Below are 121,896 nucleotides of genomic sequence, written 5' to 3'. Positions count from 1 at the left end.
GCACAAACCAAAAAGGCCAAATGTTGTTGTAACTAAACTATCAATAGAATTAATGCAATTTTATTATTTTTCTTTTAAAATAGAGAGGAACCCTTCCTAAAATAGAATATGCAAAGATAAGATTGCAAATCTTTTCTAAGAAATTATAAAAATGGCACCACCAGCCACTAACTCTGTCCTGTTCTTTTTTTTTTTGTAGCTCTTTGGACTGACTGTGTGAAAGATGCAATCCAAATGAAGCTGCCTGGTGCCGGTTGGGGGATTCTCACCTTTCACAGGGGGGTTCATCTCTGAAAAACAGACTGAGAATAGGGAATGTGCTGCACTGTGCACCTGACATCCTCTAAAGTATGACCTCAAGTTGAGAGTGTGACACTGCAGAAGAACCCTTAGGTGATAAAAATGGGGGGGGGGGCAGGAAAAGAAGAGCAGTATGTGGCGTGAATGCACAGGAGAATGGGCCCTCATGAGGCATATGGCTGCAACAGCTGGGGATCTACTGTTGAGATAGCTTTTATTCTCAGCTTGCTTGCTTTTTTTTCCCACGCTAGAATCTCTATTCATCCCATAATTTTTTTTTGTCTTGTATAAAATAACAAAAGAAAAGAAAAAAATGCAGGAAAGCAAAGCAGCAAAACTCAGATGGTCTACATTAAATGTCCTTATATTTGTTCTAGTAGAAAACAGAAAAAAAGATTTTCTGTGATCTCACACAAATGGTTCATCCATGATGAAACCAACACAGTGTTGGCAGATTATTGCTTAAAAATTGAATTTTCTATTTGGGCAAATACAGTACGGACCAAAAGTTTGGACACACCTTCTCATTCAAATGAATGGGAAGGTGTGTCCAAACCTTTGAGGATACATTTCACAGTACAGTTTTGACAAATTCAGCCATTGTGTGCATGAACACACACTAGTGTTTATGCTTACAGACAAACGCACACCTTCAGCAGCAAAGTGCACTGCTAAACCCACGGGGTATGACAGTATGGGCGGGGGGCTGTCTCTGGCCCTGGGGCAACTTCAGAGCAGCCTAGAGCTCAGCCACTCAAAATGATACTAATGCAAAATGTTTAATGCATTTTTTATTCAAATCACTTTATTAAAAATCCTTTCTCACAAATCAGGTAACTGAGCATAACAGAAGACTCTTCTTCACTTATTGTTTTAGAGAGAAATGTTTTTCATAAAATCTGTCAAGAGATTATTCGTCCAGTGGACCTGAAGCACTGGAGAATACATGAGCGTGTTGCTGCGGTTACCAAGTACCAAAACCCTGGGTAGACCCAAGCTTCGGTTAGACCCAATTACTTCCTATTGCCCCCCTAAACTGCTTTCTCATTTTATTGGGTTTTTGCTCAACTCAAAGTGCCATTTTGACTAGTTTTTAAAGTTCTTATACGAAAGTCAATTATATAGCCCTGTAGAAAGGGAGGGAGGGAGCATGTGAGGGAGGGAGGGAGAGCATGTGAGGTAGCATTTCCAAAGAAAAGTCTATGTAAACAGAAGTACACGCAGGTTTCGGGCGTCCGCGTTCAAAACTCTCACGCGCCGCTATGCACGTTTTTAAGTCCATTTCTGGGCTCTATGTAGCAAGTTAACTGTGAGTAGATGTGCTAGTATCAGGAAGTGATAGTCCAGTGTGAAGACTGTATGCTAGAAGTGCGTTCAAGAATGGCCGTCTAGCACGTCCTTAAATGTGCCTCACGTAGCATCACAAAGGTTAGAAAAATAGATCTTGATCATTCCTTCCGGCTTCCAGGCTTGAAGATATTGTCATAAGGGAGGAATCCAGAACACCTGTAAACTCCAAGAATTTGCTTCTGGTGGTCTTGGAAAAGATGCAGAGCACTTTCTAAACAAAATGAAATCAGAATTAACACAAACAAACCGTGAGAACGTGAAAACTCTTCAGGTCAGGTTCTGTGAGGTAGAAGCAACAAACTAACCAGACACTGATTTGTCATCCTTCCCCCCTCGATCCCATCCATTCAATAGAAATGAATCATTTGATCCATGTATTCTTTATTTAGAAACCTCATGATGAAGTTAGTACAGTTTTAAAAAGCAGTCTTATGGTTTTAATTGGCTTTATGGGGTTTATGTGCTAAGAAAACAAGATTAATTTTGTCTTTTTGTGTTCAACAACATAAAACTAGACAGAAATACAATAGAATAAAAAACAGACAACATAAATCCTACTCCAATACTACATAACTTTTTTTCATTTTTGAAAGACCAAAAATCCCTAGCAAACAATTCTTTTACGAGGCCCCAGAAAGGAACCAAAGTGAAAGCACAGAGATCTAGAGAACCACACGTCACCACTGCTGCTCCACATTTTGATCACAATGTTTCCTTAGAGAAATGCTGTTTTGCCGGGAATCACTTCAATATTTAGAGTAGGAACAAGATGAATGAAATTTAAATGGATTTTAATCATGTTAGGTGGTCATTTCCCACAATGCAGCACTCACAATTTCTATCAGAATGATGAAAGCCACAAGGAAAATCTGTGGATTCACAATCAAATCCAATTCTTGTCAAAAAAGCAACACAATCTCTAGGATGTTGGATCAGCTCAAATGGTGGTTTGTCGGCCGAACAAGTCGAGCGTCACGGCGGAGAGGAAGGCAGGAATGCTTTTCTGGTGATGCAGATGAAGGTCCACCATCTCTCCCAGAGTTTTGGAGAACTCGGTTTCCATGAGCTGCATACTTCCTTTGGAGCCCTGAAAGAAGCAGCATCACAATATCCATCACTGCTCACGTGTCTGGAGGCAAAACTTTCAAAGCCGTGCATTTTCCACGGAGAGTCGTCAAGAGCGCATCAGTGGGTGTTGAGTGTGTACATAATCGCAGCAGGAGGAAGGTGTCTAAGTCTGTGTGGATTAATTAAAAGGAGTGAGGAGCAGCTCGGGGCGACGGAGTGAAGGAGACGGGATCAGGCGACCGGGGGATAAAGTAATTAAAGCAGGAGGAAGGTGGTAATGAACACGGTCCCAAGATATGCTGGGAAGATATTGAGACGTTTGAAGATGGCCTGTTTTTGTGTGACCAAAACCTGGGATTCTTCATCCAGAACACAGATGCCCATGTTCGATGTTGGAAACACAATAGTGAGTTTTGGAAAAAACATGTTTTAAAATTTGTCCAGACTTTGGCTGCAAAAGTTTGGGCCATCGAACCCAGCTGTGGCACTGATGGGTGAGAGGGCAGCATTCCTGAACTGATGGCACTTCCTGGCTGAGTGCACTGGACTGGGAAATGCAGCACGGACAAAACCACTTTCTGTCTCAGTGTGCAAATATGAACCAGGACAGCTTAGACTAGGACAAGCATTCGCTTAAGGACATTTAGTTAAAGCCAAGGAATCCTTATTTTGAAAAAAACTTTGGTCTGATTGTAATCCCATCAACTACGCTGCATAAACTTAAAGAGACTTATTGTCTCTTTACAGGGAATATAAATATGACTGCTCACTAAAGTTAAAAGTGGAAAAAGACATTAAATCCAAATTCAGTAGCTCTGGCGTTTTACTCAACTCATTAAAAAGTGAAAAAAATGACCATGAAACTAAAAAGAAAAATGTACCTATTCAAAAAAGTACATGTGTTAGTATTTAGAATAGATGCAACTTATGCTCAGTACGCAAAATCGTCGTCAAAAAAAATCGGATATAGTCAGAAAATCGGATATGGCCATCAAGACCTGCAGTGTAAATACGGCCTTTGAGACTCATTGAAAATGTCACGTACGATACTTGTGCATGTGGTAAGTGTATCGGGAAGTACAGAACAGACCAAAAGTTTGGAATCAAATGAATGAGAATGTGTGTCCAAACTTTGGTCTGTACTGTTTTCCTAAGACTAATTTAAGTTCCTCGCCCTTACAATGTACAAGTGATGCTACTGTACAGTGCCCTTACTACACTACACACTGTAGTTGTCAGAAAAGCATTGGTCACATCTACCCTTGCAGCTAGGTATGGGCTGTCTACGACCAAAAACTAGGCGAACCTGAGCATAACGTTTTCACGTGAACAACACTAACTGGCTCCTTGCACAGTCCACAGGATTTAAGGGCAGAGTTGAAAAAAATTAAAAAAACAGTAGGGCATTTATGCGTTTTTATATGCATTTCGTTCGCAGCATATCCATGGAAAATAATGTGCATAAACATTTTTAATATACGGGCTCAGCTCCCTGCTCTATAGGTTAGCCCATTTTATGTTCACATCTAGTCCTTGTTGTGATTAAGGCGTGAAGTATAAAAAAAAAACAAGGCCTATCACACAGGCCCTGATAAGCTGGACCATTTGAGGAAAACAATAATAAATAATCATACAGGCAATAGAATAAAATGACCTATATGCATTTAAAAAAAGAGTTCTGAGCAGAGGATTACCTACTAACTCTAAAAAACTGGAACTTCACAGTTTGACAAAATTAAAACACTGAACAGGCTCTGAATACATTTTTGAGCAGTTCTTCTTCGCTGCTTTTTGTTGTTCCTGTAAAATGAAACTTTAGTAAATCTTTTTTGCACAACATTTATGCTAAAATCTGCACATCATGTGATCTTCATAACATACACCTGGTCTTTGTTTTTGTATTCTAATTTGAATAATTATTTTAGAAGCTGGTGTGCATTTCCTAAATCAGACCGTTATTGTGCTGGAAATGGGTTTTTCCACTCATCGTCTTGCTCTCCGGCTCCATTTCCATAACAATCTGCCGCGCATATCCAGTGAGGCTGTGTGCTCTCAAATCTAAAGGCCAGTGCTCTTTTTACAGGTACATGAACAAACAAGCGTACACGAGGATCTGCAGACTGGTAGAGCTTTGGGAACACACAACACAAAGGAGGACACTCTGACCAGTTTCCATGGAGATTCCTGTGTCTTAAACACTTTAATGCTGAAATCTTGTCCTCTGAACAGGCTTTGTGTACGAGTGGGTGTGTGCGAGACACAGCACACTTTTTGATGCAAACCTACAGGAGCCAAGCAAACTGTGAAGACCCCCACAGTCAGCTGGAACAAAATACTGCATCATAACGTTCTGTCATCTCAAAAAAAAGATGTAATGGCCCAAACGTTCTTGGGAGCATACAGTACTTAGGAGGCTAAGCAAGGACGTTTCCAATTCGGATTTTATAACAAAACAAATCCAAGACATTTATGGTCTAAATAAAATAAAATGCTGTGAGTGCTAGAGTGATTCCCTTACTTAATAATGTGCATTTCCACATTTTTATAGGCCTGTGTGATTGGAGCCCGCGTCCTGCCATTAAAAAACTAAAATAGATCTTGTTCCCACAGATTCATATCTTGTTCCCACAAATTAATATCTCTTCCCACAAGATAATATTCCGTCTCTCGAAATACTATTTAGTTCCCTCGAAATAATTAAGTCGCGCGAACAAAATAATTATTCACGTCATAAGTCATTCATAAACACGGATATGGTCTCCGTCCGGCCGCAAAAGCCGCCTTCAGTGGTAACTTCGTGTCCCTGTGACCCACATTCCTTCAAGAAAGGAAAAAGAAAAACAAGAATGATCTATTTATTATTGTCTCAATGAATATAAGAAAAATATCTTAAGATTTATGATACCTAGGCTAGCTGCTTTGACACACGATTCACGTCATAGATTTACAGCAGATACCTTCACATTTCTGTCTGTCTGCTTTGCCTACCAGACTTAGCTCTTAACTCCTAGCATTACAAACATGGATGTGAGCAACATCCCGTCATGCATCACGCATACCCAAGATGCATTTCGACCAATCACCGTGTCCCTGTCGACTTTTTTTTTTCCCTTTCTTGACCGAATGTGGGTCACAGAGAGTTTGTGTTTCAGGTGCTTTTTAAGAAACACTTTACAAAAACTAACTTAATATACTTAATTCAAAGACCTGATTAGTTGGGGGGAAAAACACCAAGGGCATTGTAAATCCAGTCCTATAACTCACTTTGTAAACATATCCTGTCTTTAAGTTGACTTGATAGTTAAAAAGAGGCTGATTTGAAGCCAGAAATATGACTAAATATCGATTGTTGTGGTAATTTATAGTTTGAATGACAATGGTGGAGTGACTGACAAAAATTCCAACATAGTGGACCGCTGTATTAATCAAAATGTGATTTAGACAAAACGTCATTTTTTAGGATTCTTAATTATTCAATTTTTTAAGGGATTTATTTCAAATTTACATTTGAATGTGATGCCAATTTTGTAGAAACTAGCAAGTCTTCATTATACATATTTTTTGCAGCTTTCAGCAAGAAAAAATGGCAATTTTATTCACGAAAGAGGAATCTAAATCAAAATAGAGAATTTACTTAATTGCTTAGATTGAAGCAGTAACTTGTATTTTCTGCATTCAAACAAAAGTAACTTCAACATCATTATGAGCAAAGTTAAAAAAAACAAAACAAGCCCCAGCCGTATATTTTAACTGTAAAAATGGGGAGGGAATCAATGATTCAAAACTTATCATCTACTAAAATAAAGATGTTATAGTGATTCAGTAAATCCATGAAATCCTTTTACACTAAAACTTTCCAAACAAAATAGGTTTTCTACTTAAAATTTGAACAAAAACATTTACGGGAAAAGGAGCAAAATGTAAATTATTGAAACAAAGTTTATTTAGCAGTTTGACAGGAATACATGCAGTGATAGTGAGGAGTGTAAAAGAGGAGGCAGAATTATTCTCTTATTTCCATAGAAGGCTAGTTTAAACACTTACTGAGCCAGCACCTTTACTCTAACAAGATGACAGCCGATCTAATTTCCGCCGTGATGAGAGGTTTGGGGTTACACGGTGATATAGTGGTCACATCACAACAAAAAAGGCCCTGGTTCCAATCCCAGTTGGGACCTTTCTTTGTGGAGTTTGCATGTTCTCCCCGTGTATGCGTTGGCTTTCTCCGGGTGCTCCGGCTTCCTCCCACATTTCGAAAACATGCTTCATAGGTCAACTGGTTTGTCGAAAGAGCCCCTAGGTGTGCATGTGGTAATGATTTAGAACGTGTACCCAGCAACACACTGGCGACCTGTTCATGGTGTACCTGCTAGCTGGGACAGGCTCCGGCAACCCAGTGACCTCTAAAGGGATATGGGGGTTAAGACAATGGAAGGATGGTATCTAAAAAAAATATGTAAAAAGAACTGTCATGCTACCCAATTTACCCTTTTATTTTTCTTAATCCACTTAATGGTAATCAATACTTGCTAATTGGAGAAGCAGGGAGGGGCTTCACAGTGACCAAAACAAATGAAACGGGTAATACTCCCTGAATGACAATCATGATCCAAACAAACAAGGTCAGAACAGAAGATGCAAACAAACATCCACATAATGACCGAAAAAGAAAATATGCAGGAGTCAGTGAAGGGCATCAGTAACATACTGTTTGAAAATCTCCACATGCATCATTAGAGCAGCTTTCACACTAAGAAAGACCCGCCGAGTCAGTCTGAACAGAAGGAGAATGCTAATAATTGTCACACCTTTGTCAGGTTTTGTTTGCTTTCACACACTGCGCTCGCAGGAGGGAAGCAAAAACTGACGCGGACCAAACCGTCTGGAAGAATCACGCAGTTCCAAATGATGTTGACATGGGGGAGATGTTGCCCAACCAAAACATTGGAAAAAGCAAGAAGGATTCAGCGAGTTCAGCTAATTTCCTCATTTTTACATGACCATAGGTTGCCTTAACCACCTCTGTTACCCATGTTAGACAAAATCTAACTTTTTTGGAAGTCCTGCCTCTTCAGTTTCATGTTCATTTTACTGTTTTTTAAGGGCTTTTGTCATGCTTTTCTTAAGCCTTTCAGAGTAAATTATATCGATATATAAGCTCATATAATACCTTTGACACACTCGAGAACAATGTTTGTATGAAATCTGAGTTTTAATCGCAGCTCATTTTCTAAGACGACACGATCTCTGAGGCTCCGCCTTTTGCTCTTTGGGGGTGCCACCCGTTTCATGACGTCAACCTAGAGCCGCCCTCAACAGCGTGTCTGCGTTTCACCCATGAAAACAAACAACATCCGAACTTTTGCAAAAATGCATGTGTCTACCATTTAACTGACTTTAGTAGCCCCGGCGTTTATTCCATCACAGACTGAACAATGATGGGTAAACAGGTTCATTTTGCGCTGAAAGTCATTCATAATATGCAGATACCACCACCAGAGGAACATTACAGGGTTTACTGAAATGATGAAAACATTGTTTTATGTTCTGATTAGCTCTGGCTGTGAACCTTTTTCTTCTCTTTGAAGCATCAACCTCCGTATCATAAATCCTCTTTGCTTTGAAGGGGATTCCTCACCAGAATGTTCTTTGGCGTATGCCACTGCACCAAGTTAAAATGCTAAATCGTAGAGTGTTTCTTGGCCATCGCTATGCTGACTCACAAAAGTAAGCCACAGACAGAAACCCGCCATTTGCACGAGTGTGCAGGGGTGGGGGTGGGGTCTTAAAGGAGACCGGCCACTATTATCTACCGGTGTTTAATGTATCGATCACCCATTAGACCTGGCATTTATTGGAGACAGGGCACAATTGGAAGATACTGTCTTCGTGCAGACTCTTCCGGGAACGGGCTGTTCTTCCTGGTCTATGTCAGTGAGTGAGAACCTGTTTTTGTGGGTTGGGAGGGGCTGGTGCTCAGAGTACTGGAGTAATGGATCAATATACCACTTTGGGGTTCTTTATAGTGAGGAATGAACATTATAATACACTTAAAAGCTAAAAAAGTTAACATTTCATGGTATGGGCCCTTTAAGACTTGGTTCTTCTGTTCTTCACTCCCCCTTATTTCACTTTGGTTTACCCTGAAGTGAACTGGGAGTCTGAGGGTTCGTTTGGTCTGCTCCAAAGTTCAGGAGAGATTTCAAATAAAACAAAAAAGAGAGAATAGAAACCTTCCCATGTCCTAAGAGAACACACTAGCTTTAAGAAATGTGCTCTTCTTGAGGGCCTAGTTTGGTCATCACTAAAGGTCAGGTGAGTTTTCACACCTGTGACAAAAAAGCAGACCATCTAAAACTTTGAACCCTGGCATGCATCAGACAATCTAGGTAAGTTGATTTAAAAACACACGGAACAAGAAAATGAATAATGAAAAACCTTTATAGATGTTTCCCATTATTCTGATACTGTGTAAATACAACACTGGAACTACTTCTTATATAAAACAACTTTTAAATCCACAACCTACTGCTTTCTGTTTGTTGCAAGTGATACTACTTTTCCTGTCTGACTATCTAAACCTTTTCGTCATTGGTTACAAAGACTATCCTGTAATTCAACTACTGAAAAATATTTATCCAAATAACCTAAATATTAATCCAAATGAAATAAACAAGTGAATAGAAAAGAAAAAGGTTTCTTTTGTTCTTTAAATCCCATACAGTTGGGGCAGCATATTGATGTACACACACTGCACAAATACACACAGCCATCCCATGTCAAGAAGAACATCTTCACCGGTCGTGTACACAGAGTGCTAGCATAGCTGTTGATTTGTAAGTAAACAAAAAATGGAACAGTTGAATAATCAGAAATATGCAGATGAAAACCTTTCAATCTAATTGAAGATTGTGGCATTTTTCTAAATTCCACAGCAGGGTACGTGACACACAGAGGAGTGAAAAGGCCAAAGAGGACGCTGAATTGAACAAAACTCTTTCAAAGAATAATCAAATCACCAGCAAAATTATTCAGTATTTAAATTTTAATCAGCTTTTTACCCACTGATCTTCAAATGTTGTTCATATGTATGAGCCCAAATGAGATCAAACAATTAATAATCGAATTCTCAAACTAATTACAAATGTTCACACCATACATGGAATATTTGAGGATTTGATTATATGACATCAGCTTGAAGTTTTGCTTTGTCAACACTTTTTTCTGAATTTTCGATCTTGTTAGCAAAGCCTTACAAAAAATGGTCACCTGGAATTTGACTTCCTGGTTGGTGTTTCTTTTACACTTAGTTATCCTCAACTTTCTGACTGTTGATAGGGCAACTCCGATGAAAAGTGTGCTTATGGTGTTTTTAACATGCTTTGTGGCATTTTTCTGATGATGGAGGGCATATATAAAGCAAATTAAGCTTAAAATAGCTTTTCTGAATATTTCTATATACAAATCAGGACCAGACACACAAAAAGAGCAGTTGAAAATAGCTTATTTGTTACATTGAAAAAAAGCTGGGAAGGCCACAAGCCCACTGCTCCACTACATTCTGATGCATCTACTAGTAGACGACTAGATCCATGTAGGTCTTCGTTTTCCTTCGGACGAACAAAACAAAGATCAGACATTGCTTGCCATTTTTGTTACACAGGTAATGTTAAGCTGGGGTTGCTATAAGCCAGTGAGAGAGTGGGTAAACAGAGCGCTTACTAGGGTTGTTCCGATGGACGATATCATCGTCCATCGTGATGGGTGACTGAGATCCCGATGAAGAGACACCATCGTGATGCCACGCCCCCGCCACGTTGCGAGTCGACACCATAAGCCGCGGTTACATGTACAAAATATCTTGATGGGATCAATGGTCGGATTAGAATCCAACCGTGTACATGGCACAGAAAAATGTTTTCAAAATATAAAAAAGTTTACTAAGGTCACACTTTCAGTCGGAATAAATCATTCGCACATGCGCAGTAGGGCTTGAAAACCGGAAGGGGGGGAAAATTCCGCCGAGCGGCTTTTTTTTCCAAACTTTATTGAATGTAACAATTCAATACAAAACGATGTTAAACAGCGCCGAGCGGCTATATACATTGACATGTCAGTTCGGTAATATACGAGACGATCTTCTAAACGTGCTTTTAATAATGTTACGGTTATTATGAAAAACCTGTTCGCTCATCATTTGAATTTTAATCCGTGTGGTCAGTGCTTTTTCTGGACGGAGCCGGAAAGAAGCCAGGATTAGCAGTATGCTAACACGGGCTAACAACATTAGCTTTGGGTGGCGCTGCACGTAAACATGTGGGAATAACATCAGCCTTTATTTAGTCGGGACACAACTGGAAACACAAATCCACGTCATTGTTTGACTGTTTTCTAAGGACTGAGCGACATTTCTGCTTTGAAGCTCAAACCCCTGTGTGTCTGCTGACGATCCGAGCTGTGCTCACACACACAGTTTTAGACCCGGTTCTGAGTTCGGTAGCTCGTAGCCTCGTACCCCTAGAGGTGCGGGACGGATCGCAGTATTAAATCTCCCACACTTACCGCTCATGTAACAAAGCACCCCCCCCCCCTTCCCCTCAAACACAAAGCTGTAAGTCCGCGCTCCACCGGTCCACTTCACTAGTGAAGTGCGGGAGCAGACTACTTCTTTTCTATTTTGTTTGTTACTTTTTTTGTTAAAGTCACTTCCCTCAGTTTATACTGGATCATCGCGGATTAGTCATTAGTTGGGAAATAAAATAAAAAAAGTAAAATAACGAATAGCAGTTGTATAAGAACGAAAAATGTAAAAATAGCCCCCCCCCCCACGATGTCATCGTCCATCCCGATGGTTGACAGCAAACATCGTCAACGGCCAATTTAGGGGACATCGCCCAACCCTAGCGATTACTGCAACAGGAAGGGAAGACGGGATGGGGTTTCTCCACGCAAACATAGGGCTACTACAGCTTTCAGAAAACTAAAAGTGACTTTTTTTTTTTCTTTCATTTTGGCTAAAAACACCATTTTCATTTTCAAAAGACCACGTAGAACGCTTTAAAAATAGATCAAAAGAGCATCAGAGTGGGACTTTAATAGGTTTTGCACTTTTTGAAGTTGCAGTTTTTCTCTGTATAACTTGTATAGTATTTTATATAATTCATCTTAAATAACTTTAATGCCAGTTAAGCACAATTTCTTTGTAACTTTAGCACTTTAGTTGCTGCCGGTTAATAGCAGCAACTTTAGCTGCTATTAACCGGTGCCAGGTTAATAGCAGCTAGTTATTTAGCAGGAAAGTACCTCCAGAGTATTTTTGCTTGCCTGTCCACAGGTGTTGTTAGTACAAAACTGTGTTTTTAAGGGTTTCATGTTAAACACGTGTAAGGCAGTAGAGTAAAGAAGCACAAATGTCAGATCTGCAGTGGAGAATAAAGTTTACACTCAAAAGAGAACATCAACCCCCAGGAGGCTGCCACAGGCAAACCTAGAATATGCTGCATTTATAATTATTGACTATAATTGAAGAACTTGAAACTATAAAATCTCAGAGAACTCGGGTAGATCTAAGTAGATGGAATGTTACAGAGAAGACAGAGGACATATACTCCAAACCCTGACCACAAGAACCAGCGACATCAACAAGTGCACACAAGCCAACACACTGACTTGCATCCTGACATACACACAACCTGAGGGCAACCAGAACAGGAAACTGTCAGGAAGAATCAGGCTCAACATTCTTATTTTCTCTTGGATTTAACTCACGTTTCTCTTTGTGGGTTCAAAGATATGTTAAAAAAATGTAGGTCAGTTTTCCCACACCTTTCATCTATCAGCATTAATATTTATAGTTTATTAGTACTTAATACATGTCAGTAAAAGTCGTCAGCCCTCACTTATCAGCTAATCCCAGAGGTATTTAGTCAAAATTAGCCTTCCCCTTGATGAAACATGTGAAATATGAATGTTTGATAACTGTTGCTAAACATGAATAACCATGATAAACTAGACACTCTACTGAAGTGTATTCAGTAGCACTGTCATCTCACAGTAATGTCTGCCTTTTTGTTGGAGGCTTGCATGTTCTCCTTAAACAGAAACTGAGGTTTTACTCTCAGTCTAAAAACATGAATGATGGATCATCGAATTCAAATGTTTATGCCTTCGGAAAATTCCAATGCACAGCTTAGAATTTGGACTAACAGAGAGGGAATAAAATAAAGACAGAATACTGGATTTCTCTTTCCCTGCCTCACCAATAGGCAACAGTTAAACAATTATATTATCCTAACAACCTTTCACAAAAATAAATCATTATTCACACATGAAACTATTCGCCTCCTGACTGTGAAGTTAAATCAAAACAATCTCTCAGCCCTTTTTTGAACTATTTCCTAGGATCGACTGTCAAAAACTAGTGTAGGGTGTTACAAAGGGTGTTACAAACACATACTCATGCAGAAAAATGTCTTTGGTAAATTTGCTAATTCTACTTTGTAAATGTTTGGTCTATTTTTCCATGTCACTAAACTGGTTCAGTAGATTTTCAAACTTAACGAGCCAAGGTCATTTTAGTCTTTCTATGAAACTTGCCATTATTAAAATAGAAGTCACGCCTCAGAGGGTTTGAGTTTTATCCGTTGTAATTACTTTCTTTTCACACTCCGATTGAGATGATTTCATGGCATTCTTAAGAAAAGAACTGAAAACAAAGCACAAAGAAACTGCTCTTGTCAGTATTCCCCTTCGATAAGCTGTTTGAGCGTTTTTTTGTCATTAGGGGACTTCACCAGCTGTTCTATAGTCGATAAAGACAGCTGGATGCCGTAAAAAGCACCAAGAGATTTTGTACATTTACTTCTGTATATTTTTGAAAGGGGTACCAATCTTCCAAGGACAGTGAAAGGTTCTCATCACTGGATGGCTGCTGCTCTTGCGTCTGTGTTTTTATTCTCATTCTGTGAACTACAGCCTCAAAACAAGATTTGGACTAACTGTCAACATTTCACACTTTTTTTTTTTAAATCTAGTTAAAGAGTTTGTGCTTTAACCAATATTGTCTTTTGATACAAAGGGGCAGCCGTAGTGTAGAGGTATCAGAAGATAAAGGTCCGGCGCCCGCCTTGCCTGCCCATGTGTCCAAGTGTCCTTTGGGCAATTCACTGAACCCAACATTGCTCTTGGTGGTTACAGGTTGGCTCCAGTTTAAGGTAGTGGAGCCGCCATCAGCATGTGAATGTGTGTAGGACTGTGTGTAAGGCACTTTGGGCCTTAAAGCAAGTTAGAAAAATGGTCTCATAAAAGTATACACCAGTTACCATGTAAAATGTTTTTCGTTTTTTTACTTATAGATGCACAACACTCTGTCCAGTTGCAGATTTAGAGTTGCTTTGCCTATACATTTATTTGTGGTTACTGGTTTTGAATTATTTTTTTAATTTATTTTATTATACTGTATTTATCACACAATGGGAAATTTGTTCTCCGCTTTTGACCCATCCCCTGAAGGAGCGGTGAGCTGCAGCCGAGCCGTGCTTGGGAGGCAGTCTTGCCCAAGAGCCCTCACTGGGTGTTGATAATTGCTATTGTAATTGCCCCAGTACCATTCTTCATTCCCGTCCAGGAATCGAATCCTGCGTGGTAGTCTCTCACCTTATCAACCGAGCTACCCAGCTGCTGTTATTTAAAATATATATTTCAAACAAAAACTACAAATAAATCAGTGTGCAGTATTACAAACTGACAAGATTGGAAACTGACCGAGTTTGCAACGGGCAAGCTAATGTTGTCTTGCTGTATATATCATATCACAAATTTTGTAGTCATACACAAAGTCATGCGGTGTTAATTCCCAAGTTGCTGATAAAATGAAAACAAGTCATTAAGACAAGACAGCGCTCATGAGCCATATTTCATTAAGAGACGACTTCTTTTCTTTGCTTCGCCAAAGTAATTCAAGTCTTTTCAAAACAGCACAGTTTCATTGCCTCTGCTCATGAACGTATCACTGAGAATGTGCCATTACTTCATGCTTTTGACTTGCCTTCATCTCCCTTATGGTAAGGGCTTTAGCAGTTAATTGGCAGTACATTTTAATGAGGTAGCCCTGAGATTATACCTTATTCTTTAATTAGGAAAATAAGATCGAGGGGATGGTGGCAAGGAAGTAAAGTAAGAGCAGTGAAAGATAATGAAGGTAGACTTAGGCGATGGCGAACATTAGGAAGTGTTTGGTAACAGCAGAAGGAAGACAACTACGTGCATATGTGCTGATTATTGAGCTAATCAAGAGCTTGAATGAGTGAGACCAGAGTAACTTATCTGAAAAAGACCTACAAGTGTAATTTGCAAGACTAAAGTGTTTTTGTTATCTGGTCTAATACCAATTTTAAAGTGAGTATAGATCCTTCCTAATAAATTGAGCGGCTCATTAGTTGAAGTTTTGAGAATAAAACAATTAATCCAAGACATCTGGCCAAAGAATTGAAAAATATACTTTGGGGTAGCATTTACCTTTCTGGTCCTTTTTCAATCACATAAACTGGTCATATAATATATTAAGGCAAATCCAGACAAACGATATTTTTCCACACAGGTTTCATAGTCCGTGCACACAGCATATTAGATGGCCTCTAAGCATTTATCCAAAATCCTGTTTTGTTCTTTGTTTTTACCTTTTTTTAAAACATATATTTCACTCGCATGTCTATGGTTTTGACGAATAGTTGGTGTCATGCTGTATTTTGCTGGCCTGTTGTGATCCTTATGGTTTTAGTGAGAGAAGAGATACAGGTACACAGAAGCAAAGCCCCTGAGGGCACTGTTGGTGCAGAAAACAATGGTGTAGTCTCAATCTACAATGAAAATTGTGATGCATCTGCCTGTATTTCAATGCTTGTTTCTGAAAATTTGAAGGCAGTCAAGTTTTATTGTTCAAAACTGATCTGTTGTGTGCACCATTTTCTGGTTAAGAATCAATAAAAGAGTATCTTAACAAGTAGCTACTTGGATTTTGGTACCATCTGGGTTTTGGTAAGGTTCTTTGTATGTTGGCAAATGGTCATCAAGCTATTCTGTTTTGAGCTAATTTATCAAAACAAGTAAATAAGGTTTGAGGTTTGGAAAACTTTGACTACAATTTAAGAGGAATCTAACTTCCCTGATTCTTATTGTAATCTTTGGCTATCATAACATATACGGTATATCGGCAGCATCATTTAAGTATGAGGGTTTTTTGCAGATGAAAATTCTGATGAAAGCAAAACTTATAGAGTTTACACTTCATATTCCATGGTTATTATCGATGTATGTGTTAAGTTTAATTGGAAAAGGTTTTTGGAGTAAGGGGGAGATATACATTTATATATTCACTTCATTAACTTATGCATTGCCCCTACTAATAAATAACTTTGTTGCAATTCTAGTGTGCCTTCAAAGTGTCTTCTACAAACAACTTTACAGAAATCAAGCGAGTAAAGACATGGAAAAACCTATTATTCAGCAGTATTTCCTAGCAGCAAATCTTTAGGAGATATTAAAATAATTGGCTAAATTGACTAAGAAGACTTCTGGATGGGATATTAATGACAAGACAGCATTCTATTAGTATTTATGTAATTTTCAAGCGCTTTTTGATTGAAATGTGTTTAAATATGAACCTTGTGCTTTCCATCCTAGAAAATATTGGTCTTTGAATTTAAAGGTGTGTAATGTAGCCTTAAAAGAGAGAAAAAACAAGTGTTACTTCACTTCAAACAAACCCACTGGAGTGTTGGTTGGAGGATTAAAACCCCACAAAAAATTCCTTTCTTTGTGTCAATACAACAAACAAAATGTATATCAAAAAGTGGCAATATCATGTTTTCGGATCAGGCTCTTCGATACATGAGAAACTTTTGTTTTTTTTTGTATAGTATTGTAGTCTCTTTTTTCTCAAATCATAAACACCCTCTATCTTACGAGGATATTACAAACAAATTCAGATTATGAAGATTGAAATTTCATTACCAACTTAAAATCCACAAGGCATTTTGTTATATGTTTTCTTTGGTCAGTAGCAATCAAATCATTAAAAGTGAAGGTCTGAGCTTTGCACTAAATTTTCATGTTCTTGTTATTAAAAGCTAAAAGTAGTGCTTCCCCTTCTTTGAAACTTGAGCAGTATTTAAATAACTCTCTCACTCCTGAAGCCAAGATGTTTATCACACTGATTAGCAAAGCTTCAAAAACACCTAATCAGGAAAACTAATCAGCCCTCTCACCTAGGGGTGAGCTAAAAATACAAAGTACATACAAGTGCACTTTAAGCTCATACACAAACAAATACCCTACACACCCATTTTTTTACGATTTTATTTTATGATTAATGCAACCTAAATACATAATCAAATTAACACATTTCACATTCTTACATCCAGCTAGTTTACATATCACCATAGCAAGAACTGCAATGACAAGCTGAATTCCTAAAACTTCAAAAACTCTAAGTTTTGAGTCTCTTGAGAAAGAATTTAATGGTGGATCAATACTGGGTTCACTTAATGCCTGCTGACGATCACTGGGCTAAAATCCTGCCACAGGGATGGCTGTAAGCCTTCCCGAGAAGCACACAGAGGACATAATGCCCACATTGTCAATAATGTGATGATGCCGTTAATCTAAATGCTCCCAAAGAGCTTCCACTCTTCAAGCCTTATTAGTTTTATGGCAACATTAGAGCATTTTACCGCTGGACAGAGAGGAGAGACATCCACTCTCCAATCTCACACCCATATTTCATATGTTGGTAGATTACATGTTGTAGTACATAGCTGCTATACTATGACATTTAGATGCAAAGATAGTGCTGCTGTAGTTTATGTTTACAGTAGACTGATTTCATTTGTGTACTGTTACATATGATGAAAAGAATGTACATGTACTAGAAAGGCCCCCGGGGTTTCTATCCCAGACATCCTAGATGAAACAAACTGGACGGTGCATTTATAAGTAATGTTTGAACCTGTTTTTTTATTTAGGATGTTGGAATAAAATTTACTTTATACTCCAGCAATGGAAACTTCAACATTATAATTACAGAGCTGTTAATGGTAGATTTGCAAAAGGAAAAAAAAAAAAAAAATCAAATAAATTAATTAATGTGAAGATTACATTCAGAGTGATAAAATATGACTGTTAAACAGCTTATATGATAGGAAGAGGATTTTAGCAGCATTGGTAAAGGAAAAGTAGCTTCAACCTTTAAACCAAGACATGTAAACATTGGAATAGTGTTTCCATGGAGCTCTTTGAAGGGAGATATGGTCTATTTTAGAGACAACAGTTATTTCTCCCTCATCTTGCTCAAATCTGAGATTACACTGACTCATCCCAAAAGCATCTATTATGAGTGCTGTGTGAATAGAATTTAGGTCTAATTTTTGGAACTTGTTTTCATCTCCTTATTTAAACCTGTGTTTCACATAAACACTGTCCCTCCTAGAAACCCAGACCCAGAAAATGAGTTCAAGTTGGTGACAGAACATAATTTCAAAAGACTCCTGATAGGGGATCAGGCTTAGGTGTTAAATTGCAGATAGAATTAAGCATGTGGTCATAGTAGCTAAAGTAAGGCTTTCAAAGTAGTAGGTAAGAATCTGTCAACTGGACTTGGTTTGTCTTAGATAAAGTCCAATTTGACTGCTTTTTTATCTACCACTTTGATTGAACCAATCTGGATGAATGAGATACTACACAGTTAAAGAAAGGCTGCATGGAATGTAAAGTCTTGATAAGGATAGCTGGAAAGGAAGTGTTTGTATTCCTTTAGGCATGGGTGGTTCTGAACACAAACACCATCAGTGGTACAGGCTTGAACATTTGTATGCACGTGAAGGAAGGTGGGTGGTAAGAGGTGGTGTTCTGTGTCAAACCATTTGAGTGTTCGTTGGAGATTTCACAATAGTGAATGTGTATGTTCTGTGTGCAGACACACTATGAGGTTACTAATATTGACAGTGAGTGATTCCCACAGATCGGTTTACGAGGCGGCTTGGACTCACATGAATGTACTAATCCCTCAATTTCATTTTTTTTTTAATGTCATTAACTTTCTTACAAGCATTCAAGTGAGTCATTGAGCAAGGCACTAATTGACCACAATAATTACCTGCCAAGAAAATAAAGCAGCCTCAATGGAATGGTTCCACTACAGTATCTGTTCTAGCTCGAGGGCCGGTATCATAACACAACAGAGAAACATCACAGTAATTAGCCACTGATATGTGCACAGATCAGAGACTGGCAATGAAAGGAAAGAGATAAAGACTGAAAGAGATAACAGAAATGTGTTGTTGGGCAGGATTAAGAAAAGCAAAGAGGCAGATGTGAAAAAAAAAGCCCAGGATGGTTAAGGGGTCTGTGTGGGCAGAGCTCATATTGCTTTCCTAGTCCTCATGCAGTTTGTATCTGCATCAAATGGTTCCAACATTTCTCCCTATGATTCTCCATGTGTTCTCTAAATGTGGTCAATATACGACAAAAGAATAAAGTGCAGTGTGCAAAACGATGTTTTTGCCATAAATTGGCAAAGTATTTGGATAAGAATTGAGGTTTGCTAAAACTATTGTATGATTAAAGGAAATAAAACAATACAGAGTTTGAAAGACTTTAGAAGAGAGTTCTTCAAGGCAAGAAGAAAGACAGGGGTTAAGGTGAATTTTAAAAATCAATATCTGATGTTTAAGAGTAATAAATATGTAATCATGATTTCAAAAACCTAAGGCATGGTTGCTGCATAAGATAAACAAAACTAGAGCTGCAGTTACAGTGCAGATCTTCATGTACAATTGCTATTTTTGATCAGGTTCAACAATAGCCCAGTTACTTTCAAAATCCATCATCATCTGGCCAAAGCTCTGAATTGACAAATGTTCATGAAGGATTTAAGAAGAACTTTACACACAGTTACAACACAAGCCTTTAACCTTTGATTACAGAAAGATATCCAATCAAATAGTGAATCACTTTCATCATGGTAATCATGGTTCAAGCATCATATTTGTGTTTGCCACCCCTGTTTTGACACGTCAAATTTGTCCAAAAAGGAGGTTCATAAACCTTATGAAAAATTTGCGTGTGGTAGGAGCAACCCACAAATGTTTTTAATCCCCTTATTGTTACATCGCGAAAGACATGGACGATGTTGAGAGGGCTTCACCTGGATGAAGTATCGCTTTCAGCTGTATTTCTGTCTCTGTGGCCCAGTTAAACTGACAACTAGCTGTCCTGCATTTGTCCAAAGAAGTTAAAAATGACGAGCACCACACCACCTGGGTGGTGGTGAGGTGCTCGTCTGGAGCTGTGGGCGCTCTTTTGGGGCGGGGCCCTCCCGGCGCGGCGGGGGGCTGCTCTACCCCCCCCCTCTCTCTCTACCCAACTACCCTACCTACCTAACATCCCTTTCTCTTCTTCCCTCCTTTCCTTTTCCGTCCGATCCAACACCAAAGATTTTTAAATATGACAACAATGAATAAAGTTTGGCATAGATTACAAACGGGGTTTATTCAGACATACCTCTGGTTTATCAGAAGATTGATAACCCCTATTGTTAAAGTAAAATATGTCCAACACAAGAGGCCTTCAGCTCTCATCTGTTTGCCCAGCTGTTGGACAGGACAAGTTAGAAAAAGATTTTTTTTTAAATTAGATTGTTTTTTTTACAATGTTTAAATACAAAGACAAATGAACGTTTAGCAGCAGCATAAACGGCATTGATCAGCGCATCCTCCATGTTAGTTTTGGACTCCCCTATAGCTTGCATCATCAACATGTCACAAGTCGAGTTCCTACTGGCTTTAGCAAAGCAAAGCAACAGTCTGCAAAACTTATTTTTGAATTCTGAAAACATTGAGCAGTTACAAGTTGCGCCGTGTCTGGCGGACGAAATGCAAAACTTCTCTTAGAGTCTGTACATTCACTTAACATCGAAATTGGATGCACAAATCGCATTTGCCATAAACATAGCATGAGACTTGAACTTTAAAATATCCCATTTATTATACCTGCACAACATCACTGCCAAACCTTAAAAAAGCCTTTAAATTGCCTTCTTGTCGTGTTACAATTTTCTAGCTTAAAATGCCCATTACTGTTTTCTCGCTGCTTTTAAAGTACTATAGTGACAAATTTAGTGACATTTTCAATTTGAGAATCACTTAAAGAAAAAAAGACTACTGCACCAACAAGGCATGATAAATATATCAATTTACTCCCTTCCCACATTGAAAACACAGCATACTGCTTATATTCTCTTCAATGCACAGCTTAATTGGAACCAGAGCAAAACTCCCATTGTGCAAAGAAACCTTGATCAAAGACTGCAAGAGAACCTAATACAGTGGCAAAAAAGGTTATAAAAGTTTACTACATCAAATTAGCACTTCTTAGAGCCTTTGAGCAAGAGAACAAGACGGTTATCAATCTTATACTGATACTACACCCTGTTGGAAGTTGGATGGTGAACGTGCACTCATTTTAACTTTCCTCTTCTGTTTAATGATGACAGCACATAGGCTTTCAGAGACACTGCCAGTATCTCAAAGCAATCTGAAACCATATCTGATCTCATTAAGTGTGCAGGTGCAGAAGTGTGCAATGCTACATCCACACTAATGTGCTCCCATATAAAACATGAGGTTCAAAAAAATAAAACAATCTCTAAGTAAATTACTAAGTACTGCACATAATAAAGTCCTTGCATGAAGTACACATGTGGAATCCCTGTTTTAACCTTAAGAAACATGCTCATACTTTGGAAAACAGAAAGAAAAATTGAACTATAATGTAGCAAGGACAAAAGAATGGATTCCAACGCAGAGCTTTTAAAAATGAAGCTAGGCTACTATGAAAGGCATTTTTAAAAGATCATGGAAGGAGTGGCTGGAGGAAACCGTCATTTAAGTCCATTTAGATACAAACATAAGAGCAATCTAAAAAAGAAATAATTTAATTAAATTCAGCTCATTCAATTTTTAGATTGATTATCAATGGCAATGCGCTTCCTGATAGGAACTGGCTGCCTTGGGCAATGCGCAGGAGCAGGTCCCAAAATGCACGACAGCTCATCAAAAGTTGAGTGCGTTATGTAGAATTGTTGGATCGACAGCTCCTCTGTAAGATCACCAACCACGATTTCCCAAAATCTCTTCATCCGTAGCCGCTCCCACGTGTAACGAGCCTCCAGCTCCATGGCCTGAATAAGACGCTGACGTGTCCTTTGTTGAACGATGATAAGCACTAGTGCCGTGACAGAAATTTGAATGTACCTGCTGTAAATCAAAGTATTGTTCACATCCGTCGCCCTGTTCTTGAATCACTTATTGTGTGAGTTGGTTTGTGTTTATTCACATAATTATGATTTAATGGAGACTGTGTCATTGCGAAATTGTGTTTTTCCAACATTTCTAGTATTTTGATAAAGTTTTGTGAATATGTGTAATGGAAACACAGCTAATATAGCAAGCTAAAATATATACAGAACTTACCTTTTTGAAAAGCAGAGAGTCATCCATGTGCTCAGCATAGACTGAGGTGAGTCTGTATTGGTTTTCAGTGGTTATGTCTATCTGGTAGCCAGTCAGGACATAGCAGACGGTGCGAAACTCTTGAATCTTCTTTTGAAACACTTCTTTCAGTCTTTGGTTCCTCAGCTCAGAGCTCTCCATCTGCTTACGTAGATCTACACAAAGATTTGGGAAAACTCATTAGTTATGAAAATTAAAGCTAAAATCCCAGAAAGCATGACTTGGTACTATTGGAAACGGAAGTAATTAAACACATCTGCAATGATCCATCTATGTGGGTCGATAATCTCATCAAGCCAAAGGATCAGTCAAAAAAAAAGAAATCACACCACATCCTTGTTGAGATCATGTTATGGTAGCTTTAACACTGAAGAGATTGTTAAGTAATACAAAACAGAACCCTGAACTGGTTGGGCGGTTGTCTGGAGTGTAGGGCGGGTCTCTCATGGGGGGATGCCCAGAACTCCTGGGTGGCAGTGGGTCGCTTGTCTGGGGCTAAGGGTGCTCTCCTGGGGCGGGGCCCCGCGTTGGGCCCTACCGGCGGGGCGGAGGGCTGCTCTCCTGGTTGGGCTGGGGCTTACACTCTCTGTTCCCTGGTGCCTCCCTGCTCTCTGGCTTTGGGGGCCCCTGTGGCGGTCCTGGTAGACCTGGTCTGGGTGGCGGATGTAATTGCCCGACGGGCAGTTGTTCCCTGCTGCCGTGCGGGTGTTTCTGGTACTCTCCCTCCTTTTTGTTACATTCCATCATCCACTTTAGAAGGACATAAAGACCCCCCCAGTGCTAGCACACCGGTGTTAGCTCACCTTTGCACAAATATATAATAATCTACAACAAATAATCTACGTGTTGGTCCGAATGCATAAGTATGCGTATGTGAACATCAGTTGTATTGTGAACACGTTGACATGTTGACATGTTTTGTATGTGGGCATTTTTGGAGCCCACAGATATGTTTGTGGCATTTGGGTGTGTGGACAGGCCCCACCCCCTTTTGGATTTACATTACTTATAAACCTGACTGTAATGATTGTAAACACCCTGCAGCTTGTTGCGTTATGCTGCTTCACGGTTCTACCCCCCCTCCTCTATTATCACCCGCCTACCCCCCCCCCCCCCCCCCCCCCCCCCCGGCATCCCTCTCTCTTTTTCCCTTCTTTTCTTTTCCGTCCGGTCCAACAAAAGACTGTTACAGATATGAGTAATATGAATAAAGTTTAGACTAAAGGGGTTTATTCAAATATACACCTAGTGTGTCGAATGTTTCATAACCCCTATTGTAACAGTAAAATATGTCCAACACAAGAGGTTTTCAGCTCTCATCTGTCTGCTCAGCAGTTGGACAGGACATGTTAGAAAAAATAAAAATAAAAAAAGTTTTAAAAAAAAACAGAAGTTATCTGGTCTTAACTGGGAATAAAAAAATAAAAAAAACAAGGAAAAATTTGCAAAACAAGACATGTGTAGAACAGAAGTAAAACGACCAGAAAACAAATTTATCTAAAATCATTTTTGGAGACAAATTAAATGTGGAGACTTTTCAAACAATGCTTTTTTTTTTTTATTTAGGTGTTAGTATAATGGTACAAATGGTGCAGTAAAACCTCTTAAGCCTCTAAACGTTGTCAATGTGTTAAAAGCATCCATGACTATTTTACGCCTCAGCAGCTGGAAGAGATTAGGAGCATCATTTACAAATCCACCATGCTGTATACAAACTGAACTAAAGGTATGCAAACTCAAAATAGTTGGTGGCCCCAGCATTAGTCTTTTATTTGAAAGATATTGGTACTTCTTTCCTGCTGCGTCAAATTCATGTGTTTACCTAAGAAAATATAGGACCCAGTAAAAGCAGTAAGATTGGCTACCAATAGATTTGTCCATTCCGTGCTATCAAGACATTTCTAGTCTTTCAAGGTATCAGATCTTTTTTTGCTTCAGAGTTTATTTCATGCAAACATTGGTTTCCAGAGCTTAGTTTATCTTGCAGAACTGGTTTACTTGCAGCAGGATTATGTTACCATACGTGTGATGATGTTTTGATGTTAAACTCCAGTCCTAGGTAAAAGAAAATGCCAAAGCGGTACCTTCAGAGCAAACCAGTGGCTTCACTGCAGGAGCACTCCACCCAGCTCAGTGAAAACAGAGACTGCACACGCTGAACCTATATAAATTCATGCTTTCAAACTTTGATGCACAAAATGATTTTGATGGCATCCTCAGAAGCTGGATGATGTGTCAGTCATGTTATGCCTTCAAGTGTTTTGACTTTCATGCAGCAGAAACTGTCTACTAAGGAGGACATGATGTTGGACAAGTTCACACAAGCATCAAGCCAACAGTATTTTAAAGAGTGAAGAACATATAGTGGGGCAAAAAAGTATTTGGTAGTCACAGATTCTGACAGTTGACAGACTTAAAAAGATGAGTTTGGTCTGTAATGTCCATCACAGACACACTTCAACTGGGAGAGACAGAATGTAAAAAAAAAAAAAAAAAAAAAAGGAAATCACAGAGAATAGTGTATTTCAATAAAAATGCTAACAAAAAAAAGTATTTGGTTAATAACAAGAGTTCACCTAAGTACTGATGTATTGTAACTGGTTGGTGGTAAAAGCACCAAATTTGCCATAATATTCATTTATGCATTATTCTGCAGGTACCCCCTTAAGTTTAAAGGCTGCATTTTGTGCATGAATGGCCCATATTGTGAGACTGGGGCAGACAGACATTGAATATTTTTGTAACAATTGAATGTATCTCTACAAATGAATTTTTCTCATGGCTGACATGATTTTCTGAAAAAGGGGATTCTAATGCGCATCTATGGCAAATTTGGTGTCGGTATCCCTGCAGATGTCCACTTCAATCCTTTCTTCCTCCATCAAAGACAAGATCTCTAAGTCTGTGTGACGCTTCCGACTGAGGAGGAATACTTTTATGGCATCTTCAACGTTTTAATGCTAATATAGACTATTTTCATCTTTGTTTTATGTTGAAAAAGGTTGTTTCATCTGGAGGAGAGGGGGTAGGTAACTCTATATCTGTGGCATTGCCGTTTGTTCTGTACATGACAGGTTTATGACATAAGATGACAAATGGACTTCTGGGTATGTGAATGAAAAGGAAAATAAAGTTGTGGTCCTCTACACCCAAACGTGTCTCTAAGCTCCTTCTTTTACATATGAAACTCCGCTTTACAGACACTGAACCCTAGAAAGCCGGCTACACTGACAACAATCTGATTTTGAGTCACTCAAAGGTTCAGAATTTCTTTGTTTTTGAAACCTATCCGGAAATAAAGCTTTACAAAATTTTCCACATCTTTCATCTTAAAGCAAGGCTCCAATAAACGGAAAACTTTAACTCTAGTTAGACTTTAATTTCGACATTTCCACTTTTTTCTTAAAACTTTATTTCGACTTTATCACCGACATTGGCTTTAATCTTGACATTTCGACTTTTTTTCTTCTTCCTGTAAGTGAGGATAAAAATTATCCTCCAGAATTTTTTGTCACCCTGGCCCTAAATCTCCGTCGTAATTTCAAGGCAGTCACAACTCAGGAGTCACCTCATTTTTTTTTTCCAAGCTGCTTTTACATTCCATTTTCATACGGCTAGATGATAGGTCAAAGGATCTTATCCCAGCACAAAAGTCCCAATTGTAAAAGTAAAATGTAAATCACCTAGGATGTTGTGTCAAAAATATCTGAGTTAACTTTTATAGCTGCCTTAAAAATCTACATAAAATAACCAAATTTCACTTAAAAAAATGCAGAATTGCGCTCCTGGCCTGGGGGCTCTTCTCCCCTCTCCTGGTCTGGCTGGTCGAGCTGGTGAGGATCTGATCTGATCCACCCCCACGTGCACACTGCCACACTGCTCCCTGTTTGCTATATCCCTCCTCCTAAACCACAGTGTATTGATGGACAGATGTTTTCCGCTCATCTTCGTGTCAGAATTTCACCGTAATATGTAATATTTGTCTTTTCAGCAGATCTAGTATAATTGTTACAGCTTAAAATAAGTTATTTAAATCAGCGCTTGTATCCCCCACTTTCTCACCTCTCTTCCCTTTCCTCTCTTCCACCCCTCCCTCCCCACACACACTAAATGTAACAAATAAATAAAAAATAATACAACAAAAAGGGGTTTATACAAATCTACACCCTGGTTTCTCGAAGTTATATAACCTCTTTTTGTGATAGTAAAACCTGACCAACACAAATGGCCTTCAGCTCTATTATGTTTGCTCAGCTGTTGGACAGAACAAGTTAAAATAAAGTAAAAAAAAATAAATGCAGAATTGATTAATCAAATTCAAATTTACCCAAGTATTGAATTATTTTCTTTTGCAAGCAATTCCTTTTTTCCTGTGAGATTTTTTTTTTCCTCAAGTTCATCTATTTCTATTTATGCAAGCTCCTAAATGTTTAGTTTTGGGGCGGCCGTGGTGCAGCAGTAGGGCGGTCGACCCATGATCATAAGATTGCAGGTTCGATTCCCGCCTTGCACGCCCATGAGTCGAAGTGTCCTTGGGCAAGACACTGAACCCCACCTTGCCTCTGGTGGTAGGCAAGGGCCTGTGTTTGGCAGCGGAGCCGCCATCAGTGTGTGAATGTGTGAGTGAATGTGTGTGTGACTGGGTGAATGGGTCTGTGACTGTAAAGCGCTTTGTCCTTGTAGGAAGAAAGGCGCTATACAAGTATACGCCATTTTAAATCATGTGAAACCAATTTTCACAACAAAATTAATTCTGAAACTCAAAAAAAAAAAAAAAAAAAAAATGAACTGAATTAGGCCTGCACAATGTATCGCAAATATATCGTTATTGCGTTATCAAGCTGTGCAATATGCATATCGCAAAAGACGGCAAAAATGGCAATAAATGGTTACCTTAAATGTGCTAAAACAATCGCATGCCAACTTGAAAAAATTTATAGAAACAAAGAAATCCCTTTATGTATTTGACTAATCGAATGGACTCCTTTACATCATAGACCAATCGGATGGAGCCCATTTATGCTCTATGTTTTTCGCCTTATTTAGATGTGGGTCATTTGAAATGTAATTTTTAAACTGTTGCAGTGAAATGGAAATTATGTTTTGGTTGTTTTATATGTTTATATGTTAATATACCGCAAGTTATATCGTCATCGCAATATTAATCACTATATCGCAAGTTTTCCTCATATTGTGCAGCCCTAAACTGAATAGTATAAGAAATGAATCAATACTAAATGGATAAATATTTATATTGAATGAAATCACTATAAATCAAAAATTGACCAATGAATTTAGATGTCTGTGACATCTACACCATCAGCTCAACTGGTATTTTACTGTCTTGCATTTATGTCAGAGGCAATACTATTTTTGTAATGTGCTCTAAAGAATTGTGTAAAATTCTTTAATTTTTATGAATTTATCTATTTGTTTGACGTTTTGTTTCAATGCAACTACAATGAATTGTTACAAAAGGCTTAAGAAACTCATAAATGTAACAAGTTAGTTATCTGCACAAGCTTTAACATCAACTGGTCAGGACAGTTACAGCAGTTTTTGAGTTAAATTAATAAAACATTTAAAAAAACATGGAATTTTTAAACAGAATATCACGTTTTGACATTTAAATCTATATATAACAGAATAGAATTAGAGACTAGACAATGTTCAATAATGAGCACCAAAGAGAGCTCACCCGATGGCTTTCATAGCACAAAGTGTGGTTACATTACCAACTGGAATCTTAATTGTGAACTTTTACTGATATGACTTCACAAACCGGTAGCCATTACATGAACTAATGAAACTTTATTATTTGATTTAAACTCAAATCTGTGCAACAGAGAGTAAACACATAAGTTCACAGGCGAGCTGGGGCCATATAGACTCCATACAGAGTCAAATGAAACTCTGATACAAGCTATAATTAATTCCTGTTGCATAAGAAAGTCATAATCCACATTGATAATACACACCTAAAATAGATATTCCAGTAGCACAGCCCAGATGTTCTATACTACAGTGTTCCCTAGTTTATCGAGGCGTAAGCGCTCCATAAATAACCTGCTATAGATGAAATCGGCAAAGTAGGGTTATAGAGGATTTCAAGTTGTAAAACCCCAGATTACACACTTTATACACTTTTCTCAGACAAACATGAATATTTCCAGACTCTCATTTAAACTCTTCAAGCTCAAATCTCCTTCACATCGAAAAGAGCCTGTTGAGGTGGCTCGGGCTTCTAGTCCGGAGGCCACCTGGACGCCTCCCTGTGTAGGTGTGCCAGGCATGTCCCACGGGGCGGAGGCCCCGGGGAAGACCCAGGACATGCTGGAGAGACTACGTCTCTCGGCTGGCCTGGGAACGTCTCGGGTACCCCCAGAGGAGCAGCAGGAAGTGGCCGGGGCGAGGGAAGCCTGGGCATCTTTGCTTAGACTGCTGCCCCCACGACCCGGTCCCGGACAGGCGAAAGAAGATAGATGGATGGAAGCTCAAATCTTTGTAGAATAATAAATCACATCCAAAAACAAAGATCTGCTCACTATCGAAGATTGAACACTTTCATACAGGAGACCCGGCATGGAGGAGATTGAATGACAAGGTCAACAGCCAATCAAGAAGAAGAAAACAGTGTGTTGTAAAAAAATATGTAAAAAATTGTGATACAGCAAGAGTGTGAATGGTAAATCGTGATATAGCGACTTCAATGCAGGCCTCCGCGTCGTCCATTAATTTCTGTTATACCATGGTCCGGGTGAATACTTGATTCTGATTGGCTGTTGGGTGTGCATTAAAAAGTGATATACCACAGGATAATCGCACGGTGAAAAAAGAAATTCTGATCACATAGCTTAAATGTTTTGTATTACTGCGGCAGCTTCTTTAGAGCAACCTTTTGCTTCATCATTAGGACTAAAAGTAAGAGGTGAACTTTCTCTCTGAACTGTGTTGCGGCGCCACGTAACAAATAGTCCGCTTTTTGTGAGAAAAGCAATCCAAAATCAGAAAAAAAAACAAGAATTAAGGACTAAAAACTGATTAATATTTATTGCTTTTGTATGGTATAAGCGGGTTAATTGCCTTCAAAGTGGGCATTATCAATTTTTAACGCTTTACGTCGGAACGTTCAGGCTTCCACGGCGTGCGCTAAAAAGTGATAATGTATACTTCGTCGGCCATTAACCCTTACATGATAAACATCTCGTCAGACATTACCCCTTACTTAAACTGATGGATGTAATAGTAAAGATTATGAAACAAATGCATGAAAAGATAACTCTGTGAAAGTGACCACAGTAGCAGAATTCAGAGGATTACAGCGATAGATTACAAAGACGGTCCACCCACTACATATTAAACACTGAACACTGCCTCAGTGGTAGTGAGCCAAGTAAATCAGCAGATTTTGTTCATAAAATGTCTAGCAATGTTCATTTGGTTAAAGCGTCGATACAGCATGAAAGTTAACTGATCACACATTCAAATTTTGACCTGTGGATTCACTGAATCCTTTGCCACAGACACCACACTGACTATGAGTCGGGTGGGCCAAAGAGGTGCTTTGTTTCTTTAAAGGCATACGTTTGGAAAGCATCAAATGAAAAACTTCAGATGGAAAAATATTTAAGATTTAAAGCAAATTTAACACTTTAATGCCCTTCATTTTTGCACTTTTGTTGTTTCCCCTTCAATTATTCTTTACAACCCTGCAGACACCCTGAATTTTCATATTATCGGCAAAAAAAACGAACAAAAAAACGGATTTTACACCTTTTAAAAAAACACTTTTCTTTCTTATAACTGTGTTGTTTTCCTGCGATTTAACTGCATGCCTTTTTGAAAATCCAAAAAGGCAATGATTTATGAAAGGGTCTGTCACCATGTCTGAGGCATCTTACCCTGCACCTCCTTGGATGGCGGTAAACTGAGGCTGATATTGGGGGTGTAAATGCCCGAGCTGTCTTGTGCATGCAGAATTCCACCTCCTTCCTGCAAGGAACGTACAAGTTCCCTCAGAGTTGTCACTTCCTCTCGAAGAGTCTCCACTTCCTGCTGCCGCTGTTGCTTGGCAACACTGGAGGGGTTCATTCTAAAGTGAAGAACTCTGGTCTTTACTGGATCATAGTCTCCCTGAAACACAGAGTAATGCCAATCAATGAAAGAGCAATTTAACGCAAAACTCTGCTTCTTAAACCACCTCAAGACTACATATTTATGAAGAACATATGAACTAAAATGTACTGCAATCGGATTTTCAGGAATATAACAGATGAAATTTTTTTTTTTTTTAATTGCATCATGTCATCCCATAAGAAAAATCTGTGGTTTTATGTTCTGTGTTTTATGACCAGAAAAACTGTAATAAATTAAAGACCACATCTTATAGGGCTGCAAACCCACACTTTATATATATATATTGTGGGTATATATTGTGGGTATAATATAGCGTTGTTGTAGATTTTTTTTTTTTTTTTAAACTAGGCCTACTTTTTTTTTTTTTAGCATCATCTTGTTAAAAGATTTTCAAAATCGATTAAGACACATTCTAAGATGATACAATTTTCCCCATTAGAATAATAAATCTTTGCAGGAGGAAAAAGCAGATGATAAAAGACATACCGGTTCATGTATAAAACCAGCATCTCTCCGTTAACAGAATGGCATAAAGATGTCCTATCACTCTTTACGTTGTGTTAAAACCTAAGAACATCTTAATAAAGCTTGCTTTTCTTGTCAAAGGGGTCTAACAATTAATATCAACATTTGTGTTTGCCAATACAATTCATAGTCAATATTTGATCCTTTTGAATGATCCGATTTAATCCGATTCCCTGACGTAAAATCGATCCAGGACATCTTTAGCCAAAACCTCAACTAGTGTGACTCAGAGATGAATACCTGGATACTGAACAGTGCAGTTGAAGTTTACCAGATTCCTTGTATTTCTTGCAACATAATCCAGTGTAAATTAAATGTGTACAAAGTTCAGCCCACTGTTGTTGTTCCACAACCAAATAATCCAAAGGGAATATTATTAGAACATTCTAGCACACTATATGGTCACCAGTCTTTGCTAAATTCAAAGTGTTTCCATACATTTGACTGGAATGATGGACTGATCATTTCATTTTTTGCTGTCATCACATGTGTGTTGTCTGCTGTGATAGTACTTGGTCGTTCTTACCTTATAGTAAAAATCCAAATGTATTTTCCAAGACAAATTCCTTGATTTATCTCATTTTGAAACTTTTTTAGTTTTTTACCCCCAATGGTATGGGTCGATTTGATTTGATACGACTAACAACTTGGCTAAGAGAGAATGATCTGGTTGGATAAATCAATTAATTGATTAATCGTTGCACCCCTGCATCCCATATTGTTTTGTTTTTTTTAACCTACTACCGTATCACTGATTAAAGTTTGCAGTACGAAATTAATTGATAGTTTGTTAATTTTTTTAAACTGCCTTATGATAATTATAGTTATATTAAATGTGTACACACTGGCTTGTTGTTGGGTTATAAAATCGAAATAGGAAAGAAAAAAAAACATAAAAAAGCATGCTTTGAAGTCAATAACATTATGCTTCCTAATGTGACGGTGGTTGAAATGGTGTCAACTAAGAGCTCAAGTGTGACAAAAATGTTTCACTTCCTTTATAAAAATGCAAAAGACACAACTAAAACAAATTTTAAACAGGTCAAAAAAAACAACAGTCCTGAGACCTTAAGAAGTACAAAAATGCAAAGTCCAAATGCCTTTGTACTCTAATTGGCTCTGCTCACCGTTATTTGGATCTAGCTCCACTCACTACAGAGCCAAGTCTGCTGAAATACCCAAGCTCCCTGTCATTTCTCTGTGCCTCAACAAAATGCTAAGTAAGAGGAATGGCCCCAGGAGCATCACAAGCTATTTGACAAAGTATTGCATAGTATAGGAATAAAAGAAAAGCTGATTAAAATGTACAGAGCATGACTTAAAAACAGGGACAGCCAAGAAGTCTCAAGAAAATATTTTTTAATAAGGTATAGTGCTTTATAATTAGAGTTTGTTCACATTAAGAGTCTGTAATATCATTGTTTTAGAGAGGCAAATATGAGGACATCTGCCTGGTAGCTAACGCCCAGTTTGAAATGGGACATAAATAATGACAGTATTTTTTTTCATGAGGGACAGCAGAAGACATGCAGAAGTATTGGTTGGTTGGGCTTTACAGAATATACTGTACTTCTATTAGTAAATACATTTGTAGCAGACCATTTAATACATTTGCGTGCTCTATGTGCACACATCATGACTATTAACACGACTTCATAATGGAACAACAAAAAAACGCACATGAATAAATGTAATATTATAGCCCCCGCCCCCCTCACACACCATCTTAAACTTTCTCTTCCTTTACGATATTGCCCGACCTCATTTTTTTCTATTAGAATGTTCCCACTTGATTTGTTCTTTGTAGTACTTTAAAGTGTCCCTCTACTGTGCACGGCAATAAAAACTTTCTGATTATGATGAGAAAAGTGGAATGCACAACGTAAGCAGTGATTATCTGAAGCCTTTTCAATGAGTTTCTGCAGGATGGGTCCATATTTTTCTTCATTTGTTTGTTTCATTAAAACTAGATTTGAATCATAATTGCAGTTTAGAATGGGAAACCAAGCCTTTGGGACAGCAGCAAGGATCCCTATCAAACCAACCTAAATTCGTTTTTAATATCAATAAGGGAATAAAAACAAAATCTGTTAATTCTATTTTTGAGCCACTTCACATTTTTGCCATTGCTGGTTTGTCTGCACATTTAGGAGGCCTAATTTATTATATATTCTTTTAACAGTTTCATGCGTCATTTCACTAATATTCAACTGACATTTTTAAATCTTGTTTTATTCTGTTGAGCACTTTACATTACACTTATGCTTGAATAATCTAAATTTATGGAGACATTTTAAAATTAGGTTAGAAGTAACAAACATACAGCAAGATAGTACTAATAAAATCATATTATTCTTTTTATATAATTATAACATTATTGCAATGCTGCAAAGATCTTCTAACGCAGGGGTCGGGAACCTTTTTGGCCGAGAGAGCCATAAACGCCAAATATTTTTAAATGTAATTTCGAAAGAGCCATACAATAATGTTGTGTCTCTTTCCCACACTGATGCACGGAGACTTAACCTCTTTTAAGGTTCTTAATTCTGGTTACTGTAGACAGCAACAAACGCCATACAACTAATTCATCAACTCCTGAATCTCTCCTGCCGAGACGAGAGAGAGCGCTTCTCCCAACTTTATATTCACCTGCTCTCGCTCCAACCCTCCCATTTTCCTTATTCGGCCCATAGCTGAACCCCATTGGTCCAAATTACCTAACAACAGGCTGAGCGACAGAACTGAGAGCCAATCAGATCTCTGCTTGATGCCTTCAATGAACCCCAGAACTTTTAACGCGGCCCGACAGCCAAGTTAAACTCAGTCCGCGACAATATTTTTAAAACTAAATATACAAGTGAATGTGTGCATTTGATGTAATTTCAACATTTTTAAAGTACAATAAGTCTGTGGATCCTTTTTAATAACATTGTTATGCTGTTGCTAATAAATGATGAGTATTTCTCGTGGTAGTTTTGTTGTCTAGTCTGGTTGATACGTGGTGAGTTTCTGCTTCATGCAGGCGTTGAGACTTTAAACGTGATCTTAGGTTGGTCTGAATGTTCTGTAGATGTGACAAAGACTGCTCACATGCAGACATGGAGCCAAACACACACTCACACGCCGCAGTGAGTGACGGGCAGCGGGTTTTACGTTTTAACAATCCCTGCGCGATTCACCTGCAGCCTGTCCCCACAACACCTCACCCCCACCCTCTGCTTTCTCTCTCACACATCCCGTCCCCGCAACTGCGCGCTCTTTCTCAGAGACGAGAGCGCGCAGTTTTAGGCACGGCAATTCACAGTTTTCCGGGTGGTACAAACTCTGTGAAATAGATAATAGTAAACTGATAGTTTTTTCTCCAAGCACCGCTACTACTGCGCGCCTCTGGCATCGCATCGCGCCCGAAAAGGACTGGTCTAATGAAAAAAAGTAAAATTAAAGATTTGTCTGCGAGCCACATGTGACCATCAAAAGAGCCATATATGGCTCGCGAGCCATAGGTTCCCGACCCCTGTTCTAACGCGATAAGACAGAGATTGCAGTTCACTTTGCTTTAGGTTTTTTCCACCCAAAATTTTTTCTAGACGGCAAAAAAAAAAGGTTCAAAACAAGACTTTGACAAAAAAAACAGTAGAATAAGGACAGAAATCCAACATTGTATTTTTCTCAAAATGTCAAAAAGACGATTTCAAAATAAAACTGCAACTTAAAAACAGGATTTCAGAATGGCGAGAAAACAAATGGAACAAAACTGAGAAATACGATTGTGCTTTGGGTTAAAGCTTTTGGTTGCAAATGATAGGTTTTGGTTCTCAATTTATGCATTTTGATTTGCAGATTTGGGGTTTTGATGCGCAATAATTTAGGTGCTGCATTGACACAATACTAAACTACCTGCTTATCATCACACATTTCCTCTATGAGCCACAGAGCGCTCATATTATATCTATTTTTTTTTTTTTTTTTTTTTTTTTCTCTAACTTGTCCTGTCCAACAGCTGGGCAGACAGATGAGAGCTGAGGGCCTCTTGTGTTGGACATATTTTACTTTAACAAGAGGGGTTATTAATCTTCAGACAAACCAAAGGTATGTCTGAATAAACCCCTTTTGTAATTGAGGCCAAACTTTTTTGATTTCAATCATGTCTGAAAATCTTTGGTGTTGGACCGGACGGAAAAGGACAGAGGGGAAGAAGAGAGAGGGACGTTAGAGAGAGGGGGGGTAGGGGGTGATAATAGGAGGGGAAGGGGGGTAAGACCATGAAGCAGCATAAAGCAACAAGTTTACTGGTTGTTAATCATTATGGTAAGGTTCAAATGTAGTACAAAAAGGGCGGGGCCTGTCCACACACACACTCAAATGTTATAAACACACCTGCTAGCTGCAAAAATGTCCACCTGTCGACATGTACACAAAACAGATAGTGTGAAATATTTCAGTCATTCAGTCATGCAAACTGTTAGTGCAAAGGTGAGCTAACACCTGTGCTCAGGTGAGTGTTTATGTTCTTCTAAAATGGATGGTGGAACGTGAAAAGAAGGAGGGAGAGTGCCCAGCCATCCCCACCCCAAGATATCTATTTGGATTACATTGTGATATATTGTTATCACCTGATAGGGAAAGAAAACTTTATCATGATATAAAGAAATTCTATATCGCCCAGCCCGAGCAAGACAATCTTAATTTTTAATGTTATTTACAAATTTCACTGAAGCACTCGTAACATTTATCAATCTGCAACAACATAGGGTAGGAAGGTCTGAAGAGACATTATTTATCACGGACGGAGCCAAAATAAAGTGTGAAAAAAGTCGTTTAAAAAGGCAAATTAGATTAATGTAGATGAATGAATGCATTTGCTTCAATAGGAACAGCAGATGATCAGAATACATAAGACATCTTGATGATCCAAAGGAGTCATGGGAGAAAGTCTTGTGGTCAGATGAGACCAAAATAGAACTTTTTGGTCTTAACTCCATTTGGCGTGTTTGGAGGAGGAAGAAGGAGGAGCATCATCCCAAGAACACCATACCTACAGTGAAGCACGGGGGTGGAAGCATCATGCTCTGGGGGTGTTTTTCTGCACAGGGGACAGGACGACTGCACTATATTAAGGAGAGGATGAACGGGGCTCTGTATTGTGAGATATTGGGCAAAAACCTCCTAACCTCTGTCAGAGCGTTGAAGATGGGTCGTGGCTGGGTCTTTCACCATGACAATGACCCGAAGCACACAGCCAAGAAAACCAAGGAGTGGCTCCGTAAGAAGCATATCAAGGTTCTGGAGTGGCCTAGCCAGTCTCCAGACCTAAATCCAATAGAAAATATTTGGAGGGAGCTGAAACTCCGTGTTGCTCAGCGACAGCCCCGAACCCTGACAGATCTAGAGAAGATCTGTATGGAGGAGTGGGCCAAAATCCCTGCTGCAGTGTGCAGAAACCTAGTGAAGAACTACGGGAACCGTTTGACCTCTGTAATTGTTAACAAAGGCTTCTGTACCAAATATTAAAGTTGTTTAACTCAAGTGATCAAATACTTATTTGTCACAGTAATGTACAAATAAATTGTTTTAAAAAAACGTACAACGTGATTTCTGAATGTTTCTTCAGATTCTGTCTCTCACTGTGGAAATGGTCCTATGATGAAAATTTTAGACCCCTCCATGTTTTCTAAGTGGGAGAACTTGCTAAATCACAGGGTGATCAAATACTTATTGACCTCACTGTATATGGAGTTTCATCTCTGCCATAAAGTGAAAGGGCGTAAAGACAACTTAGCGGGCGTGTTCAAGAACTGAGTGAGTGAAACTCACAACGTGCAGGCGCAATTCTAACCGAGCGACCCTGCATTTTACAACTGCACGGCTGCAATGCTAACTGAGCGGTGATCTTGCGAGGTCAATTCTCCTTTGAGCACTTGCTCGAATTTGCGCTCAGTGTTAAAGGGGCGTTTTAGTCACTTGGGGGGCGGTATTCAGGGGTGTTTTTGTCACTTGGGGGCAGTAACCTTTCTGGTTGTTCTGATTGGCTGAAATTTGCTGATCAAATGCGACGAGGCAGCGGGGCGGGACTTTCATTTTTAAGTGCAAGGGGGGTTAACAGGCGGCTCTTGAGCTGCATGCGGCTCTCTGCCTCTTATTATATTTTCTATATACTTTAACAACCATGAGGCAAACATAAAAGTCTTAAATTTTCTCCAAAATGTACAGAGTGGCCCTCAAAATGTGTGTCCTACTACAAACAGAAAATGCAGTAGAAAAAAATAAATAATAACACACACAATTGGTGTGAATAGAAAAATAAAGTAAAAAACTTTATTTTTTTTTTATGCAGCTGAGGAGCTGCAATGTTTTGGTACTTCTGGGCTGCCTGTAAATTCAGGAACATATTATATGTTGTTTTTGGGGTGGTGAACCCCAGAATGACAAATGCATCCAGATTCAAACATTTTAACGCTGTAGTTTTAAGAGTACTGTATGAAAGGCTTTAGAAGGGCTTTTTTTTGGAACTGTAATGTCACACTTTGATTCAAAATATTGTCTTGTTTGAAGTCCCACTCCAATCATGTTTTGATCTGTTGTAAAAGTGTTTCCAGTGGTCTTTTAATTTTGAATATGTTGTTTTTAGTCAACATCAAATACCTGTTAGTTTTTAGGACAGAGTTTGTGCAGAGCAGCAGGAGTTCATCAAAAACTCATCGCGGAGTTGTGGCGCAGAAGTAAGCCTGCCCTTATATTCTATCATCCCTTTGTTTGCACTCTCTCCTGCTAGCTTACTGCCCCTCACAACCCCAAGCAATATCTGAGCCATTCAGCTGTACAGTTTTGAGCCAGATGCCAGCTCAGACGTGGAAAATGAAAAGGTTCATGCATATATTTGTCTGCAAGTGGATGAATCAGAATGGAGGGGAGCATCACAACAAGGAGTTTTCTCAAAGGCATTTTTTTCTCCCGATTCATCAAGATTTGAATACAGAAATACTCAGAATGCTGCACGGTGGCACAGTGGTTAGCGCTCTTGCCTCACAGCAAGAAGGCCCAGGTTCAAGTCCCGGCTGGGGGATCTGAAACCGAACATCAATGGGGGACCTTTCTGTGTGGAGTTTGCATGTTCTCCCCGTGCATGCGTGGGTTCTCTTTGGGGTCTCCGGGTTCCTCCCACCGTCCAAAAACGTGCTTCATAGGTTAATTGGCAACTCTAAATTGACCCTAGGTGTGAGGTGTGAGAGTGAATGTATGTGGGATATGTGGCGACCTATCCGGGGTGTCCCCTGCCTTCGCCCGCAAGTAGCCGGGATAGGCTCTGGCAGCGCCGTGAACCCGAAAGGGACAAAACGGAAGAAGATGAATAAAAGGAAAAAAAATACTCAGAATTAAGCTTACATTATGCTCCTCCACCTTAAGAAAAATGATCATTGGCGCAAGAGTCTTTGGGGAAATGTCTCCAACAAATTTTTGGTTTTTTTAGGCTTTTTTTAATTTATTTTTTTATGTGAAACATAGTTTTTGAGCCTCCACACAAAACTCAATGATCTACCTCCTGCAACTGACCTAAACGTTGTGTGGTTGCCGTAGCAACGTGTGAGCAGAAAAGTCATTGACTGAATTGCTAAAAAAATTTGACGGCCCTCAGGCGTGTGAGCCAATTTCAGAATGAGTTCATAAACGCCAGAGGCATCCAGTTTTGGAAAGAGTACGAATAAGAAAGAGCATGGAAGAAGAATCAGAGCAATAACAAAAAAAAGGACATGCGCGTTAGTGGTAGCCTCTAAATGTGTGGCAGGCTCTGCCTCTGGGACTTGAGCTTTAGGGAGTTTACAGATAAGTGAAGGGAGATCCAGTTTGTGCCTGGAAAGCATGACCGCAGAGGTCTGCAAAGCAGTAACTTTCAAGGGGAAAAAGCCTTAAGGTCTGCTCGTCTTCACACGTAGAGCATCTGAGTGAAGAGTCTCCTGGAGGGATTTGTGCAAAATTCAATATTTTTCTTGAGACAGAATTGTCATTATTATGATCCAAGTGCTGGAATGACCTTTCTTCTCTCTTTTAATAGGCAATTTGAAAGTAGTTACTACAGTGCATTATAAGGGAGTCTGTCATCAATTATTTAAGCATAGATAAATCATAAAACAAAGGTACAGACATTTTTTAAGTTATTAAACTTTCTTGTGATAACTCTCTCTTTACCCCTCTTAATATTCCAAGTTGCTAAGGAAACTGGGAAAAAAAACTAGAGAGAATCCCCCACCCCCATATAACACTATCCTCTGGGTTCTCCTCCTAACCACCCTTTTAGTCCTCCTCAACATCCATGAACTTCCTCTTTGCGCTTTCCTGGTAGCTCCAACCTCAACATCCTTATACCAACGTAACCACTATTCCTCTTCTTAGCGTGTCTAAACCGACTTGATTTGGCTTCCCTGCATTTATCTACAAAAACATGAGTCTAACATGTCCCTCTGATGTATTCTTCCCTGATCCTATCCATCCTCGTCACTCCCAGAGGGAACTTTAACATCTTTAGCTCCGTCTCCTGTCCCTTTCTCAGAGCCAATATCTCTAAACCAACAACACGGCTGCTCTCACCACAGTCTTTTACAACTTTTCACAAATTCTTTTGTCACATCTCACACCTAAAACCTTCCTCCACCTGTTCCAACCTACACCTTTTCCTATCTATGCACTACTTCTTCCAACAAGTCTCCTCATCTGCTTTTCTCATTCAGCATGACATCCTATGCTGTCTGGCTACACTTCCTGACAACTTTGCAGTCCCTGATTTCTTTCAGCTTTAAATATCTGGACAAGATGCAATCAACATGTGTATTCTTCTCTGCACTTTTACACATCACCTTCTCTCTTTTCTAGAAAAATGTAGTCACCACTGCTTTTCTATTCTTTTAGCAAAGTTCACCACCTGTACTTCTACATTTGTGTCATGAACACCAAACTTTCCAATCATTTCCTTATCACTCGTGTTTCTTTCACTCATGAGTCCATGAAAGTTTGCCTCAATAATCACTCTACCAAGATATCACCTCATATCATCCTCCAGAATTTCTCCTTTTCCTCTAGCTCACTTCCACAAAGGGAGGCATAGCCACCGACAAACCTTCAGACTGATCTGACACTGTTCACCTCCAAACATCTTCAGGATCTCTCCTATCTCGCTCCTCTTTCAATCTACCACATAATAGATCCTGGTCCGAATCTACAAACCTGGGTTCATTTCTATTTGATCTCTTGAACATACAGGACATCCGCATTTCTTTTTTCCATCATGTCAGCCAACTCTAATGTATGCTGTCAAAGACATTATATTCAAAGATCCTGCTTGGAGTTCTGCAGGCCTGCCTTTTATTCGCTCTCCTTGCTCAGGAACATGACTTCCTCCTCCACTTCTTCAACCAACAATAGTCCACCAACCACCAACAGCAGAGGGAAAAAAGACCTCCATCAAAGACTGAAATGAATTAGAATGAAGCTGTTGTTTGTTAGTCTAACCCAGGGGTGCTCATTTGTTCAATCACGATGTACCGGTCGATCTTCATGGACATGAAGGTAGATCGCAGGCCAGGAAAGATAAATAACCCAAAAAATAAAAATGTCACACCTACGTCACTGTACATGCTGAGTGCAAATTCTGTCTGTCATCAGAAAGTCGCTACTTGCTCTACGGCACGTCAAGTCCCAGTCAGAAGACCACTCCATCCCACTGAAGTGTTTATTGAGGCCCGGATTGCCCCGCGGGCCTCCGCAGTTCCCTCCCAATGGATCTAAACCCACCAAGGCAGCAGTGTTTTCCTTTAGCGCGCGCTTTTCGAGCGCATCCCTTGGAGCAAGAGGCGTTTTAGATATGCCATGCTCCCCCAATTGCACGTTTACAGCAGAGAATAAAATTTGATAGTGGCTGCTTTCTGTTTTTATAATAAAACGACTCATCTGTTAATACTAAAATATCTACTCACAAAGATTTACGTACTCTTACCGTGTAGCATTTTTGTCCCAAAATACTATATATACATACATATGTACGTGTAGTGAAAGGTCTGTTAAGAATATCACAAGAGTAAAAACACAGACATATGAATAAGAAGAGTTTTGCAGTTTTAAAAACTTCCAACAGGTTGCTGAATAAAAAGTCTTGACTTGTTCCACACAGAACTGGTTTCTTAAAGTTGTTTGACAAACTTGGCAGACAAGTTTAAAAAGATCTAAGTTTATAAAGACATTAATAATTAACTTTAACAAAACTGGAAAGACAAATTCTAAAAATAAAAAGCTCCCAGCTTTGAAGCTCTCCCAAGTGTAGCACCCCTTCATGATAAGAGCTCATTAGCAGCAGACATATAAAACAAAGCTAAAAGAAACTGTCCAGGTTCTGTTTCATAAAGTACCAGCTCTCTTTAGGTCATTGACCAGTTCAATGTGCAACTCAGTGATGATCCAGAAGCAAATCTAAACCTCTGTTATTGCTAACCAGATTTGCAATACAAATACCGGTAATGAATATTTGATATGGACCAACTACCATTAGTGCTGATTACTTTTTCTATGCATTAATATACCAATAGGAAAGGTAATCACAATTCACAGTAGAATCATTTATGAGTTTTAACTCATTTTCTTTCACTTTGCATTGAAAGAAAGTCAAACGGATCTCTGCAAGCTATAGATTTATTTGAAGGTCATCCTGGAAAAAACTGAATTTCCTCTTTTGCTGAAACTTTTAGGGTGGATGATAGAAAATAAATTGGGAGACTGCAGGCACAGTCTGACTGTGATAGTGATTTAGAGGAGAGCACACTCTGCTCACTCTATCAAGCCAAAATCTATTCATCTAGATTTATTTCATTAATGCTGAAGTAAACTGCTGACACAGTGAATCCCTCTGTTTCAAATAAACATTAAAGCAAGCTGAATCATGTCTCCCTGATGTTCCTGTACTATAATCCAGCAGAAACCTGAGTAATCTCACATGCAGAGTTTAGATTTGTCTGGTATACAAACTACACACACATGTAATGGCAATTTCAGGATTAGAGCAACAAAAGTGTGTTCATCATCACTTTCTGCGTCAGATCACTCTCATTCTGCCTTCCTCTCCCTCCATCCAGCGCCTTTTGACTCAGTCCCTTCATCTCTTCACACGCTTTAATGTGGAGGGCTTTGGGTGTGCATTAGACCATGGAGGAGTAATAAAAATCAGCTCCAAAGAACTGACCTGATCCATTGACTGCGTAACCTTGAAGCAAGTGTTGGAAAATACTCCTGTGCACACTTGGCTCTCCACTGCCTTAAAAGAAGTTGTGACGCTTGAAAAGACAGGGACTTTCACTCACTTCCCAGCTAAATTGAACCAGCAAACTCACCCACACACAATTCACTCAAGTGCCCTAGTAGGCTTCGATAAGCATGACTCCTCTGAGTCATAGAATTCAAAAACTTGATTGAGATTAAGCACACACTTTCTGTGTATAAAAAGAGTCGATAAAAAAATGAAAAACAAACAAAAGAGGACACAGCCATACCATCGACTTCTTAGACTTTAGCCTGTTCTTGCCTCAGACAAGTGGCAGAAGAACATCTGTGGGCAACCCGGGCCTGATGCTATGCGGGCAGACATCAAAGTAAATGTGAAACTCTTTTGGAATAACGCTGCAACCAGCCAGAGAGGTAGTCCTTTGAATCCTCAAGCTTCAGCCGACTGAAGCCTCGTGGACTTTAACGGTTCAGAAATGTTGCTTAAATAATAATTTTAAAAGAACGATATATTGATAAGCTCCGCAAAAATCATTTCTGTTTTCATTATTACAACATGTCTTTGCCTCAAAGCTTGAGGGTGCACATTGGCAGGCTTTAGTTGTGGTTTCATTTTTTTTTGCAAAAACAAGTTCTAAAAGACCCACTGCAATGAAAAGTATGTTTCTGCTGTTTTTTAACATGTTCTTGTGGCATTTCTCTGATGGAGGACATCTATTAAAAAAAATTATGCTTTAAATTGCATTTCTGAGTTTTTCTTCATTCAAAGCCTTGTGAGTCAGGAGAAATGCTGTAGAAAAAAAAGCCTGTAGCAGTGATATAGGTGCTACAATCAGTGGGCCACAAGCTCCCTGCTCTGTTCCATTGAGGTGCATCCACTTGGAGACAAGTCGATCCTGTCATGGTTTGGGTTTCTTTGTATTGGTTTTTGCTTTCTGTCTTGTTCTGTCATGGTTGAGTTCTGGTTCCTGTTTTATTTTGAAAGGTTTCCTGTTTTGTCATGTTTTTGAGTTTTAATTCCTTTGTCCCAATCTGTCCTTATGTCCACCTGTGTCTTGTCTACCCTGTCTGTATATAAGTCTTGTCCCTGCCTTCCTCTTGTGCTGGTTCATTAACGTCTCTAACGTCCTTAATGTCTTTAACGTCTTTTCCCCCGACTCCCTTCATGCCATGTTCCATGTTTTGCCACAGTAAGTTTAGTTTTAGTTTTGTTACCCTGCTCTGCAGCGCTTTTTGTTTACAATTAAACCCTCTTGCCTCAGAACCGTGTGCTCTCGAGCCCTCCTCACCCTGACAGATCCATGTCCGGCCGGATTGCTAAAATATTGCTTGGCATTTCTGTTGCACTGGTAATGTTAGGTTGGGGTTGTGGGGGCTGTAAGCTAGCGGGGAGAATGTGCAACCAAAGGGATGATGGGAAATAAGGGAAGGCTTACTCCGCTCCAATAGTCCCGCCCACAAGTCAGAATTTCTGGTGAACTACTGCCGCTCTGCAAAAAACAATGTCCTTGAAAAGGACAGTTTTAACTTTGCCAAAAAAATGGTATAATCGATATTTATAAACTGTATAAACTGTTTTAAACTTAAAAAGTGATGTTGCACCTTGTGCCTTAGTCACATGCACCTGCTCGCGCTTTAGTCACATGTACCTGTTCAGGTGCTGTGGATTTTGGGTTGTCCAGGCCCGTGGAGGGTCATAGACAGGACGGGCTGCATTTTAAGGTGAGCACAGGTGTGTCTTGCAGTTCTCTTGTGGTTTGTGCAGCCACCTAAGAGATGTAAGGAAAATGGAACGTACGGTTGTCGTGTGTGTGCTAAATAAATTGTGAAGTATTTGTAAGATTAATGTCAGTTACACGCACTTATGGCATGTGATGCTTTCGTACGATGCCCTTTACACAGCACTCCACAACGCTGTGCTTGTCTAATGTCCTAAACAGCCAGACTGCACGCAAAGGATAGGGCAAGGGAAGCACAAGGGGCGTGCACCTTTCACTTGAACAGCACCAACAGGCTCCTTGCATAGAGCGCAGAGTTAGAAAAAAATGAAAAATCTGTACGACACGCCGCATCTTATCAATTCTTACCTTTACATGTTATGTAAGTGCTCACTACAACTTGTCGCCAGCAGCATACCCATTAAAAGAAAATATGAATAAACATACTCGCCTTTTAATGAACCAAGTCGTCTACCACTTTGATATTTCCTGCGTGCCCAGTACAGATGTACAAATGTATCGCCTGCATCCACCCCGCTCCCACCCTGAAGGGCACTTGTGACTCGGACAATAATTGGTCTATTGTTTTTTTCTATTGATTTTAAAGTAAATGAGCATTACTCAACATGTCTCAGCTACAAGTCCTAAACATCAAAACTACTTCTGCTGTGCCTGCAGAAGTATGTTACCTTTGCTAAAATAAACCAAAAGAACCAGATGCTGCCAGAGTCCTTGGCGTTCAGACTTCTACTGACAGCCCTCTGAATAATTCCTTTGATGCTTTATACAAGGGGTTCATTTCTCCCAAAAAGGACATGGACTATAGATTTACATGCTCACAGTGAAAATCTATACCCTCTAATGGTTCATCTTTGATAAGGTAGAGCCAAAGAGTCAATGCTGTCTCTGACCAAGGTAAAAGCTTTTTATTCCTACTTGAAACAGCTGTGTGAATATTAATGTAATAACGTAACAATGTACTGTAAGTCTGCCATAAAATGTTGTTCACTTGAGAACAAAGCACCTCAGATGTCTGAACCACTAGGGAAATAGCACAGGCCACAGCACAGTCTTCATTGATGCAAGACACACGCACACAAGGCTCACAACTAATGAAAAAGGATGCTGCTGTGCAGAAAAAGGACTTGAAGGAAAATGTGAAAGGGATGCTTTCAGGTCAGTCTGAACAACACAAACCTCCCAGCCACTGCTGTCATGTTATTCAAGAAGCTTCTGTTATCGCTGCTTAAATAAGGCTGGAACACAATGTTCGAACATGCCTGAAACGAGTAAACCAACACAAAAATGAATGATGGAATTAGCTCATTAATCAGCCCGACACAAAATGAATAGGTTGAAAGATTCTGGCTGGAGGCACGGGGTGGACTAGCATCTGCATAATGTTAGAATAATTTCAAGGCAGATTCCAGTTATACCTTTGCATGAAATGGGAATCCCTATGACTGATGACTGTTCAGACTCATCTGAGAGATCAGATCAATGAATCACAGCTATGGTTTGCCGCCTTTGGCCTTTTTGAATTGATGCTCCTCCGCATTCCTTTTAATGTCTTTAATGGCATTGTAAAGGAAAAGAAGACCGATTTCTTGCAGTCATTTCCCCCCCACAAAAAAATGTAAAATCTAAAGAAAAAACTGGAAGATTTTCATAGTTTTCCTGGAAAAGCAGGAGATCACTAAAAAGATGTTCTTAAAATTCTGCAGACAATGTGGGCTGAAAATATATTTTTTAATGTAGTTGATCATTTTTTTTAAAAATTCTTTTCAGAATTATGTTTAAGTACGGTAGTTATGGCATGTGTTGCAGCTCTGATGTACAGATGAAATAAAAATAGCTAAAGCTTTTTAAAAGGCTTAAAGATTCCATAGAACTCCAGTGGAACAACATCCAAGTCTGCCTTTTAAAGAAATGTCGAAAGTGAGAAATATTTCTAGGAACCAACCTGTGGCATGTTGCAAACAAATGCTACTCCTGGGGTTTTTAAATGGGTTTCCTTTCGCCAGGCCAGTTAATCTATCAAACAAAAGAAAACCCACTACAGCTGGAGGGAGGATTGCTGCCTACCTGCATGTTGTTTCTCTCTAGTCTCATCTCCAAAATGTTATTCTGTTCCTCCAAACGTTGCCGCTCTGCCTCCAAATCTTCAATTTTCTTTCTGTAAAGCCAGTGGATAAACAGATTATCCAATCAGCTCAATGAACACATGCATGATGCGGACAAAAGAGCTGACCTTGAGGCCGAGCTGTGCACCTTCTAATGTTTGAGCGAGTCGATTTTACTGTGTGGGAAATCTTTTCCCGTTGCGGAACATTTATTAAAACATCAAGCTCCACGAATGATCTACCTGAGAGTGTTTTCTTCTTCTTTGCTCACTGAAGAGCTGCTTTCAGGGGAAGAAGCTGGCTGTTTCTTTAAAGAATCTAGCTCCATCTCCACCTGAAACAAAGAGCATCAAGGTGAGTATTAAGACTGAACCACATTTGAACATCTACATGCCTGCAAGAAAACTTTTAGTACTTTAAAAACATAAAATATGTAAAAATCATTGCATCAACTTTTAGACTCAGTAATAAAAAGTTCACAGAATCAAATTTTCTGTTCTTTTATCAGATTCCTGACATATTTTTCACGATCCCATGTCTATGTGATATATATATATATATGTATATGAGTGTGTGTTTAAAATATGTATATTTTTTTAATTGATGAAAAAAAATGAAATAACAATGCTATACTCTATTTAATAATGTATCTACATTTAGGCAGCATTACTTTCTGTTTTCTGGTAGCATCTGCTCATCTCTCTGCATCCTGACAACTCTTCCAAAGACAAATAAGCAGTTACAGCAAAGCCAGACACTGATGCATTTCACATGTCAATACTCATTGCCATGGCTATGTTGATGTCACCTAGGCAACAAGTAGTCACAAACAGAAAGCAGGGAAGGACACAGTACTTGGTTTGTCTGAGAGTGTCCATGTTGCTTCTTCTACCTCACAACCACACGGCTGAGCACCAAAGTAAATCTCTGGCATGTGGGTGGTCCCTTATGACTGGGACGCTGGTAGGCCTTTTATGACAAGCCTGGCTTCAGAATTGAGCCTGGCTCAGCACCAGGTCATCCGCATGTCCCTAAGTTGACTTCTGGCTCTCAGCCCTGGTTCTTAAACAAAGCCCAACTCTTTTTGGAGTGAGAGCAAACCATTCCACAATGCATACAAAGATGCCAGGGGCAGGGTAGAGCCCTAAATCAGGGCTAAACACGGTGGAGCAGCATTTTAGTTTCATGCAGCTAATACCTGCAACAGTCTTGCTGCTGATGTTAAAAAAAAAACTCTGACAATGATCAAGACCACACTGGAAACTATTCTTTTTTTCTGAAAAGCACTGGGAATGACACTTTCTAATCTAGACAAACAGAACTAGATAAAAGAAAACTCTCAAACCAGCGAGAGGCTGAAGCTATAAACAGACCTAGAGGATTCTATTCAAAGTTGAATCAATTAGAAATCATTTTAGAGCACTTTTAGTTACAAAGCACCTCACAGGGCTGCAGGCATGACAACAGATGAAATTTAGCTCCTGTGCTAACTCTGGCATATTTATGTTAAAGCAGCTGCTGAAACATTGTTTAATATGCATTGTCCTAATTCAAATAAATAAATAAATAAATAAATGACCAACAAAAGAAGTCAAGGCTTCAGTAATGATGGCAGAGCAAACAAAGTTATGTGATCACTAAATATTTGCATCCCTATTTTTTTGTTGTTTTTTGATGCTGTTTTCTGGTTTTAAACTGCTTAAAGACCCACTCCAATAAAAACCGTGTTTTCAAGACGATCTTGCTGCATTTTTCTGATGATGGATGACTTATATTTATAAAAATAAAGCTCTGAGCTCTCGGCGACAGAGGGTGGGGTTGCCCCACGGCAGTGCTTCCACCCACAGCTCAGAGGCAAATTTTGAATGAACTACTGGCGCTCTGCAGAAACGATGTCCTCGAAAACAACAGTTTTATTTTGTCATTTTAGCTAAAAACAGCATCAAAATTACTAAAAAGACAAAAAAAAACACTGGGAATGCTTTTATAACTGATCAAAAGATGATCAGAGTGGGTCTTCAATTGCTTAGGTTAAGGAAGGAGTCTTCTATTTAGTTAGTCAAGGATAAACGCCTTAGAAAACATTGCTAAAATAAACTAAATTCAGAAACTCACTCTTTGTAACTGTAGTCTGAGTGCCCCCACATCCTCCTCTGCTTTAGTCAGCTGAGCCTAAATGACAAAAAAAAATTCAAAAAAATAAATACTATATACTAAATTCACCGCAGCTAAGCTTTATGTTCAGTGATAGTAGAAAAGACAAGTTATACAGGAATTAGGTGGAAGAGAGTACATCTTTTGCATATTTGTGATAAGAGTGCCTTTGAGGATCCTGAAACATGCTTACCTCCATCTCTGAGTTATGGTTCTGTGTCCTTTGCAGTACTTCCTCTGCCTCCCTGAGTCGCTTGTTAAGTTGAGGGGAGTACTCTGTAGATGCCAGCTCGCTGTCATAAGACTCTAGTATTGAACGCATCCCATCCCGTTCCTGGAACATAAAAAAAACAGGAGACACTTACAGCAAAGATAAAGTAATGTTGGATACCTATTTTGCTGAAAATGTACAGTTCTGAATAAAACGTTTACAAGATCATTGCAAAACTAAATCTGAATTATGCCAAGCAACCAAGAGCACACCCAGACGAAGAAGAAGAGTAAACTCAGGGCTGGGCATGAGATATGTTTTCAGCCTTCCAAAATAATAAAATAAAACATTTTATATATATAGATAAAAAAATATATTTTAATACATATTAGCGCTCTTGCCTCACTTCATAGGTTCATTGGTCACCCCAAATTGTCCATAGGTGTGAATGTGACCCTGAGACAGACTGGCGACCTGTCCAGGGTGTCCCCTGCATTCGCCTATAAGTGGCCGGGATAGGCTCCTGCAGCCCCGTGACCCCGAAAGGGAAAAAACGGTAGAAGATGAATGAATAAAAGAAAACACCTCAGACCTCTCAATCCAGAAAAGCGCAGTGCTAGGAAAAGCTAAGATACTGCGCGGGACCCTCAAGCTCCCAGGCCTCTGGTAGAGGACCTGAGCTTATATGAGAAACCACACGCAGAGGGTGAGAGGGGCTTTTTTTTAAAAATAAAAATCAATTAAAACAAAAATCTGTCAAATCAGTTAGTTGACGGCTGAGTTATATCACGATAGCTGAACAATAAAATAGTTGTGCACTCGTACTGCTGTAAAACCTGCAAAAACAAAACTCTAACAATATCTATTCATGCATTGTTGTACAGTTGATTCTATACTGAATTCGTATTTTTTGTTGGACAACACATTGAGTTGTTTTGTAAGCGATTATAGACTGAACATTAAAAGGTCTGTGGCCTGAAGTGAGGAGAAAAGCTTATGGCCATAGTAAGCCACTTCTCTTGATCACATACCGGTAATCAATACATTAAAAAAAAGGCCTATGTAGACAGAATATTAGGAAATATAACAGGAGCAGAAACATCACAGTGAACTGCATTTGCAAATGAGCTTTGGCACACATGCTGCATCGTTCCTTTTTTCCCTGAAGTGATGACTGATTTAAAATTCAAAGATTTTTTTTCTGCTTTTACAGTAGCAGAGTCAAGAGCAACTGCCACTCACACTGACATACAATCTGCAAATAGCTCACAAGTCTGACAGTCTGTGTCTTTCCAGTTGCTGTGAGTGGTTTGATGCTTATGTCTGCATATTCTCTAACATGCATGTTTTTACGGTTTTCTCAAGCAAATCAAGGTTAATAAATCCGTGGAACACAAACAGTTGAAAGAAATTAAAGTGATTGCTTGAGAGCAAGTCAAATAATTTTAAGATCTCCCAACGTCTTTGTGAGCCGTAATTTCAGATTTCAAGGAATGTTGTTATCAGAAAGACCCACTTCTGCCATTGTGACTTTAAATAATCAGACTGCACTTAGAGCTGACTAGTTATAATCAATGTCAAGTGTCAATAGAGAGAAAGGGCTGTAAAGGTAACTTCATATTTTCCCCTTACATGTCAAAAACAATCCGCCCTTCAATTTTTTTTAATAGACAGTAATCCACAGATTTGGCACTCCTGAAAGCAGAAAATGCTATATAAGATAGGAAAACTCAAACTTTTACTTTTATCTACACTCATTCAGATCCAGAGATAAGAAAGCAGGAAAAAAAAAAAGCAGGGGGCATTTTCAGGCAATCAGGCTTTCATAAAAACCCCTCCTAAAGCCACACTGTTTACAAAGATTCTTGAGTTTTGAGGACCATTGAAAACGCAATCATCAATCATTACCATAGATGATTTGGAATGCGTTTGAAATTAATGTTCAAGTAAGGTAATGAACAGCACCACTAAATACCACTCCTGATAAAAAGCTTGTTGTGTATGCTGATTACTAAATAGACCCATCCTTAAAGTTATGTCTTAAATCTTTGATACTTCATTTAATGAGCTACAACTCCCCTCTGACGATTAAAGAAAGTTGCAATCTGAAAACAAATCCTGATCATAACAATCAGTGTTGACCCCTAAGTAACAGAACAACCTTTAAAAAGAAATGGGAGAATTGGTCTCATTTTTAGCTCATTTTTTAGACGTATTGAATTAAAAAGGCTCATCTCTTTTACTGCAGGAGATTCGAGAGGAACTACAAAATTGTTGTCAATTGTTGTCATCCCTCTTTATCACCTACTTTGTCTACAATTGACAGTCCTTAAGGAAAACACACTCCCACAGAGCAAAGAAATCTACAAAAGAGATGCTCCCTTTTCAAAAAGATGCTACAGAGATGATCATGGTGACATTTTAATGAAAGAGGCAGACCTGGGACTAACTATATCAACTTCTAGTTGGAAGATGGTGCCTCCACTGACCAGATCGCCATTACCTTTTAGACAACCCATCACCGCACCACTGTCTATGCAGCCAGTGAGGAGTGAGGGCCTCTCAAAAATACTAGACAAAAGAAGAACATTTCATTTAGAGGTCAGTGTTTGCTTTAAATACTAACCAGCAGACCCACAGGCCACTCCCTGGCTATTAATGTGAAAAGAAAAAGTGCTCAATCTTAATCAAAAATCTGCCTCCTTTCACTGATATAAAAAAAATTTAGGGGTTTAAAAACAGGCAGGGAGCTGGAGGACAGAGTGATAAAACTGTCATTACTGTTTTCACCATCTTTTTTTCTTTTAAAATCACATTTGTTTCAGTGGTTGTTTAGGTGCAGATGTGCTTTTAACGGGTCAACAGCCCCCCCCCAAAAAAAAACTATAAATAAACATTACATACAGTGTGTGCAGGCTGAAAAGCAAATGACTTTCCAATGCAAGAGGATAGTGACTGATAAACTGATAAAAGTGGTATATCCAGATCCCTTTGCATGCAAGCCGACCACATCCTTGGATTTATATTATTTTATTGTTTTTTTAAAGCATAGATTCTGAGTACCAACCATTTGACAGTCGCCTGTGTGTGGCTTAGATTGTTGGTTCAATAGAGTTCCCTTGGAGTAGATGTTGGCAAAAACCTGCTGACTATACTATCTCCTAGTGGCTTTAGTTACACTTTACAGGTGTCCTCAACAGCTGTAAATGATCAGCTATACTGCACCATTGTAACCACGCTCAAGTGGTTCTATGGGGCCAAAGTGTGCAAAGAAAAGATCCCCATTACACCACCAGCTTAAACTATTGGTACAAGGCAGAATGGATCCATGCTTTCATGTTTGTAACACCAAATTCTGACCCTACCATCCGAGTGTCGCAGCAAAAATGGAGACTCATTAGACCAGGCGACGTTTTTTCAATCTTCTATTGTCCAATTTTGTGCGGCTTGTAGCCTACGTTTCTTGTTCTTAGCTGATAGCAGTGGGACCCAGTGTGTTATTCTACAGCTGGCCCAGGTTGGATGTGTTGTGCATTAAGAGATGCTCTTCTGCAGACCTCGGCTGTAACAAGTCTGTCTTTGAGTTACTATCTTGCAAAATTCCCCATTAGCTCAGCTTTAGCCATTAGGATGGTTATATTTGACTTCTTCAAATCAATTAAGAGTGATTTACAGAATTTAGACAATTAAAAAAGACGTTAAATGATAAACAGTCCTGTTTTCCTTATCAGACGTTTACACAGACATTAGAACACTAACTTATTGAACTTACAAGTGATAAAAAAAAGCCTAGAAAAACTACGGTACAAAGATTTAATAGAGGTGGAAGAAACGCTACATAGTTTTCTGACTGTATAATTCACTTTACCCAGCAAAGCATGGAAAGTATGAAAGCAGCCAAAAGCTGGACGGTGCCCAAGTTCTGTTCCTATGAAACAAGTCCAACCATTTCTCTTCCTCTGTGTCATCTTTGACAGCTGCTATTAGAAGTTTCCCCTAAAATACAGCGTCTGGTTTTTTGCTCAAGTGTGTAAGAGGACAAATGAAGTTTGGCACTAATCCATTCTGCCTAAAAAGCATTGCTCAATCAGTCCAAACAGAAAATACTGACCTTAACACTACTTTGCTGGGTCATCTAATCGAGAGTTAACTGAAAAACCATTTTAAATCATTTGCAAAAATGATTTAAAATGGTTTTAAATTAAATCGTTTGCAAAAAAAACTTCCTATTAATTACATTTTTGAAAATGGTTGTAAATCTATTTAATATTAGTGCAACATTAAAATCAATGCACATAACATAAACTACCACATACCTTAATGCTCCAAAACATCAAACAAACAAAAGAGATCCTGCTTTCTTTGAGATCTCATCTACAGTATTAATGAATTCACGAGGGGTTAACAATTAACACTTTGATGATGCAGCATCCCTTCAGTCCCAGACACGCATTAAAAGTGAACACAAAACATTTCTATTTTATTCCTTAGTCCCAACTGCCCTTATAGGGGGAAGTGGGCTGCTGCAGGTGGCTAACCTGTCCAGGCCATGCAGGTGGCCTGTGGAACATTTTAAGGGCGTCATTGAGCCCATAGATTGTAAAAGGTCCATGCAAATGTCTCCTACGGGCATACTAGAGGCAACATGTTGTAGTAAACACTTAAACAACACACACGGGTAAGCAGGGTTAAAGTAGGTGAGACACAGGCGCATCCTATAGATTTGTCTTTATTTTCTAACCACCTCAAGCTCGGCTCACATCACAAGGAGCCCGTTAGTGCTGTTCAAGGGATCTAGTGATTAGTGCACATTCATTGCACTCCCATTGCTTACAATGTGACTGTTAGTAATTAGGAAATTAGACAGTGCAGTTTGTGTGGACATCCTACCGGCGTCCTACGGGCATTTATGCATCACCTGCACTCCCCATATGTGCAGCATTTGAGACCGGTCAGGAAGGAGCCACTCCTTGCATCTTACTACTGAATCAAGGACACCATAACGACAGCATCAGCTGTGCGTCATATGAGAGTGTGCAACTTAAATTATCCTTACAAATACTTCACGGTACACTTACCACATGCTCAATGAAGCTACGTTCCATTTTTATTGCATCCCTTCGGGTGGCCACACAAGCCTTATGGGAAATGCAAGACACACCTGTGCTGACCTTAAAAGGCATCCCATCCCCTCTTGTCTACGACTTTCCACGGGCCGGACAACCCAAAAACCCACTGCATCCATACAGGTCAACCCCCGTCCGGGTGCATGCGACTGAGGCTTTAGCTTAGGCTTTTAGAAATCCTTGCTTACTAAATCAAGAAGTATAAATAAAAAAGAAAACATGACAGGTTTTTTTACTTTTTACAGCAAAAACAGGATTTTTGTTATGTTTGCAAAGAAAACTGGAATTCTAAACTCTGGTTTTAGAGGAACTCAAAGACACTTTTACAGCTCAAAGTAATATTTCGTGTCAGACTAACGGCACAATGATCTAGATAAATGAAAAAAAAGGAACAAAAAAAAAAAATCACAAGAGAGCTCAACACACTTTTTAGTGTGTAGGTGTAAAGCTTCCATCATAAATTAAAGTTGTTAGGAAACAGACTAAAAAGGCTACTTTAAGTCAGGTAGGAAATCTATTCAAATTTAATAAAACAATAAATAATAATAAAATAAATAAAAATGTGCCCTAAGGCACACCACCGTCAGTCCATTAGAGTGCTGCAGTTTCCTTAAAATGATCTAAAATGAATGAAAAAAAGTGATGAATAAAAGACTAAAACCACTTGGACAGATGGGGATTTGGTTGAGTGAAAAGCATTAATATTCTAGATACAGCTGAGAATTCTGATAAAAATAGTGTAGAAACCAAGCAAATAAAACAGTCTAAGCTTAAAAAGAAGGAAAAAACCAAAGCTTTAAAAATAAATAAAGCTGGAATGGGCGATGTTGAACTGCACTTTTTGTTGTCCAGCAAAACTTTTTGTACATTAAAAACTGTGTCAGCTTCTAAGGAAAATTGAATCAATAAATTAGGATTTTGTCATGTTTGTTTGTATGAGTAAAAAATTTTTAAATTTGACTCACAAGAAATCCTGCATGATAGATCAAGTCATGTGCTGCAGAACAAGGAAAAGTAAACAACCCAGAAAGGAGTCACATGACCATCATGGCCAAAAGAAGCCAAGAAAAACAAAAAGAGCATTTCTATGTTCATCCTGAGATCCACGTCTCCAGTATGGGTCTTTAAAGACCCACTCTGAAGAAAATGGTAAAATGGCGAACACTTGTAAGGCTCAAAGTGCTATACAGTTACAGTCCCGTTCACAAACTCTGGCGCCAACCTTCCACCAGAGGCAAGGTGGGGTTCAGAGTCCAAGGACACTTTGTCATATAGGCGGGCCGCGAGCAATCGCAACCCTACCGCTGCACCCCAACCGCCCGTGGCGTTTTTAACATGACAATTTTTGATGATGGAGTACACACTGTACATCTTCCAATAGTGGCCTGTCTCTACTTGATGCCAAACTCCAATAAACGCAGAATGTAACAGGTGCTTGTTACTTTAGACGCCGGTCTCTAATAGTAGCAGGGCTCCTTTAAGAACACTTAGAACACCAGTTGTGCAGATGCCGGGTGTCTGTGGTAGTGTGAGCCGGTGTAGCGTTCTATTTTAAGAGTTTGAACTTGGTGCAGTGGCTGGTGAGGCATCTGCACAACATTTTTAGGGTGGATTCTAAATGTTTCAGAGAATGGCAGAAGCAGATGGACGATATTGAGAAGACGGCCGCGAAACAAGCAAACCAATTTCCAGGTGGAGGTGCAAAGAAAGCGAGCAAGGAATTACAAGAACTGCTTTTAACATGGATTATTGAGCAAAGACAGAAAGGTGCGCGTGTCTCCAGGAAAATAATCAGCATGAAAGCGAAGAGGATTTTTGATACGGATGTTGATGCTTCAAAGAGAAAAGAAATCTTCACAGCCAGTGCTAATCAGAACATAAAACAATGTTCTCATTTCAGTAAACAATGAAATGTTCCTCTGGTGGTGGTGTCTGCATTTTATGGCTGACTTTCACCGCAAAACGAACCTGTTACCCACCACTGTTCAGTCTGTGATGGAATGAACAGCGCTCTCCAATAAACGCCTGCCTCTAATAAAAACGATAAACACTACTAATGAAGATTTATGGTGTCTAAAGAAAATTAAGCTCAAAATTGAATTTCTAATTATTGCTTTTTACAAATCACTGAGAATCAGGAGCAGACAAAGCTAAGGCCTGTAAGGTGCTGTAAGCTAGTGGGAGTGCATATGAACAGACAGCTCTCAGCAACAGGGAGGAGAAGGGGGGAGGGGTTGCTCCACCCACAACTTGGAGATGAATTTCCAATGAACTACTGCTGCTCTGCAGAAACTATGTTCTAGGAAATGACACAGGTTCTTTGACTCTGGCTAAACACAAGAGACACATTATCAACATTAAAAGACCACCGGGAACGCTTTGAAAATAGACCAAAAGATGAACGGAGTGGGTCTTGTTTTGGGAACAAATACCTTAGTTAAAAGCAGAACTCGCTTCTGCAGGCGGCGGACCAGAGCGTCCTGCGCCTCTCTCTTCTTCTGCTCCTCCATAGTCTTGGTGCACTGCTGGGTTAATTCTGCACGGAGCTCAGACTGCAAACGCTCCACGCTCCTCACACTGCCAGATCAAGGGGGGAAAAAAGGTCATTAACTACGTGTAAGCGAGTACGCAAAAGAACAGAAAGAAGACGCAGAAAGAAAAGCAGATCAATTCGAACCAGATATGTAGACAATTTCAAAACATAATCTGTTGTCAATTCTGAATACTTCCTATATAATACCATCCCAATGGTTCTACAAGACGGTTAAAATACTTCCTACAGTCTCACATTAATAATTTCCCCGTTTAGCGCCTTCTAATATTTTAGAAGCAGCCAAAAATGCTTAGCAAACGGTAACTAATGAACGCGTTCTTAGTTGGACTGAACTGCAGCGTGAACATAGCAGCACAGGCATCACCAACAAACATCACCTCAGTTTGAACAGGGCAAGTTTAATTAGTGAATTCCCTCTATTCCACTCACAAGCTTATGCGCGCACACACACACACACACACACAAAATGCAGCGCCAATGACTATTGTCAGGAGTGCTATCAAAATCCGGTCCAGTTTAATTAACTTTGTGACAATTAAGGACTTCTCAGAGATCCACTTTAGTAGATACATAAGGGAAAGAAGCATGCATTAAGGGAGGAATAAGAAAGCGTCTGATGGAAAGAGAAGAAGGGGGCGCCAAGCAAACAGTGTGTCCCACCGGCTGTTGAGTGTGTAGTTCTGCTCTTTCAGGGCAATTTCTCTCTGCTGAATCTGAATCACCTCCCTGGATAGATCCTCCGGTTTCCTGCAGACACCAACAGCACAGATTAGTTAGCACACACACACACACACAATGAAAAATCAATATAAATGAGAGAGCAGGCAGGACAAAAAAAAGATGGGAGAAGAACAAATAAACATTGTTTCCATATTCTTTTGTTTGACAACCAGCTGGAAAATAGGAAATGAAATGAAATAATCAACAGAAGGCTCCAAAACAAACTGTGTCACTCGGAGAGACTCGCTGGTTACCAAACGCACAAACAGCCAACAGGTAAACAACAACACAAAAGGATAGAAAAACCTGTAAACGGATCTGTTTAAATGATTTATGCCACAGCACCCTCGCCTGTGATGACATGACCATTTGGTACCAAGTGGTCCATTGCCACATTAATTTGCTTTCAAAACTAAGAAGATGACACGTCACCATCAATCTATTTCCAAATCCACATTAGTCCACTCAAAGTTCTGAGTGATTAGTTAAAAGAGAGATGACTAGTGAATCATAGGACACTCAGAGTGAAAAGATACACAAAACAATGAGAATTTTGAATAGAAGTTTAGTCTATTTATATGCACATGTAGATTGAGACTTACTAATATTGACGTTTATTAAACTTCCATCTTTCTTTTGGGGTTACAAGGTTGCTGGAGCCTATCCTGGTTACTGTTTGGTGAAGGCGGAGTAAACGGTGGTCGCCTGTTTATGAACACTAGGCTTGTGTTTTTATTACGGTAATACCATACACCGTCTGTGTCTAAAAATAAACTATCATTTTCAAAAGTCTTGAAAAAACATTGCCTTATTAATTTTTTTTTAATAAAAACAATTTATTAACTAAAACTGATTGTATGCTCACTGCTACTTATTGTGGTTTAAATTTTCACTTCAAAATAAATACTTGAATGTGAAAAAGTCTACTGGGGAGTATCATCATCATGTGACATCAGCTCAGAAGAGAGACAGGCGCTCCAGTGAGCGAAGGGAAGAAAGATGGCAAGTTGGGCACGAGGTGACTTGGTGTCAAAAAAGAACAACTTCCACAGTTTGGGAGAACTCCCTCTTCCCTGATGGAGCAATGCTGCTCCATCAGGCTCCATCAAGTACTTGTGTGTGTCTGCGTTACAAGCTGTTCACCCGAGCGCGTTTTCAGCAACGTGCCAGACAAAGTAAATATGCCTGTTTTTCTGGCGAAAAATCTTTAGATTGGCTGTGGTTTAAAAAAACATTTCCCATTCAAGGTTTATGGGGCCTTTATTTGCCTTTTATATCAAAATGCTGCTATTTCAGGTTAAGTCTGTTGTTTAATTTAATCAATTGGTGTTAATCAGTGTTAAAAATGGCTCAGAGAGTGCCAGAAAATTCCTGTTAATGCTTTGTTGATTTGATGCCATTTACTTGTCCAATATATTTGTTGCATGACTTTAAAATACAAATGCTTAATCCAACCATTTCATGTTGGTGTTGTTTCAATGATTGTGTTTGGAATCGTTAGGTTCGGTGGAGGCAAACCCAGCCGTTTGGTAGCTTAAGTGGTGCTTACAAAGTTATTAATTAATCAGGGTAATACTGTAGACGGCAGGAAAACGTGGAGGAAGATTGACCGTATTAAAATTTGAATACCGCCCAAGCCTAATGAACACACTCACATTTCCTCCTTAGGACAATTTAGAGTCATCAATCAAGCTATAAAGCCCGTTTTTGGACTGTGGGAGGAAGTCGGAGTTCCAGGAAAAAAAAAAACCCACACACACGGGAAGAACATCCAAACTCCTCAATAAATAAGATGATCAAAACATGAAACAAGTGAGTTTCCAACACGTGCTCCAATTTTGTTTTTATAAACCAGTCACCTCAGCTGAATCTGAAAATGACATAAGATCATGATTAGATTTTTTTCCCCTGTAATAAAAAAATTAAATTAAGTTTTAAAAAATGGGGGAAACACACACAGAATTGTTAAGACGTTGTGGGTGGAATTTTATAAAACATTCAAAAACCAAAAGGACAGACTCACACTTCCCACAGTTCATGTTCTTCAAACAAACACCGGCTCCTTCCCCCACATTTTGAAGCTTTGAACCTGAAGCCATCTGTCGGCAAACCTCATGTTCCATCCAATTTTTATGTTTTCTGAAATATTTACATACCTGACCCAACATCACACATTCAGAAAAAGGCAGAATAGTGTGCAGGAAAAACTAGAAATAAAAGCTACTCAAATTTGAAACATTTATTACATAAAAAAACAGCAGTAATAAAGATTTGTTCTTGTTAAATGATAAAAACAGAAATCAAAAGAAGAAGAGGATAAAAAACCTTTCAACCAAAGATAATTCTGGTAGGAGAAAACTTATTATTGTCTCACCTAGAGCATATGTATTTCAAAGTTCTGAGAAATATTTTCCAGAATTGCAAAGAGAAAAAGAAATGAACAAAAATTAATTTAGCTAAGCAAGAATCCTGCTTCCATTTTTCTGACAGATTGCTTGAATTTAAACTAACCGTGTAACGGCACACAGAAAAGCATGTATGAAGCGTTTTCAAGTGTGCTGAAAAAAACATATAGCAAATAAACCATTGGAGCCTTTTTTCTGTTCGATAACACGACAATCGTTGCTTTACATTTGTCCGAGGCTCATATGTTGTTTCATTCCGACTCTGTTTACATCGGTGGCCATTTTGGTCCAGTAGTTCCGCTACGAGGACGGATTGTATTCAGACTGAAGAATCTCAGAGGGAACCGAAGCTCAGTCTGATTGGAAATGAACCGAGACCACCTCCAAAGATAAGTCCCAAAGCGGTTCCTGGTCCCGGACCAGAGTCAACTTAGATGTATTCAGACTGAAAATGTATTCCGGATTATCAGGGGAAACAAACTCTGGTTCACTTTAAGCAAACCAACTGTGTCCAGTCTGAATACACCCTAAGAGTCTAAATAAGAGAGAAAACTGTGAAAAAGTTCTGAGAAAAGTGTATAAACTGTGTAGTGAGCCTTAAAACAGCAGTCCCCAACCTCCGGGCCGCAGACCAGTACCGGTCCGTGGGTCATGTGGTACCGGGCCGCACAGAAAAAATAAAATAATTTACATTACTTCCGTTTTATTTATTTCGTAATCTGAAATATGTTTTATTTTGAAAAACTGCCCGATTCTCTGTGACATCCGTCTGTCACTCTTGACGTAGGCCAATTCGCTCTTCACGGCTAAAATAAAACCCAGCTAGCGAAATGAATAAAAAACAAACGTCTTTCTTTGCCAAGGGGGCAGAGAGGACGTTGCTCATGTCATAATTCGTGTTTATTGTTATGTTTAGAAAATACCACAGTTTTCATGCAAGTCATATCACATTATTTTGTTGCACTGTAGTGTCGGTCACGTGCACGCTTGGTCTGCTGTCGGAGTTCTGCAGGCTGCAGCCAGGGGTTACTCTCGGAGCTGGTAGCAGAGGGAATTGTGGGAAATAATCCCCTTTGCCTGCTTTGGTCAAAATAGGGTTGAGCACGGGGTGTTCCTTTCATCTGGCAGTTATGTTGTTTCACCCTTAGTTATTTCTTCCTGTTGTGTTTACTTCTTTTTAGCACCATGAGTGTGGGAAGGGGAGAGGATGACTACACCTGTGCGATGTACAATATTTTGCATTTCAAAATAAAAGTGCAGAGTACGTCTTATCACGTGTCTGTGCCTCTATTGTAGCATTGCTGCAGTGTGTGTCCGTCACATATAATATACCGGTCCATGAGAATTTTGCTATACGTCAAACTGGTCCGTGGCGCAATAAAGGTTGGGGACCGCTGCCTTAAAACATCAATAATAATTGTAAAAATTAAGAGAACTGCTTTGCAGATTTCGTCCATTGCGGGTTATTTTTAAGAATGAGGCACACAGCAGTACTTTTTTTTCTAATAATCCTGCGATAAATGACAGACATCTGAACACTCAACTCTCAAGAAAGTGTTAATGTCAACTCAGTGTAACCCAAATGACAGGCAGCCATGCTGGATTTAAGCCGACATTACAGGGGAAAAAAAGATGGATGTTTTAATTAAAATAGAATGCAAGAGTATTATGAAATAAATGTAATGTTACAGTCCTTTATCCTCTGTGGTGTTTGAATAAGTGTCACTTTAACAAGTGTTGCCATGTCAGACAATTGTTCTTTACAAGAAAAGAAATTACCATGAAAAATGCCTTAATGAAAACTAATCTGTTTAGTTTTGATAAAAAAGGGCCACATGTGGACCAGAATGACCACATTTATAACCATTCAAAGCTACACAGTGTAGTAAATTGCACTAAGCAACAGCATCCTAAAAACTACAGCGTATTAGATAAACGGCTGTGGTTTTCCTGGCCAGCTTGATAAACAGAAGGAAAGCCAGATGCTTTCTGCCATGAAAATGAAGTACGGAGTCTCACATTTAACTGGTTCCCAGTCTGGACAGGTTCCACTTTGTTTAGTCATGTGTGCCTCCATCTAATGCTGCTGCTGCTTTCTGGCCAAAAAAGAATATGCAACACTTGTTTTGCTTAAGTTCACATGCTTTAAAGCACAGCAGATAGGCTGCCTGGCTGTATCTCCATCTGCTGTTCATTTACCACCATGGCCAGAGTTTAACACAAACGGCGCATGAGCTGGTCTGCACAGGTTTGCAATGCTGGCAAGCCTTCCAATCTGCTTCTACTAGAAAAACATGCAGCGTGTTTTCTTATTGTTTTAGAACATTTTTTTTTAAAATCATTCATTGTCTAAGCCAGTTTTGTCCCTTTAAGGGTCACGGAGCTGCTGGAGCCTATCCTGGCCACTCATGGGAGAGTGCAGGAGACATCCTGGACAGGTCACCAGTCTGTCGAAGGGCCACAAATCCCACACCCAGAAACAATTTAGAGTCACAAATTCACCTATAAGCATGTTTTTGAACGGTGGGAGGAAGCCGAAGTCCTGGAGAAAACCCACGCATGCACGGGGAGAACATGCAAACTCCACACAGAAAGGTCCCCCGTTGGGGTTCTGTCTTCTTGCTGTGAGGCAAGATCGCTAACCACTGCGCCACCATGCAGCCCCAAATGTCTTTAAATTCATCCTCAGCGACATAAACAGTTAAATCTCAAGGGCTTAGTTAAAAAAAATATATATCTTTTTTCTAAAGAAAACTAAAAAAACAAAAAAGATTTTTTTTTCAGTTTATTAAAATTAAACCAATTTTTTTCCACTAATGTGGATTCATGAAATCCAGAATTTAATTTACAGTAAACTGTTTTTATAGAGTTTTTAGGTTTTAGAAATCATACTTATTTTAAAAGTTCCAATGATCAATTACCTAGCTATGTTAAAATTGTTTTTTATTACCAAATAACAATACTTTTAAATGGAAATTTAAAAAAATACATTCATATTGAATTTATTCCTGAATCAAAGTCCTATTAGATGATAATTTAGAATGTAACATTTTACTCCACCCTTCTGCAGTCTGAGCTCTAACCTGAAACCTTCTAAAATCTCTGTCAAACAGAGGAGAAGATAGTCTTCCCTTTCTACGTTGCAGTTCATCGTTCCCGGTTTAGCTTGTTCTTTTAGAGTGATTATGCTACTTTTTTTTTTTTAAACAGCGCACCCTGTTCTGTGTCCTGATTGGCTGGAGACCTTGTCAATCAATCTCCTCCGTGCCGTGTCTCCGGTACAGAAATGCAGAGCTCTTCAGATCTACAGAAATCTTTGATCGCGATCAGATCTTTGTTTGTCTAGACTTGATTTCTATGAAAGTTTGAAATTTAAAACAAGAGAAAAAAGGGTGAAAATGTTCATGCCTGTCTGAGAAAAGGGTATTTAGGCAGTGAGGAGTTTTACTGCCATAACACATCTGTAATCAGACTCAGTGGATTTCACCGATCACGGTTATTTTTAGAACATAACTCCTGCAATACATGATGGAACTCTGTACTGGTGAAAAGGTAACGCAGATATATGAGTAGCTGCAGCAGAAGACATAGACATTTGCTTTTTTCATTATTACTGGATGAGAAACAGACGTGCAGGACACAGCTGCTCAGCTTTAGAGCAACGTGTGAGGCGTGTGAGGAGCTGCAGCCCTCAACAGCTGCAGAAAATGACGGGAGAGGATCCACTATTGTTTTTTTCGTTTTAATGTATCAGCATATTTTTTCCTGACTTTTTGTCACAGAAAGTTTTTCGGTCATTTGTTTTATTTCATAAATAGTGTTATTTATTTAATTATAAGCATATTAGGGCTTTACAATAAAAGAAAGATAAAAGAAGCTTAAAGAAAAAGAGTTGTTGTGGCCCTCACAAGAAAAAGTTTGGGGACTCTGCTCTAGCATCCATGTGGTGTTGGAAGATTTGTTGTTTTTCATTCTTCCTACCATTCAAACACAACATTTCTCTAAGTTTTACACAAGGTACATCAAGCCATTGGTGCAATTGGCTCTAAATTGAGAACAAAAGTTTGAAAATATAATTTGAATCCAGATGTTTTCATCCAGATTCCATGTTATTTCTTTCTCACTCCACGCATCTGCTCCTGGTCTGGCCATTCTACCCAATTTTAGAACCCTATGTGGCCCACGAGTCAAAATAATTGCCCACCCCTGTTCTAAAGTGTCACCATTGAAACAAGACTCAATCCTCTACTGCGTGTTAAATTCAGTGGCTGTCCTGTTCCAATCCAAAGCTCCAATCCTCCTCATATCCAGCATGTGTGAGCTCTGTGCCTGTTGAAATGTTGAATTTTGGTACCTGGGTGACATTACAAACTGACTAAAGAGAGAAAGTGCTCTTTATCTATTTTTACCCCCATGAATCAGAAAGATCGCAGTGCCATCTGGTGGTCATACTGTGCATTTCATTTGACATAAAAAAAAAGGTTTGGTTTCAGGCAGTGACTGACCTTATGTTGAGTCCAGTTGATTGCCCAAGGTTCTCCCAAGCTTGGAGCTTTTCAACCAACCTCTGAAAGGGAAAACAGAATAATAATTAAGCCTAGTTACTGTTGAATTTAGGATTTAATGAGAATTAGGCCTAATAAATAAAAAAAGAATTATTAAAACACAGCAACAACAACAAAAAAGATCTTTACAACATTTTTTTACAGCTCATAACCTTTATTGTCTCTTTCTTGTTTTGTTATTGTCATCCAAAAAAGGATTTCCTTGTTTTAATCTTATCATTAAAGGAGTACTAAATACTTGTAATTATTTTTTTAGCCCAGGCTTTTCGTAGACCAAAATACATTGAAGAGCCATGTAACAAAAGATTGTTACAGTAAAAATACCACAGATGCTAAAATCCAAAAAAACATTTCATGTTTATGAAAAATAAGTCTATGATCAGGGTTCTTACATGTTTCCTCAAGTTAAAATCTAAGACCAATTTCTCAGCCTATTTCCCAGCAAGAAGAATGAAATTTTAGAGCAATAATTTCTTAACCAAACCAAACTACAGTACTTCTGAATGTGAAATAAGAATCAATCCACATTTGCAGCAGTGAAATGATTTTTGTACCACTCCAAGAATTAAATAAACAATAAGTTAAAAAGTAACAAATAAACACCATTCACAAAGTCAACTTCTTAGCCCTGCAGTCTTGGTTGGAATATCTTCATCAACTAAGCCGATTCTGCCAACTTCTCCTTTTGACCTTCCTCAGAGGGTTGGACCCTTGATATTAGGTTAGTCTCCTTGCTTCCTGCCTTTTCCTCAGCCTCCTCCACCTGCCTGTCTGCATCCCTGACCAGACCCTCAGACACCTCTTGCAGGCATCCTCATTTTAGCTTTGGCTCCTCCATTCCCTTCCTCTTAGGAGGTTGGGCTTCTGCCTTTCTAAGTCCAAATGAACTCCATATCTGGTTCTGGCTGCTGCTAAGCTTACCAGTAACCGTTTTAGTGCCCTGGTTAAGGCTAAATTTAACCCCTCAACCTTTTCTAGATGTAATCACACACCTGCCTCTGTGTGACCACAGTGTCCCCCATGCCTGCTTTGTCTGATAGGGCGGAGCCATCTGTTTGTGACTGAGGCGGAGCCAGAATTTTGTGATGGGGCGGAGCATTTAATGTGTGAAGGCGGAGCAAACCTTTTGTGACAGGGGCATAGCAAGCAAAGCGTAACGTAGCCAGCATTTTTGTGGTGTGGGCGGAGCCAACTAATAGTGACAAAGGCAGAGTTTTTCTATTTGCGATGGGGCGGAGCCTGCACGTTTTGACGAAGGTGGAGCCAACTATTTGTGTGGGAGGCGGAGCCAGCCTTTTGTGAGGGAGGCAGAGCTATCGACCTATGACAGCGGCAGAGCGAGCATTTTGTGACAGAGGTGGAGGTAGCATCATGTGACGGCGCGTAGCCTTCAATGTGCAGGAAGCCTTTCGTAACAGGGGCGGAGCCGGCAATGTGTGACATGTGTCACATATTTGTGTGATGTAGCAGATGTTGTTCCTATTATTTACCTTTTCATTATAACTTAATTTTCTTCTTTTTAGTTAAACTGTAGAGCTCTAAAGAACCAAAACCCAGAAGAAGGATCACCGAAGTACCAACAGCTTCATGTGGTTTATGGAGGCTTCCTGCTTTTGTGACAAACTCAAAGGGTTTGAAAGTGTCTGCAGGTCGTCTGCATCCACTGATGCACACAAAAAAATGTTGCTCCTCGTTTCATTTGGGTTCTGAGTTTGTGTTTGGAATGCGGCTCTATCCTTTTCTTGTGCAGACAAAAATAAAAATATGATAAAAAATGTTCGCTATTAGAAAACCTGCTAAAAACAAAAGGTACAATTAACATTAAGGGAAATGAAAACAATCAAAAGCCCAAACTACAAAAGCATAATATAAACTTTCTCCGATATACTGGATTTATCTCCATCACTTACTTTTGATTTGCGGTGGCAAAACTTTGTGTTTGAGCTAAACTGTGCATGTTGTGTTGCATAGTTGTGTCCTTATCGGCACTATTTGTGTTGTTATATCACACCTGTTTTTCAAGTTCCACATTGACGAGCTCTTCTTTGGTTTTCTCCATCCTTTCCAGTTTTTTACGAAGTCCTTCTGCTTCTTCTTTCAACAGGTTGTAATTCTCTCTGCTCTCTCTGACAAAATAGAAACACAGCAGAACCACACAGTCACTCTAAGCTTAGGGTTCAGCAATCATCAATCTGTTACTGGATATTTCAAGAATGAAAAAACTTTTTTATAGATCAAACTGATTTGATAAATGGATAACATTTTTGCTCCTTTTCTTCCACAGCAACTTAGCAGTGTTTTCCACAGTAAACCAAAATGTTAACATAATTAAAAATCTTCAGAAAGGAATCAAGTTTGAAGTTAAAAGAGAGAAATTCAAACAGCTGAAAATCCAGTTTGTTATGTTATTCTATTTACACATCTAACTTAAATATTTTTGGGTGAATTAGCAATATTAAAAACATATTTTAAAAATACTTATTAATGAAACTATGTTGACAGAATCCACAAATAAGTGAATTCGGAAAAGCATCTGTAATCTGCCCAGCAACATGCAAACACAAAGACATGATAGCGGTAAATCAGCAGATTGTTGTTCTCCCTTCATAATGGTATTTGGTGGAATTTTCTGATAAAATAAAGTTAGATGAAAATATTAACAAAAACAAAAAAAAAACTAAAACTGATTATTAAAATCCAGTCAATGAAAACTAGATTTTCTCACATCAGTTATCATGGCAATTGACAGTCAGCATTGTCATTAGCTTCTGTGACTGTTGCAGCCATTTTCACACTGAAACATTGTGTTGACACTTCCACAGGAGAATGGCATTCATTGTAGAAACTGGTTATTTTAGCTGCGATATCCAAGCTTAAAATAAAAGCTGAATCTTTTTGTCCTGCTGAGAAATAATCCCAAACCAAAAAACCCAGGGGAATTATTGTTTGTTGAGAGGTTGTCTTCATTATTATTCATTAGTAATCCAGGCTCATGTCTATTTTGTTAATTTTTTTTTCATAAAACATTGCTATATCTGCAAAAAAAGAAAAGAAAAAAGAGCACAATAAAATAAAATAAAGAAATGATGAATTAAACATCTACAAATCATAAGCGTATAAATTTTTCCACCTCAGAAAAGAATTTTCTTCTCGAAGGCGCTTCAACTCTTTTTCCAGATCTGTAACTTTCGCCGCCTCCGACTTGATAGTCTTCACGATTGCCATGTCTTGTTCCTGCAGAATAAGACGCCTCTCCAGCTCCTGTAAGATCAGACGGAGGGAAATCCAAAAAGAAAAGCTCCTTTAACCTTCTACCAAAGCATGCAGTACTTTCATTTCATCATAAACTGATTTAGATTCATTCAAATGATACGATTTAAAATAACAAACAGCATTTATTGCATCTCCAGACTTGAAAAATGTAATATTAATCTTTACGACAAATTTTTTAAGTGATTGCTACCTTTATTTTTATAATGTGCTCTGAGCATAAAGACTGGGCAGCTTGGAGAGTTTGACATAGTTGTGAGATTTCCTGATATTTCCTGAAAAAAAAAACACAATAACACATCTTATTAATCTAACAAAAAGAAGAAAACCATCATAAATGTTGGGATTTACCTGCGCTGCAGATCCAGCTGTTCCTGTAGCTCCTGTTTTTCCAAGGTTTGGGCTGAGAACACCAAGTCTTGGTTTTGAATTTTCTGCCTCAACTCTCTGAGCTCATCTTTCAAAGAAGTTATGGTCTGGAAACAGATTGCAAGAAGGACTGAATGTAAGATGACAGACATTCCTGAAGAGACAGATAGGTGTGCGTCTGTGCGGGAACCTTGTTAGCCGTATTCAGCTTGGTGTCTCGCTCCTCCAGCTTTTTGTTCACGGCCTCTAGATTCCTACGGAGAACTTGGTTCTCCTCAACCTGGTCTGATAAGTTTTTATCCGCTTCAAATTCCCTCCCTTCCAACTTTTTAACTCTGGCCAAAAGATCCTGGTTTCTGTCCAACTCATGCTGCAAAATAACAACACAAAATAATCAAATGCTATTTGTATATGGCTGTGAAAAGGCTGAATATGCACTATACCTCAAAGTCTCGTGCACTGTTGGAAGCCGCTTTCTCCAGCTCAAAACGAGCTCTCTTGTGGCTCAGTTCCATCTGTTTCTTCTCCTGGTCCAACTGCAGAAAGCGATTCTGAGAGTGAACCCTCTCTGCTGCTTCCAAAATCTAGTAATGCGCCAGAGGGAAAGCAAATAGTCAGATGGAATGGTTGTCGTTAATTCCTGAATTTTGCTTTCACAGCAAATGATTTATCTGTACCTCCATGCTGCGTTTGTACTGACTCTGAAGAACTCCACTGCCTGCTGAGCGCTCAGACGGCAGCTGTGGACGCTCAGGACGACTGATGAAAGTGTTGAAAGATTTTAAGGTGCTCAAAATGGTTGTGTCATCTTCCAAGTCCATTTTGGGTTTACTGGTGTTGTAGTAAAGACACAAGAGCTGGGAGGACACAAGCAAGAACATCAAAATATCACATTATAGCACCATGTGACATATAGATCATGTTCTTGCTCATAAGTACTAAAGGATTAATGGATAGACTATACAAAAACTCAAAAGAAAAACAATCCTAAAATATAAAAAAGAAGAAATCGACTGCTTTAAACATTTACAAATTAAGGTAGTACATGATGTTAGTTAAAAAGTGGCTATAACTAGTTGATACATCTTATGTTTGTCAGTTTTGATCCAAGAGTGTTAAAGACATGTATTGCCAGGGAGTTGTTCTGCAATTACGCAGATCTATTAATAAAAACTTTTTAAAAAAGTTGCCAAAACACTATAACCATTTTGCCAAATATCTAACTAAAAAATAAATAAAAACGCGATCAAGTCGTCAGCTGTCACAGGAAGACTTAAAATAATTCACAAAAAAGTAACAACATGTCAATTAATCACCAGACTTACTGATAAAAAGCTTAAACAAAAAGTTTAATTTACATAAATTAAAATTGAAACACATACCAAGTTCAACGACGAGAACAATAACATAATGCATATTAAAAAAAACATGTTAAAAATACATTCGAGATCAAAAAATTCAAAGTTTTTTGTTTGTTTGTCTGTTTTTTCAGTTACGATAATTAAAGTAGCATGATGATGATGAGACAAACACCTACACGGAAACGTCCAAAGGTTAAAGAGATCCTAGCTCGCTTATCGTACCAAAAGGTTCTGTAAAGTTTCGGGTAAAAACTAAACAACTTACCCCAGAACTAGCTTATTTACGATAAAATGTCTGTCGGGAACTGATAAGTTCTTGTTATGTTGCTAATGTGCTAGCAGCTGCTCAGCAAGTAAACGAGAAATCCCTCCAGTACTCGAATGAGAGCCTGTAGTATCGCGATAATACCAACAGGAAGTAACCTTTTTTTCCCCATTTAACTTTATTATTCAATTGCAAAATCAACGCAGTTACAGGAGATGGCATATATCATACGTATTGACTGTATGATAAATAACCTAGTACGTTACATTAATAAAAATAATAATAACAATCATTATTATTAATAATAATAATAAAAATACTTTTTGGGTGTTCTTTACAGAAAAAACAGTAGGGATCAGTTGCTTTAATATATCTTGCCATTAAAACAATCATAAATTCTATGCAGAGGTTTATAGGAGACATCTCTTAGTAATCAATCATTTCTGAAGCAGTTTCCAGTTATTTTTTCATGGCAAATAAGGTACACATTTCTTTTTTCAGAAGCAGAGGGGGCAGAAATAATGTTTTTTGACACATGAAGAACCTAAAACACTGTACTTCTTCAATTAAATATACCATAAGACATAAATATGGAAGCATTTTTGCACATAGTTTTTTAAGAGTGAAAATGCCTTGATTTAGTGCAAGGTGTTCTCATTAAAAATAACAATCGCACAAGTTGCTGCACACATACTTTGTTTTACTGTCTGCTAATTAGAACTAAAACACTTTTAATTTGTTTAATTTAAATTAACTTTAATAAATTTAATTGTTTACAATAACTTCTGATTTTTCAGCTCTGCCTGAAAACACAGCTCTCTGCAATGGTCGCGCATGGGGAGGATCTCTTTGGATACAGCGTGGAGGGAAACGTCCTGCTCCTCTTTAAGGCTGTTGATGATCTGCTGCTTGAACTGAAGTTCTTGTGCAGGAGATCTTTGATTTTCGAGCTCTTGGTATAGGATTTCCACTTACTTTTGGGTATAGCTGAAATCTGGGCATCGGATTTGGAGCTGAGGTTTTTGTGAGCTTCCTTCAAATGTTCAACCTCTTCCTCCAGGAATGTCTCTGTTCAAGATTCTTGAGCTTTGGGATCCAGCTGCCGTCTGCGACTTTTCATGTTCTGCCCTCAGGTCTTTTGAAAACCTCTGGTTTGCAGTTTTGGCCGCACTAAAAACTTCTTGATGAGCATATTTTTAAAACCTCTCCCGTACTTGTTTGATTTTTTTATCCGGCATTAATACATTTCTCCTTGAGTTGTTTCTTTTGTGCCTTTTTTCTATTTTTTTTTTGTTTCTTCCAATTCTTATTTCGTATTAGTGATTTGTTATTTTCTAACATGTTTACCATCACATGTTAGACCATGATTCCTAAATATCTAGGTACCTAGATTTTCCTGCAGAGAGCAGCAGAGTTTCACTCTTTCCACATTTTTGAACTTTAATGAAGTTCAAAAATTGCAGATGAATGGCCACTCATTCCAAGAACATAATATGTCTCTTTGGGCTAATGGTAAGATTTTAGTGGCTTATTCTTTCTTTCTCTTTCGGCTTTTCCCATCAGTGGTCGCCACAGCGAATCATCGTTTTCCACCTCACTCTATCATGAACATCTTCTACCCTAACATTAGCCAACTTCATGTCCTCTGTTAAGACATCCATATATCTCCTCTTTGGCCATCCTCTTGCCCTCCTGCCAGGCAGCTCCATCTCCAACATCCTTCTACCAATATATCCACTATCCCTCCTCTGAACATGTCCAAACCATCTCAGTCTGGCTTCTCTGACTTTGTCGCTAACACAGGCAACATGAGCCGTCCCTCTGATGTATTTATTTAAGTGGCTTATTCTAATTTATATTATTTGTTTACATGCTAAGGCAAAGTGTTTTCTTTTAAAGTTGGTCAGTTGCAAAGAGAAGGAAATGTCAGCCTTTTATCTCTTAGCAGTTACTTCAAGGTGTGTAAAGATAGATAGTAGATGGTCCAGTCTCAAAAGAAATCATGCTCACAAGTTATAAAAAAAAGTCAGAAATTGGAGGGCGAAGATAAAAGCTGAAATTTAAAAATATCGGTTAAAAGAAAAAGCACAATACAGTAATTTCTCTGACCCAACATCTACACATGATTTTTAACCCTTGTGCTATCTTAGATGACCTCACCCTTACATTGACATGTTATTCCTACCATGACAAAGGTGGATAAAGGTGGAAAGATTTCATGCAATCCATGGACACCAGTGAAGATCACAAATCATTGAAGAAAAAAGGTTCAGAGCACTGTCTAGTGGGTCTAGATGACCCCACTCCCAATGGTAAAGTGCCTAGGATAGCACAAGGTTTTACGAGAAGCACATGGGAACTGTTTTGAACATTTTGTAGATTTGGACCTGTATTTTTCAAAAGGAAAGTTGGGAAAGTAAAACTATGAACATTTGTTTCTCATGATAAAAAGTCTTTCTAGATTCATCCAGTTGGATTCCATCAAAGCAATGGTAGGAAAAATAAATCTGGACAGTCAGCTGGACTTTGTTATCTTATTGAAGATATTTCATCCAATTTTCAAGAGGCTCTCTAAACTTCTCCAGATTTGAGAAAGCCTCTTGGTGAAGAAGTGAAATGTCTTAAAAAATAAAGCATGAAAGAAGTCCAGTTGACTGATTTTTTTTTTAATATTCTCATAGAGTTTATCAATTTAGTGATATGTTCAAATTCAAAAAGATAGTTTGCACTGATGGTTTAGTTACCTTGAGGAACAAGTTTGTCCACCTTTAATAAAAAAAGAAAAAAGAAAATGAATTGGGAAATGTTATTTATTGTAAAGCTGCACTGCTAATCTCTATACCAAATGAGTTGTCATACATTGAGTCAGGATCAGAATGTGTAAACAGACAGAAAAATCCCAATTTTTCCATCAGACAAAAAAAAATTCTCTTAAATCTACAACGATCATGCTCTCTCCTAAGACAAAGAGCTTGTGGACGTGTAAATAAACGCTAGGGGGAGACAAAGAGGTGGCTTTATTAAGGCTTTTTTGAGTTTTGAAGAGATCCTCTGAAAGGGTGGGAATCTGTCTGAAAAAGTCAAAGAGAGAGCATTTTGTCCTATTATGTAATATAATAGCTGCCTTTTTCTATATGTTACAATTCCTTCTATATGCTTTCATCCCAATAGTATTCAGCTAACTTCCTCTGTGTCTTGTGTTTTTTTTTCGATCGTACTTACCGTCTCTCGCATTCATGGCTATTAAAGCTTTCTCCATGCTGTCTCTTTGTATGTGTCACTGGCACCCTCTCGTCCCTTTCTGTTGTTTTTCTCTGCATCTTCACCAGACTGAACAAGATAAGTAGAGGGATCTTTGTATGATGACATTTAGTACACAGAAAGACCCAGATTCAGACACACTTGTTAAAGTTCACCAGTTAAGCACAGATCTTGTGTCTGTTCAAAGCATGTCAATATTAAAACATAAAAGTCATAAAAAGGGGTTTCTGAAAAAGTATTTTGTTGCACCTAATTTGTGTTATTACCATATCAGCATTAAAATGTCAAACATGGAGTGATGATGCATCTTGCTACAAGTACTTTTGATAGAACTTCATTGTTGCTCTGGTCCAGTAGCATTGACAGAAAGAGCCACATAGTCATTCTCAAATGGAACAGCTGTCCAGTCAATCTTTAAATCACACCAGTGCAGAGAAGAATGTATCCACTGCAAATGTCATCTTATTGATTTTATCTTACATGAGCCTGTAAAACTGCGGTTGGTAAATTTCTGTTTGTTTTAAAGTGAATTGTTCCACAAAAACTGATGCAGAAGCTGGAGACACCTGGAAGGACTCTTATAACCCTGTATTGACCTTCCTCAAAAACAGAAGACACCTATTCTTGTCATGTTTCGTCAAGTTCCTGTCTGACATTTGTGTCCTCGTGTGTCGCTTCCTGTTTTCTTTTGAAAGTTCTTCCCTTTCCTGTTCATGTCTGTTCATGTCTGTTGGTGAAGGTGAAGCCGGTGGTGGACAGTCCTCTGGTGCCTCCCTCGGAGCCCCCGCCGCCGCCGAGGATGGTGGGGGGTGGACCGGTGTACACGGTGCGGAAGATCCTGGCCGTCAGGAAACGGGGTCGTGGTCGGCAGTTCCTAGTGGACTGGCTGGGCTATGGTCCAGAGGACCGCCAGTGGATTCCGGAGCGTTTCATCGAGGACAGGTCCCTCCTGACGGACTTCTTCAGGTCCGGGGCTCCTGGACCGTCTGGTGTCGGTCCTTAGGGAGGGGGTACTGTCATGTTTCGTCAAGTTCCTGTCTGACATTTGTGTCCTCGTGTGTCGCTTCCTGTTTTCTTTTGAAAGTTCTTCCCTTTCCTGTTCATGTCTGTTTTCCCAACAGCTGTTGTCCTAATCATCCCTGATCGTTCCCACCTGTGCTGTCCCTCCTCATATGTATTTATGGTCTGTGTCTCCCTCTGTCATGTGCCTGATTATCATGTGTAGATGTTTAACAAACCCTACGCCTATCTCAGGTTCTCAGGAATAAAAGTTTTCCAAGAACTCTGCATCTGAGTCCTCGCCATTCTGTGGTCCTTGTCAATTCTGAACCCACCAGATCACCTCCTCCCGCCTCACCACCAACACCAACTTCTCTCTGAGATGTGTCTGAAACATCAATTGATACACCCAGTTGGAAAAGATTGTAGCTACACCTTCAGTGACACTTTTAGGTTTGCCTTTAACACAATAGTAGTATACACACCCATACACACACATGCACACACACACACCCACACACACACACACACACACACCATGTATCCATCTATCTGTCTGTCCATCTGTCCATCTATCCATCTTTTAAACCCCAATGAATCCCTTACAGGTTCACAGAGTTGCTGGAGCCTGTCCCTGCAACTGTTAAGTGAAGACAGAGTGCACAGTGGACATTTGGCCAGTCTGTCAGAGGGCCAAACAACAATGCACACTCACCTTCACACCTAGGGACAGTTTGGAATCATTAATGAACCTATGAAGCTGTTGTGAGGGAAAGATGGATCAAAGTAGCAGACAGCAGGCAGATGAAGGTTTGGACAATTTATGAAACCAGAAGTCTTAATCAGCTGAAGAGGTTGGAGTGGGAGGTGAGTAGACAGACTGGCAGGAGAGCAGGCTGGCTTGTATTTTCAGGAGCTGTAGATGAAAGCTGGAGCTGGAGGCCTGAAGACCAGGACTGGAACTGAGAGTGTGAGCAGCAACGCAGGCAGGCAGGCAGGAACAGAGAATGACCATTGGACAATCTGGCATTGTGTAAGGGAATGAGCTGCTATTCATACTGAAGTAGTGCTAATGGGAACATGGGCTCCAGGTGAGTAGGAGGTGGGATCAGGAGAGGAGGCAGCAAAGCAACTGTCCACCCAAGTCCTGCAGTGAGAAAGAGGGGCAGAGATACAGACTGGGATGCTAACAGAAGCATTTTTTTGGACTGTGGGAAGAAGCTGGAGAGCCTGGAGAAAACCTATACATGCACAGGAGAACACGAAAACTCCACACAGAAAGGTCCCAGCCAGGATTTGAACCAGGCAGGAGTGCTTAGAACTACACCACAAGCAGCCCAACTGCAACATCAATGTAAAAAAAAGTCCAAAAAACAAAAGCAGCACACAATCAGTCATTATAACTATGTACATATAGGTCAGGTGGTCGTCCTCTTGTTAAAAAAACCTGAGCCCACACTTCCCCTGGAACTCTAGTTCTGACATTCTAATAAAAAAGGCTTAGTGAAGTCTATGCTTGCTGAGGAGGTTGAGGCAGTCCGGCTTCCCTTCACCACATTCCACAACAGATGTGCGGTGGAGAGTATCCTCACGCCATGCATCACTGTGTAGTATGGAAATTGCTCTGCTGGAAATGTAAAAGCCTCTGTAGCAAGATGTAAAATGTGAACAGCCATCCTCCTGGTACAGACATTTACATCAACATATGGGAGAAAAGGGCTTTATGTGCAACATTTATTTTCTGTGTGAAATGCTTTGTGTAGCCATGTGGAACGCACTTAAGCGTGATTCATACCCCTCACACTGTTAAATTAGCATTTTTCTTTTAGCTTTGAATTTGTGATTTGTTCACTGCCTTATTCCTGAAAACAGTATTATTTTGCCTAAATAGAATTGTATATTTGTACGCCTTTATGTTAAGTAGTTTCCTTCATTCATCTCTTTTTTTTCTTGATTTAATCATTTGTACAAATGTTTTTCATTTTCCTTTAAGAAAAAAAAGGGAGAAAAAAACTAAAAGAAAACTGAAAACAATAGGAATTTGTGAGGTCTGGGGGGTATGGGAAACAAGGACAAAGAAATTTGATGGGAAAGCGGATAGAAGGGGAGAAAACAACATTAGTGATCAAATGGGGGAAAGAATCAATACTGCTGTGATCTTATACCCTTCTAATGAAGGACGACAGATTCAATAGCTGATTCAGGGTTTTTGTGCTCTTGAGCCCAAGAGAACAAGGAAATGAGCTTGTGGGCATGCACACATGCTTTACAGAAAAAAAAGCACACACGCTGAAAAATGACGCACCGATGCACAGGAAAGCTACTTATAAGATATCCAATATCGATTCAAGCTTCCTCCTTTAAAAGAATGGATTCAATTTTGGGAAAATTAGAACTTGGGGAAAAAGAGTTAAAAGTTGTAGCAGAACAAAATGAGGCAACACAGGAAAACAAGACCTGATGTGTGTGTCAAAACCTCAGATTCAACAAGTACTTTTACACACCACATACTACCAAACACACAGTTTGAAAGTGTTCTGCCTCTGGACCAGTTATTGTAGTGAGAACTGGTTATCAACTGAAGTTCCAGGATAATCTTTTTTTAAACTATAAAAATGTTTTTAAAATATTAAAAAGAAATAAAAACATTTTAAAAGCTTCCTTGAAGTAATTCGAAACAACTCAATCGAATAAGATAAATGGAAAACACACAATTCATATTCTAACTGTGTCAGCATTAACATGAAAATGTGCTGAGACTGTTTTAAAGCCGTGCAAATGAAAGGTCACGGAAGATTAAAAACAGAGAACAGAAAGTTGAGCAGTGTACTGTTGCAAACAAATTAGTGAAAGTCGTCAAATCAAATGTGAGAACAGGAACAGTGAAAAGTCTGGTCATCTTCAGGGTAACAGTTAGAACGCTGCTTGTTTCAAAAATCACAATTTCACCCTGACTGTAAGTGTTCTGTGGTTTAGTATAGTTTTTGTGGTTGTTAGTCATTTTCTGGGTTGCCCTCAGTCACACTGGTTCAAGGTCCATCATGATCCACAGCTGTCGTCATTTTAGTTAATTGCCCTCAGCCTGTTTAAGAGTCTGGTTTTCAGGTCACCTGCTTTGTTGTGTCACATTTTTTGTTGCTCCATGGGTTTTGGCTTTTTCAGTTTATTTAATAAATGTTTTATTTTCTGCCACCATGCCTGGTCTCCTGCATTTTGGGTCCTCCACCACCAGTTCCTGACACCTTTCTGTGTTTCCCGGGGCACTAAAACCAATTGGTATGTTACCCCATTACAATTTTTGGTCCAAAATTTTGCAAAATCACAAAGTACTAGAGCTTTGAATGTCACCTCCCCTTTAATCTTCAAATGAATGATAATGGGCCTTTAACTCTATAGTAAAAGCAATCCCCAAGCCACTCCGACGGAAAATTTGTTTCTGGTGATTCTTGTGGCATTCTTCTGATGATGGACATATATAAAGAATAATAAGCTCAAAATGGCATTTCTGAATATTTCTTTTTCAATTATGAATAAGGAGCAGATGGAAAAAATACTGTTCACAAAAGAGCTTATTTGTGACAGAAAATACTCTGGGCAGGCCACAAGCTCCTTTCTCTGCTCTGTTTTGATGCATCCACTTGTATACGACTAGACCCAAGTACGTCTTCCAATTCCTCGTCTGAGCTGGCATCTGGCTCAAAACTGTCCGGCTAAATATCTCCGATGTCACTAGCAATTTATTTAGGGGTGTAAGCTAGCGGGAGAGAGTGAATAAACAGAGAGCTCTCAGTTATGGGTGAAGAGGAGGGCAGGGTTGCTTTGCGCCCGTGTTCGGTCCAGCCCAGAACTAAGAGGTGAATTTTTAATGAATACTGCCACTCTGCAAAAACTAGAAAACTTTTTTTTTTATTATTTGGGGTAAAAACTGTACAATCATAATTTAATAAAAACCCTGGGAATGCTTTGAAAATAGATCAAAAGATGATCTGAGTGGATCTTTAAATGTCTTTGGCTGTGATCTGTACAGTTGAAATAGTTTGCTCCATTGCTTTTAGTAAATGTGATAAGTTTAGCTGGATGAAATAGAAGTGAAATGAAGACTGACAAATGTCAAAGTGTCACAGTGAAGTAAAGAGGTGGCTTAATGTGGAGCAAAATGATTTAAACTAAAGTCAGATTTCCTCTAGCCCAGTCCGACATTAATTAACACCTTTGTCCTATTGATTTTCTCTTCCTCTTTTCCATCTTTTTTGAAAAAAGACATTTATTTTAACACCTGACAAGTGCCTGCTGTTTGTCTGAAGCTATGACAGTTGCCATGGACACTGTCTCCCCAAAGGCACTGAGAGAACATTAATGCATGTATGAGGATAATGATATTGCCATGAGAAAATGGAACAAATTAAATATACAAAAAGGAAGGTTCACCAAAATGTGAACAGCTAAAAAAAAAAAAAGAAATGAAACAAACAAACAAAAGAAAAAAGAAAACTGACAAACAAGAAAAATAAACAGTGCAAATCGAGTTCTAAGGTGGAGTGCTTGTGAAATGAGTCTTCCAGTTGTTAAATACAAGGATCATGCTGCTCGGAAAGCTTTTAAAGTCATGTTTTTTTCATTCAGGTTGACACGTTTAACTTAAAGTAGGCTTAAAATATACTGTTATATCATCACAGTCACTCAGAATCACAGTTTGCAGACACCGAAAGTTTCCTCTGCCTGTCTGCCTCTTCCATGTCTGTATGAAAAAAAAAGTAGTAGTATTAAAACACTGATTCAGGTTAAAAAATATATGTTCCGGAAAAGCGAAAACAAATGTAGAATAGAAAAATAAGACGAGACAAAAATATATACATCCAATATTGTGCACATTTGTGTATTCCAACTGATTTCTGTTTTGGTTGGTTCAATATATTCCTAGCAGTTCCAGAAAGGAAATATTCTGAAAATTCTTTTTTACCTTGTGGTTGCTCTCTTTAAGTGTTGCCACAGTGAATCATTTGCCCCTCTATATAACCCTCTCTTTTGCATCCTCCAATCTTAATGTCCTCCTTGATTACAACCAACAACATGGCCTTCCTCTAGGCCCCTTTTCCAATAACATCAGCTCCAGCATTCTTTTATCAATGTAATCACTGCCCCTACTCTCAAAATGTCGAAATCATCTCAATCTGCTTCCAGGTATTTACCTCCTCTCATTGATTCATTCCTGATCCTTTCCATCCTCGTCACTAAAAAGATCCTCAACATCTTCATCTCTCCCACCTCCATCTCTGCATCCTGTTTCTTTCTCAGAAACTCTAAACCAACTACATGGCTGCTCTCACCACCGTTTCTGCATCTTTCCATTCTTCTTGAGGACATTCTTTTCTGACACATCACACCTGAAACCTTTCTCCACTTGTTCCAACCAGCTTGAGCAAAACCTCCTCACCTCTTTTCCACACTCTCCAATGATTAGGACTGTAGACTCCAAGTGTTTAAAGTCCTTTAAGTTCCTCTCCTTTCCAGAGCAAACCTCTACCTTTCTAGATGTTCCTCCACCTGTTCTCTGCTTCTCTTCTACTCTGTGCCCTCATTCATCATTCACCAGCTCTTCAAAGTTCTCTTTTTTTCCATCACAGTGGTAGAATCTGTCAGCACATTTCCAACTCTTTCCTTGATCCTCATTAAATGCAGTGCGGGCAGTTAGCAAAGTGCAGGACGCTGCTAACAGGATCCACTGCTCAATGGGCGGAGTCACAGCCAGCCTGTACAAAGACCAAAATCGAAGGCTAATATTAGAACAAAAAAAAGGACCAACCAAGCAAATCGTAACACCTGACACAACCCAGAACTTCTTTATTCCACCAACAAATCTAATCTGTTTTTCCTCATTCTGCTGTAGATGACACTCCAAGTCTCTTCCTCCCAGTCTCCCTGATCCCTTTAGGAGAGACATCTTGATCTCACAAAGTATGTTTCAACTTTTCCCAAAAAGACCACACAGCACTCATCCTTTTTCAACCCATACCACTTGGTCCTCTGCTATTCCCCTTGTTTTCTTCCTCTTCTTTACCACCAGAGTCATTCTACACACCACCAATCATGATGATGATGATGAAGATGCTGTCTGGCTACACTCTCTGGAACCACAGCTTTGCAGTTGCTGATCTTTTTCAGATCAAAAGGTCTGAAAAATCACTGTCTGATTTTTAAAGAATTTATTTGTAAACCATGGTAGAAAATAAGTATTTGGTCAATAACAAAAGTTCAACTCAACTCTGTTACATACCCGTTGTTGGCAATGACAGCAGTCAAACATTTTCTGTACGTCTTCACAAGGTTTTCACAAACTGTTGCTGGTATTTTGGCCTATACCTCCTTGCAGATCTCCTCTAGAGCAGTGATGTTTTGGGGTTGTCGCTGGGCAATACAGACTTTCAGCTCCCTCCAAAGATTTTATATGGGGTTGAGATTTGGAGACTGTCTAGACCACTCCAGGACCTGGAAATACTTCTTACGAAGCTCCTCCTTCATTACCCAGGCAGTGTGTTTGGGATGGTTGTCATGCTGGAAGACCCAGCCACATTTCAGCTTCAATGCCCTTGCTGACGGAAGGAGGTTTTCACCCAAAATATGACGATACATGGTCCCATTCATTCTTTCCTTTACACGGATCAGTCGTCCTGGTCCCTTTGCTGATAAACAGCCCCAAAGCATGATGTTTCTACCCCCATGCTTTACAGTAGGTATGGTGTTCTCTGGATGCAACTCAGCATTATTTCTCCTCCAAACATGACAAATAGAGTTCTTACCAAAAGGTTCTATTTTGGTTTCATTTGACCATAGGACATTCTTCCAATCCTCTTCTGGATCATCCAAATGCTCTTTGGAAAACGTTAGATGAGCCTGCACATGTATTGGCTTTAGCTGGGAGACAAGTCTGGCACTGCAGGATTTGAGTCCTTGGCAGCGTGGTCTGTTACTGATGGTAGCCTTTGTATCTTTGGTCCCAGCTCTCTGCAGGGTTCCCCTGTGTGGTTCTGGGATTTTTGCACCCTGCTTTGTGATAATTTTGATCCCAGGGGTGAGATCTTGCAGGGAATCCCAGATGGAGGGAGATAATCAGTGGTCTTGTATGTCGTCCATTTCCTATTAATTGCTCACACAGTCAATTTCTTCACACCAAGCTGCTAACCTATTGCAGATTCAGTCTGCAATAGGTAATTTTGTTTCTCGTGTCCTCAGACAGCTCTTTGGTCTTGGCCAAAGGGGAGTTGGGAGTGTGGCTGTTTGAGGTTGTGGACAGGTGTCTTTTATATGGATGACATGTTCAAACTGGTACCATTAATACAGGTAACAAGTGAAGGGCAGAGGATCCTCTTACAGAAGAAGTTACAGGTCTGTGAGAGCCAGAAATCTTGCTTGTTTGTAGGTGACCAAATACTTATTTTCCACAATAATTTGCAAATAATTCATTTATTCATCTTCTAATCCGTTTATTACCATTCGGGGTCACAGGGCTGCTGGAACATTTCCCGGCCACTTGCAGGCAAAGGCTGGGGACACCCTGGACAGGTCGCTAGTCTGTCGCAGGGCCACAATCACACACCCATTCACACCTATGGAAAATTCAGAGTAACCTGTGAAGCATGTTTCTGGACGGTGGGAAGAAGCTGGAGTCCCTCGAGAAAACCCACGCATGCAGAGGGAGAACATGCAAACTCCACACAGAAAGGTCCCCCATTGATGATTTTGTTTTGGGTCCCCCAGCCGGGACTTGGGGGACCAGGGGCCTTGTTGCTGTGAGGCAAGAGCGCTAACCACTGCGCCACCGTGCAGATACATTTGAAGATAAATTATTTAAAAATCAAACAATGTGATTTTCTGTTTTTTTTCTTTCTCTCATTTTGTCTGTCGTAGTTGAGGTATACCTATTATGAAAATTACAGGCCTCTATCTTTTTAAGTGAGAGAACTTGCACAACTGGTGGCTGACCAAATATTTTTTTTACTCAAATGTATGTCCTTCTGCATTTCTGCTCTGAACACACAAATCAGCTCCTTGTCCCCTCTGTTTCCCACACCTTCATGTTCGTTATTCTGCTCTATTCACCATTCTCTCCCCTCTAGATATACTCTGGATTAATGTATCTATCTTCCACACAAATTTCTTCTTCTCCTCCAGCTCACATCCTACCTTGGCCTCATTTCCACCAACAACATTCAACATCTCACCTTCAACTTACAGCTTTAGATTTATTCTCTTCCCCTTTATAACATTCTTGGCAAACTCCTCCTTCAGAATCACTGCTATCCCTTCCTCGTTCCATGTACACCACAATAAAACAGCGTAAATCTGCTGCTAATTCCTAAGCCTTTCTCTCTTTCCATGCTGTCTCTTGAACACACAGAATTTCCACCTTCTTTCCATCGTGTTGGCATCATGAAATGTCCCTTCCTAGTATTCTTCTTCATCCCTAATTGTCCAATTTCCACTGGCACCTTGTAGGTAAACAGCATAATTGGCGGTTGTTGATATTTTTTTTTTAACTATTATTAAAGCATGTTCAGCTCTCTTTTTTTTGGTTTTCTTGTCTAAATGATAAAAACCTGTTGTGTGAGCTTCCACTGAGGCAACAAAAATTGAAATTTAGCAAAGTTGAGCTAAAAGATTGAACTCGACTCTCAGATTCAATGAAAAATAGATTTGGGATAACTTTTGGTTAAACAATTTTATGAAGTGTTAATGAAGTTGGGTGGTTAATCTACTCCAGTGAAGTCAAGCTGGCATGAAAATGTAAATGATTTATTCAAGTCTTCTAATCTGTTGTTCAGAAATACAACAGTTGGTTCTGATCCTTTTTTGAGGAGCCTTCTCTTCACAAAACATGCACTGAAGATTTTTGAAATTCCCTAGTAATCCCTCTGAAGGCTTGATAAATCCTGGGATCCACTGTTTTCTCATTCTTCCTTCTGTGTTTGCTTTTAGAGACTAAAATTTAAGAACAACTTTGTGGTGGGTTGAGGTTGAACCGCAAAGCTTCCCCAGTGCGTCAGTGTATTGGCTGAGTCTGATCTGGCCTGTTCAGTTTAGTCCCACTTGTTTGTTTCATTTAGTTATTTTTTTCAGTTGGGCCCAAACTACTTTGGTTTTTGACAATTTTCAGTTTTTTACTTTTTATCCTCCTTTATAAAAAAAAAAATTTAGAAAAAAATGAAAAATATATATTAAAAGATCTTGCAAGAAAACCCACCTTGTCCATTGACTTATTGTGAACCTTCACAGACTTCACATGCAGACAATTATTTTTTATTTTTTACAGTTTCTCACTAAGTAGAAGTGTGACAGAAAAAACAACCTGAGTAAGAAAAATCTAAACTTAAAAAAATACAGTTGGACGAGTACCTTTTTTATTATCTTTTTACAACAACAAAAGAACTACAGATAATCAAAAAAAATGCACAATACATAGGATTATGACTAGATTTAAAAGCAATTTAACTACAATGGACTGAGGTGAATAATAATCAGATCTGGCAATTGGCAGAACCTATTAAGATATTTCTTTGTAGATTAGAGAAAAAAAACTTGAAATGACCACAATGCAATTATTTTAATTAAAAGACAAATGTTTGTCTTCTCCATGTTAGCTATGGAGCCGACACATGCTGTTTGTTGAGAATGAGCTGTTTTTGTATCCAGATAAGGAGGAGAATACTGAATGCAGCACAGCAAATGCTTTATGAGCTAAGGATCAAAACAAAGCTTACAGAAATTCTGAGAATTAAATCTAAGATTGTGTCTGTCTTGATGAAGAGACCCCTGCCTCTTGAGAGCTCAGAGAAAACAGAAAGAAAACATTCCATTTTAAACGTTTGATTTAAAAACAGATCAGGATAGATGCTATGATTCTGGGGGAACAGCTGCTGAAGGCTCACTGAGGGGCTTTCAGACTGCACTGCTAAACTCGTACAATTTAGACATTAAATCCTCAATATGAATCTAGTGATTACTGGTAGAAACAGATGTTTTTGACCTGGTGTTAACAAGTCACTAAAAAAGAAATACCTACAAAATATCAACAAAATAATGTAAAGCAAATAATGTGCAACAAAACGTGTAAAATAATCTAAAGTTCACAAATCTAAAGATTTTACAAGTTGAAGTGTGTTGAAAGTATTTTCATGTTTTGTTACGTCACAGGAAAAACCCTACTAGGGTTTTATCTTTAATTTAAATTAGCTAACTACTAATTAAAGCTACACTTGTTAGTTTGTTTCGTTCTTAGCTTAGCACACCATTAGTCATTTCTGAACTACGCTGATTGGAGCTGACTGATTTAGAAAAGATGGGGTACTTAGATGACCTTTTTAAGTGACCCCAAATAAAGATATGAATATTTGAATTGAATAAGTTTAGTTATGGAGAACAGTCAACACCATGACTTCTGAATTTAGATACAAAAAAAAAAAAAAAAAAAAACTGAATGGAGCTGGGTCAGTTCTCCATCAGCTGTCCCCCACTTACTACAGTATGAACCCAGCAAACTGTTCAATAGAAATAAAAATAAAACATTTGGTGGTGCAATTTTCAAGAAAGCCAAAGTTCCAGTGACATAAGAAATGTCAAACATTTGGATCACTGTGTGACCAAGGTACTGCCAGCGCAGAGTGGAGCCACCCAAAAAAAAAAAAATGGCTAAAACAATAAAACTTAAAATAAAGTTTTAATTTAATTCACAATTTCTATAGTGGCAATTATACTCTGACCATCTATACACAGATAAAACAATAAAAGGGAATGCAGACAAACAGGGAGGCCAAGTCGACCGCCTGTGCAGGGGGGGAGGGGAAGAGAGGGGCCGTGGACTAAGCCAGTACGAGACGGCGCACCTCACTCCACTCCGTGCTGAAAACAAAACAAACCCACACACGGTGAGAAAAAACGTGCCAACGAAACTTCCAATACACACTAAAAAGAGGGAAACAAACAAATACAGTGAGGGAACTGGAGTGAGGAAAACACTGCCAGCACACCCCCCACCCCACCGGCGCCCAACCCGGAACTATACAACAAGAAGAATCAGAGTAAACCACTCAGTAAATGCAACTTCAATTTACACAAACACATTAAAATGAATAAAAAGGGTGAAAACACATAAAAAATGTATAAATGTATAAAAAGGGTAGGTAAAGAACACGCAGTGGCTTATGATATCTGCAACACCTCCAGCTGCTTACAGCATCTAGTTAAAAGAGGAGAATGTAAATGAGTAAACTGTGATCTACATTTTTTCCAAGAAAAGGAGCTTCAACCATACATGCCACAGTGCAAACAGCATCCACTCACTCCTTGTTTCTTATATAGGGACAGACACAGCTGAACCAAATCCCTAATCAAGCATGCATGCACCTGTCACAGGCAGACCTGCCGGTTACAACTGCTAAACTGAAAAACTAGCTTATGGGCCCAGTGCAAACTCTCTTTCTCTATTTTTACATGGGCAGAAAATAAATCTCCAGCTGATCAAATATATATAAGGACAAAAGCTCTCATTCAAAGGCAGGTAGGCAGACCCAGTACTGTAAAACCATAAACCCAGGGATCATTGTTCCATTATTGAGTTGTATTTGAGAGATTTACGGTCTTTTGCTGGAATATTTGTGTTTTACAATCTGCGGGATTTATGGAAAACACACTACATAGGCAATCAAAAACACTGCAATTTTAAACCACATGGCCTTTTAATGTGCTTGTGGTATTAATCTGTTTTAAATTGATGCTGCTTGTCCCATTTTACTTTTTATGGCTTGGGTGATGCACATATCATCTGAAAACATTAACAAGATGGATATAATGTTGTAATGTTTTGATGATCCTGACAACTGGAAAGTCAGTAATTCACAATCAAGCAACTGTTTTCCAAGTTGATGATATTGTTGTTAAGCATTTCCAGGCAGAGAAATGAAGGAAACATTTTAGTAGACACATTTGTGTTTCCCTGAACTCTGTCAGGTTTTAAATAAAGGTTGTCCAAAAGAGGGCCTCAGGGTGTAGTGGGTAAACTGATTTGGACATTCAAACTTTCACAATTTTTTTAATAATGTTTTTTTTTTTTTTTTACTGTCAATGTATTGTCTTTTTGAGATTTTATTCTAACAAATGCATCTCTTTTGCTGGCCAGTAGTGCCTCCATTTATCATCGTGTCATCTCCAGCACAGAGCAGCATCTTCTTAGCTTCATTCATGCATGTCAAAGTGGAATAATCAGCTGGGGACAATATTTGAAACTTCAACCAATGAAACGCTTCATATTTTTATTCCAAAGCTGCACATCAGTCCCCTTTTCCCTCAACACACAGAAGGGAATTATACATTTTTTAGTGTTTTCATTTATAGCTAAAAGAAAAGCACGACTCTAAATTGGATACAGTGATTCAGTATGACCAGAAGAGCTTATTAAAACCAAGGTCATCATTGATGAAAACCAATGTAAAATTGAAAACGTGTTTAAAAGCGAAACACATAGATTTTTTAAAAAATTTGACTTCCATTTAAACTCAACTTTTAGGTACATTTTAAATTTTGTGTGGCACTACCATTAAATATCTTCATTCGTTACACCTATAATCTGGTCTGACCAGTTCATTTTTTAGTCTACCATAAATCTGTTTTATTATTTAAGGTGAAAAACATTAAGAGGCTAATTTAAACTCCCAAATTTACATTTATTTTTTTGCCTACAGCTTCAAGAAGACGAAAGACATGTCTGCTAAATATTCATAAAAATCTATTAGCGCATCCCAGTGTAACTTCAATGAAAATAAGTCTTATTCCTACAGATTAAGGTGAAACGGGCAATGCCTTTTTTCTAATTGCAGGAAAATGACAGTCACTTCAAAGGCAAAGTGGAGCATATAATAAAGTCCATATTTATTCATCTGTGTAGACATTATTAAACGAGTGCTACAACCCTACAAGAGGTGTAGTACAATACAATAGAACTCAGAATGTTTGTAGTGTAGATGACAGAGCAAAAAAATGGTTAAGGAAATGGAGAGAGAAACAGTATTTAGAAAAAGAAAAGCCCAAGCTCATCAATACGAAAGCCATGAAGCATTAAATAAAAACCTTGTCTGAAATAAAATAGTGTATACAAACCTATAAAACCCCATTACGGACTGACTGGTCTCATACAAAAGGCTGAGTGCCTGTGACTGCATGTTTTGAAAAAGGGTTTCATTCATTCTTTGCTCTAAATGTGGATTTTATCTCCTGTAAATGCCTCCAGTAGCATGTCATAAAAGAGTTCAGTCCTCTTCCATTCCTCTTATTTGCTACCAAATACCAGAATAACACCTGAGTCACCAGGTCCAGCTTCTTGTAGTTGAAAGGTTCAGTTTGTCATTTTCCTTGCTGATTACCTCTGTTTGCCAGCTTTTGAAATCTTCCCTCTCTGCTCCTGTGAGCAGTGGCTGCATGCACATTAAACACAAAAATAGCAGGTCCAACAATGCCAGACTCCTGACTAGAAAATGAGGTTAAAAAACGATTTTTGTCTAGAGAGAGTTTTTGGATATGCATTCTTCTTTGGGTTTTGTGAAAAAGAAGCTTTAACAGATAAGTAACGTTTGTTTTTTGACGTGCTTTGATAATCTTGAATGGTCTTTGAAGCTGCTTCAAAAACAACAAAAGTGCCAAATCACAGTAGATCATTGATTTTCCATGCCTGTTTCACATTCAGGAGTATAGAGGAATCGATCCATCTTATCACTGCACTTTAAAGGTTTGCAGCATGGATATGTCTCAGATCCAAGGACAACTCTTCACTCCCACTAGAATTACATTTAAAACTTTCTGTTGGAGAAAGCTGGACCTGTTACGGGGAATGGTAGGGGAAGTTCCCAGGCGCAGTGAGGATGAAGAGGCAGGAGATTCCAGAGGAACAGGATCTTTAATAAAGTAAAACAGACTAACAAAACCAAAAACCACTGCTGAGCAGGCTAGAAAAACTCAAACCTCAACTTGAAACACTAAAAACAGGGAAACACCAACCTATGGAGCAGCATGGGAGGAAGGAAAAGACAAGACTTAAATACACACAAGGCAACAAGACACAGGTGGAAACACTCAGGACTGATGGGGAAAGGTAAAACTCAAAAACAACAACAAAACAGGAAATGCTACAAAATAAAACAGGGAGTAACTCAAACCTATACAGGAAATAAAGGAACCAAACACAAAGAAACTGAAACCGTTACAGGACCCCCAAAGAGAGTGGATGCTCATGAGCAAGGAGGGACCATAATGTTAACCGCTAATATTGGGTTGTCTGTTATGTCAAGTCTACCAATTTCTCTGTTGTGGGGTTATTAAAAGTTCTGTAATGCCAATTTGCAATTTTTTAACCTTTTCATACAGAAGTGCCCTAAAGTTACTTTTTAAATCGACAAAATCTCCTTTAATGTTACCAATAAATACAGCCTTGATCAAGTATGTCCACACATAGGGCCCTAGGGGTAGTTGAACACCTACCCTTATTGCCTCATATTAAAAAGTGCCCTCTTTTTTTTCTTTTTTTTTAAATCAACTTCAATAAATTTCTGTTGGAGATACAAGAAAAAAATGTGGCTACAAAACTACAGACATTGTACCGATATTCTTTTCTTGTAATACGTGGATTGTGAGCTCGGACTGGCAGAAAGTTCAAATTTCAGAAAAAATAGTCTATTAGTCAAGAAGTCACTTTTTACTTTAGCCAGACATCTGAGCAGCGCATCAATTCACAGAGCAGATCGTGCAGAGACTCAGCAAGCTGAGTAGTTCAAAATAAAACAGGGGAAATTTCAAAATAAATGAACAGTATTTCTAGCTTCCTCACTACAGGTTTGACACTGTATCTGTTTAATGTAATATTTTCTGATTAGATCTGCCTTCTTTAAACTCTGTCATTCAGTTTCACCATCTTTTTGTAATAAAATCTCTCCAGTCACGACAAAAGCCTGTGTTTGGGGGATAAGATGCAAAAGAGAATTTAGCTGTAAATCGCAAAATGAAACAAGAGTCAAATTGGATAAAGCTGTCAGGAACTGGAGATGTAGCATATGAAATGCAGGAAACTGGACTTGGTGGCAGAAACGCAAACATTTAATAAACAAACCATAAGACAAAATTTGTGAAGAAACAAAAATCAAGAAAACCAGACACTTCTAATGACTGAAGACAATAAACAGAAATGAAGACAGCTGTGGACGATTGACAGGGGTGACTGACAAAAAAACCACTGAAATACTGAACTAAACAGCAACAGTATATCATTAAATATTATAAGTAATGTCAGCATCCTAGAGACAAAAGTAGTAGGATGTCTGTGTTTAAAATATTACTATCTGTATTAAACTTGATTCATGTTGATTATACCTGCAGCACAATGCAAAAATAAATAACCATACAGTGTTTTATTGTTTTGATGTCTTCCAAGTCTACGATAAAGTGAACAAATCACGTTGACAATAATTTGGTTGCATAAAAAATAACACTTGTATCACTTTCGCCTACACCTGTATCATAGCTGAGTAATTATCTATTAGTAGATTAATAAATGTATGTATTGTTTAAAGAACAAAAAGACGTGTTTTTGCTGCCTTTTTTCAACTTTGAGCCCCTGCCCCTCTTTTCCAATTTGATGTTTTATTCTTTTATTACAGCTGCTGTTTTTCGCTGAGGTCTCCTCTAATTGTCAAGAAACTACTGGCTATAATATACATGCATGTCTTTTAGGAGTAGAATAGCATACAGCAGTGTTCCTTCAGCATTCGCTTAAGTTCCCATATTTGCCTGCTCAGTCTGCTCTAATTGAATTATCAAGATGCTTGAGATAGCCGTTTGCAAAATTAGAAATTGTTTCAACTGGCCAGGAGTCTGCTGAAAAAAATGGCATGTGTCCATGTTTTGTATATTTGTTGTCACCTGTGTGCACAGAGCCATGTGCCCCATTTCAGCAATGTATGTTAATAGCTTTTCAGTGTATATTAAAAGTCCACATATTGAATTTCTCCTCTGTATTTTTTGCTGACGGCGTGCTGCCCAGCTCTTACAGTAATGAAGCTGACCCAAAATTGCAGCCATGTTTCACAGCATTTTGACATGGTCTACTATTCGACCTGTCTGTGAGTGCTTTGTTGGCATGGAGGCTTTTCTCCTTTCCCAGGTGAAATCTCTCCACACCTGTGATTCATCTTCTTCAGTTCTAGAAGCTCTTTACTCCTGCACCGCTATGTGTGTGTCTGGGGTGCTTCAGAGATTTAATGTTTCCCTAATTTCCTCCACCATTAGTTCAAAATAAAGTGACTCTTCTGTTTTCTAATACCTCTTCTTTTTATCTGCCACTTTAACAGTCTACCTCTTCCGACTCTACTAACATTTCCCTGTTTACATCTTTGACAGCCACTAAGAATATCTTCTTTATTTCTTATATTAAAACATGTTTGCTTATGAAAACATGTTCAGTACAAAACAGGTCAACTAGCTGTGGGATTCACTCTAGGGTGCTGCAAGCAATCTTGTAAAAGTTGATAAAAGTTTGAAAGAGATAACACTGTGAGCACAGTATTTTCTGTGATGAAAGCACAAACAAAGCTACGTATGGGGGATCATGGGTGCTGAAAAGCCCAGAACAAAAACTCAGGATTTTGTAACCTATATATTAAGGCTATTAAGTTACAAAGTAGGTTGGGCTAGATTTTCTAATATCCAAATTTAGCTTGGCCCCTCATTCTCACTGGCTGATAAAAGCAGGTAATGATTAAAGGTTTGATCAAAGGTTGTTTTTCTCCAAGAATCTCCTGGGCTGCATGACGTCCACGGGCGGCTGTTTGAATGAAGTGCAGAGTTATTTGAAAAAAAAAAGTTGAAATTTCAAAGGGCAATGTGTAAGAACACAATGAACTATTGTCTTGTCACAACGTTGTAAAAGTATCTTCCATCCATTCATTTATTTTCCAAACCTGCTAAATCCCTTTTGGGGGTCACATGGCTGCTGGAGCCTATCCTACAAAGGCATTGGTTACCCTGGACGGGTAACCAGGGCCTCACAAACACTTGAACACTTTATTTGAACTCAGCTGAAAATTCCTCTTACTCTACATTGCTCCCAGTACTCGTCTTAGTGACTGTGTACACGGCACACGCCGCATCGCTGCTGTGATGCCGTCAGTGTGCGACTTTGTAGTTCTTAACAGAAATAACCCAAAACAAAGCCACAGCACCAGAGCTATTATCTATTATGTAAGGGATAAAGCCCAGTAAGGTGTTCAGTATCTAAATTAATGGTGCATGTGGAGGGGTGATCGCATTGGACAGTAGACAGCGTTTCAATATTCTGCAGCTAAAATCTGGAACAGCCTCCCTGAAGTCGTGAGACAGGCCTCTTCTGTGTTCATGTTCAAATCTAGACTTAAAAAAACATTTCTGTTTAGCCGTGTATATGACTGAAAGGTCCTATCTGCACTTTTCTTTCATTTCCTTCCTTTCTTTCTAAATCAATTTTCAAATTTTTTCTTTTCTTTTAAAGTAAATTTTACGTTGATTCTTTCTATGATGTATTGTGATTTTAATGCATTTTCTGTTTTGTGAAGCACCTTGAATTACTTTGTGTACGAATTGTGCTATACAAATAAACTTGCCTTGCCTTGCCTTGCCTAGACTATGGAATAAGGTACAGTATGTCAACATATATATATTATGGATTTAATTTAGCAGTTAGTGGTCAATAATTTTTGGGTTGCTCAGAAAAGTGTTCCTACTGTTTTTATGTGCGGAGTTAGATGACTCTAGACCTGATGTTTTGTTCTTGTGTTTTGTTTCTTGACCCGAAAAAGATAGCTTGCCTACTCTCGTGTGTGGAGTGCTCCTGCCCCAGGTGGAGGAGTTTAAATATCTTGGGGTCTTGTTCATGAGTGAGGGAAGACCAGAACGTAAGATTGGCAGGCGTACAGGAGCAGTGTCCGGATGCCTCCTGGACGCCTCCCTGGGGAGGTGTTCCGGGCATGTCCCATTGGGCGGAGGCCCCGCGGAAGACCCAGGACACGTTGGAGAGACTACGTCTGTCGCCGGCCTAGGAACGTTTCGGGGTCCCCCCAGAGGAGCTGGAGGAAGTGAAGGCGAGGGAAGCAGCTGCTGCAGGGGCAGCAGTCTTGGAACAAGACTTATACATTTTCTTCTGGATAAGCGGAAGAAAATGGATGGTTTCGTTCTGTTTTTCATTAACTGTTCAAGATTGGAAAAAAAATACCCCTTGTTGGTGTAATAGTAAAGATTGGAAGTCTTTTAGAATAGGAACATTTCATAATGCTATAGTTTTTTAGTTCTAATTGAATCTTTTACTGTGACACAATGCCACAAATTTAATTTTAAACATCTTAAAATGAGGTTTAATATTAATTTTATTTATTGTGAGGTTATTCGATTAAAAATGATTATAATGCTCTCCCAAAGTTTGGTAGCCGACTCTAGAGTGTCTGCCGACTCTAGAGTGTCTGTTCACGACTTGAACAGACACCGATCTGGAGCAGAAAAGACATCACATCACTGTTAGCTCTTTGGAAAACATAGGAAATTATGTCCGGGTAGCCAATGAGCACAAAGATTGTAAAAATAGGATCAGTTCAGTAGTGAGAACTTGAAACAGAGTTAAAACTGAAAACTGGGACCTGATAGCAAAGAGGGTGAAATGGGGGGAAAAAAGTGGAACAGACAAATAAACTTTTTTTTTTAATTTGATAACAGCTTTAGGTTTACATTTTTCTCCTTTTTCCAAGCGATTACGCAACTAACCGAAGAAATTATAAATGGCACTGACAATAAAGAGTTCGCAGCAGGAGTGTTCATCGATCTGAAAAAGGCTTTTGACACTATTGACCATAACATTTTAGTAAACTAACTGGAAAAGTATGGAATACGAGGACCAGCATTAAAATGGTTAAACAGTTACATAAATAACAGGCAGCAGTTTGTCCAACTGGAAGATTGTAAATCATCCCTGACAAATTTTAGCTATAGAGTTCCACAAGGGTCAATATCAGGTCCCATACTGTTCATCCTCTACATCAAGGACATACGCTTGATATCTAATACATTCAAATACTTTTTATATGCAGACGACACAAGTATAGTCTATACAGGGGAGAACCTAGGGGAAATTGTATAAACAGTAAATACACAAATAGGAAAACTAAAACAATGGTTTGACAAAATAAACTGTAACTCAGTGTTGACAAAACTAAATTCCTGATTTTCGGAAATCGCCACATTCCTTCAGATTTAGAAATAAAAGTGGTGATTGATAACCATGTTCTTGAAAGAGTGAAAGAAAACAAGTTCCTTGTATTCTGGACGACAAAATAAGCTGGAAACCGAAAATAAAGCAGGTCAGAGCTAAACTTGCTAAAAGCATAGCAGTGTTGGGAAAAACGCGTCGTACTCTCACTCACAAATCATGTTTACTAATATATTCACTACATCATACTACCATATTTACAATACAGTGCAGAAGATTGGGGAAATACTTATAAAACAAACCTACAGTGTTTATATATCTTACAAAAAAAAGCTGTTCGAATTGTTCATGGAGTGGACTATGGGTCACATACAAATACTCTATTTTTAAAGTCGGTTTTAGTGAAACTATGGGATCTAGTGAAACTGAAAACAGCACTCGTCATGTATAAAGTCAGATACAACTTACTTCCAATAAACTTACAGCAAATGTTCAAAGACAGAGACGGGAGTTACAATCTAAGCAAACAACTGAATTTCAAGTTAAACAAAAAATGTCACTTTTGCACAGTTGCCATGCAGAATTGTACTGTGAATGTTTTGTAACTATCTGTAAATAGCAATACGCATATTGAATACGCACATCATCATGTTTTGTAAAAAGGGGTTGGAGCAGACAAGATTTAACTTCAACCCACTCCTTATTTAAGCACGCTGTATTATTTTATGTCTTTTAAACCACTGTGTGTTGACTTTTCATTTGTGTTTGAAATAAACTAAAACTAAACTAAACTAAAACTAAACTAAACTAAAGTTTTAAATTTGCAATTATTTTTTTCAAAAGTTCAATATTTCTTTCAAGTTTTCAGTATTATTTTTTTCAAATTTACAACTTTAATTTCAAATTATTAATAATTCCTCCAAGTTAACAATGTGTACTTTCTAACTTAAAACTGTTTTCAAATTTTCAGTTTTTTTATTTTTTTCAAATTTGCAATTTGGTTTCTCATTTATTTTAAGTTGATCCTAATATGACCCCATTTATGAGAGCAGCAATAATTTACAATTGTTCATCTGAAGAGGCAAAACAATTCTTAGCCTGCGTTTGCATGTGCATGGAAAACATAGTGGGTCCTACTTTTGAATGGTAAATAAATGGTGCTGGAAGGGGGGAGGTATGAGGGGAGCACAAAGGACAGTTGGACATTAGCCTCCTTGAATCCACGCTTGTGGTTTGAAAATATGCAAGATTAAGATTAGAGGGCTTTAAATCTGTATAATATGGCCTCTTTAAAATGCCGCAGTATTTTTTTAACAGTTTTTGTCCTCTGTAATTAAGATGTTTTATGTGGGGCTCCCTTCCATTTATGTGGGTTTTCCTTTCCTCCCACAGTTCACTTTGCTCTGAAAAGGCTTAAGCAGCTATATGAAAAAATGGAGAGTGTTCAGGGTTAAGCACATTATATTTAAAGAGTGTTTCAAATAGGATCAGATCAACCTATGCTTATCCAAAGGTGTTACAACACAGAGGCATCCTAGTGTGCTATACAGCACAAATACTGGAAAGCATCTTGAGGATTCTGGGAAAAATCCCAAAACTGAGAGCAAAATCTTCTGTTATTTCTGTATTGGAATGAAAGTTATTTCTCCATGACATTGGAATACACTCTAAATCATCAGATGCTACATCTAGTAAAGACGGAGGGTTACACAATGCTCTGCTAAGGGTTTGTACTGTTACAATGCAAAACAAAATAATACTGCTCTCTTGAAAGAATAGAACAGATATTGAAAAGCGGATGAACAGATGCAGTTAAGACTCTTATTCATGTAAAATAAATAAGTTCCTCTGACTGCATGCTGCACGTGTAATGCCAATGAAAAGGTTTCCTTTGTCTTACTGCCTTTGTTGGCCACAGTAAATAAAACACAAACACGAAGGCCACATCAATTGTTCATATTCTCCGATTACACAGCATTGCATAATGCATTATTAGCTTTGAAGCTGGAAAAGAAATACATTGTAATACATGAATAGAGGTGAACACTGTGACGACCTGTTTGCCTTTGTCGTGCCTGCCTGTAATTGTTAGCCGTTCCCAACAACAGCGCCTGGAAAATGAAGATCATACATAAATGTCCATGTTTCCTGTTATTTTACCAGCAGTTTCCATCTGTGCTCAGATTTATTTGCAGATTTGTCTTCCTTATTGTCAACCCCATGGCATTTGTCTGCAAAAATAACAAGTTTTATGGACAATTAGTCAACGCTGCAGACATATGGGTTATACCTGCTCTCGCTCACTGAACAGTACGTGAATGTGCTCTCATTTATGATGATGTGCTATAATTTAATGTTGTCGCTGAGCAACATGGTGGCGCAACAAATTGAGATTTCTGGTTATGCTTAGCAAACCTTTAAATATAGTGCTAAGGGAAATGTGTAAATCATTGACTTTTAATTGGAGTTGTAACGTCAACACAGAAAACAAACAATACAACCATAAGTCAAAAAGGCAAAAACGCAATTTTAATATTGAACCATATGGTTTGGAATTAGGGTAAAAGAGAAACAAAGTAAAAGCATAGGAGAGCTGGGCTGCTGTCAATCTAAAGATAAATCCAGAAAGCAAGAATAAAAAAAATAGAAAAACTGAGCGCCCAAAAGGGATGATTAAAAAAAGCAGAAAATGGGAATAGAGACATCACTTTATTACTCAGGGTCTTAGGAGGTAATAGGATGGAACAATCAAGACAATCATGTGGGAGAGAATGGGACACAGACAAGGGGTCATGATGACACAGATTACTCTGATGGATGACTTTTTGTTGTTCTTTCTTTTCCTAGCCTGAAAATTCATTACTTAGAAATAATCATTTACAGTAGAAGTGTCTGAGCCTATTTCCCCGTGTGATTTATAACTAAACAGGAAGAAGCAGCAGTAGAATTAATAAATTAGTTGTTTTGGTCATGATTTGAAATGTTCTTAAGACATTTGTATGCACAGCACAGAGGAGGCTCAATGGTATTTAACATTTACTGCTATATTAAAGTGACTGCATCTTTCATTAAAAGACAAAATGAAAAAGGAGTTTTAGATTTGAGTGCATCCCAGCAAGATAAAACAGAAAAACCAAAAGGTTTACCAAAAAATAAATGTATGAAAACTGAGGCTGTCAAACCCTGCAATCCTGGAGAAAAAATAAAGGTTTTGTCAGAAGCCCAAACCTAAGAAAAAAAGCTTCAAATGCACAAATTCCTAAACCAATAACATTTCACGCTCATTTTTGAGGAAAGCCAGAGTACCTGGAGAAAACCCATGCATGCAAATGAAATACTCTGCACTGAACGACGTCTGCTGGTTTTGAAATCAGACCCCTCTTTGCTGTGAGGCATCTGTCATAACCAAAACCTTTCCACACTCTTCGATTCCAGTGCATCTAAGCAAAATTACAGATTTCCTCTGCTTCCTTGATTCTTGTTAGCCAGCGGTTATTTTCACTTGGTTATTCTGCCAACTGCAGAGACATTTTAGTTAGTGCTTCCTCTGGTTGCCAAATAAAATCTAAAATATTGCATTTGAATGAGCAAAAGAACTTGCAAGTCCTGGATTGTCCTTCAAGGTGCCAGTATGTCATGTGTTTGAGTGTGTGTCGAGGAAAACCTGACAGGCTTTCATCGCTGCACTCCGGCTCATAAGCTGATGGAGGAAGACGCCACTTAAATTTAGCTTTTTCTGCCAGCCAGCGCTGGATTGCTCCATCGTTTTGAGTAAATCGAGACTTCATAAATGTTTGTGCACATCACTCATCTGGTTCTTTTTTATCCCTACACACCTTCACACACGTCATCCATGCATCACACCGAGGCAGCACACTGCAAAAACAGGAACCTTAGAAATAAGTCAAAAATTCTTACCCCAATGGCAGTTTTTCTGTAAATAAGCAACACAAAATTTGCCAATGGAGTAAGAAAAAATAATAATTATTATTATTATAAGAAAATAATCAAGTGACCAAGACATTTTTCTCAAACTAAGATTATTTTGGAATTGAGAAACTTTCATGATGAGATTATTTTTAATGCAAGACAGAAAGTAAGAGGATTTTTCTTGAAATAAGGGTCTTTTTACCTTTTTTCTAGCACTTTCAGCACCTCGGTCAGCTGCAGCAGAGAACCAGCAACGGAAAATAACAACCTAAAAGCAATCCTGACCAGCTAGTTGGAACACTTTGATAGTGAATTCTTTAAATCTTTCTGCGATCCTATGATTCTCCTCCAGGAGGATTAATACAGGACTGTTTTTTGGAGGCTTTGAACAAACCCTTTCAGAAAAACATGGGCTTTCAAAAAATCCATCCTTTGATAACAATTTTTGCCTAAAAACAACTCACGGCAAACTGAAAAATTAACAGTCACCATGTTTGCCTCAGACATCTCAGCCTGAATCTCCTCCAGCATACATCTGTTCTTCCTGCTGAACCTTTTTCTGGAGATCTGAACGCTATGAAAGGCAAAAAAGTTAAGATCTGTTCATTGGGTCTAACATTTATCCTTAAAACGGCTGTATCTCTTTGAAGTTGTTCATATTTGCCTCCATTATCACTTATGTTGGCTGACCAGCATCTACTGAGTGTCCCAAAAAGCAAAGGTGAGAGGATTTTATGCTCTCATCTCACAGTGAGGAGGCCTTGCTTCAAATTCATGGCTGGGACCTTTCTGTGTGGAGTTTACACGTTTTCTTGTGCAGGATTTTTCCTTTCAACTCAGATGAACTAAATCCAGCCGTAAAGTTTTGAGTAAGATGGCAGCTCACAGGAGGAAAATTAAAATCTACATGGACCTATTTGGCTACAAGTGAAGGATTTAGAATAGTAGATGGGCAGAAAGAGTTTGGACTGCATCACAAACCTGAGCTTTTTCAAACCACGGGTTTTCATCTGCCTGAGCCATGCCGATTTGAAGAAAACATACTCAGAAATGCAGTTTTAATCTTAAATTCTTTCATATTTGTCCTCCATAACAAGAAAACTGCTACAATAACTTGTTAAAGCCACAAAAACAACATGATTTTCATTGCAGTGGGTCTTTGACCTTTTGTGCAGGACTTGGCGACCTTGAGGTGTTGTGAATGTGCCGTAAAAATACATTGACAGTGTTCGAATTTCCATGGCTTGATCTGAGCCAATGGATTCAATCAATTTCCTTGAATCTTTGAATAACAACACGAAACTTGCTTGATACTACAAGGTAAAACTCCAATGTAAAAAAACGATTATTTTTCCTGTGATGAACTAAAACCCACAATATTCTGAGCATCCCCTGTAAGGAGAGAAGGTGCATTTCACAGTTTCTATGCGGTAACTGTGAAGAAGACCGCAGTACTTTCACTCGAGCACAGAAGAACAGGAGTTCTGATGAGAAGTGTAAGACATTTAGCATTTTAAAAGCAATGAGGGCAGCTGCAGTGCAGAGGAAGAGCAAATGACCACATCTTGCAGGTTCAGTTTCTGCTCTGCCTGTCCACGTGAATCTGAATCCTGTACTACTTGCATAGGCCCTGTTAGCGCCTTGCACAGCGTGTCTGGGTGTGTGTGTGTGTAAATGGGTGAAAGGAGTGTAAAGAACTTTGGTCCGGAACAGATGGTGGAAAGTGCAACAGTATAAGCACTCACCGTTGACTGAGTACAAGCTTCCCAAAAGTAAATGGAGTAATTTTAAAGCAGTGGCTCCATTCCTCTGGAACCTCCTTCCTCTCAGCTTCAGATCCATATACACAGGATGCAGCAGTGCCATTGGGTCATTAGACTCTAACCAGTCTTTTATTAGGAATCTTGGGGTCATTTTAGATTGTCATTTTAAATTTGACAAACAAGTTAGTGCAGTGGTCCAGTCCAGCTTTTATCATCTGAGATTAATAAGTAAAGTGAAGCCATATCTCCCCCATGACACCCTGGAAAGGGTTGTTCATGCATTCATCTTTTCCAGACTGGACTATTGTAACTCCCTTTATTCCGGGATCGACCAGTCTCTCCTCCACCGTCTTCAGCTAGTCCAGAACTCCGCTGCCCGACTTCTAACGGGGACCAGACGGCGTGATCATATCACACCAATACTGCGCTCTCTGCACTGGCTGCCTGTTTCTTTTAGAATTGATTTTAAAATCTTACTCTTGGTTTTTAAATGTTTAAATGGTCTGGCACCTCCTTATCTTTCTGAGCTCCTGCAGAGCCATTGTCCTCGTAGAGCTCTGCGATCTGTAGACCAGATGCTCTTAGAGGTTCCAAGGACTCGACTGGTGACCAAGGGGGACAGAGCGTTTTCAGTGGTTGCTCCCAAACTCTGGAATCGTCTCCCCCTGTCTATGAGATCTGCCAGATCCTTAAACGATTTTAAATCTCTGCTAAAAACTCATCTTTTTACATTGGCTTTTAACACCAGAGAGAATGATAATTAGACAGTTTTTTTTTTTTTTTTTGTTGTTTTTTTTTTTGTGTGTTTTCTTTTATTGATGATTTTATTATCATTTTACTGTGTTTCTTTGAATTTTACCTATGGTTTTAGTGTAGTTATACGTGTGCAGCACTTTGGATGTCTGGAAGATGTGAAAGTGCTATACAAATAAAGATTTGATTGATTGATTGATTGATTGACAGTGTTTTCTTTTAAAAAAAAGCTAAAAACCATATCTTTTCAAAATAGATTTTTCGAATTGTGTGTTTAATTTCTGTGGTTTACTTGTTTTAAGGTGAAGCACTTTGTGATGTTTACCTGGAAAGGTACCATATAAATAAAGTTTATAATAATTTATTATTATTATTATTATTATTTTTCTTAAAGACCCACTCCGATGATCTTTTAAACTACTGTAAAGGCTTAAAAGTGGTCTCTCTTAATTATAATTATGTCATTTTTAGCAAAAAATCAAAAAACTTGTGTCTATTTCTGGGATTCAGTTTCTGTAGAGAAATTCCAAAATTCAGCACTAGAAATTCACCTCTGAGGTATGGGCATGACCATTGGCGCAGAGTAACCCCACCCCCCTTCCCCTCTCCATTTTTTGTCTGCTCCTGCTCACAAAATAAAGAAATACTCTGAGATGCAGTTTTAGTCTTAAGTTTCTTTTGTCCCCCATCATCAAAAAAATGTAACAAGAAAACGTTAAAAACACCTAAAACATCAGAGGGATTTCTTTAAACTTGTACCGAGGGAAGTAAGGTTTCACTTCATCATACACTTTTAATCACAGAGCTGATCTGCTGCTAGAATTTTCTATTACCATGCCATTGCAAATAAGATTCATAAGAAAAATTGTGACAGTCAACCCCAGACTAGAATCGAGGGTAGAAGACTGTTTTTTTTTTAACTTAGACAAACTTTTAACTATTGCAGTATATTTACAATTATCCTTTTTTTTCTTTTTTTTCCTCTTTTTTTAACTTGTTCTGTCCAACAGCTGAGCAAACAGATTAGAACTGAAGGCTTTTTGTGTTGGACAGGTTTTACTATCACAAAAAGAGGTTATATAGCTTCGGGAAACCAGGGTGTAGATTTGTATAAACCCCTTTTTGTTGTATTATTTTTTTATTTATCTGTTACATTTAGTGTGTGTGGGGAGGGAGAGGGGAAGAATGTGAGGGGGGGGGGTGGAAGAGAGTAAAAGGAGAAGAGGTGAGAAAATGGGGTATACAAGTACTAATTTGAATAAGTTATTATTTTAAGTTGTAACAATTATACCAGATCTGCTCGAAAGACAAATATTACATCAAAGGTGAAATTCTGACACTAAGATGAGTGGAAAATATCTGTCCATCAATACACTGTGGTTTAGGAGGAGGGATGAAGCAGACAGGGAGCAGTGTGGCAGTGGGGGTGGAGATACATGCATGCTGCCGAAGTGAACTGTGTGTTCATAAGGGGAACCAGATCCTACCCAGCCAGACCAGCCAGACCAGGAGAGGGGAGGAGAGACCCCCAGGCCAGGAACCCCCCCGGCACCGGACCCAGGCAGCCCGGGAGGGGGGGAGGAGGGGAACGCCCACCCACCCAGCCAGGCGCAGAGAATGCCCCCCTAGAGGGGCCCCCCTGACGCCCAAAGGCATAAGCGAACCCGGCGTCCGGCCCCCAGGCCACAGGATAGGAGTGCTTGGCCGTACCAGGCGGCAGTCATGGGGGCCACCGGGCGCCGAGACAAGGGCCAGGGACGACGGCCCCGGCCCGAGCTTCCCAGAGATCACCGCGCACCCACAGCCACCCCTCATAACCCTACCCTCTACAACCCTCCTCCCCCGCCATATTATCTAAGCCCCCCTCCCCAACCCCCTTAGTGCCCTCCCCCCTCTGTGATGGGGAGGGAAAGCCCCAGAGGATACCAGCGAGCCAGCCCCCAGGTCTGTCCCACCCATGCACTCTCGCACACATACTCACAATCTTCTGGTTACCCCCCACCCCCCGCCGCCACGTGTTTACAACTATCCTAATTAATGAAATGCTGACTTCCTCCCTAGGAGGTTCATGACATTTTTCCTTAGCTTAAGGTGCTTCTTAGAGGCTTCTCATTAATATTTCTTTAGAAATAAACAAATTTTTTAAAATATCGCCACTTTATGTGTTTTGAGAGATGATTCAGTTTAGTTAGCCCTTATGTGGTGTTCGGGTCTGTGGGACCCGTTTTCATTTTTTATCAAAAGAAAAATGATACAATTAATTAATTTTTCAAACTCAGACTCACTGGCCTTGGCTCATTTTCTGTGAAGAACAGATATCAGAATACATTTTTAATGACCACACACCGTATACCCCCCCAACACATTTCTATTACATATAAGATGTTCGGGTCCACTGGACCCGGGGCTAATAGAAGTGTGGAAATTGATGTTTTATGTACCTACACTCTGTCCTCCACCTGTCTGGGCCTGCTGTGTGTGTGCGGGTGTGTGTGGGTGTGTGGGTGTGTGTGTGTGTGTGTGACCAGTGAGAAAGAGAGAGAGAGAGTGGCAGAGAGAGAAAGATTCACTGTAAATGTGAGTTCTGTTTCTGCACCTGCGGTTCCCACACAAGGTTGCAACATTGTTAGAATAATTCAAGCATCAACTCTGTTTGCTCTCGTTCTCCCGCACATTTGACCATTTGACTTTCTTGCGGGAATCTTTAATATCTCGCTCTTTATCTGCTACAAAGTGGAGGCGGGACACGTTAAATATAGCTTTGCCAGTGTGGTTTCTTATCACAACTGATCAAAATGGCCAAAAGACTTTCTGCGCAGAGTTGATTTTAGAAGAGAGAGACGTTTTTGATGATAATGTAGAGGGAGACGATTCAGAAGAGGAGGTTTCAGAATTAGAGGATCACATTTCTGAAAATTCAGAGTCTGACAGTGACTCTGAAGAAGATGATTAGATTGGGGCGGCCGTGGTGCAGCGGTAGGGCGGTCGACCCATGATCGTAATATTGCAGGTTCAATTCCCGCCTTGCACGCCCATGAGTCGAAGTGTCCTTGGGCAAGACACTGAACCCCACCTTGCCTCTGGTGGTAGGCGGGCGCCTGTGTTTGGCAGCGGAGCCGCCACCAGTGTGTGAATGTGTGAGTGAATGTGTGTGTGACTGGGTGAATGGGTCTGTGACTGTAAAGGGTTTTGTCCTTGTTGGAAGAAAGGCGCTATATAAGTATACGCAATTTACCATTTACCATTTAGATTGAGCATCAGCCAGTTCCAAAACGAAGCCATCAGCACCCAGCCACAGGACCAGGCCGTCAGCAGCCAGGACCAAGTGTTGTACAGGCTAGAGGCTAGAAGGCCATGTGTTCAATGGGGCTGATGTGTTGTCTTGACTAATAGGTTTACTCTGTGTTCAGCTTGTGTTGTGCACCTGAATGGGTTCAGTTTCTGTGTTCAAATAAATAAAAGTTAGTAGTTTTGAAAAACCTTGCTTCACTTGAAAATTTGTTTCCACTCATCTTGATTTTAATTGATTTTCTTTATCATGTGACTGTGACGTCATTTCCGGGTGAGCTATTCCCAGTGCTAGTTGTGTGACTGCTGTCCTCTTGTTTGGCATTAGCCTTACTACTATTGCTTACTCTAAGGGTTATCTGGGTTAATATTCACATCTAGTACCTTTTATTAGCGAATTCACCACTGTTAAACCGCTTGCTGTTCACTTTTCTCATTTTGCTAAATAAACCACTTCTCTTTACTTAAACACCGCTAGCCTTAGCTTAGAACCTAGCATGGCCACCACTCCTTCCGCCTCTCCTCCTCTCTCCTGCCCCATGTGCCATATGTTTAGTGATGACCCTGCCTCCTTTAGTGAAGATAGCGGTAGGTGTGTTAAGTGTAGTCTTGTGTTAGACTTGGAGGCCAGGCTGGAGCAGTTAGAAGCGCGGCTCCGCACAGTGGAAGCTAAGCCGGCTAGCCAGGTCGTTACTCGTAGCGCGGGCCGCGCTACCAGGGCTAACTTAGTTAGCACCCCAGCGCCCTCCCAACAGCCGGGAGACAGTCAGGGGTTTGTACCGGTTGGGAGGAAACATAGTGCTAAACGCAAAAACTTAGAGCACCCGAGACTCCACGTTAGTAATAGGTTCTCCCCCCTCAGCGACACACCCGCTGAACACTCAACTCTGGTTATCGGCTCTTCTGAAGTTAGAAACGTGGAGCTCCCAGCGGCTACTGTCAGGTGTTATCCGGGGGCCAGAGTTGGTGACATCGAGGGGAACCTTAGGATGTTAGCTCAGAGTAAGTCCAGGTTCCGTCGAGTCATGATTCACGCAGGCGGTAATGATGCCCGACGGAGACAGTCAGAGGTGGTTAAGTTAAACGTAGCTTCGGTGTGTAAACTGGCTAAGACGATGTCCGACACTGTAATTTTCTCTGGTCCCCTGCCGAACTTAGTCAGTGATGAAATGTACAGCCGCTTTTCATCATTTAACCGCTGGCTTTCTAGATGGTGCCCAGAAAACGGCGTTGGTTTTGTGGATAACTGGAGCGCGTTTTGGGGGAAGCCCGGTCTCATGCGGAGAGACGGCGTCCATCCCACCCGGGATGGTGCCGCTCTTCTTTCTAGAAACATTTCTGCTAGCCTTAGTCTGTTAACCTGACAATCCAGAGACGAGACCCGGGCGCAGAGCAGCAGTGTAAAACGCTCCTCTGAGCCTCCCTTAGGGTTAGTGCCGGTGCAAAACCCATGCAGGGAAAGTCAAGCAGGTTCTAGCTTTAGCTTATGTGCTGAAAGACAAATGAAAGGAGCGCGTCATAGAAACCTTAAAGTGACAGACAGCAGTTCTCACAAGCAGAATTATGATGTCATTAAATGTGGTTTATTAAACATTAGATCCATTTCCTCCAAGTCCCTCTTAGTCAACGAGTTAATTACTGATAACAATCTTAGTCTTTTAGCCTTAACAGAAACTTGGCTCCATCAGGATGACTATGTTAGATTGAATGAAGCAACCCCCCCCCACTTATGCTAACTATCAGAAATCCAGGATTTCAGGAAAAGGAGGTGGTTTGGCAGTAATATCACAGTCTAGCTTACTTCTCAGCCCTAAAATTAAAAATGCTTATAATTCATTTGAAAGCATCATATTGTCTTTAAGTCACCCAAACAGGAAAACTCCAAAACCTGTTTTATTCATAATTATTTATCGCCCCCCCCGGCCCATATTCAGAATTTTTAACTGAGTTTTCTGACTTCCTATCAACTATTGTCTTAGATTCTGATCAAATTATAATATTAGGGGATTTTAATATTCATGTTGATGACCCCAGTGACTGCCTAGGAACGGCTTTTGCAGCTTTATTAGATGATGTTGGTTTCACCCAAAGTGTGAATGAACCCACTCACTGTCATAAGCACACCCTGGATCTTGTTCTAACCCATGGTATAGAGATCAGCCAGCTGAGTGTCCTTACTCTTAACCCCATCATTTCTGATCACTTTATGATTACCTTCCAGTTTACACTGGAACATCCTTCTGTCCCAGTGAATAAGAAACAGCTTAGAAGAACCTTAACTGAACGTTCTGTGTCTGAGTTTAAACACACAGTTCAGCCAGTACTTAGTGATATTCTGAGAAAATACTCTGAGACCAGCTCCCATAGTATCAGTCCTAGTATAAATGACCACTTTGTTAATGATGCCTTACAAGCCCTCAGGAGTACACTCGATGTTGTTGCCCCCTTGAAACCTAAGTTCGTCAGACAAAACCGAGTAGCACCGTGGTTTAACGCTGAAACTCGTTCTCTTAAACAAGAAACCCGTAAGTTGGAAAGAGAATGGCGCCGCTCCGGTTCAGAGCAGTCTCTGGATATCTGGAAACATAGCCTATTAAATTATAAAAAAGCTCTGCGTAGAGCTAGAAGCCAGTACTATTCAACCTTAATATCAGAGAATGGAAACAATCCAAGATTTCTTTTTAGCACTATAGCTAAATTAACTCGCAGTCAGAGCTCAGTAGAACCACATGTTCCTGTTTCTCTCAGCTCTGATGATTTTCTTACATTTTTCGATAGTAAAATCTCAAATATTAGACATAAGTTAAATCAAGTTATTTCTACTATCAGCCCAGAACAGGCTGAAGCGGTAAAAATGGAGGCATCCATAGAAACCTCTGTAACATTAGACTGCTTCACTATTGTGGATCAAGCGGAAATAACATCAATTATTACGTCCTCCAAATCCTCAACGTGTCTGTTAGACCCAATTCCCACTAGACTTTTTAAAGAAACTTTTCCCCTAATTAATGATCCCATATTAACAATGATAAATGCCTCTCTGGAAACGGGTTACGTGCCACAGTCTTTTAAATATGCAGTTGTTAAACCTCTTCTGAAAAAGCCCAGTTTGGATCCTAGCATCTTGGCCAACTATAGACCGATATCAAACCTGCCCTTTATTTCTAAAATCCTAGAAAGAGTTGTAGTTAAGCAGCTTGACTGCCACCTACAGGACAACAGCCACTTTGAAGACTTTCAGTCGGGGTTTAGACCTCACCACAGTACGGAAACTGCACTAGTTAGAGTCTCTAATGACTTGTTATTGGCCTCAGAAAAGGGACTACTTTCTATTCTGGTCCTGTTGGACCTCAGTGCAGCCTTTGACACTATCGACCACGGTATTTTACTCCATAGATTAGAGCAGGACATAGGGATCAGAGGATCTGCTTTCCAGTGGTTTAAATCCTATCTGTCTGATAGGTATCAGTTCGTTAATGTAAATGGCCATTCCTCTCAGTGCACTCGAGTCAACTATGGAGTCCCACAGGGCTCAGTCTTGGGACCGATCCTGTTTACGCTTTATATGCTACCCCTAGGAAACATAATCAGGAAACACAGCATTAATTTTCATTGTTATGCCGACGATACGCAGTTGTATTTATCCATGAAGCCTGACCAGAATGACCAGATAGAGAAACTGAACGCCTGCATCAGAGACATCAAGACCTGGATGACAATTAATTACCTCCTCTTGAACCCAGAAAAAACTGAGGTCATTATACTTGGTCCTAAAAACCTCAGAGATGCTCTGTCTGCTCAGATAGTCTCCCTGGATGGTATAAGTATAGCCCCCAATTCCACAGTTAGAAACCTTGGGGTTTTACTTGACCAGGATTTATCATTTAAGGCTCACATATCTCAGGCGTGTAGAACTGCCTTTTTTCACCTGCGGAATATTGCTAAGATCAGAAATATACTTTCTAAGATTGATGCTGAAAAACTCATCCATGCATTTGTTACGTCGAGGCTGGATTACTGTAACTCTTTGTTAGCAGCGTGTCCTAAGAGTTCCTTAAGAAGTCTCCAGCTTGTTCAGAACACAGCAGCTAGATTGTTAGCTGGAACCAGCAGAAGAGATCACATCACTCCTGTGTTAGTTTCGCTCCATTGGCTCCCAGTTGATTCCAGAATCAAGTTCAAGATCCTCCTGTTAACTTATAAGGCCTTACATGGAATGGCCCCGTCCTATATTAAGGACCTCATAGTCCCTTACCATCCAATCAGAACACTTCGCTCGCAAAATGCAGGACTGCTTGTGGTTCCTAGAATTAGTAAAAGTACGGTTGGAGGTAGAGCGTTTAGCCACCAAGCCCCTGTCTTATGGAATAAACTCCCAGCTCATGTAAGAGAGGCCGACTCAGTTTCTACATTCAAAGTTAGACTGAAAACATTCCTCTTTGGACAGGCTTATTGTCAGACTAGTTAAGAGACTATTTAACTTAATGTTAACTTGTTTAAATTAAACTTAATAATAACTATTTCTTTTAAAAGGCTGCTAGAAGTTGAAGCTGGGGTAACTATGGTGCACTGGGGTTCTGTCCTCCTTCCTTTTTTACTTCTACCCTTCCTCTCCTCTATTCTTGATCATAATTCATCATTTAGTTCTCCATGCCTCTGTTTGGTGCAGTGCGATTCATGTATTGTCCCTCTTTCCCTCTCCCCTCCTGGGGAGTGGGAGTGCTTCCAGACTCCAGTTGGCTCATCCGTGCTCCTGTTCCTGACCGTTTACCTCGCCTTTGCTCCTGCTCCTACACCTGGCTGTGGGTTCTGCCTCTGGCTCATCTCTGGCTCGTCTCTGCTCTGTACCTGACCGAGTACCTCGTCTCTGCTCCTGCTCCTACACCTGGCTGTGGTTCCTGTCTCCGGCTCGACTCGCGCCTTTGACTGTCCCCACAACCACGGCTGGATGAAGCTCGTCTGCTGGACTTTTATATATGTAGTTGTAGATTTAGATAAGTTAATTCTTCTGTAAGAGTTCTGGTAAATCGCCTGTCCGTCCTGGGGGAGGATCCCTCCTTCATGTGGGCACCCCTGAGGTTTCTTCGTTTTTTCCGGAATCCGGTTTTTTTGGGAGTTTTTCCTTACCGCGAAGGGGGGTCTAAGGGCAGGGATGCCAGTATAGCTTAGTCAGTTTGTTAGTTCATTTTAGTATTTTTCTATTTAACTCTTTGTATTCGTAATAATGAGTTATGAATGTGATCTAACAAAGGTAAAGGGCAAATATTAACCAAATATACTGCTTGTAATTGGATGAGGTAAACATCTGTGGAGTATTTTAACATCAAAGTGTTTGATTGTGAGGCATTAAAAACCACAACATGCAACGGGTCCACCAGACCCACGAACACTGGCTGAGTAACAACAATATGAACACCACACAAGGGTTAAATATGTGGTTTCAGCTTCCCAACCCCTGTGTGTCATGACGTGACAGGGCAATGGAGGTAGTCTGTTTGTTTCTTAAGGGTCTCTATTCTAACTTGGACATTTGAAGTCCTCCCCTCTCTACTAATGCACATCTCTCTCATCTGACCCCGGAGGCAAAAGAACCCTTATCACGACTGGGCCCCACCTTCAAACCCCCTCTGGTCCGAACATTGCTGGCCATCGTCAGGCATGAACCAGGCTGAACCTCTGCTAAGTGGCCCGAGTATCCAGCGTCAGGGCTCATGACATGGAAAAAACATCATCTTAAAGGGTTTTGTTCCAACAGAAGCCTTGATTCTTTGTATACTCATCACAGTACATGTTCCCATCTCATTTAAATTCTGGTGTTATGTGGTTCTTAATTAAATACTGGCAAGGAGTTTTAAAAAAAAGTGCACCTGCAATCTAATAGGAAGCGCAATTTTGCCTTTTTAATTAACAATCTTGATAACCAACCCTTAACCATCTTGTAGGTGTGTTCATTCACATTTAACAATCAGAAATGTGTTCTTTGCTAGTTTTGGTTAAGGTTAGCTTTTTAGTTACCATAATTGATGTCTTTTTTTAAACGTTATTTTTAAATTATAGTTAGGTGTTGCCTTTTTTTTAACCAGCAGACCAATCTACCATAATTCTCTTAATGTTGTCTTTGACAATAATCCCTGAATCCAACTTAACTATAGCCTTGCTGTCTTTATTTTTACTGCCTGCATGTCTGCTGCTCCTGTTTAGCTGACTGCTGTTGGTTTGCACTGCTGAAATAGTCAGAGCTTCTATTCAAGTAATCTAAGTAATAGAATCCATCCATCTATCCATCCATCCATCCATCCGTCCGTCCGTCCGTCCGTCCGTCCGTCCATCCGTCCATCCATCCATGCATCCATCCATCCATCCATCCATGACTAAAATCAACTGTTAAACTTAAAAGAGGCAAGTTTATCAAGTCATCCTGATAAAAACCAAATCAAAGTCAAGTGGAGCATTTCAAGAGTTAGTTGAGCAAGTCTCAAATTCTCATATTTATAGCTTGAGCTAAGTCATGTGACTCTAGTCCCCACCTCTGCCAAAACAGTAATCCAATGATCAGACCGGAGAAAAATCTGTTGCAACTGCAAAAATTTTAGAAAATGTTGCTTTACAAACAGCCTCCCTCTGTACCTGTTTTTATTCTATAAACTTAACTTTTAACTTAACTAAGTTTAACTCTCAAATGCAGACATACTTGTTATTAGGAATTTTTATGATTGTTCTTTTCTTTTCCTGCATTTCAGTTACCTTGTTGCTTTGTTTTCGTCTTATTGTGCTCTTTTTGTTTTTTTTGTTTAGCGCTTTGGTGAATATTTTGTTTTTAACCCTTGTGCTATCTAGGCACTTTAACATTGGGAGTTGGGTCATCTAGACCCACTAGACTGTGCTCTGAACCTTTTTCTTCAATGATTTGTGATCTTCAATGGTGTCCATGGATTACATGAAATCTTTCCACCTTTATCCACTTTTGTCATAGTAGGGAGAACACGTCAATGTTAGGGTGGGGTCATCTAAGATAGCACAAGGGTTAAAAGTGCTCCAAAAATAAAATTATTCATCCCTTTGGTCAAAACAACAAACAAACTATTTTTTTTTTTTTTTTACATTTTCTCAAAATCTTTGTCTCCACTGTGACTGCAGGAAACTTCTGCTTTCCCGTGCTATCCTCTGCTGACACTAATTCTCATGGGGAAGTCAGCAAAAGGTCTCATTACAGCTGGCATCAATTTTAAACATTCTTCTCAACAGCTTCTTGATTCATAAACTTGCAAAGTAATCTCTTAAGTTACCTCATTTGAAGCTGTTTTCTAATGGAGCCAAAGGCTTTAGAGTGTGTTTCTAACTGGATTCTAATCCCTTAAAGAACATACAAATTATTGTACTTGTCAGGCTCGGTGTGGACACAAAATGTGGGACGCAGAAGAATCCAGAATAAAAGGTTCCTGTTATCCTCCTGCGCTTGTAATCAAACAAACAATCCGGCAACAAATGCAAGGGAGATGCAGACTATAAAACAGCAGGAATGATTACACAATTACATTTGAGAGGGCAGGTGATAACACTGAGGGAGAATCAAGACAGCTGAAACGAGAGGACAACAGGAAGTAACAAATAAAAGCAGAACTAAACCTGCCCTGGCCCCAAAACCTCACAGTACTATTGTAAAACTTCAAAATAAATGGATCCACATTTTGTTGTTTTGCTAAGTGCGTTTTATTGACTGTTTTTAACGGCTACCAGGGCGGAGTAAACTCATTACGCTGACATAGAGATCCAATGCAGTTTTTAACATGAAGGGGGTTCACATGGTTCCTCAGGGTTTACTACAAGTTTCTTCAAGTCCAGATGATATCCCCTAAACCTACTACAATGGAACCAACTTGGATGAATGAGAGTCTTCATAGACAAGTTTCTTCAAGTTAAACTTTTTCAGTCATTGCATATAAAAAATGAAGACCAATTTCTAAGCCTTAATGGAATTGGATCATCATTTTTTTCAGAATCACGTATGGTGTATGACCCTCCCAGAAACCTCAGGTCCTCAGGTGAGGGTATGTTACTGGTCCCAAAGATCAGAATAAAAACCCACGGCAAGGCCACATTTCAGCACTGTGGGCCTGTGGAACACCCTGCCGAAGGATGTGAGGGCTTCATCCACTGTGGAGGTTTGTAAGGACAAACTCAGGACTCATCCTTACATCCTTTAAGTTACATGTATTGTTTTGAATTAGTTGCCCTCATTAGTTATATTTTAGTTTTGAATTTTACATTTAAAAAAGATGACAAAAACCTGAATGCTTCAAAGCATGCAGAACAACATTTTTACATTTAATCAGGATTTTAAAAAAATCTTTCTGAAATATTTTATCTCATATTTAATATTTTATCTCAGTTGGTGTATTTTAACCACCACAGCTAATAGGATCCAGGAACTTGAGTCACAGCTGCAGTATAGCATTGAATGAGAAGAGAGAGCTGCTGTGAGCCTCAGCAAGCGAACATTTAAAACCTTTATGTTCATATTCTGAGTCATAAAGCTCCTTTCATTAGCTGATGCACTCAGGCTGCTATGACAACAGGGGAGCCACAATCCAAGAAATATCTGACAGGCTGGCCACCAATTAACCTGCTCCAATATCCTCCCTGAACTACAGTTTAAGAAATACTGGTAATAACTCATAAGGTTTTTTGTTATTAAAAGCCTTTTAGTTTTGTGCAGCACATGCAGACCATCATCTTTCTTTCTGAACATAAATTTTTTATCACCATATAAATCTTCTTTATGAGCATCTGAATTCCCAGCCATGTTAATTGATTAATGATTGAAATTTATGATCTATTTGAAGGTTATGACTCTTCAATCAGACCATGTCTGAAGAGATGAGGACACCAGCATTATTGACAGGAAACTAGATGTTCTAGATCCACTCAATCATACATCAAATTTGAGTAAGCCATATACTCTTTTTGCATAGTTCATTGTAAAAGATCTTGTTGCTTCTTAGTGGAATGATAATTTATTGTCCGGAATTGGACACATTTTCCCGAATTGACCAGCCAAGAAAAGGTTTGGCAGAACCAAGGCTTTACTACGACCATATTTGAGATGTTTACAAAGTGACCATTATGATTATGTGGTTGTTTTGCAGCTTGTGGTAGGTATATATATGCAGCAATTTGGAACTAAAACAAGACTATAGCTCCTGTTGCTTGGTGTAAAATTCTCAATGATGGATTATCCAGATTAACCCTTGTGCTATCCTGGGCACTTTAACATTGGGAGTTTGGTCACCTAGACCTACTGGACAGTGTGTTAAACCTTTTTTCTTCAATGATTTGTGATCTTCACTGGTTTCCATGGATTACATGAAATCTTATCACCTTTATCCACCTTTGTCATGGTAGGGAGAACACGTCAATGTAATGGTGGGGTCATCCAAGATAGCACAAGGGTTACAAGTAATCCACTCTGTAAACTATGAAGTGATGGCTGGCAATTACGTTTGTTGGCCATGTACATGTATTCCTGAGTTTGGGGGACATGTTAGATGAATGCAGTTTACCCTGGGATTTCTGCGGCACGGCAACTGACAAGCTGGAGTGTAATTTATGACACCACACGTGTACCAAACTAGAAACAGAGTGCTCCGAGCACATTTAGAGAAGATAAATCTCTGCAGTCTTTATGGTGCAGTTCCAAAATATAAATCCAATTTGTGGTTCTTCACTGAAGCTTTTCACATCACAGGTTTTACAGAACCAAAAGACCAAAAGACCACAGACACAAGAGTCAAGAAAACAAGCTAAATATGACTCTACAGACTTAGACCAGAACAATTTAGCCAACTTAAACACAAATGTTCTTGACTTGCTTTTAGTAAAATTATAAAGTCTTAGGGGTACTTATGACAGAATAGGGTTTCAGATAAACAGCCAAACTCTCTGGACATAAAAAACAGAAAACCAGACATGGTAAATAAGTACAACAATCTTACAATGTGGCAGAAACAGAGAAGGATTTAAGCACTGAACCAGAACACACAGAGTAAAGGTGACAGCGATCAATGTAATCATTTAAGATGACTCAAACCACAGAAGAAGAGAACAGGAAGCATTTCGTAATAAAACCTTTATATCAAACCCTAAAGTCGTGCTGCTAATCATCACTCCTGCAAAAAGACAAAGATGTGAATCTGAATACTTGAATTTGAATATCTGAATATCTAAAAAGATCTTTAAAGATGTTTAAAGATCTTTAAAGATCTTTACTTTAAAGATACTTTAAAGATCTTTAAAGATCTTTACTTTAAAGATACTTTAAAGATCTACTCCAGTGAAAACTGTGTTTTTACTGTCTTTAGAATGTTCTTGTAGCAGTTTTCTCGTGATGAAGGATGATTATAAAATAATTTAAGTGGTGAGTATTCCATTATTCAAATCGTGTTGCATCGAGAGCAGAGGAAAGCTTCAGTTTGTGACGCAGCAACTCTCGGTCCTCTGCTGCAATTCTGATGCATCCACTTGCAGACAAAAAGATCCAATGACATCTTAATCTTCCTCCTCTGGGCTGCCATCGGCTCAAAGCTGTACAGCTCGTTTGCTCCAATATTGCTAGTCATTTTTTTTCTTGGTACGCTAATGTTAACTTGGGCTTGTGAGGTGCTATAAGCCAGCGGGAGAGAGTGTACACAAAAGAGTTGATGGGGAATTATTGGAGGCTAACTTGTACGCCAACAGTACCATCCATAATTTAGAGGTGAATTTCTGATCAACAAAACAAAACAAATTTGGGATAAAGCTGAAGACCAGGGGGACCAAAGGACTGTTAAAATTGACATTTATTAAAGCCTTAGTCACAACTGCCATTATGGGGGGGAAACATGAAAAATGGCAAACATGTACGGGGCACGCAGGTGGCCCGCACAAAAGAGCAATGAACTTATCTTCACTGATTTACTTAGTATTTAAACCAATGCAATGCCAGAAGTTGATCTAATGAAGACCAGATGGCTTTATGAACCGCACAAATAAACCTGTTCATCCAACTAATGTTTGGCAAAATAATGACAAACCAATGTAAAAAAGAGAAGCCAAGCATGGCTTTTGGTCCTAAATACGAACTCAGCAGGTTATTAGGTTGTAACCAGCAGTTCCTCTGTTTCCCTTTAGAGCAGTCCATTCATGAAAAGCTCTGTCATTCAACAGTGTATTTAACAGTCAAGGCCCGTACACACCGGGACGAATATTCGCCAGGCGTTATTCGCCAGCGTTTTTCGCCACGTCTTTTGTGTTCACACCCAGGCGATTTTCGCTGACGATGAGCCGAGCGAACATGCAATTTCATTCCCTGACATTAGATGGCGCTTAATGTAAACAGAAATACTCCTGTACACAAGGTGGCGCTGCGCAACTTTACGATTCTTAAAGTCGCTTTTCACTCAGAAGAAGAGAGCAAGTATTTACGCGCTTGTCAGAATCATACAAAGAAAACATGAATATTTCAAGCTCAGTAGCTCCAACTGGTACTTGGTAAGGGGATATTTAAGAATGTCCGTCATTTCTTCGCGGCAGTGTAGACGCTACTTGGCGTCTAACTTCTTCGCTGGTATGTGTGCTCAGCAAGGCAGTTTTGTGTTTGAGTGCCCCCAAGTTGTGTTTTACTGTAACTTCAGAAGCTCCAGGCACGTGTGCAAAAGCGCCATTCTCATTGGTCGAATAGATTTCGACGCGACGCGTCGAAAAAAAAGACGAACCCGAGGCGTTTTTTTTTTCGACGCTTTGGCGCGTGGCGTTTTTTCGCCTCGGTGTGCACACTCTCATTGGTGCCCTTTGTTTAGTCACGAGGCGTTAAACGTCGGCGAAAATCGCCGGCGAAATTCGTCCCGGTGTGAACAGGCCTTCACACTTAAAATATATCTGCCCATCCCAACAATTGTAAGTATTGTCAATTTTACTGCTACTTTTATTTGACGGCAAATGAGCAAGAAGGAGTGTACTGTCTGATCTGTTGGGTGTCATGTAACCACATTGATTTTTTTTTTCCAACTGTACTTTTGAAAATCAGGTGCCATCAGTCCCCTTTAGAGATGGTATTCTTCCTAGAATACCACCCATGTGCAATACCACGTGCAAACGTATTGAAGGAACTTAGTGTCACAAGAACGGGCAGAAAGCTGGTTCCAATTGCAGCAGGTTTATTAGCTCAGCTAACTGAAAACTGAGTCAAAGACGAAATAGGGTCAAGAAACAGAAGATCAGATCCAGATACAACACTCAGTAATGCAGGCAGAGTGGGGTTGCTGGGAAATGTAGTGTGTTTAGAACACCGATGACCAGAGGAAGAGACAGAGCTCTGACTCTGACACTTAGGACCTTTTGATTCTGGTTTGCTCTGCTGTGTTTTTCCCTAATAAAATATTATAAAATTTCTTTATCTCAATTATTAAACAAGTCTCACTTACCCAACATCAGACAATATAAAAGACACAATTTAAATGTTTATTTTTGACCGAAAAGGAAATACTAAAGACTCTTCTCTAGATTTATTTTGCATTTACCTTTGTGAAAAATGATCAAAACTTAAATTGCAGTAGATTTTAAAACCTGGTCCATCCCTGCACCCATCCAACTCCTCGATTCCTAACTGATTTTGGAATGGCCATTTTTGCCTTATAAGAAATTATTTTACACCCCCAATATTTGGATTCCATTCAACATTTAGCATGGAGGAATCTGATTGTTGGTGCGTCAAATGACCACTGATAGCATAAGAGTGTTTCCTTATATGCGTTTTGTGGAGCACCATCAATCATTTCCATCGTCCAGGGGCACAGCCACTTTTTGTACCTTGTCATAAGCCACGGCTCATTGACTTAGCAGAACAAGCCATTCTCATCTGAACACATCTGCCAACTGTCAGGCTGCTGCTTGGTAACGAGACAGCAGGATGGTGTGGAACAGGCCCTGACGCCTGGTGAAGATGAGGAACCCCCCCCATTCACCACCCTGCTGCACAAGTGAAAAAATAAATTGAGGTATAGATTTAAAATTAAAGAAGAATTCTTATTGTGGATCATCTTTAATTAATAAAAATCACATAAACAAAAAACACAAGTTACTATATTTTTCGGTAACACTTTATATTAAGATTCCTTAACAAGCTTTGTTAACACATTAACAAGCATTATAAATGAATTTATAGGGTGTTAGTAAGACATTTATTAGTACAATAAGTCTAATAAGGTTTATTAAATTACTTAGTAAACACATTTACAAACATTATTATTAGGATGTTTTCAAGATGCTAATGATGCATTTACTGACATAATAGGTTCCTAACAAATGTGTCAGTGTTAATAAGCTTAATAAGATTTATTAACAACCTTTGTTAACAAATTAAGAAGTATTATTATTGTTTGGGGTTCTAGTAAGATATTTATTAGCAGTTTTTCATTTTGCAGTTAGTTTAAAAAATTCAGTGTGTTTTGCTTTTCCCATAAAAAATGTTCATAGACACATGCGTACAATTTTCAGTTAGGTCACCGTGGAAGTTTTCTATTTCCTGTTGAATTTTTGATTTAGTCTACAAAATTTATTTTTGGCAAAGTGTGAACTTTAGCCAAATATCTAATTTCTGTCATGGTGATCAATCAAGAATAATATATTTTTGTCTAACTTATTTTTTTTTACAATTCAAGTATCCCAAAAGGCGGCACTGTAAAACTATTATGAGAAATATTTTTTTCATGCAATAATAAGCAGTTGTAAAAAATCAGTTTTTTACAACTTGACTTTTCTATGATGCACATTTGGCACAAGTGCCTGCTGGCCTGCAAAGAGCCAAAATCCCGTAGACTTCGATTGAGTAATAAACAGCTATTACTCTGTCAATATAATGATCAGATTAGCCATTCTTGCTCTGACACCTTTCTTAACATGTTCTTGCTAATCCTAATGATTTTTTTCTATGATATTTCTGCTGTATTGCAAGATATTTAAGTTATAAACTGGCACTGCTGGGTAAATTACTTCTAAAAAGTTACTGACTGCTTTACCTAGTAACTGGATCAAAATTATAAATAAATTACTTTACTCATTACCTATTTGAAAAAGTGATTCACTACTCATTACTTTGCTTTTTTCCTCTCATATATAAATTGTCAAGTGAAAAACAGCACAGACAAGATCCTCTCATCTTTCATTTAACTGTATTTTTGAAGCAATGACCTCATGCAAAGTGTTAACCTGGTTGAAGACATACTCTGGTTTTATTAGAATTCAGACAACACTGAAAAATTACACAAAAAAACTGTTACACGTCATGTCTATCAAATATGAAACAGAGCCACTCTTGAAAACACAAAGAACTATTTAATGCCTCCACCGTCATTTTCGCTGACTTTAGGCTTTCCATTACAATGAGTTGCACCTTTCTCTCTCTACGTCTGTTTTTTGTACATAATTCTGCACCCCCTTGTCTCCAGAGCGCATTGAGCGCAAACTCATATTGACCAGAGACGCAGTCACATGCAGTTTAGAGTGAAAAATTAAGTCAGAACTGGTGAATTAATATAGAAAAAATGGTTTTCACATTAAATTGCAGACTTTAGAGTTGTTTCATTAACAACGACACATCAGTATTCATGGCGGATCTCTGCTCTGCTGCTCACCTGCTGCTCCTCGGGGATGAGAAGACTTCTTCCAACATCTCTTTGCGTCTCATCTCTGAGCCAGTTTGGAAAGGAATGTGAATGCAACAATGAGGGCATGTTTGCACTTTAACCAATTCCCAACTCCATAATTTGTGTAAAAAATAATCTCCATTTCGTTCAATTTAGCTTAGAGAAAATGTTAGAGCCTACAAAACCTAAATAACAAAGTAACAAGAGTTTCTGTGGTCCAGTTATTGTAAATAATTACTGAAATTTGAACTTTAAATCCTCACGTTGCTCCGTTACTGACAAAAGTAATTAAATTACAGTAATTCGTTACTTGGTAATCCGTCACCTCCAACCCTGTAAACTGGCCAATCAGAAGCCTCAATAAAAGTAGTCTTGCGTCGAACATTCAAAGCATTTTGATTGGCAGATTCTCCTGAGTCTGATTTCAGGGTGTGATCTTCTAACATGCTCACTCCTAATTGGAGACAGTGGTAGCTATATAAATGTAGACTCAGACAGACTCAGACCAATCTACTGACGATTTTTGGTTCCAACATGGCGACGACCATATTGTGAAAAAAAATGAAGACTGAATTGACTTTGTTTGGTTGAAACCAGTAGCAAGTCCCGTTCTCATTTACAGTCAGGAACGTTTCCTCAAATTAGGGTTTTAATCCAAAACTCTGTGCACAACATTCCACAGAAGGATGCTTTTATTCTCAATCATGGTTTTAATTTTAAGGGTTTAATTTCTATTTATCTTCTCATTATACTCTTTGTGGCTAAATGTAAATTATATCACACCTGGTTACTTGCCATCCTAACTGTTTATATTCATGTGCTATCATTTTATCATCATTACTTCATATGATTATGTATATTTGTTCCGTTTCCCAGTCATTCAGTTTCTGTACAGTGCTGAACAGAAGGATATAGGATACAGGGATAGTCACTGACAAACAGGCTCAAGCATAAAGCTGTGTCATATTCACTCAGCTCTGAGCTCCTAAGGAAATAACTCAAGTCTGGTGTAATCCCGCACTGCCCTGAGTTATTCTCCAGTCTCTAAAAGCATATATGTCACGCTGAGCGTGGAGCCTTCTACCCAGCTTGATATCATTGACTCAAAATCTGATTAAGTATAGCAACTGTCTGCCTTCACTCGCTCACGGCAAAAGGCAGCCTGCCTTGTGGATTCTGAAGGCCTCAGGGTGGATTTTATAAATCCGGAAAACACAGACCTATTTTCTGGAATAATGCTAACTGTTTTTGTGGCGCCTTCTTCATTGCTTTACGAACATTCTGTTTATTACCGGGCTTTTTTAATGCATTTCCTTGCATTCGCAAAAGTGCAAATTATTCTGAGCAACACAGTTAAGTCATCATGTTTTTCCCTCCAGTGGTGGAAGAGCTGATATGTATGGTCTCAGCGTTCTTTAATCATCCCTAGAAAAGGTGAAAACACATAAATAAACATTATCTAAAAAAAACTTCAGGTAGACAGAGGATGGTGCCCTATCTGTCGGGATGCACACAGCTACTATTATGATTTTAAATAGAACTGATCCATGCAATGTAAAGAAGGACTGACACTCACTTCATGATTTTGTTGTTTTCTCATTATTTTTCTAAGTACTTAAATCCTATATTCTGACTTTAGTATCGTAGCTTCATTCATGTGATCAAAACTGTATTTTTTTACCCCTTAAAACCAAATACTAAATATTTTAATCTGCGTAAAAAAGGGTTAAAAAGCAAGATTTCATGAGTTCAAAGGCAAGCAAAAAATTACAAAAGCAAAGGGACATGAATCCAAATGAAAAACACGGCTCTGGCTTCACATTTGGAAAAAGGTTACGTTGGTAAATGGCTTAAGAGTAAAACTGACCTTTAGATTAGCAGATCTTGATTAAAATTGCAAAGTCCACTAGTCCTTTCAGATTCCTTTTTTCATCTGTTTTTCGTTCTCTGGATGAATCATGACTTCCCTGTCAATTATGTTAGCTAAAAGCAAGCAGGGAAACAGTTGTTTTAGACACAGGATAACTCACAGCCTGAAACTGCATGACATATTTTCATGTTCCAGATTATTCAGGTTTAAAAATCCAAAACAAAATGTTTCTTACCTTGACGTCTGAATTTGTTAACAGCTATGGAATAAAGAAAATAAAGGCAATTTTGGAGCCTAAGTGCATATTTGCATCAATAGGCATCAAGAGGATAAAGCAGCAAAGCTGTTTAAGTCAAGTAAATTAAGAAAGTAACCCACTTTCTCTGTGGAGCTAGCAGTGATCTGCAAAATGCTTTCATTTTATGTGCACAGCATGCACATTTATTTTTGAAAAAGGTTTGGATCTTGATTATTTTCGTGGGAAAATGCAAACAAGCTGCCAAGCATGACTCTAGGTTGACGCCATGTGCGGCACCCACAAGGAGCAAAAGTTGGTCACGGTTTTAGTTTCTTTACTTTTGATTTCTGGTTGTCTTTTGGTTCTTCATGTTTTGAGTTCACTTCCTGTTTTTTTTTTTTTTTTGTATGGTTTCCTGTGTTTTGTCGTGTTTTCGAGTTTTACTTTTGGTCCCCATTTGCCCTCATTGTTTCCACCTGTGTCTCGTCAGTCCTGTATGTACTTATGTCCTGTCATCCCTTTCCTCCTGTGCTGCTCCATAGTTTGATGTAGTTTGCTGTCCCCTAGTTCTTGTGCCATTGTAAGTTTTCATTTTGTTTTAGTTATTTAAGATCCTTTTTGCCTGGAACCTCCTGCCTCCTCCTCCTCTCTGTGCCTGGGTGGTTCCCTCATTCCCCGGCGTCACAGCCTCAGAGATTGAGGCATTTTACTTCTGAAGATGAGAGGCAAAAATAACTTTTATAAAAATAAAAATGAAGGATCTTTAGCGTGACATATACACTGTATTACCAAAAGTATTCACTCACCTGCCTTGACTCACATATGAACTGAAGTGCTATCCCATTCCTAACCCATAGACTTCAATATGGTGTTGGTTCACCTTTTGCAGCTATTACAGCTTCAACTCTTCTGGGAAGGCTTTCATAAGGTTGAAGAGTGTGTTTATTGGAATTTTTAACCATTCTTCCAAAAGTGCATTGGTGAGGTCATGCATTGATGTTGGTAGAGAAGGCCTGGCTCTCAGTCTCCACTCTAATTCATCCCAAACGGGTTCTATTGGTTCAGGTCAGGAATCTGTGCAGGCCAGTCAAGTTCAGCCACACCAGACTCTGTCATCCATGTCTTTTATGGACTCTGCTTTGTGCTCTGGTGAACAGTCATGCTGGAAACTATTCTCACAAGGTTGGGAGCATGGAATTGTCCCAAATTTTTTCATATCCTGAAGCATTCAGAGTTCCTTTCAATGGAAGTAAAGGACCAAGCCCAAGTCCTGAAAAACAACCCCACACCATAATTCCTCCTCCACCAAATTCCACACTCTGCACATTGCAGTCCCAAATATAACGCTCTCCTGCCAACCTCCAAACCAAGACTCGTCCATCAGATTGCCAGATGAAATAGTGTGATTCATCACTCCAGAGAAGACGTCTCCACTGCTCTAGCGCCCCAAAAAAAAGCCTTTTTTTCCTAGACTAAAACCACCCATTTCTGCTTAAAATTAATTAAATTTGCGTTAGGGCGCCCCTACTATCCTGTAAACTGTCTGCTATGATGACCGTATGTTGCGCTGTCTGTGTAAAACACACTGGAGGGGGTTTTGCACACGGGGAAAAACAACTTGGAGCTGCAGAGGTTGGGAACTGGTAGAGAGGAGGGGGCGGGGCTTAGACTCACCGCTGATGATGCGCAGACCCGCAAAAAACTAAAAATAGTTATCATCCATAAAATTAAAATACTCTATTGGGTTTACTGGATTTAAAGGGAAAAAAATAGAAAGGAGTGGACAGAAGATCGAAGGAAACATCACACTCATAAATAATTAAAATAAACAATTAAATAATTATCCTAACAGCATTTTGAATCAAGTATTGCCAAATGAACTATTCAATTCAATTTTATTGAACACCCCTAGTGTTGTGGCTCCCTGTGCTTTCATTTCTGTGGGAAACTGATCCAATTGGCTCTTTGAGTGGTAAAGGTTGCCGACCCCTGGTCTAACCTGTAAGTCACACGAAATTTGGAGCCCTGTAGCAATTGATTGTGTGATTAGGACACCTTATTCTGATCATTTGGATGGGTAAGCCAATATTTTTGGTATTATAGTGTAAATGGATATGGTTTACTTTGAAAGCCTTAAGAAAAACATGATATAGGCCCTCTAACCTTAAACAGAAATGTAGAGGACAGAATCATTACTCTGGGTCTACATTTAGGGTCAAAGTTCTGTTGTGGTTATAATTAGGTTTGTTTTCTTTTGCACGCACAGGTCTGACAATCTAACAGTGCCTGAAAAAGAATACTAAAAAAAAAGATTTGATTTACTTAAGGTTTTGTGTGTGTAAAAATGTGTTCAAGCTTGACAGCATGTGCAAAGACCAGTCGCACTTAAATTACTGAGTTTATATGTCTGACATATATACAAAGGACGCATAATCTTTGACATCACCCTCAGGATTCTAAAAAAATGAAGCCTCTGTTGGGGGGCATTGGTGGGAGTTAGCTCCAAACAGGAGGAGACTTAATAAACTGAGAGGAGTAAACACAAATAGATCAATTTCACACACACTCAGTACGTTTGATCAAACATGAAGCAGTATCGGCGATGCTGTATTGGGTTCATGTTTTGCATGTTTAAAATATAGAGGGCCAGATATTTAAAAACACACAGCCTTCATACATTGTTTCAGGAAGAGGGTGCACATACAATGAAAAGCAAAAAGAAAACTCATCTGCTCTACTTATGTACTCTGGAATGGACAAAGATTTTTGACAAAAAGGCCACTGCATACCTGACATTCCAACATTCAAGCT

At 39.2% G+C, this 121,896-nt stretch overlaps 1 protein-coding gene across 1 annotated transcript; it reads right to left on the bottom strand.

The window, feature by feature from the left end:
* Positions 1 to 2,011: 2,011 nt before the first annotated feature.
* mad1l1 (mitotic arrest deficient 1 like 1) lies at positions 2,012 to 69,171 on the bottom strand. Its single transcript, XM_011477875.3, has 18 exons — positions 69,045 to 69,171; positions 68,096 to 68,275; positions 67,862 to 68,002; positions 67,609 to 67,788; positions 67,401 to 67,525; positions 67,243 to 67,324; positions 66,910 to 67,040; positions 65,791 to 65,905; positions 63,720 to 63,781; positions 56,750 to 56,836; positions 55,968 to 56,112; positions 48,392 to 48,532; positions 48,160 to 48,216; positions 46,287 to 46,378; positions 46,007 to 46,097; positions 30,185 to 30,416; positions 22,245 to 22,438; positions 2,012 to 2,737 (listed from the first exon to the last, which is right to left on the bottom strand). Exons 2-18 carry the CDS (start codon positions 68,237 to 68,239, stop codon positions 2,588 to 2,590), a joined length of 2,169 nt encoding a protein of 722 aa, XP_011476177.1. The 5' UTR covers positions 68,240 to 68,275; positions 69,045 to 69,171; the 3' UTR covers positions 2,012 to 2,587.
* Positions 69,172 to 121,896: the final 52,725 nt, after the last annotated feature.

This window comes from Oryzias latipes, chromosome 1 (genome assembly GCF_002234675.1).
Source record: "Oryzias latipes chromosome 1, ASM223467v1".
Classification (NCBI taxonomy): domain Eukaryota; kingdom Metazoa; phylum Chordata; class Actinopteri; order Beloniformes; family Adrianichthyidae; genus Oryzias; species Oryzias latipes.
Note: the sequence above shows the minus strand (reverse complement) of the source record. Positions and strands in the feature narration are given on the sequence as shown.

What these genes read in the sequence shown, in the direction of transcription:
- mad1l1 (XM_011477875.3), bottom strand. Translation starts at nt 68,239, where the DNA reads ATGGACTTGGAAGATGACACAACCATTTTGAGCACCTTAAAATCTTTC. An exon ending in AGCTGAATACGGCTAACAAG is followed by an intron (nt 67,526 to 67,608) that starts GTTCCCGCACAG and finishes ATCTGTTTCCAG; the next exon opens with ACCATAACTTCTTTGAAAGA. An exon ending in TCAGACTACAGTTACAAAGA is followed by an intron (nt 46,379 to 48,159) that starts GTGAGTTTCTGA and finishes TCTTTGTTTCAG; the next exon opens with GTGGAGATGGAGCTAGATTC.